The 144,179-nt window shown below is 41.9% G+C and overlaps 4 protein-coding genes and 1 long non-coding RNA gene across 8 annotated transcripts; 4 read left to right on the top strand and 1 right to left on the bottom strand.

Annotated features, from left to right (window-relative positions):
- The first annotated feature begins 25,821 nt into the window (after positions 1–25,821).
- Positions 25,822–51,936, top strand: LOC116567340 (hornerin-like). Its single transcript, XM_032302339.1, has 5 exons — positions 25,822–26,073; positions 28,201–30,868; positions 31,220–31,268; positions 31,893–32,131; positions 51,704–51,936. Exons 1-5 carry the CDS (start codon positions 25,936–25,938, stop codon positions 51,934–51,936), a joined length of 3,327 nt encoding a protein of 1,108 aa, XP_032158230.1. The 5' UTR covers positions 25,822–25,935.
- A 10,389-nt stretch (positions 51,937–62,325) lies between these two features.
- On the bottom strand, positions 62,326–81,773 carry LOC116601047. The gene is made up of 3 exons (XR_004289906.1): positions 81,621–81,773; positions 66,677–66,791; positions 62,326–62,515 (listed from the first exon to the last, which is right to left on the bottom strand). It is a non-coding gene; the product is annotated as an uncharacterized LOC116601047 (long non-coding RNA).
- RPTN (repetin) lies at positions 80,272–85,933 on the top strand. Its single transcript, XM_032361628.1, has 3 exons — positions 80,272–80,299; positions 81,524–81,681; positions 82,388–85,933. Exons 2-3 carry the CDS (start codon positions 81,544–81,546, stop codon positions 85,343–85,345), a joined length of 3,096 nt encoding a protein of 1,031 aa, XP_032217519.1. The 5' UTR covers positions 80,272–80,299; positions 81,524–81,543; the 3' UTR covers positions 85,346–85,933.
- Positions 85,934–114,361: 28,428 nt separating this feature from the next.
- Positions 114,362–123,220, top strand: TCHH (trichohyalin). 4 transcript variants are annotated; one of them, XM_032361627.1, is made up of 8 exons: positions 114,362–114,390; positions 115,936–116,104; positions 117,052–119,225; positions 119,259–120,792; positions 120,865–121,350; positions 121,420–121,479; positions 121,552–121,620; positions 121,903–123,220. In XM_032361627.1, exons 2-8 carry the CDS (start codon positions 115,967–115,969, stop codon positions 122,185–122,187), a joined length of 4,746 nt encoding a protein of 1,581 aa, XP_032217518.1. In that variant the 5' UTR covers positions 114,362–114,390; positions 115,936–115,966; the 3' UTR covers positions 122,188–123,220. The 4 variants fall into 4 exon arrangements, with proteins under 4 accessions (XP_032217518.1, XP_032217517.1, XP_032217515.1 ...); XM_032361626.1 differs by having other exon boundaries at positions 120,934–121,479; XM_032361624.1 differs by having other exon boundaries at positions 120,865–121,479.
- Positions 123,221–137,749: 14,529 nt separating this feature from the next.
- On the top strand, positions 137,750–142,513 carry TCHHL1 (trichohyalin like 1). Its single transcript, XM_032361630.1, has 3 exons — positions 137,750–137,801; positions 139,117–139,272; positions 139,764–142,513. The coding sequence occupies exons 2-3, from the start codon at positions 139,135–139,137 to the stop codon at positions 142,332–142,334; spliced, it is 2,709 nt and encodes a 902-aa protein (XP_032217521.1). The 5' UTR covers positions 137,750–137,801; positions 139,117–139,134; the 3' UTR covers positions 142,335–142,513.
- Positions 142,514–144,179: the final 1,666 nt, after the last annotated feature.

The raw sequence follows: 144,179 nt of genomic DNA, 5'->3' as shown, positions 1-144,179 counted from the left end.
AACAGACACACATACATATGTTAATCAAAACACATGTACTAGAATATACACAGGTAGTATCATTATTATTAAGAAATTGTAATATCTAACAGTAGAGAGAATATGTAATTTGAAATAAATTCATAGAACAATAAAAATGAATAACCATGGCTATGTACAAAAATAGGTCAAATTAATCCATGGTGTTAGGAGTTAGCATGATGGTTACTCTTTTGGGGAGTCAGGAGTGCCTGGAAGGAGATATAACTGGGGCCTTTTGGGGGTGCTGGTAATGCTCTACTTCTTAATCAGTGCCATTTACATGGATGGTTCACTTTGAGAAAATTCATAAATTTGTACACTTATGATTTGTGTACCTCTCTGTATAGATATATATTATGTTCAATAAAAAGCTCACAGAAGAAAATAGATTAGGATGCAGACAGCATTTCAAAAAGTAGAATCCCCTGCTCCTATTCCCCATTCTCCCTATACCACTAGCCATCCCCACAAAAGGTTAAGTTATATTCTTCCCCATGAGAACTCTTTTATAATTATTTTCTATGGTGAGTGCTGTGAAATGTGTAAGCCTGATGATTCACAGACCTGTACCCATGGGGCAAATAATGTATTACATGTTAATTTTTTTAAAAGAAGAAGAAAAAAATTATTACTTTCCAATTCTGCCTTCAATCCTACATGGCAAGATTAAACGTCAGTGCCCTAAATGCTGAGGACCTCAAGATGCCAAAAAGTTTAACACTCATGAAAGAAATTAAAGAAGACACAAAACAATGGAAGACCATTCCATGCTCTTGGGTCAGAAGAATAAACATTGTTAAGATGTCTATACTGCCTAGAGCAATCTATACTTTTAATGCCATTCCGATCAAAATTCCACTGGTATTTTTCAAAGAGCTGAAGCAAAAAATCCTAAAATTTGTATGGAATCAGAAGGGACCCCAAATCCCTAAGGAAATGTTGAAAAACAAAAATAAAACTGGGGGCATCACATTACCTGATTTCAAGCTTTACTACAAAGCTGTGATCACCAAGACAGCATGGTACTGGCATAAAAACAGACACATAGGCCAGTGTAACAGAGTAGAGAGCCCAGATGAGGACCCACAACTCTATGGTCAAATAATCTTTGACAAAGCCAGAAAAAATATACAGTGGAGAAAAGACAGTCTCTTCAATAAATGGTGCTGGGGAAACTGGACAGCTATATGTAGAAGAATGAAACTCAACCATTCTCTTACACCATACACAAAGATAAACTCAAAATGGATAAAAGACCTCAACGTTAGACAGAAATCCATCAGAATCCTAGAGGAGAACATAGGCAGTAACCTCTTCGATATCAGCCACAGCAACTTCTTTCAAGATATGTCTCCAAAGGCAAAGGAAACAAAAGCGAAAATGAACTTTTGGGACTTCATCAAAATCAAAAGCTTCTGCACAGCAAAGGAAACAGTCAAGAAAACAAAGAGGCGACCCACGGAATGGGAGAAGATATTTGCAAATGACAGTACAGACAAAAAGCTGATATCCAGGATCTATAAAGAACTTCTCAAACTCAACACACACAAAACAGATAATCATGTCAAAAAAATGGGCAAAAGACATGAACATGAACAAACATTTCTCCAGTGAAGACATACAAATGGCTAAAAGACATGTGAAAAGAGAGTTGGGGTAAATTGGAAGGGGAGACATATGAGAAGGGAGTTGGGGTAAATTGGAAGGGGAGGTGAATCATGAGAGACTAGGGACTCTGAAAAACAATCTGAGGGGTTTGAAGTGCGAGGTTGGGGTACCAGGTGGTGGGTATTATAGAGGGCACAGATTGCACGGAGCACTGGGTGTGGTGAAAAAATAATGAATACTGCTTTTCTGAAAATAAATTAATTAATTTAATTTTTTAAAAAAAAGACATGTGAAAAAATGTTCATCATCATTAGCCATCAGGGAGATTCAAATCAAAACCACATTGAGATACCACTTTACATCAGTTAGAATGGCCAAAATTAACAAGATAGGAAATAACGTGTATTGGAGAGGAGGTGGAGAAAGGGGAACTCTCTTACACTGTTGGTGGGAATGCAAGTTGGTGCAGCCACTTTGGAAAACAGTATGGAGATGCCATATGAAATTAAAAATAGGGGCACCTGGGTGGCTCAGTGGGTTAAGTCTCTGCCTTCAGCTCAGGTCATGATCTAAGGGTCATGGGATGGAGCCCCGCATCAGGCTCTCTGCTCCTCAGAGAGCCTGCTTCCCCCTCTCTCCCCCTGTCTGCATACTTGTGATCTCTCTCTGTCAAATAAATAAATAAAATCTTTGAAAAAAAAAAAAAGAAATTAAAAATAAGTGTCAGCTTCCCTGACACTGCAATTGCACTATTGGGTATTTACCCCAAAGATACAGATGTAGTGAAAAGAAGGGCCATCTGTACCCCAATGTTCATAGCAGCAATGGCCACAGTCGCCAAACTGTGGAAAGAACCAAGATGACCTTCAATGGATGAATGGATAAGGAAGATGTATACTCCATATACACTATGGAGTGTTATGCCTCCATCAGAAAGGATGAATACCCTGCTTAGTGAAATAAGTCAAGCAGAGAAAGACAACTATCATATGATCTCCCTGATATGAGGAAGTGGAGATGCAACATGGGGGCTTAAGTGGGTAGGAGAAGAATAAGTGAAACAAGATGGGATTGGGAGGGAGACAAACCATAAGTGACTCTTAATCCCACAAAACAAACTGAGGGTTGCTGGGGGGAGGGGGTTTGGGAGAAGGGGGTGGGATTATGGACATTGGGGAGGGTATGTGCTTTGGTGAGTGCTGTGAAGTGTGTAAACCTGGTGATTCACAGACCTGTACCCCTGGGGATAAAAATATATGTTTATAAAAAATAAAAAATTAATTAAAAAAAATTTTTTTGAGTCCATTAATAGAGGACTGGTTAAATAAATTACAGTACACCCACATGATGGAATACTAATCAGCATAAAGGAATGAAGACATTCTTTACATGTTAGTACAATCTCCAAAAGGTAGTATTAAGTGAGAAAAGTAAGTTCCAGAAAAGTATATATTCCATAATTTGTAGAGGGAAATTGTAAAACATTTACATGTAAATATTTGCCTGGATGTCAATAGATTACCTCTGGAAGGCTACAGATATAACAGTATCACTGATTGCCTAGGGTAAATAAAACTCAGCAATGATAGACAAGGGTAGGAGTGCAATACATCTCTGTATATCCTTTTATGTCTTTTAAATTTTGAATCATGGGAATATATTGTCTATTCAACAGACTCTGGCTTAATTTAATTTTTAAAACATTTCAAGTCCTAAGGCACCTGGGTGGCTCAGTCAGTTGAACATCTGACTCCTGGTTTCAGCTCAGGTCATGACTTCAGCATCATAAGATCAGGTCCTGCATCAGACTCCAGGCTCAGCAGGGAGTCTGCTTGGGATTCTCTCTATATATATCCCTCTTCCCCCCTCTTCCTATCTCTTCCCCCTAAAAATAAATAAATATTTACAAAACAAATAAAGATAAATAAATCTTTTTTATTGTGTTATGTTAATCCCCATAAAATACATCATTAGCTTTTGATGCAGTGTTCCAAGATTCATTGTTTATGTACAATAAATTTTTTAAAAAAAAATTTCAAGGGGCACCTGGGTGGCTCAGTCACTTAAGCATCTGTCTCTTGATTTCAACTCAGGTCATGATCTTAGGGTTGTGAATCTCTCATCAGGCTCCACGCTCAGTGCAGCCTCTCTCTCCCACTTGTCCCCTACTTGTGCTCTTGCTCTCTCTCTCTCAAATAAAAAAATAAAAGTCTTTTTTAAAAAGTTTTTCAAGCCCTTCTGTTCCTCTTGGTGAGGTGCCAGATGATCTCCAAATTCTTTAGCATGGCATTTGAGGCCTTTCTCATGTGGCCTTCCCTACACATGTTCCACATTCTTTCCCATTCCATTGGAAGTCTAGGCTACCAATAGTTACCAACACCATTAGAATCACTTCCATCCTCAGGATGTTTCCCCTGCCCTAGAATATATGATCAACAGATAATTTGTTGAATACTTCTACATGTCCAACATTGTGCAAAGCACTAAGAATACAGTGAGGAATGGAAGAATCTAGCAAACAAGGCCCTGCTTCAGCAGCATATCTTGAGAGATGGTCCATGACCTTCCTGAGAAGAATGGGTTACTCCCCCATCTGTCATTCCACAGCAATTTGGGAACACCTGGATTGGAATCATTACCTCATATTCTAGGTGGTTGTTGCATGTCTACACCCTGCATAAGATTATGAACTCCTTGAGGGCAGAGACCATGTCTTCTTCATACTTGCAACCCAATGACTAGCTTGGTGTCCTATATGAGGTAGGGTCTCAAAATATGCTTCTGAATGAACTAATGACCCTAAATACTGAGATTCTTTTCCTAGATTGAATTTCTCTCAATTACACTGAACTAAACTGATGCCTCCAGAATGTGGCTCCACCTTGGGCTTGGCAGGGAGGCAGGAGAGTCCTTCATGAGTTCCACCTTTTCTTTTTGACTCTTAACCTGAAGCAACAGTCAAAAGGAGGTATTTGATACTTAGGCATAGAGACATGCTCCCAAAGTGCTCACTTACCAGTCTTTCCAACCATTTCTGGTAAAATGTTGTCTTCCATGCCTCACGTAATACAGCAGTGAAGAAAAAGATTGAATGTGTTGAGAATTTTACCAATATGCAAACTCTCCTGTCTGTAACAGGCTCACTTTCATCTCTATAGAGCAGAGAACCACCTAGCAATCAATGCTAGAGGAAGGGCAAGAACACCAGAGACAACCTCAAAATTTGTATGGGGTCGGCCTGACCATGACTCTGCCCAGACTAAGACGCAACCTGACCTGGGTTATATTGTAAAAAACAGTGTCCCATGGATAGATATAGGAATGGGTTTATTGGCTTCAGCTGTAAAATACAGGAAAATATTCCACCTGGAATAATACCAACTTCAAAATCACTTCCCCAGGGCACCTGGGTGGCTCGGTGGGTTAAAACCTCTGCCTTCCACTCAGGTCATGATCCCAGGATCCTGGGATCGAGCCCTGCATTGGGCTCTCTGCTCAGCAGGGAACCTGCTTCCTCCTCTCTCTCTCTCTCTCTCTCTCTCTCTCTCTCTGCTTACTTGTGACCTCTGCCTGTCAAATAAATAAATAAAATCTTTTTAAAAAATCACTTTCCCTTCAGTCATAACAAATAGCTCCTTTAGGAAGCCACTCAACCAAAACTGCAACTCTTCTTCAATCCTGCAGTTATGATCACATATCTCAAAGGGCATTTCCCTGACCAACCATGACTGGTCCATGTCAGCATCACAGAGGATAGGAACATAATAGATACTGCTTTTCCAGGTCATTGAGCAGGAAGAGAACAGGATGGCTAATGGGATGGCAATCTGAAATTATATAAATTATTATATGTTGGGACATGTGGGTGGTTCAGTCAGTTAAGCATCTGCCTTTAGATCAGGTTATGATCCCAGGACCCTGGAACCAAGTCCCACATCAGGCTCCTTACTCAGCAGGAAGCCTACTTCTGCCACTTCCCCTGTTTGTGTGCTCACTCACTCTCATTCTCTCTCTCTCTCTGACAAATAAATAAATCTTTATTTAAAAAGTTATTATTTGTCAATGATCTCTGCCTTTGGAAAATTTGCTCACCTTCACACCTTACTAAATCTCAGCCTCAATGTGCAAGTTAACATGAATAAGATACACTTGTGCCACTGTCTGGTCACAGTGGGCAAAGTTTATTATTCCAAGGTTCAGTTATGTAAAGATCTATCATACTCAAAGGGTCTGTCCAACAAGAAGATTTAACAATTTTAAATATCTATGCCCCCAACGTGGGAGCAGCCAACTATATAAACCAATTAATAACAAAATCAAAGAAACACATCAACAATAATACAATAATAGTAGGGGACTTTAACACTCCCCTCACTGAAATGGACAGATCATCCAAGCAAAAGATCAGCAAGGAAATAAAGGCCTTAAACGACACACTGGACCAGATGGACATCACAGATATATTCAGAACATTTCATCCCAAAGCAACAGAATATACATTCTTCTCTAGTGCACATGGAACATTCTCCAGAATAGATCACATCCTCGGTCCTAAATCAGGACTCAACCGGTATCAAAAGATTGGGATCATTCCCTGCATATTTTCAGACCACAATGCTCTAAAGCTAGAACTCAACCACATTAGGAAGTTTGGAAAGAACCCAAATACATGGAGACTAAACAGCATCCTTCTAAAGAATGAATGAGTCAACCAGGAAATTAAAGAAGAATTGAAAAAAATCATGGAAACAAATGATAATGAAAATACAACGGTTCAAAATCTGTGGGACACAACAAAGGCAGTCCTGAGAGGAAAATATATAGCGGTACAAGCCTTTCTCAAGAAACAAGAAAGGTCTCAGGTACACAACCTAACCCTACACCTAAAGGAGCTGGAGAAAGAACAAGAAAGAAACCCTAAACCCAGCAGGAGAAGAGAAATCATAAAGATCAGAGCAGAAATCAATGAAATAGAAACCAAAAAAACAATAGAACAAATCAACGAAACTAGGAGCTGGTTCTTTGAAAGAATTAATAAAATTGATAAAACCCTGGCCCGACTTATCAAAAAGAAAAGAGAAAGGACCCAAATAAATAAAATCATGAATGAAAGAGGAGAGATCACAACTAACACCAAAGAAATACAAACTATTATAAGAACATACTATGAGCAACTCTACGCCAATAAATTTGACAATCTGGAAGAAATGGATGCATTCCTAGAAACATATAAACTACCACAACTGAACCAGGAAGAAATAGAAAGCCTGAACAGACCCATAACCAGTAAGGAGATTGAAACAGTCATTAAAAATCTCCAAACAAACAAAAGCCCAGGGCCAGACGGCTTCCCGGGGGAATTCTACCAAACATTTAAAGAAGAACTAATTCCTATTCTCCTGAAACTGTTCCAAAAAATAGAAATGGAAGGAAAACTTCCAAACTCATTTTATGAGGCCAGCATCACCTTGATCCCAAAACCAGACAAGGATCCCATCAAAAAAGAGAGCTATAGACCGATATCCTTGATGAACACAGATGCGAAAATACTCAACAAAATACTAGCCAATAGGATTCAACAGTACATTAAAAAGATTATTCACCACGACCAAGTGGGATTTATTCCAGGGCTGCAAGGTTGGTTCAACATCCGCAAATCAGTCAATGTGATACAACACATCAATAAAAGAAAGAACAAGAACCATATGATACTCTCAATAGATGCTGAATAAGCATTTGACAAAGTACAGCATCCCTTCCTGATCAAAACTCTTCAAAGTGTAGGGATAGAGGGCACATACCTCAATATCATCAAAGCCATCTATGAAAAACCCACCGCAAATATCATTCTCAATGGAGAAAAACTGAAAGCTTTTCCGCTAAGGTCAAGAACACGGCAGGGATGTCCATTATCACCACTGCTATTCAACATAGTACTAGAGGTCCTAGCCTCAGCAATCAGACAACAAAAGGAAATTAAAGGCATCCAAATCGGCAAAGAAGAAGTCAAATTATCACTCTTCGCAGATGATATGATACTCTATGTGGAAAACCCAAAAGACTCCACTCCAAAACTGCTAGAACTTATACAGGAATTCAGTAAAGTGTCAGGATATAAAATCAATGCACAGAAATCAGTTGCATTTCTCTACACCAACAGCAAGACAGAAGAATGAGAAATTAAGGAGTCAATCCCATTTACAATTGCACCCAAAACCATAAGATACCTAGGAATAAACCTAACCAAAGAGACACAGAATCTAACTCAGAAAACTATAAAGTACTCATGAAAGAATTGAGGAAGACACAAAGAAATGGAAAAATGTTCCATGCTCCTGGATTGGAAGAATAAATATTGTGAAAATGTCTATGCTACCTAAAGCAATCTACACATTTAATGCAATTCCTATCAAAGTACCATCCATCTTTTTCAAAGAAATGGAACAAATAATGCTAAAATTTGTATGGAACCAGAAAAGACCTCGAATAGCCAAAGGGATATTGAAAAAGAAAGCCAACGTTGGTGGCATCACAATTCCGGACTTCAACCTCTATTACAAAGCTGTCGTCATCAAGACAGCATGGTACTGGCACAAAAACAGACACATAGATCAATGGAACAGAATAGAGAGCCCAGAAATAGACCCTCAACTCTATGGTCAACTAATCTTCGACAAAGCAGGAAAGAATGTCCAATGGCAAAAAGACAGCCTCTTCAATAAATGGTGCTGGGAAAATTGGACAGCCACATGCAGAAAAATGAAATTGGACCATTTCCTTACACCACACACAAAAATAGACTCAAAATGGATGAAGGACCTCAATGTGCGAAAGGAATCCATCAAAATCCTTGAGGAGAACACAGGCAGCAACCTCTTCGACCTCTGCCGCAGCAACATCTTCCTAGGAACAACGCCAAAGGCAAGGGAAGCAAGGGCAAAAATGAACTATTGGGATTTCATCAAGATCAAAAGCTTTTGCACAGCAAAGGAAACAGTTAACAAAATCAAAAGACAACTGACAGAATGGGAGAAGATATTTGCAAACGACATATCAGATAAAGGACTAGTGTCCAGAATCTATAAAGAACTTAGCAAACTCAACACCCAAAGAACAAATAATCCAATCAAGAAATGGGCAGAGGACATGAACAGACATTTCTGCAAAGAAGACATCCAGATGGCCAACAGACACATGAAAAAGTGCTCCATATCGCTCGGCATCAGGGAAATACAAATCAAAACCACAATGAGATATCACCTCACACCAGTCAGAATGGCTAAAATAAAACAAGTCAGGAAATGACAGATGCTGGCGAGGATGCGGAGAAAGGGGAACCCTCCTACACTGTTGGTGGGAATGCAAGCTGGTGCAGCCACTCTGGAAAACAGCATGGAGGTTCCTCAAAATGTTGAAAATAGAACTGCCCTATGACCCAGCAATTGCACTATTGGGTATTTACCCTAAAGATACAAACGTAGTGATCCAAAGGGGCACGTGCACCCGAATGTTTATAGCAGCAATGTCCACAATAGCCAAACTATGGAAAGAACCTAGATGTCCATCAACAGATGAATGGATCAAGAAGATGTGGTATATATACACAATGGAATACTATGCAGCCATCAAAAGAAATGAAATCTTGCCATTTGCAACAACATGGATGGAACTAGAGTGTATCATGCTTAGCGAAATAAGTCAAGCAGAGAAAGACAACTATCATATGATCTCCCTGATATGAGGAAGTGGTGATGCAACATGGGGGCTTAAGTGGGTAGGAGAAGAATAAATGAAACAATATGGGATTGGGAGGGAGACAAACCATAAGTGACTCTTAATCTCACAAAACAAACTGAGGGTTGCTGGGGGGAGGGCGTTTGGGAGAAGGGGGTGGGTTTATGGACATTGGGGAGGGTATGTGCTTTGGTGAGTGCTGTGAAGTGTGTAAACCTGGTGATTCACAGACCTGTACCCCTGGGGATAAAAATATATGTTTATAAAAAATAAAAAATTTTAAAAAAAAAAAGGGAGTTAGGGGAAATTGGAAGGGGAGGTGAACCATGAGAGACTATGGACTCTGAAAAACAATCTGAGGGGTTTGAAGTGGCGGGGGGGCGGTGGAGGTTGGGGGAACCAGGTGGTGGGTATTAGAGAGGGCACAGATTGCATGGAGCACTGGGTGTGGTGCAAAAACAATGAATACTATTATGCTGAAAATAAATAAAAAATAAATTAAAAAAAAAAAAAAAAAGATCCTAGCCAACAGGATCCAACAGCGCATTCAAAAGATTATCCACCATGACCAGGTGGGATTCATCCCTGGGCTACAAGGATGATTCAACATTCGCAAATCAATCAATGTGATAGAACAAATTAATAATAGAAGAGAGAAGAATCACATGGTCCTCACAATTGATGCAGAAAAAGCATTTGAAAAAATCCAGCATCCCTTCCTGATTAAAACGCTTCAAAGTATAGGGATAGAGGGAACATTCCTGAACTTCATCAAATCTATCTATGAAAGACCCACAGCAAATATCATCCTCAATGGGAAAAAGCTTGCAGCCTTCCCATTGAGATCAGGAACACGACAACGATGCCCACTCTCACCACTCTTGTTCAACATAGTATTAGAAGTCCTAGCAACAGCAATCAGACAACAAAGGGAAATAAAAGGTATCAAAACTGGCAATGAGGAGGTCAAACTCTCTCTACTCGCAGATGACATGATTCTTTATATGGAAAACCCAAAAGACTCCACCCCCAAACTACTAGAACTCATACAGCAATTCAGCAACGTGGCAGGATACAAAGTCAATGTACAGAAATCAGTGGCTATCTTATACACTAACCATGAAAATATAGAAAGGGAAATTAGAGAATCAATTCCATTTACTATAGCACCTGGAACCATAAGATACCTGGGAATCAACCTAACCAAAGAAGTAAAGGATCTGTACTTGAGGAACTACAGAACACTCATGAAAGAAATTGAAGAAGACACAAAAAGATGAAAGACCATTCCATGCTCTTGGATCGGAAGAATAAACATTGTTAAAATGTCTATACTGCCTAGAGCAATCTATACTTTTAATGCCATTCCAATCAAAATTCCACCAGTATTCTTCAAAGAGCTGAAGCAAATAATCCTAAAATTTGTATGGAATCAGAAGAGACCCCAAATCGCTAAGGAAATGTTGAAAAACAAAATAAAATGGGGGGCATCACGTTACCTGATTTCAAGCTTTACTACAAAGCTGTGATCACCAAGACAGCATGGTACTGGCATAAAAACAGACACATAGACCAGTGGAACAGAGTAGAGAGCCCAGATATGGAGCCTCAACTCTATGGTCAAATAATCTTTGACAAAACAAGAAAAAATATACAGTGGAAAAAAGACATTCTCTTCAATAAATGGTGCTGGGAAAACTGGGCAGCTATATGTAGAAGAATGAAACTCAACCATTCTCTTACACTGTACACAAAGATAAAGTCAAAATGGATAAAAGACCTCAATGTGAGACAGGAATCCATCAGAATCCTAGAGGAGAATATAGGCAGTAATCTCTTTGATATCAGCCACAGCAACTTCTTTCAAGATATGTCTCCAAAGGCAAAGGAAACAAAAGCGAAGATGAACTTTTGGGACTTCACCAAAATCAAAAGCTTCTGCAAAGCCAAGAAAACAGTCAAAAAAAAACATAGAGGCAACCCACGGAATGGGAGAAGATATTTGCAAATGACAGTACAGATAAAAGGTTGATATCCAGGATCTATAATGAACTCCTCAAACTCAACACACACAAAACAGACAAGCATATCAAAAAATGGGCAGAAGATATGGACAGACACTTCTCCAATGAAGACATACAAATGGCTATCAGATACATGAAAAAATGTTCATCATCACTAGCCCTCAGGGAGATTCAAATTAAAACCACATTGAGATATCATCTTACACCAGTTAGAATGGCCAAAATTAGCAAGACAGGAAACAACATGTGTTGGAGGGGATGTGGAGAAAGGGGAACCCTCTTAGACTGATGGTGGGAATGCAAGTTGGTGCAGCCTCTTTGGAGAACAGTGTGGAGATTCCTCAAGAAATTAAAAATAGAACTTCCCTATGACCCTGCCATTGCACTCCTGGGTATTTACCCCAAAGATACAGATGTCGTGAGAAGAAGGGCCATCTGTACCCCAATGTTTATAGCAGCAATGGCCACGGTCGCCAAACTGTGGAAAGAACCAAGATGCCCTTCAACGGATGAATGGATAAGGAAGATGTGGTCCATATACACTATGGAGTATTATGCCTCCATCTGAAAGGACGAATACCCATGTTGTAGCAACATGGACGGGACTGGAAGAGATTATGCTGAGTGAAATAAGTCAAGCAGAGAGAGTCAGTTATCATATGGTTTCACTTATTTGTGGAGCATAACAAATAGCATGGAGGACATGGGGAGTTTGAGAGGAGAAAGGAGTTGGGGGAAATTGGAAGGGGAGGTGAACCGTGAGAGACTGTGGACTCTGAAAAACAATCTGAGAGTTTTGAAGGGGCGGGGGATGGGAGGTCGGGGTACCGGGTGGTGGGTATTATAGAGAGCACGGATTGCATGGAGCACTGGGTGTGGTTCAAAAATAATGAATACTGTTATGGTGAAAATAAAAAATAAATTTAAAAAAAATATTTTATTTGTTTATTTGTCAGAGAGAGAGAGGAGCGAGATTGAGCACAAGCAGACAGAGTGGTAAGCAGAGGCAGAGGGAGAAGCAGGCTCCCTGCCAAACAAGGATCCCAATGTGGGACTCGATCCCAGTATGCTGGGATCATAACCTGAGTCAAAGGCAGCCGCTTAACCAACTGAGCCACCCAGGTGTCCCTATAGTTACCTTCTTGACCTTCAGCATCCTGCCAGCTCCTCTGGTCCATATCCTACTTGCGTCTTTGGTAAATGAGGTAAGAGGGCACCATCCAACTATTTCTACTCAGTGTAAAACAAGTATGAATCTAGATATGTGCTCTAAGGTATAACACTACCAGATAGGTGGATAATTTTTCTTTATTTTAGATCCTCTATTATCACAAGATGCTATATAAAGAGGAAATTGGGTACAGAAATGTGCCTTTTCTGAGATTGCTTGCATTCTCTTGCATTGATGCATTGTACAGCCCTAAGACATTGTAGGCCAAAAGAGGGTCAGCATTATTGATAGTATCTACTATGTTCAGGGAGCTTTATCTAAATATCATATAGCTCTTACTATGGAACAGATGAGTCATACTGCCTCCTGCGCTGAATATAAAGATGAAGTAAATTCTTGTGTTCTCCTACTCCTTTTGGATATACGTTAATTTAACCAAGTTTTCAGGGTGATAGAAGCTGATCTAAGATGACCAATTCTATGATTCTCTATTATCTAGATTGGTGATGGCTAAATTCTAATCCAGTTGTTCATCCAATTATAATTTAATGATTCCTTTTATTCAGGTAATATTTATTGAATTCCAGCATTGAGTAAGTGCTTAGATACAAGCTAGAGATACAAAGATGAATAAGCTGTGGAGATACAGAAATTAATAAACTTCCCTCACAAAGACTATTCGTCAATGAGATAATCCCATAAATGCCAACTATAATCTAGTATATTCCAAGCTATATGTAGAACAATGAACTAAGCATGCAAAGGAAACAATGTGGAACAATGTTCCAAGGAAAAATGAGGGACACTCTACAGAGGTAAAAATATTCATTTGTTCATTGATGCAACAGATATTAAGAAGTGCCTACCTGCTATAAACTAGGCTTTGTTCTAATTTTGGAGTTTACAGTAGAGGACAAGACAGACAAAATCACTCTCTCAGAGAGCTTATACATTCTGTAGAGGGAGACAGACACTAAACAAATTTCAAATGGTAATAAATGCTATAAATAAAATAAAGGAGTCAGCATGTCTAGTTACTTGTATGAGGTACCCTTTGAGCAGAGACCAGAATTACAAACAGAAGTCAGCAGAGAAGAAAACAAAAAACCAACAAACAAGTCAAAGATCAAGGTCCTCCAGAAGGTACGGGCTGAACAAACAGGACATTCTTTTGAACTGAAAAGTCAGTGTGTCTACAGCATGATCAATAAGAGGAGTAAAGGTATAAAATAAGATCAAAGAGGTTGATGGAGGTCAAATCACAAAGAGAATAATATAGCAAGGAGTTTTTCTTCTATTCTAAGTATGATGAAAAGCTGCTGGAAAGTTTTGAGCAGCAAAGTAACACTCTTGACTTGCAGTTTAAAACTTCAGTCTGATCGCCGTGTGTACAGCAGATTGTGAAACAAAGCAAGAATAAAGAGGAGACTAATTGCAATAGTCTTGATAATTCAGGGTCTCATGAAAGTCAAGCAACTGTTTGTGAAGAATCTTATTCCTTCTGTGAAATGTGGTCCATATACACTATGGAGTATTGTGCCTCCATCAGAAAGGATGAATACCCAACTTTTGTAGCAACATGGATGGGACTGGAAGAGATTATGCTGAATGAAATAAGTCAAGCGGAGAGAGTCAATTATCATATGGTTTCACTTATTTGTGGAGCATAACAAATAGCATGGAGGACATGGGGAGTTAGGAGAAGAGAGTTGGGGGAAATTGGAAGGGGAGGTGAATCATGAGAGACTATGGACTCTGAAAAATAATCTGAAGGGTTTGAAGTGGCGGGGGTGGTGGGAGGTTGGGGTACCAGGTGCTGGGTATTATAGAGGGCATGGATTGCATGGAGCACTGGGTGTGGTGCAAAAATAATGAATACTGTTATGCTGAAAATAAATAAATTTAATTAAAAAAAAGAATCTTATTCCTTCTGTGGACCATCAAGATCAAGTATAAGAGAAAGATGAAGATCCTTCCATGAACACACAGGACACAGATCTAGAGACTCAGCCTGGACAGGGATAATGATCATCTGGGTGCAGAGCAAGCAGACATCAAAGATACAGTTTTTTTCATCCAATCAGGCCAGGGAGAGTGAAGAACAATCAGAAGATTCAGAGAGAGCATAAGCACCAACTCATGGATAGTGGAACAGAGTAGAGAGCCCAGATATGGAGCCTCAACTCTATGGTCAAATAATCTTCGACAAAACAGTAAAAAATATACAGTGGAAAAAAGACAGTCTCTTCAATAAATTGTGCTGGGAAAACTGGACAGCTATATGTAGAAGAATGGATGTAAACATGTGAAATATAGGTCTAGCACAGAGGAAGACAAGGGTCTCATGAAAGTCAAGCAGCTGTTTGTGAAGAATCTTACTCCTTCTGTGAAATGTGGTCAGAATTTCACTGGGGCCAAAAAGCCACTCGTGGACAGTCAGGATTCAACCCAATAAGCCAACAGCCTCTCAGTAGGGTCAGACAGGAAAGTACGCTAGATATTGAGGATCTCATCATGACTAGAAATCCACTAAAGGAGTTTGGATCCACCAATGAGGAATTTAGGTCTGACACAACAGGAAGATGTGTCAAGATACAAACAATCAGAAAAGAGCTCCAGATACTCAGGGTCAGCTTATAGACAAACTTTATCTACACGTTCTGACACTAGTAAAAAATAGATAGTGTGGATACAGTTATTGTCAGTTTAGAGGTAATGAAGGAGATTCAAATAGAGAGTTAACATCAACTCATGGACAGTCTGAGGAGAGCCACAGACAACTGGAACTTAGTAAGATAAGCCAAAAGTATCCATCCATGAATATCCTGAAGACAAAGAATGAAATTCAGGGTCTAGTCATAAATGGATGATGTCAACTCATGAGCAGTAGGAATCCAATACCAAGAGAATAATTTATACAGTAAATTCTCCTCAGGAACAAATTATCATAATTATAACCAGGAAGGAGATGCTACACTCAGAAGCCAGACAATTCAAACCCAAGAGGAATTTGGGCCTAATACTATCCAGATGGTAGCATAAACAAAAGCACAGATAGGGTTATAGCTACAAACACATCAATTATGAAAGTGCTATATATGACTATAGATGGCATAAAAACAATAGAAACTCAGCCTTTATTTCAGTACACTGAAATCTGGAAATAGAAGTACAAATAAGCTAGTCTTGAACAGTCAAGGTCTACCTCTGATCATTCAGGGTCTAGGGTAACTTTGGATACTCAAGGATAAGCAATAAATTTAATTTGACACTATGGTCAATCTAGATCTAACATAGGTAGAAGGCCACCAACTACTTACAGCCAGTCCCCTGAATGACAGATAATTAAAATCCTTTCATTTTTTGTCTATGTCTTCCTCTCATTATCCATCAACCATTTCAACTAGAAAACAGGCATCCAGCAATGTCCCTTCCAGTGACTCTGAAGTTCAGTCAGGATATTCAAATATAAAATACACATCTACTAGTAGACAGATGACTTCTGACCATGAAGGACCAGGATTCAACTCAATGACTTTGGAAGACAGAGATAAAGTAATATCTACTCAAGGGACATATATATGACATACACACACACACACACACACACACACACACACACATATACACACACATATGTATACATATACACACACACACACAATCAGCTCAAGTTCAGTACAAATAGGAAGATAGGATGATATGTCCAATCTCCAGGTGATCTTGGTATGAATAAAGGCAATCAAGTTCATAAAAGTGGGACGCCTAGGTGGCTCAGTCAGTTAAGTATCTGCCTTTGGCTCAGGTCATGATTGCAGAGTCCTGGTACTGAGTCCCAAATCAGGTTTCTTGCTGAGCGGGGAGCCTGCTTTTCCCTCTGCCTACCACTCTGACTACTTGTGCGCGCGCGCTCTCTCTCTCTCTCTGACAAATAAATAAATAAAATCTTTAAAAGAAATTTTTTTTCACAAAACTGGTGATCACATCTCCAGTTCCTACCAATCTGGTGAGAGCAAAGGCCCAAAAAGAATAGGAGAATACAGCATCACTAGTCACTTAGTACCAAAACCAAAGGACTCAGTGGAAGGTGTAGACAGGAATCTGGCCATAGTCAGCTGAGGGACAATGGAAGGTACAGACAGAATGAAGATATTTATCAGGATGGAAGCTCTGAGACAACAGGTAACAATGGAAGTAAGCAAAAAGCAAAATTTGACTATTTTTTGTACCAACATTCCACTCTATTAATACATCCACGAACAAAGGGATCATTATCTTAAGACACCAACAGAAGAGGAACTAAATGAAGATAAGAAGAAAAACATAAAGCACAGGAATTTATTGTAAAAACTTTTTTTTGAGGACAATTATGTCTCTTTTCTTTAAACATGTAAATCTACTTTAATCCTTCAAATTAGAGTTAATCTTATTTTAAAAGATAGTGTACATTTGTCCTCTTCAGTTAGCATATGTTAGCAGTGTAAGTTTAAATTTTAATAATATTATCTTTGTGTATGGTGTAAGAGAATGGTTGAGTTTCATTCTTCTACATATAGCTGCCCAGTTTTCCCAGCACCATTTATTGAAGAGACTGTCTTTTTTCTACTGTATATTTTTTCCTGTTTTGTCGAAGATTATTTGACCCATGGAGTTGAGGCTCCATATCTGGGCTCTCTACTCTGTTCCACTGGTCTATGTGTCTGTTTTTATGCCAGTACCATGCTGTCTTGGTGATCACAGCTTTGTAGTGATCATATCAAAGCTTGAAATCAGGCAACGTGATGCCCCCCATTTTATTTTGCTTTTCAACATTTCCTTAGCGATTCGGGGTCTCTTCTGATTCCATACAAATTTTTGGATTATTTGCTCCAGCTCTTTGAAGAATACTGGTGGAATTTTGATCGGAATGGCATTAAAAGTATAGATTGCTCTAGGCAGTATAGACATTTTAACAATGTTTATTCTTCCGATCCAAGAGCATGGAATGGCCTTCCATCTTTTTGTGTCTTCTTCAATTTCTTTCATGAGTGTTCTGTAGTTCCTCGAGTAAAGATCCTTTGCCTCTTTGGTTAGGTTTATTCCCAGGTATCTTATGGTTCTTGGTGCTATAGTAAATGGAATCGATTCTCTAATTTCCCTTTCTGTATTTTCATGGTTAGTGTATAAGAAAGCCACTGATTTCTGTACATTGACTTTGTATCCTGCCATGTTGCTGAATTGCTGTATGAGTTCTAGTAGTTTGGGGGTGGAGTCTTCTGGGTTTTCCATATAACGAATCATGTCATCTGCGAATAGAGAGAGTTTGACCTCCTCATTGCCAGTTTCGATACCTTTTATTTCCCTTTGTTGTCTGATTGCTGTTGCTAGGACTTCTAATACTATGTTGAACAAGAGTGGTGAAAGTGGGCATCCTTATCTTGTTCCTGATCTCAACGGGAAGGCTGCAAGCTTTTTCCCATTGAGGATGATATTTGCTCTGGGTCTTTCATAGATAGATTTGATAAACTCAAAATGGATAAAAGACCTCAATGTGAGACACGAATCCATCAGAATCCTAGAGGAGAACATAGATAGTAATCTCTTCGATATCAGCCACAGCAACTTCTTTTAAGATATGTCTCCAAAGGCAAAGGAAACAAAAACGAAAATAAACTTTTGGGACTTCATCAAAATCAAAAGCTTCTGCACAGCAAAGGAAACAGCCAAGAAAACAAAGAGGCGACCCACGGAATAGGAGAAGATATTTGCAAATAACAGTACAGACAAAAGGTTGATATCCAGGATCTATAATGAACTCCTCAAACTCAACACACACAAAACAGATAAGCACATCAAAAAATGGGCAGAAGATATGAACAGACACTTCTCCAATGAAGACATACAAATGGCTATCAGACACATGAAAAAATGTTCATCATCACTAGCCCTCAGGGAGATTCAAATTAAAACCACATTGAGATATCACCTTACACCAATTAGAATGGCCAAAATTAACAAGACAGGAAACAACATGTGTTGGAGGGGATGTGGAGAAAGGGGAGCCCTCTTCCACTGTTGGTGGGAATGCAAGTTGGTGCAGCCTCCTTGGAGAGCAGTGTGGAGATTCCTCAAGAAATTAAAAAAAAGAACTTCCCTATGACCCTGCCATTGCACTCCTGGGTATTTACCCCAAAGATACAGATGTTGTGAAAAGAAGGCCCATCTGTACCCCAATGTTTATAGCAGCAATGGCCACGGTCGCCAAACTATGGAAAGAACCAAGATGTCCTTCAACGGATGAATGGATAAGGAAAATGTGGTCCATATACACTATGGAGTATTATGCCTCCATCAGAAAGGATGAATACCCAACTTTTGTAGCAACATGGATGGGACTGGAAGAGATTATGCTGAGTGAAATAAGTCAAGCAGAGAGAGTCAATTATCATCTGGTTTCACTTATTTGTGGAGCATAACAAATAGCATGGAGGACATGGAGAGTTAGAGAGGAGAAGAGAGTTGGGGGAAATTGGAAGGGGAGGTGACTCATGAGAGACTATGGACTCTGAAAAACAATCTGAGGGGTTTGAAGTGGCGGGGGGGTGAGAGGTCGGGGTACCAGGTGGTGGGTATTATAGAGGGCATGGATTGCATGGAGCACTGGGTGTGGTGAAAAAATAATGAATACTGTTATGCTGAAAACAAATAAATTAATTAAAAAAATTTTAATAATATTATAAAAAAATTGTTATGTGAGTTTCATTAGAGTGTTAAAGATGAGAGTTCAAGTTCTAACATTTCTGCAAATTTTGATATTACACATGACTCTTTAAGGTGATCTATTAGGTGTTACAGCATCATCACATTACTGTGACAGCAATTCCTTTGAGTTTATAGACCAAGCATTCAAGTTTCTGGTATCAGACTACGCATAAAAATTGCCAATAAAAATTTATGAACAATATGTCTTGCCTCTTTCCTGTTCCATTATCCAACTTTATAAATGGTAACACTGGAAACTGATCCAAAAATGCAGAGAACTAATGACAGAGCTGTGGAGAACAAAAACATTTAAGTGCTGCCCTAGGAAGAGGAGCCCTCAAAAAATCCTGTAAGAGTCTGTAAAAATCAGATTGTAAAGTAATGAAAAGTAAATGGAAGGTGATAGGTGCTCAGTGTTCTTTTAAGGAGTTAGGTTATGAAGGAGTAGAAAGAGTTAGATGATGGGAATAAATTAGATGACAATTTATCATCTCTCCCCTCACCTCAATCCTTCTCTTTCTCTTTTATTGCTTTTCCTAATGTGTACACCACCATACAGTCATCCAAGCTGGAGCCTTGTTACATCCATTCCCTTGCCCCTCACCTGACTGAGCTTCCTTGTTCACCTCATCTCCTTATGGTCAAGCATTATCATAGCAGTGAGTCATATCTTGTCTCTCCTCTGTTCAAAACCCTGCTAAATAATAAGGTGACTATGCAGTGTGTTAGATATATGTGCCAAAAGGAGTGGTCAGGGTAGGCCTTATTGAGAAGGTGATACTTGACAAGAACCTAAAGGACATAAATGATAAAACCAAGTGAATATTTGGGAAGAAAGCATTCCTGAAAACAGTCCTAAGGAAAGAGTATGCCTGGAGGTTTGGGGGGATTACAAGGAAGCAGTATGGCTTCAGCACAGTCTCCTCCTATGGAAGAGAGAAAGTCAAAGAGGAAATGGGGCCTAATCAGTTTCATACTTACCACAATCACACTAAAGTATCCAACCCTCTTTGAAAGAGAGAGAGAGACACCAAGAAACAGAAAGAGGCTCTTAACTATAGAGAACACATTGGTGGTTACCAGAGGAGAGAGGGTGGGGGTTGGGTGAAATAGGTGATGGGGATTAAGGAGTGCACTTGTCATGATGAGCACTGGGTGATATATGGAAGTGTTGAATCTCCATATTGTACACCTCAAACTAATATTACACTAAATGTTAACTAACCAGAATTTATTTTATTTTTTCAGTGTTCCAAGAGTCATTCATTGTTTATTAATAAGAATTTAAATAAAAACTTTTTTAAAATATCCCTCCTTCTCTCTGCCTCTCTCTCTCTCTCTTTCTCTCTCTCTCTCTCTCTCTCTCTCACACACACACACACACACACACACACACACAGGCTCTAGACTGACCTCCAACAACCAAGAGCTCTATGTCTTAGCTCTTCCCTTCCTATACCTGAAGCTCAGCTGTCACCCTAATATCACCCATGCTAATTGGCGATAGTTGGAGGGTCCCTGAGGAGTACTTCCATCTTTCTCCTCCCACCATTTGCTATGATGGACCAGGCCTACATGCGGAAAGCCTCAGGTAGGCAGCAACAAGAGATATAGACTATGAATGGTCATCCCAGTAAGAGCATCAAAAGGCAAATTAAGAAGATGAACACACACTAGAGAACAATATTGGCAGACTAAATTAGAAGATACAAGTAATAATGAGCTCTGGGTTCCCAGCATCTGGAGCACTTTTTAGAACTTGGAGGGGCAAAGGGAAAATACTAACAGGAGAAAGAAATAGTTGTAGAGGAAGACCAATACTCTAGCAGAGTATGTTTCAGGGCCTGGGGCTGGAGCTAAAAGATACATCACCATGCCTACCCCACTCCCTAGAGAATAGATACTGAGCTATAAAATTATATCACATTTATTTTTTATTTTTTGATATAAGAGAAAAATGACCCTTGTACCTAGAAAGAAGAATATGGAGGGAAACGCCAACTGACAGGTTTTAGCTAACTTCTTTTGACTTCCCTTAACCCAAAATCATGAGCATCAACATTCTCTGTTTCTTATGTCCCTGTTTGTTTGTTTGTTTGTTTAAGATTATTTATTTATTTATTTATTTATTTATTTGACAGACAGAAATCACAAGTAGGCAGAGAGGCAGGCAGAGAGAGAGGAGGAAGCAGGCTCCCTGTTGCACAGAGAGCCCATGTGGGGCTCAATCCCAGGACCCTGGGATCATGACCTGAACTGAAGGCAGAGGCTTTAACCCACTGAGCCACCCAGGTGCCCCGTCCCTAGTTTTTATGTGGTTTCCTCATTCATAAGACTAAGCTATGAAGAATTGCCAGGAACTGCATGGGGGATATGAGGGGAGAGGAAAGAAATGGCAGGGAGGAAAACACTTTCCATAGCTTTTTCCTAAGACCCAGCAGATGGTGCTATGAGAACATTACCTTCTGGACAAGCGTGAAAATGAGTGCCCTGGGGCAGAAAGAGAACTTCACTGTTTATCTTCACCAGTTTTGTTTCTTGGTGGTGGTTGTGGTGGTTGTGGTTGTGGTTGTTGTTGTTTTGGGTCAAACACTTCATTCCTCAAGAACTCCCCTCCAAATTCTGCCTTTTCTAAGACATGAATAGTCCCATATTCCCTGGCTATTGCTAGGAAAAAGCATATTTGAGTGTGAGTCTCATCTTCTCCATTTAATAACTAAGTGACTTAAAATAAGTTACATATTTTCTCTGAGCCTCAGTTTTATCATCTGCAAAATGGAGGTAAGAATCCTACATCATATAGTTGTGAGGATTAATAAAATGATGAACATAAGTGTGCAAAGCACTATGCTTGACATAAAGAGGAACATAATTTTCTTTTTTCTGCCTAAATGTGGAGGTACTAAAAAAAAAACCTAGAATGTGACACATAGCATAAGAAATCTCTTTTCCCAAACACTGTCTTCTCCAAGGGAAAACCATGAACTGATTTATGAAGGGGGAGTCTTCATGCCCACCCTTTTACTATGGAGCACATACTCAGTTAAAATCATGATTCTCTGTTTGGGAAAGCATTTTTGTGATAATGTAGTCCAGCTCTTACATTAGTAATATTCAAAAGGGAATGAAGGAGCCAAAACACACATTGAATATGCCTCTTGTTTTCAGGACATGAACCAGGAAATAGTACTCAACAAATCTCTGGTTGCTGACATTGGAAGATATTCAGAAAATGTAGCTTTGAAAGGGTTAAAACTTTCTGTGATACATGGAAATTTTTTAATGCCCCCTACAATAAATTCAATTACTTTGCAAAGAGCTCAATGCATATTTAGTCAATTCAGAGGTTAAAACTTCTTTACATAAAGTCAAAATTTACCTCTCTTTTTCAAGTGCCCAAAGGTCCCTTGTTCTGTTCCCTTTCCCTACCACCTCATGCACACTGACACTCACAAACAGACCTGCACATTGTCTCTTCCACAGGAGTTCATGATTCTGCTGCCCCACACTTCCCAGCCCTTCTCTTCTATCTGGGACTCTCCTTTCCTGGGGAATCTTCCTGACAAGAAAGTGTAGAGGAGAGTCAGGGTTCACATCCATCCATTGTGATATGTGAAATTAAGGTATTTAAATTGTCAGTAAGTCAGCGTCAATACATAAGTTTTACTGAAACACAGGCATGCTCATTTTTTTGCACGTCATCTATGAATGCTTTCATGCTACCAGGCCACAGCTGAGTAGCTGCAAAAAAGACTGTCCCACAAAGCCTAAAATATGTACTATCTAGCCCTTTACAGAAGTTTGCCAACCCATCAATTAGGAGAACACTGGCTCCAAGAGCTTGTTTCACCTAGAATAGTCTTCACCAACAACCCTCTCTTCCCTCTGTGGCAACAACTGTCTCTGGCAGGAAATTAGTCTTCACTCATCAAACACTACCTCCCCTGCATTTCCACAGTCTCAGTCACACCTTCAAAAAGCTCCCTCCTCTGATGGAAGCATGACGATCTGGCCCAAATCAGACATCTAGAGGAAACACAGCCACAAAATGGATACTGACTCTGCAGCCCTCTGGGTAGTTCTCGGAAGAAAACAGAGAGTCATAATAGTTGAATTTGGAATCATGTAATTTATCATTTACCAATAGTTGCAACCACTCCTTCCCAAATCCTAATGACTATATTGCATAAGCTTCAAGTCTATTTGACTTCACTCAGCTTCAGTGACATTCGTGCTATACATACAATTCACAATGGATGAAATGCAGAGTAAGGTTGCAGGGATCATCAGAAAGCCACTTATTGGTTCCCAAGCTTAAGATTCAGTTTCTATTCAGGTGAAATTATGTCCTCTGTGGTGAAGATGACAGGAGAGAGGGTAGACCCCAATCTTGTGAAAAAGTAGAAGTTGGCCAATGCTGAATACTACAGACATGACCCTCACTCTTCTTTCAACTCAATATGACAAACATTTACTGGGAACTTTTATGTGCCAAGTAATGTGCTGAGTCCCCCAGTGACACAGGTAATAATGCCATTCCCTATTCTCAAGAAACTCACAGGATAGAAGTGATAAAAACACATACACAGATACATACGGTATACAGATACATGCATGTGTAAGAAAGGATATACACCAAAAAATGAACAATAGCTATTTCTGGGTAGGAAAGTTACAGGTATTTTCATTTGCTTTGCTTTGCTTATCTGTGTTTTTTTAATTTTTTATATTAAACATTAATTACATAGTAAAATAATTTTAAAACATTTTACATAGAGTATGATTGATACTATAACAAAACTATGCATAAGGTACACAGTTACTCTCCTGAGTAATTCAAGAAATACTTCTTACACGATGTCTAAAGTAGGTTTTAAAAAATGAATAGCAGTGCACTATGCATCATAGCCCAGATCATGAATAAACTTGGATACCATGCTAAAGAGCATGGATTTCTTTCTAAGGTTATATAGGGTTAAAATGAAAGCTACATTGATGAATGGCCACTAAGGTATAGTAAATAAGTTTAGGTAAAGAGACTAGAAGCCCTTTACAGTCATTATAATTCAAGAGAAATGGTAATAATACCATGGGTAATAATATCATTGATGATACTTTAGCTGGAAATCCATATAAGAAAATAAAACTTAAAATGAGAGAGTTTGACTGAATAATCCTTAAGGTTCCTTTTAAACACAAGAGTCCATGATTCTTGGACATTTGGTCCCTGATGTTCCTGCACACATTCCATTCAACTCCAATTAAAGTCCATATAATTGGTTATCAATGCATTATGATAGACACTTTGGTGAATATGCCAAGAAGTCTTTCTGCAGTGTTCAGAGACTCTGGCAGGTGGGGCTGCTAATAGCCCAGATTTGGGAACTGCTAATGCAATCTCAGGTGAACAAGTAAGGAAGACAAACACCTGGGAGGTGGAGATGGAGGTGTAGGTGGAGATGTGCTTATTCGGGAGTGAATCAGAACATCTCAAAGAGCAGCTCCTCCCTGAGATGGACCATTATTCGCTCTATAAAAAGGCCACCATCCTCAACTAGCAGCACCCTGTAAGCTACTCCAGTCTCCATCCTACTTGTTCCTCTGGTGAACTAGGTAAGTGAACAGGAGTACTTTGGGCTATAAATTACAAGAATCCAGGATGTGTTCTAAGGCAAAGAGGCACGGGATACCAGGCTTCTTTTTAATGTACTTTGGGGACTTTGATATAATTTTAACTTTATTGAGAAGGAAAATAAAGAGATGACTGGGAATGATGGTACCTTCTTTCTTCAGGGTCATTTTCTTAAAGATGATGGGCTTTTAATTGTCACTAGGCAAGTTGTCCCTGAACTTTTTTTCTCTGTTGTAAAATCAGTAAACCCTGAAACTCAGTCCCTGTTTGGATAATTAAAACAGAAGTGGGACTGACAGCAGCTTCATCCAGCTCCATATCACTTGGGCCTGTAGTTGCCCACTTTGTGTACTTTCTCTGGCCTACAAGCTTTGAGAGTCTAGCTTAGCCACTGGAGTCAGGCATACCATGTGGATGATAGACCAGTCCCTCTTCAGTGATGGTTGGCACCTAAAGAGAAATCGAGGAAGTGGATAGACTGGCACACCCAGGATTTCTCTAACTCTAGAACAATGCTCATGAAATTATCCCTCGTAAAGGTGGGGAGCTCAAAACAGAAAATCATTGTTCCTACATACATTCACGAATGAAAATAAGATATAGATTCTGTTCCTACTTTCATCACTCTCTTGCTACATGGCTTGAACAAGTCTATCAACTCTGGATTGGTTCTTGATTTCAAAAGGACTCTGAAAAACAATCTGAGGGGTTTTAAGTGGTGGGAGGGTGGGAGGTTGGGGGAACCAGGTGGTGGGTACTAGAGAGGGCATGGATTTCATGGAGTACTGGGTGTGGTACAAAAACAATGAATACTGTTATGCTGAAAATAAATAAAAAATAAATTTTTTTTAAAAAGGATGAATTTAATGATGCCCAATTAATTCTGAACAACTATTACAAATGATTGAAACAATTTATGTATATAAGCAAGAAAAAGGAATAATATAAGGTAGGTCTCTCTCCTTTCTTTCCATTAGGTTAAATTTACCAAAAAAAAAAAAAAAATGCCTGAACTCCTAAAAAGTATCGTCACTGTCATTGATCTTTTCTACCAATATGCCACCCGGGATGGGGAGTGTGACATGTTGAACAAGGCAGAACTGAAAGAACTTTTGGAAAATGAGTTTCATCAAATTCTGAAGGTAAGAACTCCAGGTCAGGACTGAAGACAGCTGCAATGCTCTTCTTCATCCCCTCCTACCTTTTTGTCACCTGTGTCAAACTCCTACAGGACTCTCTCTACTTGGTAATAGAGAACAGGGTTTGGTCAAGGCTTGAAATATGATCAAAAGTTGACCCAAGTGGTTTCTAAAACATGACCAAGGGATGTGATCCTACTGAATAGACAAAATCCATAGATTATATAATATCCCATCTGTGTGAGTAATTTTCACGGAATAAAAAAATTAAGATGGTTCTCAGAAAAAAAAAGTAGATAAAATTCATCTTCTTCCCTTTATTTGTCATTCTTCAGCCCATTCTGACCACTGCCTATTTCTGAGACTGCGACACTACAAGGCCTCTGAGTTCAGGAAGTTAGCATCTTACTCCTAAATCATGAAACTTGGTGACCACCATCTTAAAATGTCACCTCTGAAAAAACTAAACATATTTGGGAGCTTAGATCTAGCTCTTCATTATATCCAGCTGCCTACGAAATATTTCTTATTTGGATTCCTAAGGGTGTAATTCAGTGTGTCAAATATGAAACCATTTCCCTCCAAACCCTATATATAGGATATATATAGGATATAGTAAATATCCTATTTACCCAAGGCAGAAATCTGGTTCGGTTCATGGCTTCTTCTCTCAGTAAGCACCTTCATCCTCAACCTTTCATCTAATTCATCAATAGTCTCTCAAAACAGACCATTTCTCTCCATCACTATTGCTAGTCCTCTGGATCATGTCACCTTCTATTTCTAATCTTAGTCATCATAAGTGCAAATCTAATCATTTCACAGCTCAATTCAAAATCCTTCTAAAGCTGCCAGATCTTTTTGGGGGGTTTTTTGAGAAAGGAAGAGAGAGAGCACTCATTCCAGGGGTGAGGGGGGAAAAGAGGGAGGGGCTAGGCTCCATCTCACAACCTGGGATCATGACCTGAGCTGAAACCAAGAGTCAGATGCTTAACCGACTGAGCCACCCAAGTGCCCCAAAAGTTCACAGTTTCTAAAATAAGTAAAGTCCAAAGTTCCTTTACACAACTTAAAATGCATGATCTGATCCCTATGTGTTTCTCCAGCAATATCCCCTGACTATTGAGACTCAAAATTTAACAATCCTGGGACGCCTGGGTGGCTCAGTTGGTTAAGCAGCTGCCTTCGGCTCAGGTCATGATCCCAGCGTCCTGGGATCGAGTCCCACATCGGGCTCCTTGCTCAGCAGGGAGCCTGCTTCTCCCTCTGCCTCTGCCTGCCATTCTGTCTGCCTGTGCTCGCTCTCTCCCCCTCTCTCTCTCTGATAAATAAATAAAATCTTTAAAAAAAAAATTTAACAATCCTGAATATCTCTCAGTGCCTCATATGAGGCATGTATCCTCTAACCTCCAGCTTTGTTCATATTGTTCTTTCTGCCTGGAACAATCTTTTGCCCTCTCTCCCTCCTTTCCTAACCCTTCATTTGGCTAAGTCCAACCCATACTTCAAAAGACATCACTTCCTCTCATTAACCTTCCTTGAACCCCCACTGGTTCTCCTATAATCATTATCACATTATCACAATACACTGTAATTTTAAGTTTGTGTGTCTATGCATTTTGTCAGAAAACAAACTTGTTCACTTCTTTATCTTCCATTTTGTCAGAAAACAAACCTGTTCACTGCTTTATCCCTGCACTTATCCCAATGCTAAGCAAAGAGTAGGTGCACAATAAATCTTCATTAAATGAATTAATTAATGAAGTAATAGCTGCGAAAATAAAGAAAATTCATATATAATTATGCTAATCATTCATATTTGACCTATTTTTCATTTTTTTAAATTCCTATTTATAAATTAGCTAATCATATTTGACCATTTCTTACAAAATATAATTCATTCCTCTTCCCTAACATCTTCCATTTGCATCTTCTAGCAATTTCTCACTGCATTGTTCATTACCTATTTCTTTCTTTCTTTCTGCTCAGGATAGAGCAGTTCTGCCTAAAAAATTGGGTGGCTGAGCTCCACCTAAGCCAGAATATCTGGCTACAGTCTTCTTTCAAATGGTTAGCTGGATATGTAGTCCATAGTGAAATAGCTACCCCTTGTATCTTGTTCCTATACAGAATCCAGATGATCCAGACACTGTAGGTATCATCATGCAAAATCTGGATCAAGACCGTGACAAGAAAGTGGACTTTATTGAGTATCTTCTGATGATATTTAAACTGGCTCAGGCTTGTAATAAAATCATCAGTAAAGATTACTGCCAAGCTTCAGGGTCAAAGCAGAGAGACCACAATCACCAGCACCAAGAGGAAGAAAGTGAAACAAAAGAGGAGGACAAAAGGCAAGGTCATTCAAGGTCAAGTACAGGAGAGAATGATTCCAGGGGCTCCAGAAGAAGCAATAAACACAGGCCTGGGTCCAGCTCCAGAAGAATGGACCATCAAGGAGGCTTGTCAAGTTCAGAGCACAGGCAAAGCTCTGGGGAAAGAAGAAGAGAGTCAAGTTCAGGCCACTTCAAAGAGAGTAAGAAAAACAGGCATGGCTCTTATGAACAAGAGAGGTCTGAGAGTCATTCTTCTGGTCAGAGGCAACATAGAACCAATAAAGGTGGTCAATCTGGACTTAGTAGACAACGAAAACAGTCTACAAGCAATGAGGGATATGGGTCTGAATCAGGCCAGTCCATAAGCAATGGCAAAAATCAGTCAAACTCCTATGAGTCCTCTACTCAGAGAAAACATAGTAGCAGCTCTACTCATCAGTCAGGAGGTTATGGAAGACAAAATCATGGCTCTGTGTCAGGCCAGTCCTCTAATTATGGAAAATATGGACCTGGTTTTAATCAGTCTTCTAATCAGAAATACCATGAATCTAGCTCAGGATCCAGTTTAGGTGAATCATCAAGCTGTCGACAACAAGGATTTGGATCAGGTCAGTCCTCTGGCTATGAACAACATAGATCTGGCTCAGGTCAATCTTCTGGCTTTGGGCAACATGGATCTGGTTTAGGTCAATCTTCTAGTTATAGACAAAATAGTTCTACTTCAGGATGTTCATCAAGCTGTGGACACTATGGATCTGGCTCAAGTCAATCTTCTAGCCATAGCCAACACTGGTCCAGCTCAGGAGAGTCTTCTCACTATGGACGACATAGTTCTGGCTCAAGTCAATATTCTGGCCACAGCCAACATGGGTCTGGCTCAAGAGAATCTTCTAGCAATGGACAACATAGGTCTGGCTCAAGTCCATCTTTTAGCCCCAGCCGACATGGATTGGGAACAGGCCAGTCCTCTGGCTTTGGGCAACATGGGTCAGGATCAGGTCAGTCTTCTAGCCATAGCCAACACAGGTCTGAATCAGGCCAGTCTTCTGGCTATGGACGACATAGATCTGGCTTAGGTCAGTCATCTACATATGGTCATCAAGGGTCTGGATCAGGTCAGTCTTCTGGCTTTGGGCAACATGAGTCTAGCTCAGGAGAGTCTTCTGGCACTGAGCATAGATCTGGCTTAGGTCAATCATCCAGCTCTGGACAGCATAAATCTGGATATGGTCAATCATCTAGCTATGGACAACATGGTTCTACTTTGGGGCAGTCATCAAGCTGTGGTCAACATGGATCTGGATCAGGACAATCCTCTAGCTATGGCCAACATAGGTCTGGCTCAGGCCAGTCTTCTGGCTATGATCAACACAGATCTGGCTCTGGTCAGTCTTCTGAATATGGTCATCATAGATCTGGATCAAGTCAATCTTCTGGTTTTGGACAACATGGGTCTAGCTCAGGTCATTCTTATGGCTTTGGGAAACATGGGTCTAGCTCAGGTCAGTCTTATGGCTTTGGGCAACATGAGTCTAGCTCAGGAGAGTCCTCTGGCACTGAACATGGATCTAGCTTAAGTCACTCATCAAACTCTGGACAGCCTGAATCTGGATACAGTCAATCTTCTAGCTATGGACAACATGGTTCTGCTTCTGGACAACAGTCATCAAGCTGTGGTCAACATGAATCTGGATCAGGCCAGTCTTCTGGCTATGGCCAACACAGAGCTACCTCAGGTCAGTCCTCTAGATATGGTTATCATGAGTCTGGATCAGGTCAGTCTTCTGGCTTTGGCCAACATTGGTCTGGATCCAGCCATCATTCTAGCTATGGCCAGCCTGGGTCTGAATCAGGCCAGTCTTCTGGCTATGGTCAGCATGGGTCTGGCTCAGGACAGTCTTCTGGCCATGGTCAGTATGGTTCTGGCTCAGGTCAATCCTCTACCTATGGACAATATGGTTCTGCTTCAGGACAGACATCAAACTGTGATCAACATGAATCTGGATCAGGCCAGTCTTCTGGCTATGGGCAACAGAGATGGGGCTCAGGTGAGTTCTCTAGAAATGGTTATCATGAGTCTGGTTCAGGTCAGTCTGCTGGCTATGGCCAACATGGGTCTGGATCCAGTCAGTCTTCTAGTTATGCCCGACATGGGTCTGGATCAGCTCAGCCTTCTGGATTTGGGCAACATGGGTCTGGCTCAGGTCAGTCTTCTAGCTATGGTTACCATAGGTCTCAATCAGGACAGTGTTCTGGCCATGGTCAGTATGGTTCTGGCTCAAGTCAATCCTCTAGCTATGGACAATATGGTTCTGCTTCAGGACAGACATCAAGCTGTGGTCAACATGAATCTGGATCAGGCCAGTCTTCTGGATATGGACAACAGAGGTCAGGCTCTGGTCAGTCCTCTTTGTATGGTCATCATGGGTCTGGATCAGGTCAGTCTTCTGGCTTTGGGCAACATGAATCCAGTTCAGGAGAGTCCTCTGGCAATGAACAGGGATCTGGCTTAGGTCAGTCATCAAGCTCTGGACAGCACAAATCTGGATATAATCAGTCCTCTAACTATGGACAACATGGTTCTGCTTTTGGACAGTCATCAAGCAGTGGTCAACATGCATCTGGATCAGGCCAGTCTTCAGGCTTTGGCCATGGTCAGTATGGTTCTGGCTCAAGTCAATCTTCTAGCTATGGACACTGGTCTGGATCAGGTCAGTTTTCTGGCTGTGGGCAACATGGGTCTGAATCTGGTCAGTCTTCTGGCTTTGATCAGCATAGCTCTGGATCAGGCCAGTCTTCTGGCTATGGAGAACATGGGTCTGGATCCACTCAGTCTTCTAGTTATGGCCAACATGGGTCTGGGTCAGGTCAGTCTTCTGGCTTTGGGCAACATGGATCTGGCTCAGGTCAGTCTTTTAGCTATGGTCACCAAAGGTCTCAATCAGGACAGTGTTCTGGCCATGGTCAGTATGGTTCTGGCTCAAGTCAATCCTCTAGCTATGGACAATATGGTTCTGCTCCAGGACAGACATCAAGCTGTGGTCAACATGCATCTGGATCAGGCCAGTCTTCTGGCTATGGCCAACATGGGTCTGGATCAAGTCATTCTTCTAGTTATAGCCATCATGGGTCTGAATTAGGCCAGTCTCCTGGCTTTGGGCAACATGGGTCTGGATCCAGTCAGTCTTCTAGTTATGGCCAACATAGGTCTGGATCAGGCCAGTCTTCTGGCTTTGGGCAACATGGTTCTGGATCCAGCCAGTCTTCTAGTTATGGCCAAAATGGGTCTGGATCAGCTCAGTCTTCTGGTCTTGGGAAACATGGATCTGGCTCAGGTCAGTCTTCTAGCTATGGTCACCAGAGGTCTCGATCAGGACAGTCTGCTGGCCATGGTAAGTGTGGTTCTGGCTCAGGTCAATCCTCTAGCTATGGACAATCTGGTTCTGCTGCAGGACAGATATCAAGCTGTGGTCAACATGCATCTGGATCAGGCCAGTCTTCTGGCTATGGCCAACATGGGTCTGGATCAAATCAGTCTTCTAGTTATGGCCATCATGGGTCTGGATCAGCTCAGTATTCTGGTTTTGGGCAACATGGGTCTGGATCCAGCCAGTCTTCTAGTTATGGCCAACATGCATCTGGATCAGGTCAGTCTTCTGGCTTTGGACAACATGAGTCTGGATCCAGTCAGTATCCTAGCTATGGCCAGCATGGGTCTGGATCAGGTCAGTCTTCTGGCTATGGCCAGCATTGGTCTGGTTCAGGTCAGTCTTCAGGCTCTTGGCAACATGGGTCTGGATCAGGTCAGTCTTCTAGCTATGGCCGACACAGGTCTGGCTCAAGTAGATCTTCTAGTCACAGCCGACATGGGTCTGGCTCAGGTCAGTGTTCCCGTTCTGAACAATATGGGTCTGGACCATGCCATTCATCTAGCTCTGAACAGTGTGGTTCTAGATTTGGTCAGTGTTCTAGCTCTGAGCAATATGGGTATGGGTCATGTCACTCATCTACCTCTGGACAATGTGGTTCTGGATCTGGTCAGTGTTCTAGCTATGAGCAACATGAAATACAAGGGAGATGTAGATCAAGTTCAAGTGAAACTCGTAATGAATACAGTAGACCCAAAATGTGCTTGATCCTTAATCAATCAAGAAGCAATAGCCAGGAACGGTCAGAGTGTGGCCAAAAAGAAAGAGGTAGGAGTTATGGCCTATCAGACAGTGGGCCTGATGGATATGAGAGTATTCATGGACAATCAAGAACATGTAGGCAACAAAGCCAAGGATGGAGCCAAGGTCCATCTGACTATATCCATTCAAATTGTAATGAAGAACAAATAAGAAGCAGTTATAGACAAGAAGTAAGCTCATCAAGTTGTGGTTCTAGACAATTTACACCCTCCTACGGACATTCTAGATCCAACACTACCAATACACTGTTAATTTGCAAGGAGGGTAATATACAAGGTGACTATTGTTATAAGAGAGGAGGAGATAATTGTGCAGGGGGAAGTACCAGCCCAAGTTCCCAAAGTTTCCCTAGTAGCACGCCACTCTATAAATATATCCAAGAGCAGAGGTGCCAATTCTAGGGATGAATAATAAATATAAGTGAAATTAATTCAAGTAGCCATTCAAGAAATACAAAAATGTTACAGATAAGCAATTCATTATAAAACTCCTTTTAAAAGCAAGTATATCTATTTCTTCCTCTAAACATGTACTCTATTCCTTGTTATTAAGTTTTCCTCAGAAGAATGTAGGGTATGTGGGCACTTTGTTAGGAAATATTGAGTTGAACAAATTATGTGTGAGAATAAATTTAGAAGAATAATACAAAGCATATGAGAAGCATGGGGTTTAGTTGAGGTATCTTTTCGAGAGTTCATTACTAAAGCTTTCAGTGTAAGTCTAAAGATCAAAGTATTAGAAATGCATTACCAGTTCTGGGGTCAAAGCCTCTCTTATAGCAACATGGAGGGACCATAGTTGTGGTATCCCCCACATTGGATGGTGACAGAATGGAGAATATTCTAAAAGCAAAAATGTAATGTTGGTTGTTTCCTTACTTATCAAAACCACCAAGACCCTCTTCTTGGGTAAGTCTTTAATAAGTAAGTTTAACAAGTGTCATTTAAAAAATGGGACCAAGAGCTTCTCCCTTACCAGTGAGTGAGAGCATTCTTTCTTAAACAGCAGGGATGGACCCTGCTGGATAAAGGAATCCAAATGTGGATTCTAACTTGGTTTCAGCAAGAAAGTTCTTGCCCCCTACTCCTAAGAATTTGCCCCAGGTTAAAAAAGGAAGAGCAATAGCATGGTCTCCAACCTACTTTTATAGTTCATTGGTCTTTCCACATAGGAAAATACCATTTGTGCCCATATGGAAAAGAAGACTATCTGCCACTGCTTTATAGTTTTTGGCTTGACTATAAAATATTTGTTTCAAGTCTTTGGATCCAATAACTGTATTGCATAAAATTGATAATAAATAATCATGACCAAATACTGAGGTCTGTGTCATCTCTGCTTCATTTCACTTCTCATGCATAGGTGGTCAGACTAGAAACTAACTCAAAAAGTTATTTTCCTTCACAAACAACCCAGACTATATAAAGAATTTTAAACTTTAGGGATAAGACAAAAAACTCAGTTTAAGAATGAGCAAAATCTGAATGAAAAAAGATGTACAAAAGGCCAACAAGCACATGAAAAGATACATGATGTCACTAGTCATTAAGGAAATGCAAGTTAAGACATAGTAAGATACTACTACACACCATTAGAATGGCCAAAAATAAAAACACTGGCAATGCCAAGTGTGATATAACAAGTGGGAAAAAAATAATGACATAGTCACTTTGGAAAATAGTGTGGCAATTTCTTATAAGGTTACTATACCTGACTATATTACCCAGCAATTCTGCTCCTAGGTGAAATTAAACATATGTCCAGATGAAGATTTTTACATGAATGTTCATAGCTGTTTTAATAATAATAGCCTGAAACTAGAAACAACCCAAATGCAACCAATGAATAGATAAACAAATGGTCGTACAGCCATACAATGAAACACTATTTAAGAAGGAAAAAAGAGGGGTGCCTGGGTGGCTCCGTGGGTTAAAGCCTCTGCCTTCAGCTCAGGTCATGATCCCAGAGTCCTGGGATCGAGCCCCGCATCAGGCTCTCTGCTCCATGGGGAGCCTGCTTCCTTCTCTCTCTGCCAGCCTCTCTGCCTACTCGTGATCTCTCTGTCAAATAAATAAACAAAACAAAACAAAAGGAAAAAAGAATGAACTATTGATATACATGATGGATGAACTTCAATAACATTATACTGATAAAAAGAAGCCAGACACGAAAACGTACATGCAATGTGATTCCACTTACATGAAACTTACTGAAGATTAAAAAAGAAAGTAGATCGGTAGTTAACTAGGAATGGGAGTAGAACTTATGACTTATGAATCAGCTATAAATAGGAACACAAGGGAGAACAAGAGTGATGGAATTGTTCTATAAATGCACCTTATCATATGAAAGCTATATCTCAATAAAGTTGATTTTGTTTAAAGTCTTCACAAGGCTTTTTGTGAAACTTGACACACTAATTTCAAATTTTTTATATAGAAGAATGAAGAACTAAAAATGACCAGGACAGGACAACTGTGTGGTTCAGATTAAGCGTCTGCCTTCAGCTCAGGTCATGATCCCAGGAGTCCTGGGATTGGGTCCCAAATAAGGACCCTAGCTCAGCAGGGAGCCTGCTTCTCCCACTTCCTCTGTCTGCCACTCCCCCTGCTTGTGCTCTATGTCAAATAAATAAATACATAAAATCTTTTTTTTTTAATGACTAGGATAATTTTTAAATAAGGAGATGAACCATGAGAGACTGTGGACTCTGAAAAGCAATCTGGGGGTTTTGAAGGAATGGGGGGTGGGAGGTTGGGGGAGCCAGGTGGTGGGTATTATGGAGGACGCTATTGCATGGAGCACTGGGTGTGGTGCATAAACAATGAATTCTGCTATGCTGAAAAGAAATAAATTTTTTAAAAAGGAAGAGGAATGTCATTAGATATCAAAAGGTATTACAAAGTTATTTTAGGACAGTATGGAATTGTTGTAAGAACAGACACATAGAGCAATGGAATATCCAGAAACAGACCCATACACACCTGACATATAACAGTAATGACTCTGCATCTTGGTGGGGAAAGAAAACCTCTCAATAAACAGTTCCACCAAAAGGGAAAATAAACTTTTGGGACTTCATCAAAATCCAAAGCTCTGCACAGCAAAGGAAACAGTCAAGAAAACAAAGAGGCAACCCACGGAATGGGAGAAGATATTTGCAAATGACAGTACAGATAAAAGGTTGATATCCAGGATCTATAAAGAACTCCTCAAATTCAACACACACAAAACAGACAATCATATCAAAAAATGGGCAGAAGATATGAACAGACACTTCTCCAATAATGACATACAAATGGCTATCAGACACATGAAAAAATGTTTATCATCACTAGCCCTCAGGGAGATTCAAATTAAAACCACATTGAGATATCACCTTATGCCAATTAGAATGGCCAAAATTAGCAAGACAGGAAACAACATGTGTTGGAGGAGATGTGGAGAAAGGGGAGCCCTCTTCCACTGTTGGTAGGAATGCAAGTTGGTGCAGCCTCTTTGGAGAACAGTGTGGAGATTCCTCAAGAAATTAAAACTAGAGCTTCCCTATGATGCTGCAATTGCACTACTGGGTATTTACCCCAAAGATACAGATGTCGTGAAAAGAAGGGCCATCTGTACCCCAAAGTTTGTAGAAGCAATGGCCACGGTCGCCAAACTATGGAAAGAACTAAGATGACCTTCAACAGATGAATGGATAAGGAAGATGTGGTCCATATACGCTATGGAGTATTATGCCTCCATCAGAAAGGACGAATACCCAACTTTTGTAGCAACATGGGCAGGACTGGAAGAGATTATGCTGAGTGAAATAAGTCAAGCAGAGAGAGTCAATTATCATATGGTTTCACTTATTTGTGGAGCATAACAAATGGCATGGAGGACATGGGGAGTTAGGAAAAGGGAGTTGAGGGAAATTGGAAGGGGAGGTGAACCATGAGAGACTATGGACTCTGAAAAACAATCTGAGGGGTTTGAAGTGGCAGGGAAGGTGGGAGGTTGGAGGAACCAGGTGGTGGCTATTATAGAGGGCACGGATTGCATGGAGCACTGGGTGTGGTGTGAAAATAATGAATACTGTTATGCTAAAAATAAATAAAAAATAAATTTTAAAAAATAGTTCCACCATTATTGTTTTTCCATGTGAAAAAAAATTATACCTCCATTTCATATGTCATATGCAACATCAGTTCCAAGGGAATTAGAGACCTAAAGTGTGGTAAGCCAAACATTTTTAAATGTTAAAGAAAATATAGGACAATGTTTTTATGACTTCGAAGTAGATGGAAGTCTTAAAAAAGAAATATAAGAACCTCAAATAAAAAATTAATGAATCTTACTATAATCAAATTCTAAGTGTCTGTAAATCAAAAGACACTCTCAAACCACAAAAAAGAGAGGAACACAGACTAGGATAAAACTTTTTTTTTTTTTGCAATGCCTACAGATAACTGACTAATAGACAGATTGTATAAAGAACTTACAAATATCAAATTAGGAAAAAACAGCCAAACTTATAATAAGAAAATTTTCCTAAATAGAAATCTGAATGGCCAAGTGGCATTTTTAAAATGATTCTCAGGGGAACAGAAAATTAAAACACAATGAAATTTCATTTCATAACCATCAGATTAGAAAACACTAAATTCTAACCATATCCAGTGTTGGGGATGACATGGAGCAATAAGGTCTAAACTGGTAACCACTTAGGAAGCAATTTGCAAGCACACCAAAATGTCATAAACAACTTAAAAGTTCAACAGAAGAATAGAGAAATATCAGTATACTAGAATGATATACAGCAGTTAAAATTTATGGCATGTATATGGAGAGGGCAGAATATAACACCCCAAAATAGGTCACTTTGACATGTGGATGATTTTGAGCTGAGGGCCATCAAGGCCTAGCAGACTCAGGAAGCTTTTTGTCCCTCTCCCTTAACTGTCTAAAAGAATTTAGATGGGAGAGAGCTATTATCAGAGATCACTTTTTGAATCAGAAAGACTTGTCTGTGTGGCATGGAAACCATTTGCTCTTCTTGTCTCCCTGTGAATTACCTTCTTCCCCACCTGCCTCTCCTTAATTCAGGACAGTATACAAACCTGAACTGCCTACTGCTTTTGAGATTCATATTTTTACGGGGCTCCCATACATACAAAACTAAATCTTTCTCCTGTTACCCTGTCTTATGTCAATTTAATTATAAGGGCAGCCCAAGAATCTAGAAGGGATGAAGGGAAAAGTTTTCTGCTTCTACTTGATTACATATATATCCACATCAATATGAACAAGTTCCCAAAGTAGAATATTTAATGACATAGTTGTAAAACATGTATATATAGTGTGATACCATTTACTTGTCTTTACAACATACATAATAATTCCATATATTGTTTGTAGTTATTAACTACATAACTGGTAAATGATAATGTATTAACTTATTTATAATTTATAAATCCTTATTGAAATGTTAAACACCAAATTCAGGATAGTGGTTACCTCTGGAAAGAATGGTGATGGGTATTGAGGAAGGCACTTATTAAGAAGAGCACTAGGTGTTATATGAATCACTAAATTCTACTCCTAAAACTAATATTACACCATATGTAAACTAACTAGAATTCAGATAAAATTTTGAAACAAAAAAGAAAGAAAAAAAATAAAAGAAGGAAGGAAAAGAAACTTAAAAAAAAGAAAGAATAAACAAGGCCAAAAGTGTTCTTTTTCTTAAGACTTATTTATTTATTTATTCATTTATTTATTTGAGAGCGAGCATGTGCATGTGTATTAGCCAGGGTTGGGGCAGAGGCAGACAGAGAGAGAGAATCCACAAGCAGACTCCCTCCTGTAGGCAGAACCCTACATAAGGCTTGATCCCAGGACCCTGAGATCATGACCTAAGCCAAAACCAAGAGTTAGCCACTTAACTGACTAAGCCACCCAGGTGTCCCATTAAGCAAAAAGACGTTATATTATTCCCTACACTTACTAGTAAAATTCAAATTATTTCACAAGAAAAAGAAAGACACAAAGATCCATGTTAGAATCCCCCTCAAGGACTGCTCAAGGAAGAAACTACTCTGCCAAGCTAGGCCATAGTCTCTCTGGTCCAGCATGTCCCAATTGTTGAAATATATGTATCAGTACATCAGAGTCTGATGATATTCATCATCTGAATCACACAACCAACTGCCTGGATCGACTTGAAAACTCACCAGGGAGGCTTGAAATTTTTGGCTTCCTGTAATTTTCTCAAAAACAAAAGGCATTCTCTAGCCATTCATTAACATAGAAACCTAGTGTTTCTGGCAGTTCATTTCTGACTTTCTGACTCTCTCTCTTGGCATTCTGGCTTTCTTGCTTCAGTCCCTGGTGAGTTTAGTTACAAAGAAACAGCTTCCCTGAGTCTCATCAACTCTACAACAGTAGTGCATCTGATTTGAGTCTACATCTGAGTATACAAGGATGATGACCAAATTCTGACCCTTTTTCCAGGCATTGGCCCAACCTTATTCTTTGCCTCTTCCAAATGCTGAGAGTTCAGGATTTATATATATACGCACGCATATATATATATATATATATATATATATATATATATATACATACATATACATATATTTTTTTTTCATTCTAGTAAAAGAAAGCAAAGAAATTTCATATAAATGCCTAGTTGTATACCTTAGCCCATTTTTTTCATGTGTTTCTCTTCTCTTTGTTATGACTACAGAATCCAAAGGTAGGAGCAGTAAGGTCATTGTTTTAGACAGGCTCTTATAGGGTCTCAATACCTTGACCAGAATCTGAACCTCAATTCTGAAGATGAAGAAACTGACTTTTTTTTACATTCGGATATGACCAAGTTCTGAAAGAAAGATTCATAGTAAGCAAAGTCTTGAGGATCTAATTTATTAACTACAAAATATACACGCATTGGGAACAGGAACCAGTTGTCTACCATAGGGTATTCCCTGCCACTGGATAGATTCGTTTAAGAGATATCAGAGGTTGTTAAATGAACTTTAGAGCAAAAGAGTTTTATTCTCAAAATGTTGCTCTATCATGCTATGATAACCTGACAATTTTAACAATTTTTCCTAAAAGGAAAAGAGAGTATGAAATTAACATCTTTATTGAATGCCATGTGAGCAGGGAATATTAAATTATGTGTTTTATATATATTGTTTAATATATTATTCGTTGCTTAGTTTCATTCTCATAATAACCCTGTGACTACAGGTGTTTTATATTCATTTTATTGAAGAGGAAAAGAAGACTCAGAAAGGAAAAGTGACTTCCTTACATTAGTAGAACCAAGTTGATACCCAGATCTGTCTAACACTGAAACACATGCATTGCTACCAGAAAGGTCTTCCCCTCTAGTAATATTTCTCTTTAAACAACTACAGTTAACCCTTAACAAGAGGCAGGTTAGGCATGCTGACCGCTCCTCTCCGTGCACAGCTGAAAACCCACATGTAACTTCTGACTCCTCCATAAACACTGTTAGTAACAACTACTGTTGACCATAAGCCTTACCAATAACATAAACATTCAAATAACACCTACTTTGTAAGTTATATGTATAATATACCACACTCTTACAATCAAGTAAGCTAGAGATAATGTTAAGAAAATCATAAAGAAAAAAAAAAAACACATTTATAGTACTAGTACTTATCCAAAAAAAAATCCACACATAAGTGGAGCTGTGCAGTTCAAACCCATGTTGTTCAAGGGCCAACTGTACAATCAAACACATAAAACCAGAGCAGCACCCTCTTCATGGCACTGCTAGAGACACATCAACTAATATTTCTCTGACTTTCCTTTCCTGCCCTCAATGCAAGGATACTTAATGTCCTTAAGGGACGCTTGAGAAATATCCTCATTCATTAGCAACACACTTAAGAACAATTTTCAAGGGAGGATCCCTGCTGCAGAGAACTCATGTCCTCACATTTTATCTACCTCATCACATTTAATGGTTCTCATTAGCTTCAATTCCATAGGGTGGCATTTCTGACCTAGTCCTTTTTTTTTTTAAGATGGTTTTTTAAATTTTATTTTATTTTTTCAGTGTTCCAAGATTCATTGTTTATGCCCACACACAGTGCTCCATGACCTAGTCCTTCTTAGTGCATGCCTCATTTGAACTTCACTGTGGACTAATTTAAAACAACCACCTACAGTCTCGCACTCTTTAAAAGATGAAGATCCTATATCTACACCAACAGCCAGATTTCCCTGTCTCCACCCTGCCCCACTACCTCTTCCTGAGCTCTCCAATTCCCCCATCCTGTGTGCTCTACTCCATAGTTGAAAGATCCCTGAGCAACCCTCCCACCTGCTGCATGGTCTGTATCTACAAAGCCTGAGCATTCCAGGTGTTGAAGATTTTAAATCAGTAGGCACTCTGAGACACATAGCTGGGACAATCTGCTGTGCAATATTGCCAGATTTCTCAGCAAAGAAGGGGACTCCATGTGCAAAGATATGGAGGAAATAATGGCTCAGCAACCAAAGAGAAGGTGTCTCTAGCAGAAACATGGAGGACCAAGAAAAAGTATTGGAAACTGTGGCTGGAAAATCAAGTTGGAAACAATCTCTAAAGGGCTCTAAATGAAATTGACATAAGTAGAAAAGCCAGGGAAGGACATCAATAAAGACAAATTAAAGTAGGAAGACAAGCACAAAAAAGTGGTGTTCCAGAAGCCAAAATGAGGTTTCCATTACTTACATAGCGGACATGAACATAGAATGTAGTTAATAAAGTTTTAATAAACAAAACCATAGGATATCGGTAGAAGAGTACACAATGCAGATCACAAGTAGACAGATGGAAAGAAGTGGGCTTTACAAAGAAGGAAATTGAACTATATGTTGGAAACATATGAGACACTAAATTTTAAAAATTTACTAAATGAGTGAATTAATATTGATAAGCTGAAGGGAAGGAGATTGTGAGACAGTTGGTACCAGAGAAAGGGAGAGTCACTGCTAAAGACTGCTAAAGGACTGAGAAGAAATGACAAAATGCAATCAAGAGCACATAGAGAGACCTCAGCCCTGAAAAGGAATTAGTGTACCTCTCAGTCTTGAGGCAAAAAGGAGATAAAAATGGGAGAGAACAAGGGTTCCTTAGGATGAGCTGCATTAGAATCAGCTGAGGTAATTATTTAAAAAGCAAATTCATGGACTCCATCCCATACCCACTGAATCCAAACTTCTAGGAGATGGGGCCGAGCAACCTGCATTTGAATGCTCTGTGATCCAATGGCTTCCTTACAGAAGAATAGAATTTAGGAGACTTCACAACCATTGGCCCTATGGAGAAAACAAAAATGACCCCTAGCCCAGCCACAATTATAACTAAGCCCACCAGTTCCCACAGTTGGAAAGGAAAAAATCCTCTTTATGCCCAGAGAAAAGCTAAAAATAAGGAAGAAGCTTCTACCCAAAATTGGCCTCCCCAAACCAATGAAACCTTGAGCCCCTTCCTATAAATTACTGACTCCCTAACATAAAAAGTTTTCTTCCTGACATCTGCAATACTAATTTCTATAAGTAACATAATCATGTGGGGGATATGCTGTTTTACCCACATGAACACACTAATTGTAACCTTGGTAACCTTGTGGCTTTTTTCCCTTTAAACGTCTACAGTGTCATTTATTCAAGGCAACATTCTTCTTGAGACTGGGCTCTTAATGTATTTTCAATTATTCAACCACCTTAGTAAAGAAGAAGGTGAAGTGATCTCCTAAAAGGATGATGGGAAGGGAAGGGGGCTTGAAAAAAAGCAGAAAAGGTGTGATACATACTTGTTGAGCATCTGAGAAAGGGCACCAACTAGAAATTAGAATAGAGACTGCCAGGCAGTCTTCAGAACCTAGATAAAGCTGCACATCACAAATGTGCAGAGAGGAGCTAATACATATGATATTCATCAACATCCAACAGGCTGGCAGAAGCAGCAAAGAAAATGAAGTTAGGTTACCCACAGGTTTGGAATTGGCAGGGCACATACAAGGAAAAGTGAAGGGCTCAAGGACACTTAATGATCCTTACTGAGGCGTACAGGTATGAGAGGAAGGAAAAGACATGTGTAGGACTCTCTTGAGCCCAGACTGCGTGTGTGTGAAGAGAGGGATAATGTACAGGAAATTTTTCTTCTTCTTCTTACTACAGTAAGGATGGGCCTGCTAGTAGCAAGCAGCAGCTTTGGGTGTAAAGGTAAGTAACAATATGGAATATACTAGAAGCTATGTATCAATATGAGGTTACTTTTTTACCACACAAGTCTTCGGAGCAGAAGATCCTTAAACCATGGTGTGCAAGCTGAGATCTTTATAAGTTATCATGAGGTCTATCCATGATGTAGTTCAGATTCGAATTCAAGTGTGACTGACTGCAAAACTTGTTCTCAATCCATCCACTTGCCCACTGACTTCACCAGGAACAGCTAGGCTCCACTTCATAGGATAAAGGGAAAACAGATTTCTGGTAGAACAAGGGGTACAGGGAGTATTCTAAGAAAGAAGAAGGGGCACCTTGTGGCTCAGTTGTTAAACATCTGCCTTCCGCTTAGGTCATGATCCCAGGGTCCTGGAATTGAGCGCTGCCTTGGGCTCCCTGCTTGGTGGGAAACCTGCCTCTCCCTCTCCCACTCCCCCTGCTTGTGTTCCCTCTCTCACTGTCTCTCTCTCAAATAAATAAATAAAATATGTTTAAGAAAAAGAATTAAGGATATTGGGACATTTTTTGTAACAGAACTGAAGAAAATGAGAGAAGCATTATGTGGGAGAATTAATAGGGAGAGGAAAGCAAATAACAGGCAATAAGCAGCTCTTAATAATAAATGTATCAGACTGCTGACTGAAGGAGTGTGTGCATGGGGAAGTGGGGGTGGAGAGAAGGAAAAGAGGGGGAAAAATGAGCTCAGGCCACTTACCATTTTTATGTGAGACATCTCCCAAAGGAGGTGAGGCCCTAACTAGATAAGAAGAGTCCTCAGGCCTGGCAGAAGGAGGTCACTCTTACTGCACCCTTAATCCAAGCCTTTCCTTCTGCCCACTTTGGGGGAGCAGCCCGGGTGACTTGGTTTGCTCCTCTTTGTGATGCTTTCCCATTGCTCAGAATAATCCCAATGCCTGATAACATGACTGAGATTCACAGTTTCAAAAATGTGATCATGGGATCCAGTTTGGTTATGAAAGAAGCAAGAGAGAGAACGATAGACTGAAAAAATAGAGACAAGATAAAGAACAGGTTTATTTAAAAAGTGCATACCCTCCCAAACAGCAGCTATAGTCCTGCTGTTATATCATAAAGGAATTTGCATATGCAAAAAAAAGATAATAATATCTAACATTTATGTAAAACTTAATATGTGCTAAATGCTACTGTATATAACCTTGATTACTCCTACTATACAACTACAGGAGAGAAATCCATATTCCCGTTTTACTGACGAGCATAGTGAGGCACAGATTTTAAGCAGTTTGCTATGGTTACAAAAGCTAGCATTTAAACCCACACAGTGTGACTCTAAAGTTTTGTTTTATATTAACCCAAGGCACTAAAGTAGGCTGTGAGATCTGTCCCCTGTCCAGAGGTGACTACAGGGATTAAGACCAAGAAGCCCAGTCCACACCCACTTAACAATTCACGCATCCTGAGCACAAAGCGACATCCACCTGAGAATTTTCCTCTTTGCCAAGGCCCCTCCATTTGCCAAGCTATGTAGTCAGAGGACTAGGTCCATGCAAAGAGGAAGCCTTTCTAATGCACACAAAGGCACCACACAGTCTAGCTATAGTCCCACCTTACCCACAGAGCTGTACTGACTATTCTATGTGGGAAGATATTTACAAGAGTGTTTAATGCAGCACTCTTTGTAGTGATGAATTTGAAAAACAGATACAGTGCACTATATTCTTGGGCACCTGGGTGGCTCAGTGGGTTAAAGCCTCTGCCTTCAGCTCAGATCACTGTCCCGGGGTCCTGGGATTGAGGCCCACATCGGGCTCTCTGCTCAGCAGGGAGCCTGCTTCCTCCTCTCTCTCTCTCTCTCTCTCTCTCTCTGCCTGCCTCTCTGCCTACTTGAGATCTCTGTCTGTCAAATAAATAAATAAAAGATTTTAAAAGATTTTAAGATTAAAAGTGTATTAAAAAAACTGCACTGCATTCTTACATTGGATGCTATGGAGCACTTAGAAGGAGCAGACTATTTGTTATGTACTGGTAGGTTTTTTTTTTAAGGTTTTACTTATTTATTTGTCAGAGAGAGAGAAAGAACACAAGCAGCAGGAGTGGCAGGCAGAGGGAGAAGCAGGCTCCCCACTGAACAAGGAGCCTGAGTGGGATTCGGTCCCAGGATGCTGGGATCATGACCTAAGCCAAAGGCAGATGCCCAACCAACTGAACTGCCAGGCATCCCAGTACACGTAGATTTCCAAACATAACACTGAATGAAAATCAAGTTGCAAATTATGTACAGGAACAAAAAAATAATATCACTTTTTTTAAGCTATTCTTTATTTATTTAACAGAGAGACGAGTGAGCACAAGAAGGGGGAATGACAAAGGGAGAAGGAGAAGCAGGCTCCCCACTGAGCAGGGAGCCCAATGCAGGGCTAGATTCCAGGACTCTGGGATCATGACCTGAGCCAAAGGCAGATGCCCAACTGACTGACCCATCCAGGCACCCCAATATTATACTTTATATACACACACATACACATACACCAAATTCATAATGATGGTTGCTTCTGATGAGGAGGGGAGATTAGAATGTAGGGGAAGAGCACACGAGAGAGACTTAAATGTACCTTTAATGTTTTATTCACTTGAATAAGACTAAAACAAATATGACAAAATGCTTATTAGTATTAATTCTGGGAGGCAGGAATGCAATTACTCAAAATAAAAATGCAGATTATTTTTTAAGAACAGACTTACTGGGAACCTAGGAGTCACAGAGTTAGAAAGCTGTGCTGTGAAATCAAAAATTGGAATTTCATGGGGCACCTGAGTGGCTTGGTCAATCAAGCATCCAACTCTTGGTCTTAGCTCAGGTCTTGATCTCAGGGTTGTGAGTTCAAGCCCTACATTGGACTCCACACTAGGTGTATTTTTCAAAAAATAATAATTGGAATTTCAGGGTTCATGGCTTCAGAGGTGGAATGATCGTGGGTGGCAGCAAGGTCTGAGGTGAGGCCATTTGAATGGGTTGCTGACACGGAGTGCAGGTGGGAATCAATGGGGTATGAGAAATGAAGGATCCAGATATGTCATCAACATGGTTGTTGAAGTTTTCCAGAATGGTGACAAAAGCCGGGGTGGAAAGAGACAGGTGCCAAAGCTCTCATTGAATATGGTTATAGGGCAAGGAGATTACGTGATTCAAAAATGAGGATGGTAAGAGGGTGGAGCTTATGTGCATCAGTGGAGGAGTGGTTGTCAAAAGAAGACACATGGTGAATGGAGAGCATGCTTAACCCATCTCCAGGCCACATACAGTGCAGGGAGAAGGAGTGTCTTGCACAGGGAACTGCTGGAAAGCAGTGTCATTCAGGAACAGCTTGGTTTCAGTTAGGTGAAGAGATAGTTACCTTGGGTATTAAGGAGGGCATGTATTGCATGGAGCACTGGGTGTGGTGCCTAAACAATGAATTTTGGGACACTGAAAAGAAATAAAATGAAAAAATAAAATAATAATTTTTAAAAATCCCTCTGAAATTCTAATGGTATAATTCCATGATCCAAAACTATGGGTTCAATGAAAGAGCAAGGGCAGGTTTTACTGGCAAACAAATAAGCAAAGAATTGGGGATGCTGTGTATTGGAAATAAAGCCACCAAGTACACCAAGGAGGAGGGAATGCTGAAGGAAATCACGATAAAGACAAAGGCCAGACAATCAGTGAAACAGTCAGGAAATCAGGCCAGCACTGAATAAGTGAAAGGACCTGAGGGAACAAGCAGAGAGTTTCTGGAACATTGTAGGTGAAGAGGTGACTGATTCAGGAAATGACTGTGACTCTGGAAACAGCTCTGCAGATGTACTGAGGAATGAATGGAGAGATGGGCCTACCCAAGAAGAAACTAGAGGGGTACAGTCCAGAATAGACCCATATGACAGGGAAAAACCAATATATGAGAGTTAAATCCTCTTAGAGATATAATTAGAAAAGTGACTAGAGCAGAGTATTGAAGAGGAAGACAGGCAAGAGCCCAGGAAGGGGACAGGGCTCACTGGACACCCACAAATGCCCTCTCAGGCCATTTTCAGGCTAAGGCAAACTCAGAGGCTGAGTTTCTGCAACATTCATGTCAATGCCTTCTACTCCACAGTACCAGAGCACCTCTCTACAGGGCTTGCAGGCATTGTGGGGATACTAAGACAGGGAAGCACGTGTCCTCTTCATTCTGGCATGCCCACATTTACTGAGTGGACTGTTCACTGATACCAGACATATTCATTTATAGAGACTCCTTTATGCATGGGCTGTACAGAATGTGCTATAAAGACAGCTTGCCACCCTGATTAAGGTCTTATTCAGTAAATACATCAATCCCTTTCTTTTTTGTTATTATTATATTTAGTTAGCCAACATATAGTGCATCATTAGTTTTTGATGTAGTGTTCAACGACTTATTAGTTGCATGTAACACCCAGTGCTTATCACAACACATGCCCTCCATCAATACCTTTCTGAAAAAAAAAAAAAAATCACCATCCCTCACACTTAGTCTGGGGCATGCTATATCCTACTCTATTTTTTCTCCAAACTCCCCTCCATCTGTGTTCAGGCAATCTTTTTTTCTATTCTGGATGGAAGTGGAGTAGAAAAAAAACTACAGGTTCTCTCCCATAGCATCTTCTCACAAACTTTTGTGTCTCACACCTGCTAATTGCCTTTGACATTTAGAAGAGAAGAATGCTGATGTTTGCATCCTCGGTTCCCTCAGTTTGGACTGGGGGCCCCTAGAGGACACCTGTGGGGAAGCCCAGAGAGCCTGGGAGAGACCTCATCAACACTGCAGATCTGCCACAGTTGTTTCTGTAGCTTTAGAATGTTTCACCTCCAAGTATCTCAAAATTCAGCAAAAGAAAATCACTCTAAAGTGTTAATTAATGGTTATCAAATCCACCACTGCTCTCTTTGTTGTAGGAGGTGGTGAGAATATGGAGTACCTGAAATGGTGGAGCACAGGGACCCAGAAGGGAAAAGGAACTTTTTATGGGTAACCAGTTTGGTAAAATCTCCAAACCCTCCTGTTCACCACAACTCTTGGAATGAAACATCCAATTATGTTCACTGAGCAGGCAGAGAGCCATAGTGAGAAAAGAGAGGATGGGAACATAAAGGACAGCTTTGACAAGGCACCAACCACCACGATCATAATTGGCCTGGCTTCAAACACCACTGCCTACTCCTACAAAGCAAAAACAGGGTAGAAGCAGAGTTCTTTTAGATTTCTGTGCAGCCTGGCATATAGAGGGCTAAGTGGTAATATTTCCTTCATTGTGTCAGGGAATTTATGTGCACATTCTACCCAAAATAATCCCATCCAGACCTGGTACTCTCCCTGGCCACTACCTCTCCTGCAGAAACTCGGCCCAGACTCAAAAAATTCCAACCTCCCTTCACTACCACACCCTTGGTCACATCTTGTAAAAATCATTCTCTGATGAAATGTGGCTGCTTGTTTCAGATCAGCAGCTCCAAATGGCAATAGATCATTAGCTTAAATACCCAGTGAATATTAATAGCCAGCAATACCTATCCCTTGTTGAGCGTTTACTATGTGTTAGCACTGTTCTAAGAACTTAATCACAATAATTCTGTGAGATATTATTCTTACTTGTATTTTTTAGATGAGGGGAAAAAAAGCCACAAAGAGCTTAAAACAGCTTTTCCAAAGTCACACAGCAAGTAAGTGGCAGAAGCAAGATCTGAGCCCAGGCAATATAACACATGCCAATATTATTATTAAACCACTATGTAACTCTGCCCCTTGAAGAGATCAGAATAGTCAATATCATGGTTAGAAAGATGTAATATACAATTTGCCATTGGCCTTGCTTCCCAATGAATTTTAACTTCTTTTCCCTCAATGTTTGTGTTTGATACCTTCAGCCTTTGTATCTAAAATGCAACATGGTATGTTGTTACCTTGTCATAATGGAGTATAAAACAAAGTCTCAGGCAGACTACAGCCCATGTTACATTCAGGAGCAGTCAGGTTCTGTGTTCACCTCTGCAGCAAGGTCGACTCCCAGTTCCCAACTGTGCAGACCAGACAGTTGGTGTTAGCACTAAGAGACTTCAAGCATCCAGAGGGTAGAATAAGGTTTGAGAAACAGACATTTAGTCTAGAGTATTCATTCAGTCAGCAATTATTTTTAGAGCCTTTAGTAGCTGATACTGTGCTGCAACCAGATGGGAGTCCCTGCCATGGCAGCATTCATTAGAGGACACACTAGAGACAGAATAAACAAGCAAAGAATAAGAAACAGGACACCTTGACAAAATAACCAATGGGACCTCTTTTATATGGGGCATTCAGGAACATAGTAAATTTAAGATGCTCAAAGATAAGCAGGTGGATATACAGGTCCTAATGACATGTTGTCCTTAAGGCCTTTAGACCAGATTCCTGGGAACTTCCGTATTTAAGAATAGTTTATGATGCTGTAATACAAACTTCTTGACCTGGTGCTCCAAGCCCTGTTCCAGCCCCACCCTGCCTATCTACCATCTTCCCACAGCACTCCCAAACACACCCTCTCTGTTCTATTTGGGTTAATCTCTCATTGTCGCACAACACTCCAAGTTCACCCCCATCCTGTTCCCTACACGTCTTAATTCTACCCATTCTTCAACACCAGGCTTCCTCATTCTTATCCACTACAGGCTTACCAAGCTCTGTTCTCCTCCCAGCTACTAGTTCTCAATTAATTACCTAAATACAGCTTTCTGTCCTTCACTGCTGTTCACAAGCACCATGACCCAGAACTTTAACATCAGATAACACAATATCCTCCCAGCAAATGTGGGCAAGTCAGAGACCCAGCACATGTCCTGAGTTCTCAGGGCCAGAGGCTGAGAGAAGTGACTCGGGCTCAGAGAGGCAGCTCAAGGGGACCAAGCAGAATGCCCAGGGTGCACAATTTCCAAGGAGAAAGACACAGGGTCTCCAATCAAGTGGACAGATCTCAACATCTGTGAAAACAGGTGACAAAGAGTTCTAGAGGAGACCTAAGTAAAGGTTAAGGTGGGGCATCTAATCGAAGCCTAGGAGTGGAGAGCAAAGCATAAGCCTGGTCCAACAGATTGGTCCAACACAGTATAGAGGGAATGCAAAATAGTGACATAGAGATAACCAGGGAAGGGCACCATGTATCAGCTGCCAGCAAAAGGAATCAAGGGAGAATCCAGGAATGGGTGACCAATTTTGAGAACTAACTCAATTCCAAGGTGTAAGTAGAGATCATCAATGGACTTACTTGGGGGGAGGCAGGGAAAGCAGATGAAAGACAGGAAATGAAAACCAAAACTGTTTATGGATATAATATTAGTCCCTTAGGTGCAAGGGACATGACTCATTTCTAGCCTCCACAGCCCTCAAATAAATATTTACTGATTATGTAAAAAAGAAAGATCACAGGCAGTTTTGGTATTACCCAACAGGTGGAAATATGCCAAGCTGACCTGAGTCATCACTTAAGCAGGCTGTGTATTGTGCAGCTTTACAAGAAGGCGCCATCCCTTGGCAAACATGGAGTAGTAATGAGATCTGGTACATGAACACAGGGCTAGGAATGAAGCAGTCAAGCTACACCAACTTGCCAGTAACCCCCCATAAGACCTTAAACAAGTCCTCTCACTTCTCTGAGCCTCAGCTCATCTAAAACAGAAAATGTAATGTAACTGCAGCAAATTTGTCATGGTCTCTACCTTCCCCCAGATTTCTGCCTGGCTAACTTCACTTCTTTTGAATCTTTGCTCAAATTTTGCTTTCCTCATGAGGCCTATTGGTCACCCTCTTCAATACTGCAAACTGCCCATCCCAACAATCCCACCCTCACACACTCAGTTTTACACTTTTCTTTTTCATAACACTTCTAACAAACTATATAACTTTTCTACTTATTATCATCATTGCTGCCTGCTAGAATATAAGTTCCATGAGGTCAAGGATCTTTGTTCTAGTTCACTGATGTCCATCAAGTCTCTGAATAGCATCTGGAACACAGTAGGCATCCAATAAATATTTATTGAATGATTACATGAATGAATCCAATAAAGACCAAAATCTTGTGAAAGAGAAAGACCAGAATAATAAATCATTTTTATTCTCCTTGAGGCCAAGGCCTCCGGCCCACACCTTCAGGTATCCCTATACCGCACCCCATACCCTGTATGAGTGGGGTATAGAGTGTATAGAGTGTATAGAGTGGGGTATTCAATAAGCCCCTGTGAAATTTTAAGACCCAAAAGGGTAAACACATCCACGGTGCTCTGGGGCCACCTGCTGGCAATTCTATTTAGCTGCCACTTAAGCCATTAAACTGAGAGGAATTTCCAATGGAGAAAATGGAATTGCAAGGAACATATCCCTCGAGAAGTGAGGACGACCAGCCTACACGTAAAAACGGGAAGGAAGCTAGCCTGAAAATCAGAAGTTTCCAAAAGCTCCCAGAAGAGAGTGAAAACCTCCTCTGAAGGGCTACCTGTCCTGGTGTTTCCCGCAACTCCTTTCCCACTTACAGTAATAACAATACCGCATACTAAGCTGTTTTAAGCACTTCCGGTATTATTTCATTTAATCAATCCTCTGATGCTGGTACCATTGTCACCATTCTATAGATGAAGAAGATTTCCTTTAAAAATGAAGGTTTCAAAACGAAAAAAACAAATGTTTCCATTCAAGTAAAGCGGCGAAACAATTCACACTAAAACTAGTAAGAGACATCAGGAAACGGCGTGCGCACGAAACTGGGGGAGTGCTCATGCATGTGATCAGACAGGCGTGACACCGCCACGGAGGACCCACAAAACGTCAGGGTGCACAGCAACCCGATGGTGCCCCAAAGCCGGCTGGGGAACCCTCACGGTCGAGCGGGCGGAAGCCGGGACCGGACCTTCCCCGAAGCGCGAGGTGAAGGGGGTACTTCACCTCGGCCAGCGCAGGATGCGGAGCCGGCGCCCAGCCGCCCCACACGCGCCGCAGGAACGACCCGCGCGCAGCCCCGCCTTACCTCCACGGAGGGGTGAGGGGTACTCGGCTCTGCGAAACCGGAGCGCTCGGCTGCCCCCTGGCGGGTAACGCTCCGGGGTCTCCCCCGCCGCTGCGGCGCGCCTGGGCTAGGGGCCTGTAACACGAAGGACTTCCGGGATGGCGGTCGTTGGCGCCCCCTGGTGGCCGGCTGGAGCTTGGCGCCCTCCCCACATTTGGTAAAAATTTGGTAGTTTCCCAAATGGCATGTGTGAGATGGCTGTAGGTGCTACCTGCACTTTTAAAAGTGTTTGAGTTACTTATTCTTGCGAGTGTTAGAAAAAAAATTACAACTAGTGCAACAAATCCCATTGATCTCAAATAGTGTTTAAGTATAAGGGTAAGCTGTATGTGTGTGCATATATAAAACCTGGCTGTGTGTGTGTGTGTGTGTGTGTGTGTGTGTGAGAGAGTGTGTGTAAAATCTGGTTTTATTTTTATGATATTAGAGAGGAGATAATCTGGGGCTAAGCAAGTAAATGGGTACAGGCAACCTCTGGCAATTGAACAGTCCTGCTTAGTAGTGTTATTTTTTAAGTTTTTATTTTAATTCCAGTTACTTAACATAGTGTTATATTAATTTTGGGTATACAGTATAGTGATACATCACCCAGTGCTGTCATAGCAGGTGCTCTCCTGAATTCCTATCACCGGTTTAACCCATCTCCCCATCCCCTCCCCTCTGGTAGCCATCAGTTTGTTCTCTGTAGTTGAGTCTGTTTCTTGTGTTGTCTCTCCCTTTCTCTCCTATTTTTTCCCCTTTGCTTGTTTGTTTTACTTCTTAAATTCTACAAATGAGGGAAATCATATGGTATTTCTCTTTCTTTGACTGACCTATTTCACTTAGCGTTATACTCTCAAGCTCCATCCATGTTGTAAAGTGAGCAGTTAGCATTGGTTTAAAAGAAAATATTAAATAAATAATATACAGATATTACAAAAATTCATGAAAGGGATACCCAAATAACTAACATCAGGGGAAATGACCAACCCAACAAGGACAACAGAGAGAATGCATAGGTATCATGGTTAATTTATAATGATATATGATATATACAGTTAGAGATTATATATTATATATAATACGTAATATAATTATACATGTTGTATAATAAATATATGAGATATATAATATTTGATATTGTTTAACATATAATTATATGTTGTCGGGCACCCTGCTCCACAGGAAGCCTGCTTCTTCCTCTCCTACTCCCCCTGCTTGTGTTCCTTCTCTCACTGTCTCTCTTACTGGTAAATAAATAAATAAAATCTTTAAAAGAAAAAAGTTAAAAGTAGAGATGATGGACAATCTGGGTTCAAACCCCATCTCTTTCCCTGAGAAGCTCTATGACCTTGGGGAGGTTATATTACCTCTCTGCCTCGGTTTCTTCATCTATAAAATGGGGATAATAGTAGCAACCTAAAAGACACTTGGTAAGCACCATAAAACTTCAGCTACCTTCTGGATGCTCTATTAGTCCTACCTAGATCCACAAGCGTTTTACCTCTAGAATAAAATTTATGGAACTAAGAAAGGAAATTAGTTGTGTATTGTAGAAATAGCAAAAAAATAAACCAAATATGAACATTTGGTAAGTGATGAAGATAAACTTCTAGATAATCCTGACTTTGAAAACAGGCCCATCTTCCCCAGGATGAACGCCTCAGATTGACTAACTTGGCCTCCAAACCTAGGAAGTGCTTTTAGGCACCTGAACATACCTAAGCAACCCACAGTGCTTTGTTCCAATAATACTGACTTTAATTTCTCTAAACAGCCACCAGGTGTCTATATACACTCACATGTGCCATGTTTGACTCCAGGGTCAACAATTGTGGAAGTTGAGCAGAAAGGGAAGTAACTAGCCCAAGGACACAGGGTTATCAGTAGGGCACTTTGCACTAGAGCCCAGGTTTGGGTGGCTGGTTAGTGCTCAGACCCAGTTCGAACTCTTGGAGCATGAACTCCATGAGCGAGTGCTCTAGGTCTATATGTAGGAGAAACACATTTCACAGAATCATGATTCCATCAAATCACCCATCCCTCTATCTCTTCACAGAATAACACTTACATCATCCTAACCAAAGAAGAATCCTCTAGTCCACCAGAAAAGAGATTTTTAAAGGTTTTATTTATTTGAAAGAGAAAGAGAACAAGAGAGAAAGAGCATGAGTGGGGGGTGGGCAAAAGGAGAGAGAGAAGCAAAAACAGAGACTCAATTCCAGGACCCTGCAATCATGACCTGAGCTAGAGGCAGACACTTAACTGATTGAACCACCAGGTGACCCCAGAAAACAGATTTAAATCACCCCCTCTGTTTCCCTGAGCCTCCACCCCAGGTTCTGACACTTTACACAGCTGGGAAGTTCTTGGCTGTGCCTTCAGATGCCCTCATTCAGCACCAAAATGTCCAGTTTGCTCCAGCAGGCCCAAGTATGTTTTCCTCTTTATGCCTTTAATGTCTGTCTCCCGTGAGCACAGGAGCACATTAGCATTGTTCAGGGCACAGCAGGGGTCCCCACCTGCAAACTTCTACTGCTCTTTCCCTTGTCCTAAGTTCTAGCTGTTGACAAACCTGAGGTAGATACTTACTTCTTTGTTCTCCACACATACTTGGTACCTGCAGCTCAGGGGCCAGCGGTATCATTCAGCATATTCAGGCTCACATTGCCTCTATTTATGTGTCTGTCCTGTTTGCACAAGTGCACACTACCATGGTGGGATTGTAAGTTCCTTGACTTTCTATTATTCCCAGCACCACACAAAGAAACTTACATGTAGTGATGCTCAGTGAATGCTTGTTCAATTAGTTCCAAGGTGACGAACTTGAGAGATCTGTGTGAATTCTAGATATGAGATTTTTATGTCCATGTGGGATGGTTGCCCCTCTACCCTAAAGAATGGCTCCCCTGGAAAATGGCAGACATCTCTTCAGTGGCAACACTGGCTCTGTTTGAAGACCCATATGGGTGATATGATGCATAACACGGGTGAGGCTTAGCTGAGCCAGTTTGAGGAAGCCAAGGATCACAAGCACACAGACTTCCATGGCCTGGGCACCTCTGATGTCTATAGCTACCCTTGGGGATCACTAGCTGCCTTTCCCACCTCTTCTCTCCCCCTCCTTCCATAGTCTCCTTCCTCCATTCTTCCCTCTTTTGCCCCTTATACACCCTCCTCTTACATTCCCTGTCCATCTTCTCACCATCTTTTCCCCTGCCCCCTCTTCTTTTCCATCTCCCTGCATTGCATAAACACCAGAACTCCATTCCTAAGACTCAGGGCCATGACTAGAGGAGCTCCAAAGACCAGCTCAACAGCAGCTCAAACACAGTGGCATTTGGAGTCTCCTGTCCTAAAGGACTCTGCACCAGGGAAGGCTCCAGTGGGAAACCCTTTACTAGCTCTTGCACCCCCTTCTGGCATTAACCTGTATATGTTGTTCGGTCAGTCACTTGCCCCCCGCTCCCCGTGTTTGCTTCCACTGTCCTCTTACCAAGCCCTCTTACCACCCTGTCTGTGGGACCCCACCTTGCCATATGTGGGCCAGTCCAGTTGCTGGGGTCCCCCAGCTCCCATAGGGGGCACTCAGAGCACCATCAGACCCACTGTAGGAGCCAGCCAGTATGTGCCTATTGCATACCCAGAGATTGGTGGGCAGCTTTAGCACCAGGCAGAGAGAAGCAAGCATCTGGGCCAGAGGCCAGCTCGTGCCCAGGAGTACACAGTCTTGCAGTTCGGCTGCCCTGATCCCAACTAAGCATGTTTCCACTAAGCCCTGAGCAAAGCGCTGAACAACACTCTATACTAGAGCAGAACTGACACATATCCTGTCCAGATGCAGTTGACCTGGTGCCAACAGTAACAGCTGTAGTGCCGCCCCACCACTACCTTGGGGCTCTTCCCCTCCACCTTCTCAGGCCTAGATCTGAGAACTGCTCTCATCCCATGCACCCTTGCTAAGGATCTCTTCAGAACCTGGTAAGCAACTGTGTGTGGCCACTGATTTCATTTTATTCCTGGCCATAATTGTAAGAGATGAAAATTGGCAGGAAAGGAAGACCACCGGGGAGAGGTCCAGAGGGAGACACGTTGGAAATGCCAGATTCCAGAGCAAGTCCATGAGCTTGTGCTGCTGAGTAATGTGGAAGAATGGGTGCCTCTCCCAGACATTTTAGACCCAGCACTGACAAAGTTAAACAGGACCAACGCTCTCCTTATACCTTCCCACTCTCAGCTGTTGTGCACATGAGAAAACTAAGAAACACCCCATGGCTGATCAATGTAAGAACCTGAAAGTGAGCCGGGTTGTTCTGACTCTTATTAGAAAGTCTATTTCCATAACAAGAAACTACAAGTGCCAGATATAAGGGCGAACTTGTGGCAGCTTTCAGCTGAGGTCAGGTCAAACAGAAAGCTGAAAAGCCAACATGCAATTTAGCAGCCACCCCTGGGGGATAATCTGAAAAGTGTATTCCAGCGGGAGGCTGATGGCTAAGGAGCCAGCCCATGGGTTCCCCCTGGGGTCTTGAGGTACCAGGAGTCTGATTCACAGGAACCACACTCAGATTTCCTGACTGATGAGCTGAACACCAATATTCATGTATAAGAGACACCAGTCATCCTCAGGCCAGACGCTAGGATGTGTCTCTCACATGTACAAGACCACTAAGGAGTCTGCTACCACATATCACAAGTTTATAGGAGACACAGAGTTAGGACAGAAAATATTTCACCTTGAGAGAGATTTTAAATTAAAAACAAGAATGCTCTTTCCCAGAATATAGCTAGTGGAAATCTAATAATTTGAACTTCTTCCACTCTGTTTTTTTTTTTAAACATCATAGTAACCTCTTTGTTTTCCTTTGTTACTCCAACACCCCTCCACACCATGTTAATAACTTCTTATAAAACAATTTCCAAGCCCATGGAATAGTTTTCCTTGATTTCCCTTCAGAATGGTTTTTTCCAGGTGCTTCCTTATGAAGGCACTGTAAACTCACCCTACTGTCCCCAACTATAGCTGGATAAATTACTTCCCAGAAGGCTTTCAGTGGAGTAAGCAGCCCACCTCCCCCATTACACCTGACTTCAGGTTAGCCTCAAAGAGGACTGAGATGGACTTCATGTTCTCTTCCAGATTTTTTACCTCTATTTTGTCTTTAGTTCTTTGCACCTTCTATCCCTCTTTCCTTCTGCATTAAAAAAAAAAAACAAACAAACAAACAAAAAACTAAATCCAGGTCTTCAGTGCCTAGGGCAAGACAGAACATTGAGAGTGGCCCCTCAACCCCTGGCCCACCTCATGGGCTGAGATTAAACCCTTTCAAGTCTATGCATTCAACTATTCAACCTTCTCTTCCTCACCTCTGCACAGTCAGAACCTTGCCACCTGTGCCAGTTCCCATGCTGTCATTTGAGGGAAGGCTTACTCTTCATGGCAGGCCCTTTCAGTAATGCCTTCTGTCTATTTCTAACCAGAATGCCTGGGTGAGATGAAACTCTTCTTTAGATTTCACTGTGGTCAGTGCAATACATAATAATAGCAACTATGGTAACATGGAAAATAGGGTGACAATAATAGTAGTTATTGGATGGTCTCTTATCATTTGTGGGCCAAGGGAAGGAGACCCGGTTTCTGCAGAGCAGAACCTCTCTTCACTACTGTGTACTGTGGTAGGAGGAGCCATGCTGACCTCAGCCTCTCTTCCAGCCACAGTGCACAGAGACTCAGCCAGTGGGCCAGTCTGGGACAACTGAGCCAACACTGGCCCAAACTGGTGTTCTGAGGCCAGGAAAGACAAGAGAGGAAACCATAGCTCTGCCTCTTCTTGATGAGGAGAGCCAAGTCAAAAGAAGTGTAGATAAAATTAAATTTCCTTACAACCTGCAGCCCATGGATACATACCTGAGACAGGCAGAGCAGGACCATTCATTCCTCCAGGAACTCACAACTGCCTTAATGGTAATGTTTTGCTAGAGGGAAAAAGTTACCTCAGCTGGACAATAGCCAGACCTCCAGGATCCTGGAAGTCTCCTTTAACACCTAAAAATCCCAGTGGAAACTTCCTTTATCTCTGCCCTCGTTCCCCAACGTAAAGTATATAATCAGTTATCCTCACAATTCCAATTCCAATGGTGCTCTTCCTGCACACAGGTCCTCTCCCAGTGCTTTAATAAAACACATTTTGGTACCAAAAAAAAAAAAAAAAGTCTCAGTAATTCTTTCTCTTTTTTCCAAGATTTTATTTATTTATTTGAGAGAGAGACAGAGCCAGCAAGGGGGTGGGGGAAGAGCAGAGAGAGAAGGAGAAACAGGATCCCCACTCTGAGCTTAAGGACCTGAGCCAAAGGTAGATGCCTAACAGACTGAGCCACCCAAGTGTCCCTCAAGAATTCTTTCTTGACCAAATGTCACATCATGCTGAAGGGAAACCCCTGGAGTTTATTAAAAAATGAAAGTCATCCAAACAAAACATTTCCCAGAACTGGCTATGCCCTGAGAACCATGTCCCAAAACTCCACCAGAGCCTTTCCCAAGACTTTTTATGCAACTTTAGTGCATCTCTGCCTGTGTCTTCCCCAAAAGAGAAGAAAAAGTGGTGAGGCAGAGAGACTGGAGGTGAGAGAATGAGCCTGGTTACTAAGTATCAGATCAGAAGGGACCTAAATGGCTCCTCCCTCTGTGGAAGCAGGTAGTCAAAGTGTGTCTCACATCCTCTGTGAAAGCCCAGGACTTGCCGTCAAGCCAGAGGCACCAGGATCATCTTAAATGCTGATTTCAGCAGCCAGGAATCTTCCCAGATATGCTTCACAGCATGTATTGCTGCTTGTTGTTGTTTTTGGACTTGGTTATTTGAGTATTAATCAAGTACCACAAAGTCAGGAACCCTCAGACACTTGCCCAGGGTTTGGCATAGAACAAGCTCACATAAATATTTGTTAAATAAACAGACAGGAATGAATAGGCACCAGTCAGTTCTGGGTGTCATGTTTTATGAGAGCAGCTGACAAACAATAGCACATCTGGAGGTGGTGGCCAGGATTGGGAATGTTCTGGAGACCTCATCACATGAGAAAAGATTTTAAGAAGAGAAGCTAAAGAGATAGAGAAGAGGTATAGGAGGAAGCCTAGCCAAATGTCTTGTGGATGTCATATGGAAGAAGGATGCAATAAGCCTTGAATTACATTGTTCCAGAAGGGAGAATGGGAGCCAAGGAGTAGAGGTCCCAGGTAGATTGCATGTCCCAGTGATGGACATCCCCAAGGCTAGAGCTACCTTGAGAAAGGAAGAGACAGACTGATGGGAGGAAGGCCTCCTCCATCAGAGGGCATGGCCGGGCATAGGCTGGTCACTGCCCTGGCGAACGGCACAGGGATGAGTACACATGTTTTGAAAGATTACCTGGAAGATTTCAAACTCATGTCTCTCATGCCCCAGAACAGAAGGGCAAGTACCTATGTGATGAGTCCTGAGGGGCCCTGAGCAGTGATGAGAAAGAAAAAAATCTGACTTCAACATCCCTCACTCAAATTTTTACCTTTACTGACTCTACTCACCAAACTCCTAACACTAACTCTCCTGGCTTGGGTGTGAGTAACTGAAGAAAAGAAAGAAAGAGAGGATGGAAGGAAGGAAGGAAGGAAGGAAAGGAGGATTGGAGGGGGGAGGGAGGGAAAGAGAGAGAGGAAGAAAGAGAAAGAAAGAAAGAAAGAAGGAAGACAGGAAGGAAGGATGGATGGATAAAGGAACTCACTTAAGAGTGTTAATGCCTTACCACATTGATCCACATTTTGAAAGAGGGTGCCTAGCCTTGCCATAATGAGCACTGGGTGTTGTATGGAAGTGCTATATTGTATTCCTAAAACTAATATCACTGTATGTTCACCAACTGGAATTTAAATTTTAAAAAAATAAAGAGTACCTCGAGAAGACATGAGCAAGTCTAATGTTGGGTTGGCAGCACAGTAACGTTTGAATAGGAGAGTCTTCTTGGATGCCCTCCAGTTAGTCAAACAACAAGGGCTCAGAACCCACCCTACAGCCACCACAGTGCTACACAGTGGGATGGACACAGGATTGAAAGGTAGAAATCCAGTGTTTAAACCCCAACTCCACCTTACACTGACTATGTTGTCTTGGTCAATTACTTAGCTTCCTTGGGTTTCAATTTCCTCATCTGTAAAATGGGTTTAGTACCCCCAATTCTTTTTTTTACAGTTTTCTTTATTTGAGAGAGAGCATTGTGGGGTGGGGAGGAGGGTCAGAGGGGGAGAGAAAGGAGGGGGGAAAGAATCTTAAGCAGACTTGGGGCTGAGCGCAGAGCTCTACTTGGGGCTCAATCTCACCACCCTGAGATCATGACCTGAGCTGAAACCAAGAGTCGGAAGCCCAACTGACTGAGCCCCCCAGGTGCTCCTGCCCCACTTCTTGAGTAGAAACACACAAAAGGATGGAGAAAGGAAATGGAAACAAGACACAGAAGAAACAGGCAGCTCTGGCCCAGGGAGAGGACTGAGTAGACCTCTAGCCACACCTCATCTCTACCGAGAGCCCTGTCTTCCCTACTGTTACAGGAGGCTCCTCTGTCCTCTCTCCAGCAGGCCCAGCATGCCCAAAGGCCCTTATTCTTGTTCCCCTCCAGAACCACTTCAGGATCTCCAGGGGATGTCCTCAACCTTGCCCTTCCCGTTCCAATAAGCATTTACCAGCTTCAGAGGGAGAGACAGTTCCCGTAAATTAAAACCAGTTTAGCAAATGCAGGCGAATAAACCCTCAAGTTTCTTTATTGCAAGTAAAGGGCTTCTTTATTCTGTTGCATAGAACTGACTCAGAGCAAATTAAAACTGATTTCACAATGACCTGCTGACCTTGCTCTTCACTGATGGTATGGCAGATACCAAAATAAATCACCTAAACTGCAGGGCTGGGCTGAGAATGAGATTTGAGAATATATTTTCTGACAAGAAACAAACCATAAAGGAAATGGGATCCTCTGGTGACTACCTATAGGTCTGCTTATTTGAGTTATCCCTTGGACATTTCTAGCATATATTAAATCAGGGGTAGGCAAACTTTCTCTCTAAAGGGCCAGATAATAAATATTTTAGGCATTTGTATCCTAAGGATATTACATTGGTACTTATATGTAACAAAAGAGAAAACAAATTTCCATGATTTTCATTGACCAAATTTAAAATATGATCATAATTGAATATATTTTTTTATAATACAGGTCTACAATGAGAAAAAATATAATTCTCTTCTTAAGGAGTAACAGTTCATCTAAGGTTCAAAGTTGTTCCCAGTCATCAAAATCAACTGCAAATGTTCCTCTGTTAATGCTGATGTATAAAGAGATCTTACATATTCCATATTTTAAAATGTCTTTTAGATATAGATATAGATATTACCAATGTCAATCCACAGACGAGATTCTAATTCAGCATATTCGTCACTTGGAAGGTATCCATAGAATTCTACTAGCTTCCTCTTTTGATATTTGCCTTATAACATGGCATTACATTAAAGAGTAACTCCTTCCAACTGAAGGTTAAGGGTGAAAATCTTCTGTTGCATAATTAAATTTGTTTTGAAAAATAGAAATGTCCTTTGTACTTACCTTGAGGTCAAAAAAAACTGTTGCCAGTACAATAGATTGAGTTCCAAAAGTATATCTGTTACAAATTTGCATAGTAGTAAGACTCCACTTTTTATTTTAACTTTTGACACATAGGAAGTCTATAAAACACTTTGACACTATTGTGATTCACACAGTGTTAGTTGTCTCTGAAAAAACGTCAGCACAGTGTAAGTTCCAATTTGAGAGCTGCTTTGCCTTGTAGATTTAGATTAAATTCATTAAGAAACATTATCAAGTCTGCCACAAAAGCTAACTACCAAAATTATCTGTGTTCAAAAATAGTGGATGAAGATTATTCTTCTCATTCAATAAAAATTTCAAGTTCAGCCTTGAACTCAAAACATCACAGTAAAATCTGGCCACTGCTAAGCCATCAAACTATTGTGCAATAAAGCAAGTGAGACTCCTCAGCCTCTGTTTCTGACTCAAAAAAAAATCACAGAACTGAGCATGATTAAATGTGCAAGAGGAGGTGAAGTTCACCATTGACACTGCTGTTTCAATAACATGAAAGACTCAAACATTTTGTCCAAAGTATCTGCTGATGAATAACACAATGATTAATCATAAGCTTTAATCACTTCACTTTCACAAGCTTTGAAAATTTTCGAACTAAGTTCTTTTCTGTTCCAATTGTATTTCTACCATCAATTGTACATATGGTAGCAGATTCCCCTTCAGGGAATTAGTATCCACCACTTTGAACACATCCTTGCAGGCAGTTGTTCCACAGAGTATTCCCAGAGGCTAACTCATGAGTCACTTCAAACTCAGCATTAACTACCCAAATAAATAACGGAGCGGTATCAGAAACATCTGTCAATTCACTGGAAGAAAGAAAGAAAGAAAGAAAGAAAGGGAAAGAAAACCACTCAAAGCCATTTATTTGCCTTGTTTTTAACTGATGGTTGATGTCCTCATTCTTTGCCCAAAGGCTAATAGTCTTAACTGAGGCTCTTTTCTCTGGCCACATTCCTTCAGCTGCTGGAACCAAATATGATTTAATTAACTCACCAACGGTACAAGCTTTCCTTGCCTCACTAACAAAAAAGCTTACATTTTTGTGACTTACTTTATTGTGATTTGGTTTATATTTTTTTGAAAAGAAATTCTGTGGTGATAAAAATTTCAGTTTCCTAATATTTCTGACCATTGCTTCCTGTGAGTTAGAAACCTTGTGATGAGTGCTTAGTCTGATGACATCAACACACATTCAGACTGTATTAATTGAGCACAGTGGCAGCATCACTGTGTAATAAACGTAATACTTTACCTTTTAATTCCATGATGAGAAAGAGAGCAAACTATGCTCCTTTGTGCCTTAAAAGTAGGACATTTGAAGTTTACCTTTATCTTCTCTCTCTCTCTCTCTCTCTCTATTTTTTTTTTCGACGTGATGGGTGTGCACTGGTGTTAGAAAATGAAATGTTTCAGAACAACATACTTGACCCTTAAAATGTGGTCCATATACACTATGGAATATTATGCCTCCATCAAAAAGGATGAATACCCAACTTTTGTAGCAACATGGACCGAACTGGAAGAGATTATGCTGAGTGAAATAAGTCAAGCAGAGAGAGTCAACTATCATATGGTTTCACTTATCTGTGGAGCATAACAAATATCATGGAGGACAAAGGGTGTTAGAGAGGAGAAGGGAGTTGGGGTAAATTGGAAGGGGAGGTGAATCATGAGAGACTATGGACTCTGAAAAACAATCTGAGGGTTTGAAGTGGCGGGGGGTGGGAGGTTGGGGTACCAGGTGGTGGGTATTATAGAGGGCATGGATTGCATGGAGCACTGGGTGTGGTGAAAAAATAATGAATACTGTTTTTCTGAAAATAAATATATTAATTTAATTAAAAAACATGCTGTCAAGTTACAACTGCACCTGCATACTCAGTAGCCTGTGGGAAGCTGCCAGAGACACTATGTAACAAATGAGCATCAAATGAGCATCGTTATGTTCCAATAAAACCATTTGTGACCACTAAAATTTGAATTTCATATGATTTTTATACATCACAAAATAGTGTTCTTCTTTCCATTTTTTTTTTCATTCAGTTAAAAATATAAAAAACATCCTTGGCTTGTCAGCAGTCAGGAGGCATGATTTGGCCCACAGCCATAGTTCGCCAACCCCTAAATTAGATGGTCATATTTCCTTGAATAGTATAGTTGTAGTTAGGGCTACTGGAAGTCAGGGAGATGGACCAGATCACTTCTAACCTCCCCACCAATTTGGGAATCTGTGGCATGTGTCACAGGCTACAGATGCTATCATGCAATCAAGTTAACCAGTTGAGTGAGCATTGTAATAGCCATTTGAGTGGGTGAGCAAGAAAGAAAGGCAGGGGGGAAAAAGAGAGGTAGCAAATAAGAAGCTGCTCTCGAGGGGCACCTGCAGTCCAGGTGGGAAAACTAGCCTGACTCATATGGACACCAAGGGGATGAGGCAGTTTTAACACATACTTCTAATAGTGTTAAGGTCTCTAGAATATAGTTGGTGCCTAATAACTATTTGGTGAAGGAGTCAGTGAGTAAATGATACATAATATAATTGTCTCTAAACCTTATAGGAGCCCAACATGGTTGCAACGTTAAGCCTGTAGGTTCTGGTGTCTGACTGTCTGGGTTCAGATCTTGCCACTGCCATTTACTACTTCCAGGACCTCAGACAAATTATTTGACATCTTTAAGCCCTACTTTCCTATTTATAAACTGAGAGTAATAATATTATCTGTCTCACAAGTTTGTTATGAGCACCAAATGAGGTAATGGATGTAAAGCACTTGACACAGAGCCCAGAGAGCTCAATAAATGAGTACTATATATATATATATATATATATATATATATATATATATATATATATATATATATACACACGCACACATATATGGATTATGTATTGGGCCTAAAAAAAGGATAAGTTCTTGCCATTTGCAACCAAACGGATAGAGCTAGAGAATATTATGCTAAGTGAACAAGTCAGAGAAAGACAAATACCACATAATCTCACTCATATGTATAATTTAAGAAATAAAATAAATGAGCAAAGGGGGAAAAAAGAAAGAAAGACAAACCAAAAAACAAACTCTTAACTATAGAGAACAAACATGGTTATCAGAGGGAAGGTTGGTGGAGGAGGGATAAAAGAGGTGATAGGGATGCAGGAGGGCAACTTGTTGTGATGAACCCTGGGAGATGTATGGAAGTGTTGGATCACTATATTGTATTCCTGAAACTAAATTACACTCTATTAACTAACTGAAATTAAAATAAAAACTTTAAAATATATATTATATATGTGTTTATATACACACAAAGAAAAAATTTTAAGTCGATCCCCCAAAACAATAAAATTTTCTTTAGAAAAAAAAAGGTAACTATACGAGGGGATGGACATCCTTTTTTTTTTTTTTAATTTTTTATTTTTTCAGTGTAACAGTATTCACTATTTTTGCACCACACCCAGTGCTCCATGCAATCTGTGCCCTCTCTAATACCCACCACCTGGATCCCCCAACCTCCCACCTCCCCCCACCCTTCAAAACCCTCAGATTGTTTTTCAGAGTCCATAGTCTCTTACGGTTCACCTTCCCCTTCCAGTTTTCCCCAACTCCCTTCTCCTCTCCATCGGGGATGGACATCTTAATGAATTAGATGGGAGGAATCCTCTCACAATGTACATGTATATCAAATCTTCACAATGTACACCATACACTAGAATTTTATTTGTGAATTATACTTGAACAAAACTGAGAAAACAAAATAATAAAGGTAAAAGCACTGTTATCAGAGAAAGGAAGATTGATGGGAGCCTTGGAACCAAAGCAGTCTCCATGGAGAAGGGGATCTTAAAGACCACGTGCAGAGCAGAGGAGGAAGGTTGAGTGTGGGCAGGAGAGCAAGGACTCAGCCTGGAAGCTGGATTTGCCTAGGGGGGTTGGGAACCTTCATATTTCTTGGTGGCACAGGCAAGACAGATTTAAGGCCAATGCTGAATGATGAGGAAGAAGGTGGAGTTGGTTCATGTTAACCTTATTGACAACCAAAAGCACAGTCCAGGGAGCAACTGAGATCCCCCTGAGATGCCTTGCCAGCATTTACGGCTTAACCGCTGCCACAGGAACAGCACCTGAGGGGCAGAGCCCGGGAAGCTAGCCCAGCTCCCCTCGGGAGCTCGCTGGGTGTGTCCTCTATGTACTGTTATCACCACCACTGGAGGGGAGGGATGTGACAGTGTTCGTCGAACATCTATGAGCAGGGCGTTGTGCAGTGAACAAGGAGGTATAAGACATTTTATGATTGTAAAAAGATTATAATTCACTTTAGATGGTACAACGGGGCAGGTCACGACTCCAGTAATATCTTCTGGTAAAAAGGGCCTGACATTCGAATCCAGCACTGCCTCAGTATGTGTCATTGGATATTATATGTCCACATTATAAACAAATCAAATCTGCTGCTATAGTTTTCAAACTGTTTGACTACAGAACCCCTTCCTCAAGCAAAGCTTAGGATGTTTGAAAACTAAAAGCAATTAGGTGAATGAGGGTAAGCAGCAGAGTCCTTCCCACCAGGCGCCTCACCTCAGCCCCTGACAGGTTCCAAGGAACACAGTTTGGAAACCACTGGGCTAGAGTCATAGAGTGTTGGCCAGTTCTATCTAGCTTGAGGATCTTCTATAGTAGTAGATATTGTTGAACCAAAGTGCTAGATAAGGTGTGCTGGGAAGCTCAGCTCAAGGAGACATCAAAGAAGGGCTCAAGGGGTGTTTCATGGTGGAGCAGGGGAGGCAGATCTACAGAAAGTGAGAGGTAAAAGAAACATTTCACAGAGGACTCACTGCCTGAGTGAAGTTGTGGACGTGGGCCAGGGCCTCAGCAAAGACACCATGTCAACTAGAGCAGGGGGATTCTCGAGGGGGGATGGAGTTGGAAACGGGAGTCAGGTCAGATTGTGGAGACCCTAACACAGAAAGGGGGCCCCCATCCTGGTCCCCAGTCTGTGATGTCTGCATTGCAGAGGACAAGAACCACAGGAGTATCTATACCGTGTCCCACTGTGGCTGTGGGTGACCTTCAGCAAACCTCCCTGACACCAGCCACATCCCTTGCAAGTTCATCAAGTGTCACATACCTGAGCTCTATGGTCACAAGGCCCTAAAAGGGAGCAGGGGTGAGGTCCAAGAGACTTGTGCTTGACACCCAAAGCAGTCGTGCCCAGACTCTCCAAACAGTAGCCAGTGTGGGACCTAGAGAGAAACAGAAGTATTGCCACAGGGAAATATTGTGAGGCTTAACAATGCATTGTGTCTGGCAGCTCCCCTAATTTAGGGGGAGCTAAAAACTTTTAAACTACCATCCTGTCCTTAATCCTAAAATGCCACACTAATCCCCTGTTACACTCCTGCATTCTTATGAGCATATGGGTGGCAACAGCTATTATGTTCACTTAACCGGGAAGTAAAGGCCAGGGGAGAATCAGTCATGATGCCTAAGACAACAAGAAATGGGAGTATGGGAAAGAACTCAAAATTCAGGAGACATTCGAGACAGGAAAGTATGGAAGGAGGCAGGGAGAAAGGGTAGGAAATGAAGAAGAGACCGTCTTGGGTTCAGGCTCAATCTTGGCTGGGAGGCCTAGGATGGCACTCTGCTCTGCACTGCCCCACACCCTGAAAATGTCCAAAGCAGCACCCCTTCCACTGTTGGGTAACTACTTACTTGTTTCCTTTTTCAGCCTGAAAGGTCCACAGAGGCTTGGATCCTGTCTATCTTGTTTGTAGTGTCCTCATGTCCACTGTTTACTGAGTAAACTAAATGGCCAGGCCAGAGAGGAAACATGGTAGAAGGCACAGAGGGACCAAACGAGACTCCAAAGCATGCAGTCCAATGTAAATAGGCCACTGAGAACTGTCTGGGCCTCTGGCTGGGACCAGACAGAAAACTTCACCTCCTTCAGGCCATTATCAAATATCGCCTTCTCAGAGCAGCCTACCGCAGCTAGCCAATTACAATCCCACCCTGTCCCTGCCTTGTTCCACTGTCCCAACACAACCAGTCCCCAGCCCTGCCTCTTTTTCTCCTGAGTGCTTGGCACCGACTGACCCCTTACCAATGTTACTCACGTTATTATGAGTCTCCCCATCTTAGAACATGAAGCTGCATGAGGCCAGGGTTTTGCTGCTGGGACCCCTATGTCTAGAGCAGTGCCTGATGTGTAACAAGGTTATCAATAAACACCTGTTCAATAAACAAACCATGGAGAGAATGAGCCCAAGGTTTAGGGTAGTCTCCCAAATTTTCAAATCTGAACCCTTCAGAGTTCTTTCCCTGTGTCTCCCACTTATGAGGATGCACTGGAAATTCGATCTCTTGTTCTGCACTGTCCCCTCACTTATCCCTTGCCCTGTCACTTCTCTCTCTTGTCACCCTTGTACACAGCATCAACTGAATGGCAGTTAGGAAGCAGCCCAGTGTGTATTCGTTCAAAAGCCTCCCCCTAACAAAGGCACCAGAGTCTTAGGCATGAAAGCTGTGGAAACCCCAGTGCCAGACAGCTAGAAATAGTACCCAGATCTGCTGGAAATCTGTGACTGGATTCATATTTTTTAGTTAGTCTCATTTCTTGAAGCAAGGATTTCCTCCCCACAGTGGCCTGTTGTATGAAATAGGAAGTCCTTCTCTTTGTCTTAAACTGATCTTTTGCAAGCCTTAAAGGGAGTGGGACTCCCTTACTCTACATTAGGTGTTAGTGGACACAGCTATATTCGTATAATATATGCCCTTCTTGAGCTTACAATCTTCCATTTAATGCCCTCCCTGCTGTCATCCTCTGTAAAGGAAGAAACTTAATTTTGCCATTTAAACACATTAAGGGGCATGTGTTGTGTGCCTGGCACTGTTGTGGGCACTGGGGCTATAAAGTGCTCACTTTCTAGGGGAGGAGAGGGAGAATAAATGAGCCAATGTGCACCAAACCAGCTGGCAACAATAACTGCTAAGAAGAAAATTAAAGCAGAGTAAGGAAATAGGAAGCTCAGTGACGACTTATTATTTTCTACAGGGTGGCTAGGAAGCCTTCTCTGATAAGTTGACATTCAAGCAAAGTCCTAAATAAAATGAGGACTTAAACCACATGGCTCTCTGAGGGAAGAGCATTCCAGGCAGTGTGAAGAGCAAAGACAGAGGCCTTCAGATAGGAGGTTCTTTATCATCATTTCCTAGTTACCTCTGAAATTTTTATTGTTTGTTACTTTAAGTGTGGAGACCAAAATTGCATTGACTATTCCAGGGACTGGCCCACTAAAGACTCCTACTAATAATGATGATAAAAATAATCACAGCTTACATTTACTGAGTACCCACCATGTGCCCCTCACTGCCAGGTTCCCCCAGCTCGTTAACACCAGAGCCGGCACATAAACCTGGGCCATCTGGCTCCGGAGCCAGGGAGGCTGAGAGCTAGTGTTCCTGGTTCCTTTGTAGTACACACTGCAAGGGTGTCCATCCTTTGGGTCTCCTCTTAGGTTTATTCACCCCGGGGAAAGTGTCCTGTGCTAGACACTGTGCCACAAGTAAGGGACACAGAGACCCAGAAGACATAGGCAGAACCTGCAGGGAGCCTGCCATTTGGCAAGGCTCTAAGCCTTGCCACAAGAGTGCAGCACAGAGGTCTGCTTGGCAGAGGAGGTGGGACAAACTGCAGGAGGCCGGGGCTGCCCAGCACACACACACAGGTATATTCGCAAGAAACAGGGCCATAACCCTGGGACCCCCTTCCTGCACCATGTGGTCAGTGTGGAGCCCATTGCTCCCCATGGATAATTTAGGTTAAGTTTACATCGATCATGTGCCAAATGTCTTGCCTAGCTTTTTACAGATGAAAAAATCATATTGAAAGCAGCTAACATTTCCCATGGGCCCACTGTGTGCCGGCAGAGTTCTGAGCACTTTGTCTTCACTACAATTCCATGCTGCGACAGAAACCAGTGACTCTCCAGAGCCTAGCATCTGTATATTCACAATCTAAAGGGAGACATCCACTAAGTGATAGGAAAAGAAAAGGTGGTTACTGGGTCCCTGGAGATAAGCTTCAAACAAAAATCTTGGATACTATTATGGATAAGCCTCCATGCATTCCAGGAAGACTGAGGGGGAGGAACATTGACATGGGTCAGGACTTGATAACAAAATCAAACAAAAGCTCGCTTTCCAAGGAAGAGCCTCCCCAGGATACAGAGGCTGCCAATGGCACAGAGCTCCCTTTAGCGAGTCTGGATCTGGACTTCAGGACATGGGACAGCATAGGAGGGTAACAAGTGCATGGCAGGGTTGCATCTGAGCCAGTACACACAGCCCACATCATCACAGCACACCCACTCAGTGCCCAGTGGCTGCAGCACATGCACCAGTCCCTCCTCAGGAGGGATCCTTGCAGGTTACTGGTGCCAAACAGCCAGGAGCTTACAGTCCCAGCAACAAAAGCCAGTTCCTGATGCCAGATGCACCTTCCTCCCCTACAGTGCAATTCATGCACTTCACACTCTAAGTATTTTTCACTAAATGTGTTTGCCAGCAAGGGAAATCCATGTCCCTTTTCTACCTGCCTTCTAGACTAAAGAGATGGTCCTCTCAAAATCTTAATAGTCAGTGAGCAAAGCTAGAAATCATCTGCCCTTGCTTTCCTCTGTCCTCCCCATCCAACGTTCATGATGATTCAGTGTAAAAACCACCCATCTCCTCTTCTGCGAGATGTGTGGCTCTCTAGGACCCAGCTGATGAGAGCCTGGAAGGGACGCTAGGAAGGTACTACAAAGGACTGGGTCATGGGGAAAAGGCAGCAAAGAGGGCAGCACAGCATGAAGCAGATTATCTGAAATGGTCTACCTTCCATAACCCACATCCTCAGTACTCAAATTAATGGCACAGATCAAATTAGTCTCAGAAAGTTCCTCCACTGTTTCTCAAATCAGGTGGCTAGTAGGATAAATCATGACAGTAATTAATCTCTACCCATAAAGTACTTGAGCTCCTGAAACATTCTATAAATGGAGGCCTAAATATCATCAACACTGTGCCCAACCAAGGAGGTCAGGACCTCTGCAGCCCAGTGAGTTTCCAGAAAGGAGAAGATGGGCAGGCCCCTAGGAAGGGGAACAGAACGTGCACTTGACCACATCCTCTCTGTGCTAGGTTCGGGGTCAGAGAACAAGTCTGAGCAAACCTAGGATGCCCACGCAGATCTGCATGACCGTCAGACCCTGCTTTTCTCTGCCTCATGTCGGGTTAGTAAACAGGACCAGAGAGAAGAGTGGAACACAGTCTCAGGACAAGAAAGATCCTGTGGTTATACCCTTGTGCTAGACCATTTGGGTTCTAACTAGCTTTATGATTAACTTCTTGTGTGATGCTGTGTGACCTTGTAAAATTCACAACCTCTCTCCAGGAACCTTAATTTTTCCCTTTTCAAAGGCAGGAAGGCCCTGGATACTTGATACTCCCTGTTCTATGGAACCTGAGAGGTTCCCAGTACCGGGGCTTTGGTCCTTCCAGATGACCAGGAATGTCCTGCATCCAACTTCACCAGCCCACCTCTACATGGCAGAGTCCGAGTCCAGGAAATACTGCGGAGGGGACTCCCAGCCTCTTCTCTTGCATACCAGCAGGAGCAGGCTGGCATTCTGCATAGATGAATGGAGGCGAGATACTCAGATCAGCAGCCAGACTCCTCCCGACTCTGATCAGCCTAGGCAATGTGTCGGGACAAAATCCCACCTGGGCCTCTCCCTCTGCTGCCACTTTTCCTCCCCTAATCCTTCTCTTCTACTCCTTTTGACAAATAGTAAGGCGTGCTCCTTCTGAATGCCACAAGAAACTAATGATTTCTTCCCTGCAGGGTGCTGGGGCCATGTGGAGCATCTGTGACCACAATAAAGAGGTTAGGGATTAAAGAGGATGAGTAGGCAGAACACCCATGGCAAAGGGATGTGGTAATGTCACTGAGTCTGGCTGAGGCCCACAAAGGGTGTGAGGCACTGTGGGTGGGAGCAGAGGGACAAGGAGTGCTGTCTGGGCTGGTCCCACTGTGCGGAGAGAACAAATGACGGTAAAATTTTGCTTTTCCCCAATCCTGGCCCCCAGCTCTTCTGTAACCTCTCCCAGAATCCTTTGCATTGTTACTGATTCTGTCTTCATCACTTCACATTTTGTCAAGAAGATAAATAAATAAATGAAGGAATGAGCCAATCAAGGAAGAAAACTCTGGCTTGGCCTTCAGTCTTTCTTGTTTCCTGACTATGCCAAGAATTTGCTATGCTAGGTGGACGTGACAAGTAGGTGTTACCATTCAGGCACCAACTGCCCTCATTTGGGGAGCCAGACAACAAATCACAGAGGATTGGGGACAGTACCGCTTCCCACTCCCAGATAATCTCCACCAGAGCCCCTAGGCCATGAGCTAGTGACATCTAATACTCCTTCTATGCTCTGCTGGCAAAGGTCCCTGAAGGATTATTCCCCTTACTGAAGCCTTTGCAGCAAATCCCCATGATTACCTGCTTTTCTCTCCCTGCTCTCTCAGGACCCTGGATCCAGTATCCTACTGCACCTGACAGCTAAGGGAATGAAAAACAGGCATGAGCTTCTCGGGAACAGTGGGTAGTCTGTTCCTCTAGGGGAGCCTCAGGTTGGACACTTGCTGAGGATGGCCTGGGCACTGACCATCTGGGGCCAGGCAGGGCAAGATGACCTCCAGAGGCCCAATGAGTCCAAGGCTCACTCAACACTGCTCTCAGTGTGCCCACTCCAGAACTCGATGTGCGCAAGCTGACCAGTGTTACAGATACACTCAGCTACTGGCAAGAGCTGCAGCTCCCAGGCTATGCCCAGATCCCACCCTATCAGCTGGGCCTGGAGTCCGCAGCGCCCAGCTAATTCTGGGGAAACTAAAACTGTTTCTCCATTCTTTATCCATGCAAATCCTTCAAGATACTAGCAGCCATTCCCCAGGCCTCCTGAAATCATCATAGCCCACCACCGGTCCAGCTTATAAACCCATCTTCCTGCCTCACACCCTGTATGGAGCTATCATTTTGATAGAGTATTCTTTTTATTCCCAAGAGTCAAACCACAAACGAGCCCTAAATCCCACACAGAACTCCCCATGGAGCACAGACTTGCAGAGGTGGGCAGTTGTCTGGTTCAGCCACCCACTGGGGCCCTAGCACTGTGGCAGGGGACATGCGGGGAGCAAAACAAGTCTAGACACCTGCCCACAGGGAACTCATCATCTCATTCAGATATAAGAAGTACACATAGAACTACAGCACACAACAAAGAGTCCACATGAAATGAGGGCTTAGCTGTGTATTTCTAACTCCCACTCTACATGGGACACAGGAGCAAAAGAAAGCCACTCAGTGTCAATTTTTAAAAAACTGGGTTCTCGGGGCACCTAGGTGGCTCAGTGGGTTAAAGCCTCTGCCTTCGGCTCTTGTCATGATCTCGGGGTCCTGGGATTGAGCCCCGCGTCGGGCTCTCTGCTCAGCAGGGAGCCTGCTTCCCTGCTCGCGCTCTCTCTCTGCCTGCCTCTCTGCCTACTTGTGATCTCTGTCAAATAAATAAACAAAATCTTTAAAAAAAAAAAAAAAGTTCTATGAGAGCTTAAAAAAAACTGGGTTCTCCCTCTCCTTCTGCCTCTCTCTCTCTTTCTCTCTTCCCCCACTCTCTCTCTCTCTCTCTCTCTGTCTCTCATGAATAAATAAAATCTTAAAAAATACATTATTTTGAAAAAAAAGCAGAAGCCTTAAAAAAAAACTGGGAATGGCAAAGCAGAGCTGGTAGGAGACAGGCGGATGAATTAAGAGACTGTCTTTTCCCTTACACAGCTCAAAGTCTCATGAGCTAGGCAAACACAGACACAGCCATCTACAGAACACAGAAGAGAGCATCGCAAACACTGAGAGTAAGGGCTACAGAGTATGGGGCAGAGCAGAGAGGAGATAGTTCTGGTGAAGAAGAGTTGGAGATGCTGTTATAGAAAAGGTAACTATTTAAATGTGTTTAAAATGGGAAGAATTTGGGGGCATCTGGCTGGTTCAGTCAGTAGAGTATACAACTCATAAATTCAAGCCCTACATTTGGCATAGAGCTTTAAAATTAAAAAAAAATTTAGGTGCATTTGGGTGGTTCAGTGAGTTGAGCCTCTGCCTTCGGCTCAGGTCATGATCTCAGGGTCCTGGGATCGAGCCCTGCATCAGGCTCTCTGCTTCTCAGGGAGCCTGCTTCCTCCTCTCTCTGCCTGCCTCTCTGCCTGCTTGTGGTCTCTGTTTGTCAAATAAATAAATAAAATCTTTAAAAAAAAATTTTTAATAAAAAATTTTAAAATAATAAAATGGGTAGAATTTTTTTAGAAATGGAGAGGAGTGGGTCCAGGGGGTCTTCCTGCTCAGCAAGGAGTCTGGTTCTCCCCCCTCGTTCTGCTCCTTTCCCCCTCTCTCTCACCCTCTCTCTCTCTCTCTCTCAAATGAATAAATAAATAATCTTTTAAAAAAGAATTTTGAACTCGATTCTTATGGAAAAGTGAAAACCCTTTATTCTTATAGGAAACTATAACCCTCCTTGAGGAAAGACAATTACTCTCGGGATAGTGTGAAGAATAAACTAGAAAGGAAGACTGGAGGCTAAGAGTTATGTTGCTAGCTGCATAACAGTCATGGCAAACAGAAACAAATCCCTCCCTGAGCCGTAGCTGGAGCAAAGGCGAGCGACAAGAAATGAGTTAGGACAGAATCTCAAGAGCCAGGAGACCTCAGGGAGCACAGACAGGCAGAAGTAGGAAGGTACCCGGCTCAACCAGTCATGTCTTCAAAGCCATCCCTCATTTAAAGATAGTCACAAAGTAGCAATATCCTTTCCAAGCTCACAGTGAAAGCTGGGACCTAATGAGAAGCCAAGGCCTCCAGTTCTCACCCTGAGGGCTCTTTGGGGCACCAAGGTGAGGGGCCAGGAGAAGCTGCAGGGAAAGGCAGGAGGAGATCCAACCATTTGTACAAGGGAACAGGCAGATGCCTGAGCACTGATTTCCACATACCCAGACTCCCCAAATTCACCTCTTCCCATCCTGAAGGAGCTGACATGGGGGGTAGAAGGGTGGAGGCCAGAGAATGGAAAACACTGATGGAACCCCAAGTGATTTGCTAATAATACCCAAAATACAATGGAAACTTCACAGATTACAAAGTATATTTATCTGTCTCCCTTGCCCCATTTCCTCCACTCCCACTTTACCTCAGGACTTATTCATTCTTTTGGTCAACAAACCTTTATTAGGTGCCTACTATTGTGGGTTCTTTTGTTGCTACTGGGTTGCAAGTGTTGTACAAGCCCTCCCCCCACCCTGGGGAGGGTGGAAATATTATGCCAGGTGCACAAAGCCAGTCCAAAAAGCCACATATTATATGATTCCATTTACAAGAAATTTCCAGAATAAGCAAGTCTAAAGAGACAAAGCTGATCAGCAGTTGCCATGGGATGGGAGAGGGCAAAATAAGAAATGACTGTGAATGGGCGTAAGGTTTCTTGGGGGTGGGGAGGGAGGGAAGAAAATGTTCTAAAAATGAGATTTTAATGATGATTGCACAATACTAAAAAACACTGAATGGTACAATTTAAATGGGTGTGTTGTATGGCATATGAATTATATCACTTATAAAATCTTTTATAAAGATGCTCTTTAATAAAAAGTAGGAAAAAACTCAGAAGCCTAAGTTGAATGATCCAATTTCAGTCACACGTGGCAGACTTTGAGGACATATGTTTCGGTCTGTAGCATTATTAACTATATTCTGGGGAATTATCTAAAACCCCATGGACTGTGCTCAGCAATAACTTCTGAAGCTTTCTTGCTTGTGTCATGGGGAGGTAGGGGGAACATGGTCTGAAACACTGGGGAGGTGGGGGATGATGCAATCTTTTATCCAAAAACAAAAGCTATGATAGAAGAAAAAACTGGACTACACACTGGCTGTAGGAAGCCCAGCTCCAGATGCAAACCTGTGCACCAGACTCTCAAGAACCCAACATCCCTTTCCTTTGGCTCAAAACACATTTTCCAACAAAGTTAAAATAGCGCTGAGGCCAGTGTTACCTTCAAAAACCACTGACTCTCACAGATGTCATTAATAGGGAGATGGCCTATAATTAACAGGAGGGTAATTCATCTGCAAGGAAAGATTTTTAAAATGAGAACTTATTTGTGCAGATGATAATAAATGACCCTTCAATATCAAGAAATCTCAAAGACTTTTATGCCTATTAATTAGTCCTACTCCTCTCCAGGAGAAGGTGATCATTTTCCCCCCCCATCTCCAGTTTATCTACGTGCTTAATTCCAAAAGCTAAGCAGGAATGGAGAGCCTGCCTCAGGATTACACAAGGGCCTCCCTTTGTCATACAAATAGCCATGCTCTGGGTTGTGAGGATTTCATCTCTAAATAGGCACCCAACTTCTCAACAGAAGGAAAAAGGAAGTCTAAGAGTTCCGTGATAATTATCCTAATGATTTAGTCAAAATATGCAAGGAGACTTCCTGAAAATTCTATTAGCTCAAAATAGTACCTGTCACACCCACCAGGCCCATCTGTATCTCATGGGAAATGAACAGTAAGGGGTTTAATAGGGTCAAGACCTGAAAGGAATGGGCAATACATGGAACTTCTTCCATCTCATTCTGTCAACTGTAAAAAGAGGCTACTTTTTGTATGCATGTTTAAAAAAATTTTAAGAATAAGCTTCTGTTAATCTCTCCAAATAGATTACAAGCTCCTTCAGTGTTGGAACCTTTAGGTACGCAAGAAGCACTAGAAAATAATAAATATTTGACTGGCTAAGCATCAGAATGTTCTCAGTTCAAAGTTGGATTCCATTAAAGTAGGTTGTTAGGAAGTTTGGTTCTTTTACTTTAGCTTTTGCAGAAAACTATTTCTCTCATTGTGGAGCAGGCTATCACCAGTCCTGTTACAAAAGGTGATATAAACATAGGGGTTGTGAACAAGGGCTTTGGAGCCAGGAAGTTGTGGAATCAATGAGCCAGTTATTCATCTTTCTTTGACCCTCAGGTTCTCTGTTTGAAAACTCATGATAATATTCCCTGCCTCACAGAGTTGTAGAAATTAAGCAAGATAACACATATAAAATCTTAACATAGAGCCTAGCATACAATAAGACCTCAATAAATTGTAGCTTAAAAAATCTTGCCTTTGAAAACACAAGGCCACATTCCAACATGAATGCAAAAACACACTGAAAAACAATGAACAAAAACAGTGGAAATCCTCATGCAAATTACAAATGTTAACTAAGTGACCAAACATTCACAATTTCCCTCCACATTTTCCATGGAGGAAGACTATGAAGCACAAGGCTCTGAGGACTTTAACACATTCATGAATAGAGCAAAGTTAAAACATAATCTCTAAAGCTAACCCTTAGATCAGAGTCACAGAATCTTAAAAATGTTAACGCCAGGGCGGGGGAAAAAACACTTGGAGATCAGTCCAAATCTTTCCTTTTACAGATGAAGAAATGTAAGACCAAGAGGTTAAGTGATTTGCCCAAAATTGCCCAGTATGTTCCATGATTTCTTCAAATATGTGTATTTCTAACCTCTCTATCCTCCCCTTTTTTCCTCTAACCAAAGTCTCCAATGCCTTGTCAATGACAGTCACAATTTCAACTGCAGAGAAAGAGCCTGTGTACCCCATGCTCCAGTAAGACTGAAAGTTCCTTGAAAACAAAGGCTGTGCTTGTGTCTCAGTGCCTACAAAAGAGCCTTCCATGTGCTCACACATCCCCACTGATGGACTGACTGGGTGGCACAGAGTTCTCTCTCCTTCCTGTAGGAACTTACTAAGCATTGAATGTATGCATACATAGCAGACCCTACTGTGGAGAGTATCATCTTTCTCTCCACTGCAAAGAACTGCCCATCTAAACAAAAGAAAGAATTTCTAGGGAGCCCTGGAAGATGCCAACATCTTGGGGGCCACAGCTTTGCCACTCTATGGCAATGGCTGTTGTCTTTACCCTCTACCCTTCTGACTGCCATTCTCTTTATTTGGGTCACCAAACCTTCTCTTGGTTTTTGCTTTTAATGGGTAAGAAGAGTCATAACTGAACAGCACTCACAAGTCAAGATTCAAAAGCAGAAAGAGATTTCAGGATTTACAAGCAGACTGAAGCAAGTCCTGACAGTGCCAGAAGACCCCGAAGAGCAGAGGATGCAAGCAGGAGGAAAGATGGCAGGATCCCAGAGGCAGAAAGCCTGCGGGATGCTGGAAGGAGTGCCAAATCTGAAACCCCTTAGGGGCTCCTTCAGCACACCACAGTTCTCTGAGCTATCCAGGCCTAAAGTCTTGAGTCTCCCTTGACTTCTCCATCTTCCCTGCCTTTCATCTAATCTAGCCCCAAGTCAAAGCTCTCACCATTTCTCATGTGTGCCATGAGACCCAAATGGTCTCCCTACTCAGACATTCCTCTTTCCAATTCGAATAGAAAGCCTGAACAGACCCATAACCAGTAAGGAGATTGAAACAGTCATTAAAAATCTCCAAACAAACAAAAGCCCAGGGCCAGATGTCCAATTCATCCTGTGTACTGCAGTCTCTGGTGACTGACTCGTCCCAGGCTAGCCAGAACTCTCCCCATTTTAGCACTGAAAGTCTTGTGTCCTGGGAAACCCACTGGTCCCAGACAAATGGAGACAGCTGGCCACCTTACTGCGGCCAGATTAAAATCTTCCCCCAGACAACGCTTTGATCATGTCATTTTCCTGACCAAAATGTACCCTGTTCCCCATTTCTCTTTAAACTAACCTTAAAGGGATGCCTGGGTGGCTCTGCTGTTTGAATGTCTGCCTTGAACTCGGGTCATGATCCCAGGGCCCTGGGATTGAGCCTCATATCAGCAGGGTCCCTGCTCAGCAAGGCATCTGCTTCTCCTTCTCCCTCCACCCTCCCCACTGCTCATTCTCTTTCTCTCTCAAATAAATAAATAAAATCTTAAAACAAAAAAAAAAAACTAGCTCAAAGCAGTCTCCAAATCTGTCTCAGAGAATGCATAGAAACACTTTGGGGGATGCCTGGGTGGCTCAGTGGGTTAAGTCTCTGCCTTAGGCTTAGGTCATGATCTCAAGGTCCTGGGATCAAGCCCCGCATTGGGCTCTCTGCTCAGCAGGGAGCCTGCTTCCCCCTCTCTCTGCCTGTCTCTCTGCCTACTTGTGATCTCTCTCTCTCTCTCTCTCTCACTCTCTGTCAAGTAAAAAAAAAAAAAAAAAAAGAACACGTTGGGTTGAGGTAAGAAAACAAAGATTCTGAGCCTGGCTTTTGTCATAATAGTATGAGACCCTTGGCAAGTCACTCCATTTATCTGGACCTCAGTTTCCTCATCTGTAAAATTAAGAGGCTAAAACTAGATTTCCTTTGCAGCTCTAAAATTCTCTTAATTCAATTCTTCTACATACCCTCCATTCCAACCAGACTCACCAGCTTTGGTCTTTCCCTTCTCTCCACCAGGATTTCTTTCCTTACTTTTCTGCCGACCTGAATTCCATGAGGAAGGACACAAATCCTTCCTGTTGAGGGGAGCCTGGACCTACCCCACAAAGACTCCACATGTACCGAGGTTTTCTGACTCCCAGCATTTCTCATGTCCTGCTCTTTCTGTTCAAAATCTTTTTCTACATGAAGCTTCTTTATTCCAACTGAACTAAAATCTCTGTACTTCTGTGATTGCCTTCAGAATGCTGAACACATAGTCAATAATAGCAAGCATCATCACCAACTCACATCTAAGTGTGAGGCAAAAGTAGAAAGTAGAGGTAAATCTAGAATTTTTTGCACTTTACACAAGATTCCAAAATGCTTCCAAAAATCAGTAATTGACTTACTCCACAAAAAGTTACTGAGATTGTTTAAGAGATTGCTGACCTGTCACAGGTGCAGAGGTGAGGAATAAGCAGTGACTCCAACAGCAGCTCTACTCACAGATGTCATAGCATCCACACTGTCCATCAACTTGTAACATTTTTAGGAAGACCTTAAAAGGTGGCAGCTCCACCATCATCAAGCCCTTCCTCCCCAAATTGGTCATGTATCTAATTCTCCCTCTAGTAGGTAGAACTGTTAAATGAAAAAAAAAAAAAAGTTAAAATTAAAACAGGTCAATAGATTAAAATATACATATCTACCTACATAAGCAAGATAGCCTAAAATAAATCTCTTCCAGGAACTATATCCTGGCTATTTACCTAGAATCACTAGTCCCTACTCTGACAGGTATTTATAAAGTGAGCATATCAATATCCTTCTTTGGTATGATTTAACAGTTGTCCTCCATTAGTCTTGGTAAGTAGCACATATTAAGGATGAATGAAACCTACACCTGTCTTTTGGGACCCCCGCAGCATGCACAGATACACACACACTCCCCTAATTAAATGGGGCTGGGACTTGAGCATCTATCTAATGACAAACAGGTTCATGAGTAAGTGGGGGAAATAAATAAACCAAACGGTCTGCAGAGGGAGAGGTCAAGCTGGGCTGAGCTGGGCTGGGCCCAGAGTGATTCAGACTCCACCACAGAATGGGTGTCTCCTGGGATGGCCTAGCAGGACAATTAAAACCCCTATAAATAGGATGGGTTTTCAAGTCTCCAGTATCCTCTCTGGCTTCTGAATCTTCTACCCTTCCTCCCTAAGCAGGTAAGGCATGCATGGGAAGGGGGAGTGGAGAGGGAGGTGGGTTATGGCAGTATATACAAGGCTCTTGGTATCAGCTATAATGTGCTGGGCTGGGGAGGTCTGAGACTGCTCCCTGTGCATGACATGCCTCGGTAGAATCCTGCTTTCTTTTTGGCTCTATCTGAGAATATGATGATAGCTGGGGTGGCCCACTTCCAAGACTTTAAAATATACATGCCTTTGTTTCAGGATGTCCTGGAAATCCCAAAACTGAGGGCTAGGACTGTTGGTAAATAGCTTAGTCTCCCATAGTGTAGTATTGACCTTTCATGCAAGTAAGGCAAGACCGAAAAGTTTAAAGCTCATTGGGACCCAGGCCCTAAACCACAGGGCCACAGTAACACTAATGTCTCATTATAGTGAAATGCCCTAAGGAACTTATCATGTCCCATACAATTCATTGTGCCGTGCATCCTTATAGGCATCACTGTATGCTTTTGGAAGTCCAGTGTGTTTTGCAGTTAGGGTTTCTTGGAGGCTTATAAACCCAGTAATCAGAATTTTTACAGCACAGGAAGAAAAATCGTTAAGATCCAGATCCCAAAAGACCTTAGTTTTCCAACATGGCCAGTGTGAATCTAGCTGATTATATACACTTCCTCTCATCTGTGCAGTTAATTTGGCTTGCTGTTTTTATCAGTAATAGTTTTTATATTAATTGGTTCTACTTTATAAGCATGCCCCAAATGACCATCCATGCCAGAAGTACATGCTGGAATTTGACATCCCAGAAAGTTTGCTTGGCCCATGGCAAGCCTCTAGCCTTCTTCCCCACTTGAGCAAGGGCTGTTTGAGGACTAAGACCTATTCAGTTGGTGAAAACTATACTGACTTCTGTGGGCCTCCTGACCTTCCTTCCTTTTTGTTCTAATAAAAGAGTTTCAATTAAGCAAGTTCCACCTGGAGTAGGGGATGGGGCATGTAAACCACCTGCCATATGTTCTTTGTTTCTTAGGAAGTTGTCACTTTTCCAGTCAGAGACACATAGTTTGTGTCCATCTCCCACTGTAGTAAATATTTGGAGCCTGAATGTGGGTCAAAGGGAGTGAGGGGTATGGCTAAGAAGGGGCTCTATCATTTCTTAAACTTCTTTCCCTGACCAAAGGCTAGTGACCAAAATGCTATCTGGAAATGCTATCTCCTGGTCTTCATCCTAAGCACAGGAAAAATCTTCTCTTCTTTTAGGTTTATCAATTTTTGTTAAAATGGCTCAGCTCCTGAACAGCATACTCACTGTGATCAAGGTGTTCCAGAAATATGCCAAAGAGAGTGGGAAATGTACCTTGCTTTGCAAGAAAGAGTTGAAGCAGCTGCTCTTGGCTGAGTTTGGAGATATCCTCCAGGTAAGATGCATAGACTTTGGCCCCATGAAGTCAAGTGTGAATGACTCTGACACCTGCATCCAGGGCTTGATGTTTTTCATTTGATCTGGTCATGCTCCATCCACCCTATAGGTAAAGATTTTCAGGAAGCTCCTCAGTATTTCTCTCCCAGCAGACACACATACTCACAGACATGCACACACACACACACACACACACAAACACACACACACACCCCTTCTTACAGCTGGGCATGACATAAGGGAGCACAACTTCAAACCAGAAATAATTTCTCAGAAGAAATTCTAGATTTGTATCTTGATTTCTGTCCACACATTTTCTCATTCACTCATTCATTCATTCAGTAAAGAGTGATTGAACACCTGTTCCATTCCAGCACCATCCCAGCACTGGGAATGCAAACATGAATAAAACCAGCTTCTCCTTCCTCTAGGATCTCACAGTGTAGTTGGAAAGTAGGTTAAAAAAATAATTACAATATAACATGTGATGGGATGGAATAATCATGCCCACACTGGTCCAGCAAGAGATGCAGTTCTGAGGACAATCTGATCAAAGACTAGAACCAAGCCCAAGCCATTTCAGATTAATGGTTTCCAACCAAGGAAGGCTCATACAAGAGTGAAGAGGCTGGGGCATAGACACTGGCACACACTGTATCCACAGGAGAACAGCTGATTTTGCTCTTTGTTTTATCTTCTCACAGAGACCAAATGACCCAGACACAGTGGAAACCATCCTGAGCCTCTTGGATAAAGACAGAAATGGACATGTTGATTTTCATGAATATCTCTTGTTGGTGTTCCAATTGGCTCAAGCTTGCTATCATAAACTGGATAGTAAGTCATGTGGAGATAGAATCTCCCAGCAAGAAGTGGAGCAGGAGAGAACACAAGACCATAGGTTTCCAGAAAATACAGGCAGGCAACACAGGCAGAGGCATGATGGAGAAAAGCAGGTCTCCCACTGCCCTCAGTCTGAGAGACAAAACCAGGATGCCCACCAGGATCAGTCAGAGAGACAGGATAGGGATTCCCATTATGGTCAGTCTGAGAGACAGGATAGGGACTCCCACTGTGGTCAGTCTGAGAGACAGGACAGGAACTCCCACTATGGTCAGTCTGAGAGACAGGATAGGGACTCCCACTGTGGTCAGTCTGAGAGACAGGACAGGAACTCCCACTATGGTCAGTCTGAGAGACAGGATAGGGACTCCCACTATGGTCAGACTGAGAGACAGGATAGGGACTCCCACTATGGTCAGACTGAGAGACAGGATAGGGACTCCCACTATGATCAGTCAGAGAGACAGGATAGGGACTCCCACTATGGTCAGACTGAGAGACAGGATAGGGGCTCCCGCTATGATCAGTCAGAGAGACAGGATAGGGACTCCTGCTATGCTCAGTCAGAGAGACAGGATAGGGACTCCTGCAATAGTCAGTCTGAGAGACAGGATAGGGACTCCCACTATGGTCAAAGATGGAGACATAAATCTAGCAGTAGCCAGCCTAAAAGACAAGGATATATTTTTGCCTTAAGTCAGTATGACAAACAAGTTCATAATTCTCGTTATGGCCAGAAAAACCAACAGCAATCAGGCTCTTATCATGGACAGTCTCAGAGGCTGGATCAGGAATCAGGCTATGGTCAGAGAGATAGACAAGAATTGTACTTTCAATATGGCCAGACAGACAGACAAGACCAGCATTCTCACTATGGCCAGAGAGACAGACAAGGCCAGAGTTCCCACTATGGTCAGTCAGAGAGACAAGGCCAGAGTTCTCACTATGGTCAGACAGACAGACAAGGCCAGGGTTCTCACTATGGCCAGGAAGACAGACAAGGCCAGAGTTCTCACTATTGCCAGAGAGACAGACAAGGCCAGAGTTCCCACTATGGTCAGTCAGACAGACAAGGCCAGAGTTCTCACTATGGCCAGATAGACAGACAAGGCCAGAGTTCTCACTATGGCCAGGAAGACAGACAAGGCCAGAGTTCCCACAATGGTCAGTCAAACAGACAAGGCCAGAGTTCTCACTATGGCCAGGTAGACAGACAAGGCCAGAGTTTTCAGTGTAGCCAGACAGACAGACAAGGCCAGATTTTCCAGTATGGCCAGAGGGACAGACAAGGCCAGAGTTCTCACTATGGCCAGACAGACCGACAAGGCCAGAGTTCTCAGTGTAGTCAGACAGACAGACAAGGCCAGAGTTTCCAGTATGGCCAGAGAGACAGATATGCCCTAGGTTCTCAGTGTAGCCAGAGAGACAGACCAGGCCAGAGTTCTCACTATGACCAGACAGATGGACAAGGCCAGAGTTCTCACTATGGCCAGACAGACAGACAAGACCAGAGTTCCCACTATGGTCAGACAGACAGACAAGGCCAGAATTCTCCCTATGGTCAGACAGAGAGACAAGGCCTAGGTTCTCAATGCAGTCAGATAGATAGACAAGGTCAGAGTTCCCACTATGGTCAGACAGACAGACAAGGCCAGAGTTGCCGTTATGGCCAGACAGAGAGACAAGACCTCAGCTCTCACTATGGTCAGATGGACAGACAAGACCAAGGTTATCGTTATAACCAGTCAGATAGACAAGGCCTGAGCTCTTGTTATGGCTGGACAGACAGACAAGGCCAGGGTTATCATTATGGTCAGACAGACAGACAAAGCCTGAGCTCTCACTATGGTCAGTCAGCAATTGGGGTAACAGGGCAAAATAGTTACCTCCAAGGCAGTGAGGGAACAACCAGAGACTCTTATGTTGAGCAATCAGGAAGGTCAGGGAGACTAAGTCAAAAGACTCAAGGACAGGAAGTAATTCAAAATCAAGGGCAGAGATTCCAGTCTAGGGAAGGCCAACAGAACAGCCATCGGGCATGGGAGCCTGAGGAGGATAGCCAACATGACCAACACAAACTCATAGCAGAAATCCAGCAAGAAAAATCACACAATTACAAAGGAGGTGACTGGCAGTCAATTAGTGGCGAGCAGGACCACAGACAGTCCCAGGCCAGGCAAAGTCATGGAGAGGGGCAGAGCCAGCAGGCAGAGGAAGAGCAGGGCCAACAAACCTGGGGCAGACATGGTTGTGAGAGTCAAGAAACTCCATGGGAGATGCAGGGCAGGCAAACCCATGAAGAAAAACAAAACCATCAGAGACAGGACAGGCAAACCCTTCATGATGAGCAGAACCATAAGAGATGGGACAGGCAGACCCATGAAGATGAGCAGACCCATCAGCGACAAGACAGGCAAACCTATGAAGATGAGCAGACCTGCCAGCGACAAAAGAGGCAAACCCATGAAGATGAACAGACCCGTCAGCGACGAGACAGGCAAACCCATGAAGAGAGTCAAAACTGTCAACAACAATGGGATAGGCAAACCCTTGAGGAGGAAGAAAGATATCAAGGATCCCAGGATCAACAATCTTATGAGAACCAGCAAAGATGTGCTAATAGAGAAAAATTCCACATGAATGAAAATAGCCAGAAGCAAGGTTCCCAGGGAAGACACAGTAACCTGACCTTCCATCCCACCCAGACTGGTGGGAGGCCCCCAAGGAGAGAACAAGGTAGAAGTCACTCTACCAAAGCAGCTCCTACTCCCAATCCCCTCTATGACTATGTACAAGAGCAGAAAAGGAATCAGCACTAGGCTGTGCACACACCAGAGCTAAAGCAACTTGAAACCAAGGAAGAAATCCAAGTTTATCCTTACTTCTGTTTAAGAGATTGAAAATGTTTGTCTTCCTTCCCTCTTCTATCTACTTGAAAGGATGCTTTTGAGAACTAGTATTCACTTTTAGGGCATTTCTATTCTAGGTTGTTCTAGTTGGGTTAAATCTGAGTGGTAAGTTGGGTGATACAATCAGATCCCAATTTTTAATACTTTGGGTATTTAAATCATTTCCTGGCTTTCTATCTGTGTAGGTGGGACATGGTTGGATCACTGAAACGTAGAAACTTCTCCCAATAATTCAGAAACAGGAAAAGTATTCTGAAGATGCATATTACAGCCTGAGGACAGGACAGGTAGCCTTGGGCTCCTATGGACAAAATACCAGGAATTGCAAACCTCATAGCCTACACTAAAATGAAACAGGATGAGAGGCTTCTAGGAAAGTCCTCCCTGAAGTTCACAATACCTTCCATGCCCAGGCTCCTACCCTTCACCAGAGGCACTATCCCCTGAGCTGCTATCACTACAGCTGACTGGACAGGTTCCAGCTTCATATGTATCCAGTTTCTGCCTGCAGATTCCAACAAGCCAAAACTGTCCATCCATAGCTCCTGAAAACCCCTCAAAGAAAATCTATGGAATTGTATTAAAATACCCAATAAATGATTGGTGAGCAATGATCTCAGTGACTCTTTTCCTTTTTCATGGTAGGGACATGCTATCCTATCTTCACCTGGGTGAAGTTTTCCAAAAAATAAGGCCTCATTTCTTGACTTCTAAGTTGCTTCTGTTCTTTGAGTTCCTGAGCACTGAAGAAGGAAAAGAAGGAGAAGAAGAAAGAGGAGAAGAAGGAGAAGAATGGAAGAGAAAGGAGAAGGGAGAGGAAGAAGAGGAATTAATATGAAACAAATAACAGAAGGTCAAAAGGAATTTATCTAAATATTTTCAGCTCCTTCCACCACAGAGGAGTCAACATTGACCTTTGCCCTCATTCACCTCCACGTTCCATGGTCATTAAGCCTTGCCAACTTTACATCCTTCAAACCTCTTGGATCTCTTCCCACTTCTCCATTTCTACTGCCTTGAATTTCCCTCCTCTTCAGTGGCTACCAGTGACTTTAAGATGAAGTTCACACTCCTTAGCATGACACCTAGGCCCTTCACCATCTGACCCAGATGACCCACCCAGCTTAGTCCCATGAAAGATCCCTCCCAGGAGCACCAAATGCTCCAGCCATACCAAGGGCTTAGCCTTTTTTAAGTTTATCATGGTCTTTCATTAACTCATATCTTTGAATATACCATTCCATAGTCTAGAGTACTTCCCCTTGCTTCTGCCAGGTAAAAAACCTGGGCATCCTCTGTGTCTGTGTCCCAACTAAAACATCACATCTTCTGGGCAGCCTTCCTGGACACTCCAAGCACTCCTTCCTTTATATTCCCACTCATTTCTCTTATAACATTTGTCACACACTACTGTGATTATCACCCTTACCAAGCTGGGAATAAGACTGTATCTTACTCAACTATGTACTCCTCAGCATTTAGTGCAGCCCCCAGTGCCCAGGGGCACTCATGATTATTTGCTGAATAAGTGGGCAGATGGAGAAAATTAGTCTGGCTTCAGGAAAAATTCAGCTAAACAAATACATAGTAATATTTACATAATAACAGACAAAAGAGGCTAAACTTGACCCTTATTCAGTCAAGGATGAAGTTGAATGAAACAATAATCTTTTTTGATATTTTAAGCAATAGAACATTTAATGCCTAGAATTATAAGAGTTGAATTATTAGAAATCAGGAAGTGAAGCCTGAACTATTGAGGTCAAGACATCTATAGAACTGTAACCCAGCAATCAGAAAGCTGGAATCCAGAAGCTGCTGGCATTGTTCCCAAATCTGCCTGTCAAAAACCATATTCCACAACCCTGTTTACCAAAAGAAATAGCAAGAATCACAGTATCTTCCAAATATTATGTAAACACATCTAATTGGAAAAACATAATTCATATCCAGAACCCTAGCTACAAAAGAGTCTAAGAAATATAGAAAGAGATAAGAATGGGTGTTAAGGGCCATTGGATTCACCATAGGAAGGATATATAGACTCATAACAGCCCCTCCTTTCCTCAAGATTACAATCTAGTAAGAAATATGTATACAGCACATAACCATTAAATAAAGCAAGATGTCATAACTATAAGAAAATTGCTGTCATTATAGCAATAGCCACAGTAGCCAAACTATAGAAAGAGCTAAGTTGACAACTGATGGATGAATAGATAAAGAAGATGCAGTATACACGTACAATGGAATACTATTCAGTCACCAAAAAAATTAAATCTTGCCATTTGCAACGATATGGATAGAACTAGAGGGTATTTCGCTAAGTGAAATAAGTCAATCAAAGAAAGACAATTATCCTATGATTTCACTCATATGTAGAATTTAAGAAACAAATCAGAGGAGCATAGGGGAAGGGAGAAAAAAATAAAGCAAGATGAAATCAGAGAGGGAAATAAACCATAAGAGATTCTTAATCATAGTAAACAAATAGGGTTGCTGGAAGGGAGGGGAGTTGAGGGATGGGGTAACTGGGTGATGGACATTAAGGAGGGCATGGAACGTAAGAAGCATTGGGTGTTACATAAGACTGATGAATCACTGCACTCTATCTCTGAAACTAATAATATGCTATAAATTAACTAAATGAGCTTAAGTTTTTTTAAAAAAAGAGGGAAAAAAGAAAATTAAAAAAAAAAAAAAGAAAGAAAATCACTGTCGTAACACCAAGAAGGGAGTAAGTAACTGTGTGGAAGGACTGAGATAAGCTTACACAGAGGAAAGCATCAAAGCTAGGGTCATGATCCTGGCTGGGGGAGGGGCATGAGAAGGGTCATGGCTTGTCCTGGGCCTTAAGCTCGATGGGGATGTCCCATATGTTCGCTGCTGTTTAAATGGCATGATTGTTCAGGAGTAAGGTGGGTCTTCTTCACAAATATTCTCTGTAATTTAGACACTCCCCAGAGAGCTAAACTAGACGGTGGAAAATAAACCCAAAGCTGAGACATCTCAAAATCTATAAGCTGCTAAGAGTTCTTGGGGGCTTTCAGTGGGTCAGCTGAGCATGGGAAGCATGGGAGGAATTTAGGCATTCTCGGCAGGGGGACAGCATGAGTGCTGCATGGTAAAGGAAGTTCCAAGGGAATACTAAAGAAAGCTGGAAGGACAAATAAAGTCAGATCACGGAGGACTTCAAAACCCACCATGAAGAGTTTGGAATATTTTCTGTTAATAGTAGGATCCACAAAAGTTTTCTGAGCAGAAAATGAGAGGAGCAGAAGAGATGTTTGGGATAAAGAGAAAGGCTACTGTAAGGGTAACTCCCCATCACAGGTACAACATAAGCACAGACTGAGGGGCTATCCAGGCTCTAAGGCCAAAAGACCAGAAAGGGGTCTACCCTAAAAGGGTGTGAAAGCATGGAGAAAAGATGTCCTACTGCACTGCACTGCTCTTCAGGGGGCAAAAAAGCAGCTCTCTGTATCTAAACCAGAGATCAACCAACCAAATGCCCTCAACTGGAATAACCAAACAGCAGATCACCCCTTTAAGCACTGTCTCTACTCTCAAACTCTAAGACAATCATACACACCATGAATTTAATTCACAATAGGTCATCCAAATCGACCCACACCAGAAAGATACCATTCCCTTTATAGAAGACATCTTTCCCCATGGGACTAACTCCTTAGCCACCTTCTCTTTTGATAAGGTTATCTTGTCCAGTCCTATAGCTCCAAATATCACAACTATTTCTAAGACTCTCAAGTCTTCATCTCCAGCCCTACCTCTTTCCTAAATCCCAGACTCCTATATTCAATCATCTCCTGGTGCTTCCACTGGGACATCAAATAGCATCTCTTTAGCATTCCCAAACAGGAGTCTTAACTTAACTTGTTTCTCCCTCAATTTTCCCCAGTTCAGTAAGTTGGTAGGACCTTCCACATTTCTCAAGGGAAAGGACAGGAGAGACATTTTTTATTGTAATCATTCTCTCCCCCAAATCAAATTCATCAGCATTCCCTTTATTTTTACCTCAAAATACAATGTAGCCCTGATCCCACCATTCTTGTCATCTCCCATTTCATCAACCCTCTCTCCACTGTCTTTCTCCTAGAACCCAGCAACAGTTTCCTGACGGAACTCCTTAACCCTCTGTGAAATGGAAGCTGCATCAGATCACTCCCCGGGGTAAAAGGCTCAGTGGTTTCTCACCACGCAAAATAAAATCCAGCATTCTCCCAGAACCTTCCTAGTATGGGGCCCTGGCACACGCCCTCATACACCACTCCACTCTGCACTCACTGTTTTCCAACCATGCTGGCCTTCCTCTGGTGATTCCAGCAGGACAAGCTGGTTCCTACCTCAAAGCCTCTGAACCAGCTATTGCTTTGGCTTGGAAGAGTCCTCTCCCCAGCTTTGTGTGACTGGCTCCTTATTTCATTCAAGTCTCAGCTAAAGAGTAACCTCCCAGGAGAAGCTTTCTTGACATTTAGTCTACAGAAGTAGTCCCAGTCACTCCCAATCACATCCCTTTCTTTCTCTTGTTGTTCCCAACATTTTTCACATCGGTTGTGTTGGTTTTATGCTACCTGTTTTTGTCTTTTTCTCCCTACTGGAACTTGATACCCATAAGGACACAGATTTTGTTTGTCTTGTTTGCTACTGTACCCTCTGCATCAAAAAGAGTATGCATTCAAGGTGCAAGCCCAATGACTGTGTCCACTGAACACTCCAAAAGGGCTTTGGTATCGGGTTTCAGTCTACATTTCCAGCTTGGTTTCCCACTATACCCCCACATGCCACCTAGATTCCAGCCTAACTGGACAACTGTCCAACCTCCACACCTCTGCTTTTACCATTTCCTCCACTGGAGCCCTCTCCTAAACTTCACCTGGCAAAATCCTATCTATTCTATTAATTAGCAGCATCTCTCAAACCTGTACCAGTACAGAATTTATCATACTGCACTGAAATGATTCCACATCCATCTGTTTCCTACACCAAGCTGCAAGATCCTAGCAAGCAGATCCTGCATCTTATTCAGTTGTATCTTTGCCACCAAACATAGGGACTGACCAATTGTATGTAAAGGAACTGAGATTTAGGGGCAACCAAGTGGTGCAGTCAGTTAAGTGTCTGACTCTTAATTTCAGCTCAGATCCTGATCTCAGAGTCATGAGACCAAGCCCTGCAGATCAGGCTCCATGCTCAGCGCAAAGTCTGCTTAAGACTTTCTTTCCCTCTCCCTCTGCCTTCCCCATCACCGCCACCCTCTCTCTCTTTCTAAAATTAATAAATAAATCTTTAAAAAAGAGACACTGAGATTTAGAATAAAAGGACCTGTATTTAAGACCTAGCTCTACCACTTACTGTTTTACAATTTTAGAAAACTTAGAAAAACTTCTTTATCTCTTTAATCTCAGTTCTCTCATCTATAAAATAGGATTAAAAATTCCAATCAGGGGTGCCTGGGTGGCTCAGTGGGTTAAGCCGCTGCCTTTGGCTCAGGTCATGATCTCAGGGTCCTGGGATCGAGTCCCACATTGGGCTCTCTGCTCGGCAGGGAGCCTGCTTCCCTCTCTCTCTCTCTCTGGCTGCCTCTCCATCTACTTGTGATTTCTCTCTGTCAAATAAATAAATAAAATCTTTAAAAAAAAAAATTCCAATCATTGGTTAAAAATAAATTGAGATGACATACATAAAGTAGTTAATAATCTGATATCTTCTTACTTATTTAGTTAGTGTTTCTCATCTTCTCCCCTTTGGCATTATTTTTAATAGAAGCTCAACAAATGTTTGCCATATTATTGAAAAGCCCAGCTTATGTTCCAGCTCCTCCAAGAAGCCTTCCTTGATCCCCCTTCTTCTAAACAATAGTAACCACCTCTTTGTCTTCAAGCAGCATCTTTGGAAAGCTTCTGTGATCATCATCACCCTCTACATTATTGTAGGTATTGGTGAACATTCTCGTTCCCTGACTATATTAGAAATTCCTTCAGAAAAAGGTCCGCTCATTATTCTTTACATCATTGTTAGCACCCAGAACATTCAGAATAAGTATTTGGTGGGTGCTCGTTGAATCAAATTCAACTGAATAGACTCTCCATTACATCAGGCTCTTTCCGTCCATGCCTGGCACCACCACTCTGTCCCCTTTGTTCTATTCTACCATTAGTGTGCTTTCATCCCTCCCACTTTCCCTCACAACCCAGGACCAGCATTTCTCTCTCTCAGACTTTCTGTGCCTCCCTGCTCAAGCCCCATTTATTATTTTCTAATTTTTTTTATTGAAATATAGTTGAAATACAGTTGTTATATTAGTTTCAGGTATACAACATAGTGATTTGACAATTTTATCCCTTACACAATGCTTACCACATCTGTCATCATCTGTCACTATACATTATTACAATAGTACTGACAATATTCCCTAGGCTAAACTTTTTATTTCTGTGACTTATTTATTGTATAACTGGAAGCTTCTACTTCTTCACCCCCTTCAGCCATTTTGCCAACCCACACCCACCTCCCCCGCACAGCCCCATTGAAACAAAACTCCTGAGGGGTGTGTAATCTCCCTTCAACACCAACACTTTCCATGACTTGCAGGATCCCAGACCGTGGCCATTCTATTTTCTTACTCTTCACTCTATTACCCCCCTTCTTTTCCGTTGCAATCCAAACACAACAATTCCTATCCCCCAGCTCCTCAAAAGGCCAGTTCCAAACTCACCTTCTGTAATCCTCCCTCCCTCTGTGCTCTGTTGACTTGTATATACTCAGGCTCCCTTGTGTGCACCCTGCTTTCTGACGGAAGCATACACAAATGCTCTTCTGTTGCTTCAGTTATGTCATTTGTCCTTTCCACAGAAGCTATGAGGCCATTAAGAAGCTGATGAGTCTCCTGCTCCTTTGAAAACCCAGCACAATAGATTTGCAGCCACTGGTGTCGGTTAACTTACTGGGAGACCTACTCAAGCAGCTGGAGCCTAATTAGAATTGAACATTTATTGAGTACCCACTGTCAAAATACATTTTGCATACAAGCAATTTGCATTCTTGAGAGCAAAAGACACTAGGACCAACTATTAAATAGATAGCAACAGTCTAAGAAAGAGAGCACGTTGAACTGGGAGAAAGAAAATTTGAATTCTAGTCCTCGTACTGCCGCTAATGCCACATATGACTGGTGCTTTTTGTCCCCATACTGTACGCCAGTGTTCTCCGCCTTAAAATGAGGACTTGGCACAATACCATTTACAATGTAGATTTCCTTAAAGTTGTACTGCTCTGATTTTATAGCTAAATGTCTAGGTGAATGAACCTGGCTGATTAAGGACAGTAAATATTCCAGAGGCTAAAAAACACCTTGACACCAAACTGGAAAAAATAACACATGGGGTTCTAGCGCCACCTACTGATCACTGGATTCCCCGTGTCTTGAGATGTCTAGAAAAAAATACGACTGTTGAGAAGGGAACAAGTCATAGTATGGCGCTGTCTACCCAGTAAACTAGTAAGACTTTTGTCAAATGAACTCATCAGTTTCTACTACAGCAGCAACTGTCCCTAACTATGCAGAGTATACACATTGTGTAATATGCAATGGAGTGAAGAACAGCAGTTTGGGAGTCCAAAAGAAGTGAATTCCCATCTTGCCCCAACCACTTGAGTTCCTGTGTGACTTGAGCCTCAGTTTCTTCATTTTAAAATTCCGATAATAGGATCTTCTTCATAGGGTGACTAAAAGGACCTGTGGAGTGCCTGGCATAGTGCCTGGCATGTTCTAGGCACTAGAGAACTGTGGAAACACAACCATGCTCTAAAAGAGCTTGCAATCAGTCAGAAGCAGAGGCAGGTGCTAAGCTAAGCATATGAATAATAATGATTCTAGGTACATTTCTGATCACCTCATACACACCAAGAGCTATAACAGAATGTGGTATGTAATAAGAAAGAAAGCACCATGGAGATGCAAAGGAGTGGATCACATGTGGGTGGGGCATGATAAATGTCTTCAAGGTAGAGGTAACCTCTGCCCTGGACTTTAGTGAATGGTTAGGATTGAAACAGGGAGATGGATTTATTCAATCAATATTGTATTCCTGTTTAAAATCTCACTTCAAATTTCATCTCCATAAAGCCACCCCTTACACTTACTTTAGTCATATGCCTTCCATATCACCTGTATGCACCTACTCTTCTCATTACACTATTGTGGCATTCTAATTTACTCTGCTTAATTTAAAGTTCATAATCTGCAAGCCTGGTTTTCACGCTGTCTTCCACACACTTCCCTAAAGTCAAGGAAATCATTGCTAGTATTCATTTCTAAGACCTCACAGTTCAATGCCTACAGCATTTACATGTGGAACAACAGCATTTACACACTCAACACTGGGGCTGCTGTTCAGAAGTCTCAGATTCATTCATTCATTCATCCAACAAATACTAATGACTATAATTTGTTAGACACTGTGTAGGCACTGAAGGGTTACAGAGATAGGGTGTTCACTATGAAGAATTCACAATCTATGGTGCAGGAAGATAATCACAATTCCATGTGATGGGTCCAAAAGAACAAAGTATTTGCAAAGACAGGTGAAAAATAGCCACTAACTTTCACAGAGAACTTAGTGTACACTGTATACAATGTTGAGAGGCTCACATGCCTACTCCATGCAATCCTCTTATGAGCCCTCATAAGTTAGGTGCTTTTTATCATCCCCATTTTACAGAAGAGAAAGCCAAGGCCTAAAGAGATTAAATGACTTCCCCAAAGTGGCAAAAATAGAATTCAAATCCAGGCCTGACTTCCAGGGTCCATGTTTTTTAATTATTCTATAATGTCCCAAGCCAGTGAAAAGAGCCTATCTAATGATTCTTCATGGAGAAGAATCCGGCATATAACTGCCAAGACTACTGGTCTTTGCTAAAACAGCCACACACAACACATGATGCTAGGATGGTGGGGGACACAACCATAAACCAAACTGTTCCTGCCCTCAGGGAGCTCACAGTCTACTGAGGGATGTAATACATATAAACCAATAATTTAATCCAAAGAATATTATGACAGGCTTATAATCAAGCACAAGTTCCAAAGGAAGAAAAAATTACATCTGAATGGGGAATACAAGTGGGATTCTTGCTGAAAAAATCATTTGGCATGGGTCCTTAGGGATGAGTAGGCTTTAGAGAAATGGAGGTGAGGAGGTGGAATGAAGGTCACCAGGTTTAACAGCATTACACATGACAGATCTGACTAGGGCTTTTAATTGATAGGCATCATAACAGGAAAGTATGAACTATGATTGCTTTAAGAAAAAACTTAAATAGTTTAAACCATCACACCAAAAGTAAAAGCCTCTGCCTTTTACTTAACCATCACACACAAAAGTAAAAATTGATAAATTGGACTACATCAGAATTAAAAACTTCTGTTCATCAAAGGACACAATCAATAGAATCAATAAATTTGCAAAATGTATACCTAACAAGAGGTCAAAATCCAAAATGTACCAAAAAACTCCAAAAACTCAACAGCAAAAAAAGCCCCAAACAATCCAATTAAAAAGTCTGTAAAAGATTTGAAAAGACATTTCTCCAAAGACGGTACATGACCAGCTAACAAGATACATAAATAGATGCTTAATATCACTTATAATTAGGGAAATGCAAATCAAAAGCACAATGAGATAACACCTCACTCCCAGTAGGATGGCTACTATTTAAAAATTTTTTTTGAAATTTTAAAAACAGAAAATAACAAGTTTTGGTAAGGATGTGGAAAAACTGGAACCCTGTGTACTGCTAGTATGTTTGTAAAACTGTGAAGCCATTATGGAAAACAGTATGACGATTCCTCAAAAAATTAAAAATAGAATAATCATATGATCCAGCAAGTACACTTCGGGTTTATATCCAGAAGAACTGAAAAAAGGATCGTGAAGAGATAGTTGCACACTCCTGATATAGCAACACTATTCACAATAGCCAAAAGATAAGAATAACCTAAGTGTCCACTGATGGATGAATGCATATAGAAAATGTGATATACACACAATAGAATATTATCCAGGAAAATTTCCAGGAAGGAAATTCTAATGTATACAACATGGCTGAACTTTAAGGACATTAAGCTAAATGAAATATTACATGATTGGGTTCATATAAGGAATCCAGAATAGTCAAATTCATAGATACACAAAGCAGAATTGTGATTTCCAGGGGTTAGGGATAAAGGGTACTAGGGGAATTAGTTTTAAGAGGACAGAATTTCTTTTTTTTTTTTTTTAAGATGAAAAGTGTACTGGAGATTGGTTGCATCACAATGTGAATGTACCTAACTACATACAACTAAAAATGATTAAGATGGTAATTTTAATGTTGTACATGTTTTATCATAAATAAATTTTTTAAATTTTTAATTAAAAAAGGTAAAGCAATCTTACTTTAAATTAACAGAAGTAGTGTCCAGATAGGAAGGAATAGAACTCTCTGCCCTGCACTGCTCTGTCCAGACATCACAAGAGGCAAAGCAACACGGACTTCTTCTGGAAGAGTATGATGAGGATTTCTCTCCTTGAAAGACTTAAAGGATGTTAAGAATTTGCAAGTATCTGAAGATGGTCCCATAGAATAAAAAGTGATTCTACATTGCTTGAGAGTAGAACTAGAATCAATAAGTACAATTCAAAAGGAAGGCAATGTTACCCAATTTAAAGAGAAATATCCTTACATTTATAACAGAGTCCACTGTTTTAGGAGGTAGTGATCATCTCATCACCAGCCCTGTCTAAGAGTTTATGTGACCATCAGTCAGGGTCACTGCAGAAGCACTTCTGCAATAGAGGGATCTTGAGTTGGATGATTTCTAAGTTGAACTAGATGATCCAATTCTAAGCTTCTTTGTTCTTTTTTTTTTTTTTTAAAGATTTTATTTATTTTATTTGACAGATAGAGATCACAAGTAGGCAGAGAGGCAGGCAGAGAGAGAGGGAGGAGGAAGCAGGCTCCCTGCTGAGCAGAGAGCCCGATGCGGGGCTCGATCCCAGGATCCTGGGATCATGACCTGAGCCGAAGGCAGAGGCTTTAACCCACTGAGCCACCCAGGAGCCCCTAAGCTTCTTTGTTCTAAGGTTGTCACCTTATATACCCACATAAGCCAGAAATCTCTGCCTTGACATCCTTGCCAAATTGTTTCCCACACTCTGTCACAACCTGGTTTAAAAAAAACAGTAAAGCTCTGAGATATTTTCACTCATGTGTCTTACTCCCACCTATGATGTAGCCGGATGAGGTAGAGGTGAGTCAGATGAGAGATGAAAGAAGCCACACCTCACATTTAGTCTTTCCATGCTTCTGAGCAGAGCATCTGGGGGTTTTGAACCACACCACAGTGGCTCTCTTGAGCATGACCAGTGGTCCATGCAGTCACTGCCTATACACTCCCTATGGAAGAGGTGGAGCGAGAGAACAGTATCCACACACATTAGGATGACAGTTCCCAAGCAGCTCATTGTGCTTTCACTTCTGCAAATTTGTCCAGGCTCTTCTGGGGAAAAAAAAAAAAAAAAAAAAAAAAAGTGCACTCCCAACCCTATCGACCTCTTGAGAGAATTAATCCCACATATTTATAAACCACAATGTCCTAATTCTCTCTTCATTTGACTTCGAAGTTCAAAGAAGTGATCCACTGTTTTTTTAGAAAATTCCTTCCAAAGAAAGGTAGGACTTTCCAGATGACTAGGATCCACATTCAGGAAATATAAGAGCAAAGAGCTTGAAGTAAGATTCAATAAACTACCAAAGCCCTCTCATCCTTAGAATTTATTCCCTTTGAGAGAAAACAAAACAAACAAACAAAAAAAAAAAAAAAAAAAAAAAGCCAGGAAGCTGAAGAGCCATTTCCCCACAGGAATTAATAAGAGTTTTCACCACAAATCTCTGCCCAAGAAACAAACAGGAAATCAGAGTAAGGAGAAGAGTCAGGCTCTCCACCAGTTCAAAATATCTTGCCCATTGATAAGCAAATTTTTTTATTCATTTGTTTATTCATTTATTCATTCATCAACAATAGTGAGTGCCTACTATGTTCAAGAATCACCTAGGTACCAGGAATACAGCAGTTTTGAAAATCAGACAGAAAAAAATAGACCAAAAAAAATGGTCCTCATTGAATTGGAAATAAATAAAATATATATTACATCAGATAATGACAAATGCTATAGGGAAAAAGCAGTGGAGGAAGATAAGGAACGTTGAGGGTCATGATTTTAAACAAAATGGTCAGGAAGGGTCTCCTGAGAAAGTAACATCAGAGCAAAGACTAAAGAAGTGAACAAAGTAAATGAACTCCTGGAGAAGAGCAGTCCAAGCCTAAGGAAGAGCAGCTATAAAAGCTCTAAGACAGCAGCATGCCAGGTGAGTTTAGGAACAGCAAAGAGACAAGTGGATACAAAACAAGTAAGGGATGAGTCCCAGGAAATGAGATCTGAGAAGTCGCTCTGCATACCCACTAATCATGCAAGGTCTAGTAGGCTTAAGGATTTTAGATTTTCGTCAGAGCAAGTTGGTAAGCCATCAGACGGTATTGGGCTCAATCCTTTCTCACTTCCTGCACACACCTAGGATTTGTCCCTTATATGTTTGGAGCCCACAGATCTGAACTGGATGATACTGACCCAAATAGCATCCTATGCCTATGCAGGCTGTCATCTGACTCTTGGTCCCTGCACAGAAGTCCTGTCACCTGGGAGCAACATCCTCAGGGATGCTGAGGCTAACCAGCATGATCCCACAAAAGATATTGGCTGCTAATCACAATAGCCCGATAAACCCCCTTCCAGGGAGGCAGAAAAGAAACAAAACAGTTTCTGTCTCTAAGGAGTTTATAATCCAGTTAGAAAATCAAATGAATGCATGTGCGCGTGCGCGTGCGCGTGCGCGCGCACACACACACACACACACACAGGCTTTGCTTGTAGAGCAACTTATTCACAAAGGTAAAATTTTATACCACATGTATAGTTTTCTTATAATCTCACACACAAATCTTACATGAACCTTTCAAAGTAGTTATAGCTATGAATACCTTACAGATAAAGAAACTGGTGAGCTCTAATGACTTCTCCCAAAAGATTCAGCTAATTAACTTGTAGCAGAGCCAGGATTTGAACCTAAATCTTCAGAGTCCAAGTCCGGGGCTCCAGGCATTGCCCCAGAGCTGGGCCATCTCTGATGAACCGCTATTTAGTGTGAGGGACTACCTAAAGAGGAGTCCTCAGAATCTGGCAAAATTAATCAGCTCTTTGGAGGAGGAGCTTTAAGCCAAGTCTTATACATGGAAGGGAAGTGGACCGGTATCCTGGCAAAAGGCAAGAATCTGGCTATCTAGAGTAGTTTGAGCAGAGATACAGAGGACCATCTCCCAAGTTAATGCAAGAAATAGCCAACAGCTTGGGTGCTTGTGGGAAAGGGTCATTTCAGGAAGTGACTAAAGACTGTAAAAGATGTTCACTCCTTTCTTCCCAGAATTTTTAATGTTACTGTGATGTGACCCAAGCTATCTTGATTGTTAGAGTCCCCCCACCCCTGCCGTGGTTCTAATGCACAGCCCAGGTGAGAACCACTGTACCCCACACACACCCACACATACAGCCCACTCAATCTCATCTCTTCTTGAGGCTACAACCATCTCATTCCTGCTGATGGTTGCCAAATCCCTGTCTCCAGCCTAGACTTCACTCCTGGCTTGCAGACCTAGGTGTCCTATTGTCTCTTGGGCCTCCTTAATCTGGTGTCTCACAGGCACTCAACATACTCAAAAAGGATCACTTCTTCTCACGTCCCTCTCCCAGCTATCTATCTGTCCAGGGGCTCCAGAAGAACCCAGACTTCCTCCTGATTCCTTCCTCTTCCTTGTCTTCCATATCTAATATGTCAGCAGGCTTTATGGGTTTCTAGTTCTTAAAACCTGATTCAAATTATTTTCTCCAGCCCAACTGTAAATATCTTAGGTTTTTTTTTTAATTTATTTATTTGACAGACAGATCACAAGTGGGCAGAGAAGCAGGCTGAGACAGAGAGAGGGGGAAGCAGGCTTCCCGCTGAACAGAGAGCCCGATGCAGGGCTCTATCCCAGAACCCGGGGATCATGACCTGAGCTGAAGGCAGAGGCTTTAACCCACTGAGCCACCCAGGCGCCCTGTAAATATCTTAGTTTAAGCCTCCATTTCTTAACTATTTCATTACAACGGATACCTAAGTGACTTCTGTCTCCTATCCAGCCTTCCCTTAATCCATTCTCAGTGTTTCTGCCAGAGTGACCACTTCAAAATGCAAATCTGAGTATGTCATCAAGTCTTCTCCTGACTTAAATCCTATAATGGTTCTCCACAGTCTGTAGGATAAAGTCTAAATTCTTTACCTTTGCCCACAAAATCCTTCATGGTCTTTCCTGCTTAGCTTTCCTATTCTCACCCCTTATCCCTCCCTATCTCACACCCTACCCTCAACTTGTCCCACAGGATTCCGTACAAGCCCAACCTTCCCTAAGCTGCCCTCCTCGAGCCCACTCTCTGGGTGATGTGCCCCTTCCATGTACTCCCACAACACCCTCTACCATAGCTTTTATTATCCTGGATTAAAATAATGGGTTGACCTGCATGACTCCCTGACCACACTGTAATCTCCTCAAGGGTTGGGACTAGGTATTATTCCTCTTTGTATCCCCAGTTCTTCACACATCACAAGTGTTTAATTAAGGTTTGTTGAATAATGAATGAATGAATGATGGATGAGGAAGGCCTACTGGCAAAGAGAGTTGAACAACTGACTGTTAATGGTATATTTAGCAATAGCTAGTCACTGTAAGATTCTTAATCAGAAAAGTAGTGTAATAAAAATAGTACTTGAGAAAGAATATTTTGATAATAGATTATATGGTATGGACTGGACACCAGATAGTGGGATGTTAGGCAAATCACTAAGCTCTATGAACAGCAGCTTCTTCATCTAAAAAAAAACTGGAGTATTATTACCTGTGGTACCTGTTTCACAAGGCTGTTGCAAGAATTAAATAAAATAAAATTTGTAATAACATTCTGAAACCATAAATCACTGTACGAATGTAAGAAATTAAGATTATGTGAGTAACAAGAAATGTAGCCATCAAAGAACTTTTAGTAAAATATAAAGCAGCAGGACATAGAGGCAAAGACAATGGGCTGAATGGGACAACATCAGCCTAAAAAGCTTCTGCATAGTGAATGAAAAAGTCAACAAAAGCAACCTACTGGATGAGAAAAGATATTTGCCCATTATACATCCAATAAAGGGTTAATATCCAAGATACATAAAGTACATACAACTCAATAACGGATAAAATCTGATTTATAAATGGACAAAGAAATTGACTTTTTTTTTTTCCAAAAAAGTCAAGAAATAAGTGTTGTCTGTTGGCCAAATGAAAAAATGTTCAATATCACCCACGACTGGGGAAATGCAAATCAAAACCACAATGAGATATCACCTTACACATATTGGAATGGCTAGTATCAGAAAGACAAGAAATAAGTGTTGATAAGGATGTAAAGAAAAGGGAGCCTTCATGAATTATTAGTGGGAATGTAAATTGGTACAGCCACCATAGAAAAGAGTATAGAGGTTTTTCAAAAACTTAAAAGTAGAGTTGCCATATGACCTAGCAATCCCACTACTGGGTATCTATCCAAAGAAAACAAAAACATTAATTTGAAAAAGATATCTACACCCCTATATTTGCTGCAGCATTACTTACAATAACCAAGACATGGAAATAACCTGGTATCCATCAGTGGATGAATGAATAAAGAGAATATGGTTTATATGCATATATGTGTGCATGTGTATGTTCACTTTATTTATATACATTTGTTTATTTTTTTAGACACACACATACAACAGAATACTACTCAGCCATAAAAAAGAATGAGATCTTGCCATTGAAGACAACATGGATGGACCTATAGGGTATTATTCTAAGTGAAATAAGTCAGACAAAGACAAATACTTCATGATTTCACTTATACATGGAATCTAAAAGATAAAACCCAGCTTCACAGATACAGGGAACAAATTAGTGGCTGTCAATGTGACAAGGGATGGGGACAGGGGCAGAATGGGTAAAAAGTATCAAGAAGTACAAACTTCCAGTTGTAAAATAAGTAAGTCATGGGGATGTAATGTTTAGCATGGGAAATACACTCAATAATGTTCTGTTAACTCTGTAAGGTGACAGTAACTATACTTACTGTGATGATCATTTTACAATGAATACAAATGTCAAATTACTATGTTGTACACCTGAAACTAATATAACTTTGTTTGTCAATTACCCCTCAATTAAAATGTTAAAAAAGAATGTGGGCTGAATGTCATGTGACCTTGGGCAGGTCACTTGGTCTCTCTATGCCTCATTTTCCTCATCTGCCAAATATGAATACCATACTCATTGGTTTATTATGTTATTTTTGTATCTAATATAGACCATAACAAATGGAAAGCATTCAATAAATTATAGTTTCTCTTCCCTCCTGAGCAACTACTCTGCACTTATCACTGTGAGATATGATCCCAAACCTCTGACACAGAGACCAGAGCCAAGAGAGAAGGAGGATAGGTGGAGAGCTACACTTACTGAGACTTGTACTATTATTTAAGTAGAATAAGAGATGGGGAACTCTTTGCAATCAAGCAAGAACCATAAGAAAATAATGAGCTAAATGATGTCTTAGATAAATGAATTACATCAAAGATAAATAATGGATGGGAGGAGGCAACAAAATAACTCTGGAACTGGGTTTCCAAGCAAGCAAGTTCATGGGAGGGAATGGGCTAGACAGCGTGGGGTCTGGAAGTGAAGTCAGGAAAGAAGAATCCCTCCCTCACATCCTTCTTCTCCCTTATGTTCATGAGTCACCCTGCAGCCTTAGGCAAGTCCATCCCACCTCTGCCTCCATCTCATCCTCAGGAAAATGGGCATCATAACAATATACATATAGCAGAACACTGAAAGAATTCAGGTTCCTGAGAGCAAAAAGCTTCTGAGATGCCATATCCTGATGATAAGAGATAAAGAATAGTCTAAGACATCAATCCTAGATGTCCTGGGCACATGATAAGAAAAGGCCAATGGCAGGACAAATGTCCAGCAAACACGTCTCAATTTCAGCAAGTGGGTTTTTTTGGGCAATTTTCATAAAGAAACTTTGCCAGAATCCTGATACATATTAGGAAAAATATTTAACACAGAAACAGAAAATAATCAGACTGAGCACCCCACAATTGCAGAAGATGACTATCAACTGATAGATAAAGGACAAAGATAAAGGACAGAGAGGAAGATAGATAAAGAACAAAGAGGCAAATCTCCCAAGTCACCGTGATTTAAAGAGGGTGACACTTAGTGAAAGAGTCTGCAAAGGCCCATAAGCAGTTCCCAGGTGCAGGCATCTCTTTCTGACCTCATTTCTCTCTCCTGGGATCTGATCTCCGGGGATCTATTCCCAGGATTCTACATTTAGACATCAAGGGAAGGGAAAAGTTGAAATCCTTAAAAAAATTCTCTTCTTGCTTTTTTCCTCTAGGCTCAAAGCTCATATGATCTCATTTCTCCTAGCACCCCTACGCCCAAGAGGGAGGAAGGAAGCAGGAGTCATTATCTTAATTTCATACATAGACACTCGGGACCAGGTGAGTTTAAGTGACTCACCTAAGGTCATAGAGAATACCAATGTCTAAGCTGGATCCACAGCAGGAACCCTGTCCCCCACCAGCTCCCAACCTACCACATGGCAAGTCAGAAGCCATTTAAAAATTAACTGTTCCTTAAAAAGATACATTCTTATCCCCTGACACTACCATGTACCAAAAGTATCTAAATACACAGTTCTGGAAAGAAATTTGGTGGGGACAACACAAGGCCATTCTTATTATGTTGAAAAATTATTGGTACAAATGATTTCAAAATGCCGCTCATCATATAGTACAACCTGCATGATTCTATAAGTTATGTCCTAAGACCTATATAAGTTATGTCCAAACACATGCCCCATAATCAATACTCATTTAATGAGCCAGGGAAAAAATGAAAAGTTCAGCTCAGGAGATGTGTGGTTCATCTCCTGGCCTTGGGTACAAACGCATGCCTAGATCTTTCACCTATGCTTCCCATGAGTATTTTCTCCCCTCCCATGACTCCACAGAGCACAATGAAGTCTCATAAAGAGCCACAGAAAGAAGTGACTATGTACCACCCGTCTGAGTGAAATAGGCTTGAGATTCTCAGCAGGGGTATTCCATGGAAAATCACTGTTAGAAGACAGAGCTAAGAAAGAAATAGAACTGGTGGTCTTTGAGTTTCAGGTATAGTTTACACTAGAGTTCCCCCTTTGGAAACTTGCAACACAGAGAGACTTTGAAAAGTCCTTCTGGAGGAGGATAATAAATAATGTGTTTCAATTTGCTTAACCCTGAGTTTTCAATTAATGTTAATGTTAGAGCCTGAAATACCTGGTTCCCTAGGAAGATCCTATGAAACCAATGCTTTAACTAGACACCCTCTATGGAGAATGAGGGGATATCATAATGCTATCTCCAAACAAAAGAGAGCTATCTCATGATTCTCATGTGACCAGCATGATCATAACCACCCACTACCTGGGCCCCTCTCAAAATGCCAGGAACTTAAAATCACTCACTCAAGACCAACCCCTTCCTTTGGAATGTAAAGGAAAACTTAGTACATAAAAAAGGGAGAACCACAGAAAGGGAATAGGAATTACTGAGCTCTTCTATTTTTTGAGTTATCAATTCTGGATACCAAAACCAAAATTCATACTGGAAGACAAATTTCAAACAATGCATCCTACTACCTCCCAGACCCCCAAGGTATTATTTCATTAGCTCTAAATTTCCCAGATTCCCACATCAACAGAGTGGCCCAAAGGAGAAGCCCACATCTGGCCAAGCCAACAAGTCAGAACACCAGCTCAGCCGCTGGGTGACCTCTGGCAAAAACTTTAACCTCACCGTGGCCCTGTTTCCACATCAGGAAAGCAGAGGCGGCAGCCCTTCTGTCAGACTAGGCTGGATGGGGAACAACTAATAAAAAGAAGGTCATAAAACACTTGGCAATACATTCAGTGTCCTGTAAAATCTTAATGATTATAATCAAGCTGTGGCTAGAAGTCTGCAAGGTCCGCACATGACATTCAGCAGTTACTGTGCTGGTATCTGATAACAGGACACTCTGAGCCCCAGTGCATCAGCTGCACAAACTGGTCTAGGCTGACACTGGTTTCTTCACACAAAATTGTCAGGGGAAAAACATCACAGAGGTCAAGTTGTCTTGGTCTAATCACCACATCTCATGGGAGACAAGATCCTCACAGCCTCCCCAAAAAAACCATGAATTTCTGTGTACTTGTGGCAGAGGGAACAGCCTTCATGAAACTGATTCCTGCTACAGAGGGCTGCCCCACTACACAGTATGTGTTTGTTCTAAGCACATGGTGAAGAGGGGGCGGGGGACAAGAGCATCAGCTGACCATGATGGGGAATTGTAAAGGGAAGATCTGGTACTTTACATATCAAAGTGTTGTCACCTCCACATAGGCAGCAAAAAATTAAATGAGTGAGTAGTATTGAAGATGGTAAAGAACACAGGTTTTAGATTCAGATAGATCTGGATTCAAATCCAACCTCACCACTTGCCAGCTCTTCAACCCTAGAGAAGTCACTTCACATCTCCAACTCTTGGTCTCTCCACCTACTAAATGAGTCTAAGCATGCTCACCACACAAGACCAGCTAAGAATGAGAGACAACAGCTACTGTCATGTCTGGTTCACAGTGATGATGATGATGGTGGTGATGGTGGTGGTGATGGTCACAGAAACAAAAAAAAACACTTCACTCCCATGCCACATAGGCCAAACTCCCTCCACCAAATTGGAGATGTAGGAAAGAGGTATCTCTCATCCATCTTTTCATTCTCAGTACCTTGCCCAGTGCGCAGTAAATTTGGTTAGACTTAACTGATCATATGATGCTGAGTACAGAGGAACAAGCTGAAATACAGCAGATGCTTGGATTAGAAAGATGACACCTCCTCCAGGAGCCATTGTCTAAATATGGGCAAAGCCAGTCCACGTGGCCATGCCTAAGCTGGAGCCCCAGGCAATTTCCTCACTGCGGCAAATTCTGTTTAGTCAAGTTTTCATCTGAATAATAATAGCAGAGGAAACTCAGACTGGCTCAGGTGATACTCCTGGAACTGCTTTTAAATTACAGATCCGAAATTAGCCCCTTGGTGAATATAATTTCTTTCTCCCAACCTTTGTTTCAACTCTCCAAAAGAAACCACTGACTAGGCCAGTGTAGAAAGAATTAGGATATCAGTTTTATTGTCACTACTCTTACGCTCCCCATCCTCACTCTTTCATGTACTGGACAATCCAGCCACCCCATTTCACACTCCCAGCAAGACTTAAAAAATAAAATTATGCCCTCCTTCCTATCTCATGGTTCATCTTAATTTCTTTCACGTGCTCTTTTTCCTCCTAATCTCCTAAAGTCCTAAAAAGTGACTTCTAAATAGTCAAACCATAAGAAATTCTTAACTATAGGAAACAAGCTGAGAGTTGCTGAAGGGGAGGTGGGTAGGGGGATGGGATTATTAGGTGATGGGTATTAAAGAGGGCATGTGATGTGATAAGCACTGGGTGTTATATGCAATTGATGAATCAGTAAATTCTAACTCTGAAACCAATACACTATATATTAATTAAATTTAATTTAAATAAAAATACATAATTTTTAAAAAGTGACTTCTTCTAAACTCTTATAGGTCTATTTTCTGATCATGGCACTTGTACATGGTCTTGTATATGACACATAAATGCAATTCATTCATTCTTTCAATCAACAAATATTTCCTGAGTGCCTGCTCTGTAACAGGTATTGGGAATACAACAGCAAACAAAACAGATATGGGACCTGTTTTCATGGAACCTATATCATACTGTATTTAATTCCTTCCTAAATGAATGGATGGATGGTTGAAACCAGTATATCTTCTGTAAGGCCAGACCATGATAGCACCACAAAGATACAGCCTTTTTTTTTTTTTTTTTTGAGATGATTAGAATTTTTATTATCAGCTTATTTACTTAATATAAAATATTTTATAGTTCAGTTCACATTTTTTTCATTTCTTTTCAACTTAATAGTATTCATCGTTTTTGCACCACACCCAGTGCTCCATGCAATACGTGCCCTCCTTAATACCCACCACCTTGTTCCCCCAACCTCCCACCCCCAGCCCCGTCAAGATCCTCAGGCTGTGTTTCAGAGTCCATAGTCTCTCATGGTTCACCTCCCCTTCCAATTTCCCTCAACTCCCTTCTCCTCTCCATCTCCCCACGTCCTCCATGTTACTTGTTATGCTCCACAAATAAGTGAAACCATATGATAATTGTCTCTCTTGGCTTGACTTATTTCACTCAGCATAATCTCTTCCAGTCCCGTCCATGTTGCTACAAAAGTTGGGTATTCATCCTTTCTGATGGAGGCATAATACTCCATAGTGTATATGGACCACATCTTCCTTATCCATTCGTCCGTTGAAGGGCATCTTGGTTCTTTCCACAGCAATGGCCATTGCTGCTATAAACATTGCGGTACAGATGGCCCTTCTTTTCCCTACATCTGTATCTTTGGGGTAAATACCCAGTAGTGCAATGGCAGGGTCATAGGGAAGCTCTAGTTTTAATTTCTTAAGGAATCTCCACACTGTTCTCCAAAGTGGCTCCACCAATCTGCACTCCCACCAACAGTGCAAGAGGGTTCCCCTTTCTCCACATCCTCTCCAACACATGTTGTTTCCTGTCTTGCTAATTTTGGCCATTCTAACTGGTGTAAGGTGGTATCTCAATGTGGTTTTAATAGACACAGCCCTTTATCAAAGAGTGATAAACTCTCCATTATAGTCTGACTGGTCAGCTTTATTTCTCACAATAGACTGCCCATTCCTATTCCCTAGCTTCCCACACACTGCCTAGAATACTTCCCATTCCATTTGGCCTACCTGAAATCCACTCATCTTTTGTTTTTTTATTCATTTTATTTATTTTGGAGAAAGAGAGAGAGAGCAGGGGTAAGTGCAGAGAGGAAGGAGTCCCAGGCAGACTCCACACAGAGCACAGAGGCAGAGACAGGGCTCACTCCCAACACCCTGAGATCATGACCTGAGATGAAACCAAGAGTCAGCTGCTTAACCAACCGAGCCACCCAGGAGTCCCTGAAATCCACTCATCTCATCCAGAACAAGCACCATTTCCTCTCAGAAGGCCTCCCAAACTTCTTTAACCAGTAGTGGTGCCTTCCTTCTGTAACCCAAAGAGCATGTTTGGATTATAACCAGACTTCACAATTATATCACAGGGACTCTGAATGCCCAAAATGTCTTCTTTTCACCTAGTGCAGTGCCTTCCATTTAAGAGGTTTTTAGTGAAAGCTTCTGATTAGCTGAGGAGCAAGGTGCTATGGACATTCATGGGACAGGTAAGGTTATACAAGCACTATTTTAGAGCTTGCATTCAGAAAATTTCAAAGAGTTTTGCACCTTGAAAAGCATGACAAAAGGACGTCCTAATCTGGTTTTGAAATATATTGGCCCTGAAAGGAGGGATTACATTAATGTCAGAAAAACTGACTTTGCTCTGTAAGAAGTTGCAATCATTCCCCATTTGAAACATCCATACAGGATATGGTTTACTTCAAAGACTCAACTTTTGCTGAAGAAAGCCCTTTTTCTTGTAATTTGGGAAATTCTTTCAAACGGTGCAGTTATAGATGAGCCATTAAGGACACTCTGACCAGAGCTGAGAGCAAGCCAACTGAGAGCCCAGAGCCAGGTGGAGTTGGTTAGACACCTAGAGAAGCAATATCCACAGCACTCTTCATCTGCAGATAAGGAAAAACTTCAAAGAACTTTCTGAAAAGTTCCAAATACACATCTGACAGAATTGCTAAAAGGCTAAAATGAATGCTTAGTGTGCAACAACTTTAGTGAGTTTTTAAGGTTCAAATATTTTAAGGTCTATTTCATTTCATTTCACTTAAATATATATATCCCCCCAAGTACCCTGCCAGGTGCAATACCAAGTGAGTATATAAGATACATTCTTACTTCTAGAAGCACTGACTTCTAGAAACTCTTCTGTTCTGCTCTAAGACGCAAGTCTTAGAATAAAATGTTGATTTTCCCCATCTCATTTTCTGCTAGCTACCTTATCTTTCTTTCATCTCTTTCCTCTTGGAATCAAATCGCTTGAAAACTTTTGTTTTTAGCATTTAATGTATTTAATTCTTAAAAAGATAACAGATTCACATTGTTCAAATATCAAAAAGTACAAGAAAGTAGACAATAAAAAAGACACTTTCCCATCTCTCTCCCTACAGGTAACGACTGTTACTAGTTTGTGTGTGTGTGTGTGTTCTTAGAAAAACCATCCTTGTGTATACAAGCAAATACTAACACATAGCCTTATTTTTGGAATTAACATGTCTCGTTCCAAAAGGGAGCAGGGTGGATGGAGCCCCTGGTAGTAAGAGTTGTTGTGGTGTCTGGCACCATGCTCAGCACAGAACAAGAACTTAATGCTTGTGGGCCAGAGAGACATCTACAGGAAGGAAGAATAGAGAAATACACAGACCATCTTCTGCATCTCCAAAAATGCCAGGAGCTCACTCAGATCCTCATTTGAGCCAAAGGGACAAGAACCTTGGCCAGTAAGAAGAGAAATAAGCAAAGGAAGGCAACTGAAAAAAAGTTGTTGGAGAGGGGCAGAGGATGACCTCTGCAGAGGAAGGGTCAGAATGAAAACTATGAAAAATTCTGGACGTTGGCCTCCTCCTTGTCCCACTTCCATCCTTACTACAGGGATGGGGTAGGATTCAATGTGCTGAAACACCTAAGAGCAGGGCTTAATAGCTGTGTCATGACACAGGTGACTATTGAACTCCTAGGCTTAGAGAAAGCATTCCAAAGCAGACTGGAGCATGCCTGTCTGTGCTGGCAGTACTCTTCTCCACCTTTGGGAGGCTGTAACTTTTATCCAACAACACAAACTTCTACTAAGTGTAAAGTCATAGCTCTCAATTTCCTTTGTTATGCCTTACTATCAGAAGTAAAACCTCTTTAAAAAAAATTTTTTTTTAGTTCTTTAGATACACAACCTCATAGCTCATCCCAAAGAGTGACTTACCATTGTACTAGGAGCACATCTAAGTCTAATAGAGAATGTCACACAGCACCTTGTTTCCTGAGGACCCGTGACCCTTCTTTCATATGGTAGGGTGAGCCTTTCTGTAATAGACATCATAAAGTCTCCACCACCCAACCAAAGAATGCCTGCTTCCTTCATTCAGAGTATTTATCAAATTATGAAAATTAAATTCATTCTTCCCATTCAATGTGTCTTTTGATAAATCCCAACAGTCTGTGAAATTGAGGAGCTACTGGTTAGGATATACAGTTAAAGAACAGAGAAATCAAATCACTTGAAATCTATGACCAGTTTAATAACAAAGAAAGCCAGGGGCCCTCTTAGAGTGGGAGTGAGCAGAAGTGCTCTCCCTGGGCACCCATGCCCCATCACCCTGCATGGCATGATGTAAGATGAAAGCATCTGCTGACTCTCAGAGGTATAATTACCACCAGGGTGGGGATATAATTAAAGTAAGAATAATTTACCTTAAAGAAGATAAAAATTAAGAATTATTAATGATCATAATAATTAGTCCTCTTATATCTAAGAATCACAAATGCTTTACAAGCTGTAATTATTACAGCTCCCTCTGAGGAAGGGATTCATATCTTACAACTCCTAACTTAACAGAGGGGTGAAGTGATGGGCATGCGGGAAGGCAGAGAGGGATAGAGTAATGTTTCTTCCAGCACCTGTCCCACACATGACGAAACTAAAAAGAGGCCCCAGAAGGGCTCACTCCCATTATAGTGTGTGCCCTCCTCCCCAAACCCACAGAAATCCATCCCAGATCAAGCAACTCATCTCATTCTAACCTGCTGGCCAATTAAACTGCTGCAATGCAATAAAATCATATCATATCAGCAAGGATTTTACTAAATACCTAGTCAAAGTAAAAGATACAACATTGCCTTCAAGGAACTTAAAACCCAACTGAGAAGACAGAACAAGCTCTCATTAAATTAGAGGGAAAATGTGGAAAATACACATTAACTAGTGCTAGGTTGTGTGATGCTGACTATGCATGCTGTGTAATTTTTTTTTTAATTGCGAGATCATTATATGCAAAGGTCAAGGAAGGTTTTGGGAAGAGATGGAATTTGTACATGGCCTCAGAGAAAATATATTAGGTCTTAGACTGTCAGAGGTGGGGTCCCACTGGTAGATCAGTGAATAAAAAGAAACAATAGGTAAACTTGAAAGGTTTAACACATAATTTTAAGAATAAAGTAGTCATTGGAGAGATGTTCAGAGAACTTACCGAACTTATTTTTTAAGCCATTTCAAATCACCCTCTTTGGGGGCGCCTGGGTTGCTCAGTCAGTTAAGCAATAGACTCTTGGTTTTGGATCAAGTCATAACCTCATGGGTCATGGAATGGAGCCCCACATGGGGCTCAGTGGGGAGTCTGCTTGAGGATTCTCTCCCTCTGCCCCTCCCCCCACAGGCACTATTTCTCATGTGCCCACTCTCTCTCTAAAATAAATAAATGAATCTTTAAAAAACTAAAAAATAAATTAATTAAATAAAATCACCCTACTTGGACATCTTCCCAGAGTTCTGCATCATGGCTCATATTGTGTTCTGGATAAGACCACTGGGCTTCCAATCACACAGCTACCTTCTCTGCTTCACCTAAATTTTCAATTTGGTGGTTTTCCAGTAAAGCCAAGACAGGGCTGGTCCTGGTAGAATGCCACAGAATGTCAAATCTATTATTTACTTCTTCTGGGTTTTGACAACAGAAAATGGAACATGAGCCTTTGACTAGGATATAGACAAAAAATACCTAATACTTCCTTAGTTCTGTTAATCCAGCAGAACTCTAGCCTGAGAGATTTCAGCATGAACAAGTCTTCATGATTGACATAATATCAAAGTAGCTGAGTGATACAAATTATATTTTTTCTTTTCAATGCTTCTGTAATGAAGAGTCCAAGCCTCAAAGCCAAGTAACAATATAATCCTGTGCTCTGGACCCAGCAGCATTCATCCTTAATAAAGGAGGATGATTCTTACAGAATGGAGCAGGAGCACTTGGGTCCTTCCTGGGTCAGTCAGTATACTTAGTATTCTCTGACCTCTCAGTGCCTCAGTCTCCCGTCTTATAAAAGAAAAATAATGAGATATTCTGTCTATATAAAAAGAATGGGGATCCTCAGATTATTGGGTTTTTTGTTTGGTTTGGTTTTGGTTTTGGTTTTGGTTTTTGGTTTTTGGTTTTTGGTTGTTGTTGTTTTTTTGATGAACCATGAAGAGTGAACACTGCTCCATTTTAAGGATTCCATATTGGTCTTAAAAAAAATAGACTGACCAATATGTTAGGACTCAATAATTTTCTACATTCTTTGGCATTTACCAACATTTTAAGGAGATAAAAAACAATAAAAATTCTTTCCCTGTCCAAATATTATGTCAGAAGCTTCTTTTTAAACAGGATTTTAAAATAATGATACCGTTTTAAATAAAAGAACATTATATAATGATGAGGGTCACTTCATTAGGATAATATCAAACCTGATTTTAGAATTTAGCATTTGAATCTGCTTATAATCTTTCTGACTGTAGACAAAGTGCAGCAAGAAAAATAGGCTAATTCTCTTAGGTTTCTATATATTCTGCCTTATGTTGTGTTGACTTTAAACAAGAGTAAGCAAAAGAGCCATCACTGGATTAAAGATCAAGCTTCATTCATAATGGGGGAGGAGTTCTTCTGTTACTATGAAAGCAATTTCAGCCATTTTCTCAAGGCTATTCAGAAGCACTTTGGGGGGAATTTTCCTTCTGTATAATTTTGCTTGCTCAACCATGATTTTAGAATAATTAATATTTTCCCTTTATTCTCACAGAAACTAATTAGTCTCTCTTTGAGTGTATTAACTACAGGAAGATAATAGAATCAGACAAATGCATCCTACCACCTGGGCTGAGGTTCCCAACAGATCACACACTGGAGGATGACAACAAAATCAGACACAAAGCAGGTTTTGTCCAGGGAACTCCTTGAAGGACAACCACTAAAAAAGCTATCCCTCTGTGAGAAATAGAGGTTCTGAGATTATCTGTGGTTACATTGTACACAGTGCTCATGAAGGTTCTATCATGATGGTTCTATCCTAGAATTCAAAGATTAAAGAACTATATAAATCCCTAAATAGAAAGGAAAGAAGAAAAATGTTCACTTTTCATTAAGTAGCTACTACATTAAGTTTACTACCAGATCCCAAGAAATAATGGCAGTTCTAGGAAAATTCCTAGATCATAGTCTTCAGTGTTAAAGTCCTTAAGGATACAGAATTGAGCCAGGCTTACAATTGTCTTCTCGCCATTTATCACTTCCACTTTCCTCTCCACCCAACTCTGGGATAGCAGCAGCAAGTGAGGAGAGAAACAGAAGTCAACTCCATTATCATTTGGACCAATCTGCACACAATGTACTAGCCATCAAGATTTAGGTTCTAAATCTTCACATTCTATTAAAGGGCCCTACAGTGTCTCCTCAAAATTCAGAAAACCAATAGCTGGATGTGTTGGACAAAGGAGAAGATAAAAATGCTGAAAGCCATTGAATCTTTAATAGTCTCCATAAATCTATTGTGAACCAAAGTTTCATATATTCCGAAATGTAAGGGTAGAAGTCACTGACACCAAGGATAAAATCCAGTTCCTTACAATAAAACAGCACTGAGATTTGCAAATGATCACCAGGGTTGAGAAAGCCCTGACAGATATAATGGGCTAGAATGACCTATTACCTTAATGTGCTTCCAGGAGAAGCAGACTCAAGTGCTTAGGTGTCATAATCATTAGTAACTTAGGCTGAGTAGGATGATTATATCTACAATAATGCATTACACCAGCTCTTTTTCTCCAGGGGCATTGATATGTTAATGAGAAAAGAAATCAACAAACTTCATTTAGATGTAATATCCTAAGAATGAAATTTTATAGATTTCATGTTCTCTTATGAACAATTAATGAAAACATATTTTAAGGTGAAAAAATTGCTTCCCATGGAAGCAATCCCAAATCTGCAGGAAAATCATCATTAGACCCAAAAAATATAAATGCAAACTTTTTCCCTTTTTTAGAGAAAAAACTGAAAACAATTCCTTACACTCTCTCATCACCCTAAGAATTGCTATATTAATTTGTTCTCATCAGTTTATGCTAAAGTTTCTCTTTAACCCCACTCTAGAATTTATATATTTTATAAAGTAAATGGCTTAGAAGTTACTACTTTTTTTATGAAGTCATAATTAAGATTCTGAACATTAATTTTTTTATCTCACTGTTTTATTTAATTTTAGCACTTTAAGAAAATTATAGATTCTGTCAAATAACCTATCCATTCCTGTTAGGTAAGACTAGTACCTTAACTGTCAGAAAGTAAGGTCTGTGAACCTCGTGCCAAATACCTACGTGAGCAAATAGTGAGATAAACAAGTCCTTCGTGGAGACCGAGGTGGAGCTGGGCTTGGTTAGGAATGAATCAGGCCATCCCACAGAGTGGGTGTCTCCTTCCCAAGTTGCTCTTCAGGGCACAATTAAATCCCCTATAAAAGGCCCAGCTCCCAACTGTCCAGTACACTTGCCAGCAGTGTCAGCGAGGGCTCAACTTCCTTTGGTGAAGTGGGTAAGTCCCAGTCAATTGGGATCATGTTCTTCTGTACGATTCACTTTACAGCTGTAGTAGATATTCAGTGGGGGAGAGGAGGGTCTATAGACCAGAAAGGATCAGTATCTTACAGTGATATCAAACTTCCACTAACTCCATGCCATCTTATAACTGAAGCTATCACTCAAATGGAAACATAGCTCTTCTTCCAAGTTTCTGAATTCTATAAGTTTGTTTGCACATCAGGTGTTGGAGGATGTCATGTGTGATTCGGGGTTCTTCTTCCTAAAAACTGCCATCTCAAAAGATTGTCAACCCTCAGTACTCTTTCTGTATTTGTTCTATTCAATATGGGCCATCTTCATATAGTTATGACATCTGAGGTATTGGAGTTGAGAAGTAATTAAAGAAACCAGCCAAAAACTGTGTATTTGCAATGCTGACATGCTGACAACATGTACTCCATTTTCTGCATAGTTATTTCTGAATATTATAATGCCATATTTGACAGGAAGAAGTGGTGTTTAATCTTAGAACTTGTGACTTATAAATTATTCTCCTAGATGTGATGTATGAACTATAAGGTTGGAAAATAATCAACATTCCATTTTTATTTTTCTGGTTACCACCAAATGTTTTACTGCCACAATTAGATTTGCATGGCTTCTATCCACTTCTTTTTTTTTTTTTAAGAGAGAATCTTTTTTTTTTTTTTAAGATTTTATTTATTTATTTATTTGATAGACAGAGATCACAAGTAGGCAGAGAGGCAAGCAGAGAGAGAGAGAGGAGGAAGCAGGCTCCCTGCGGAGTGGAGAGCCAGATGCAGGACTCCATCCCAGGACCCTGAGGTCATGACCTGAGCCGAAGGCAGAGGCTTAACCCACTGAGCCACCCAGGCACCTGGCTTCTATCCACTTTAAGATTACTTTCAAATCTTCCTTTACCCTTTGGCTTTCCCCTATTCTCTGTTTGTTTGTGGTTTTTTTTTTTTTAAGATTTTATGTATTTATTTGCCAGAGAGAGAGAGCACAAGCAGGGGATGCAGCACGCAGAGGGAGAAGCAGGCTCCCCGCTGAGCAAGCAGCCCAATGCTGTACTCCATCCCAGGACCCTGGGATCATGACCTTAGTGAAAGGCAGATGCTAAACCAACTGAGCCACCCAGGTGTCCCTCGCCTATTCTCTTTATTCAGCTATAAAGTAAGAACCTTATGAGTAACAACATATCAAATTTAAATTTCTACACCCTTCTCTTGACTATCTGATCCAACATATGCTAGGGAGCAAGAAGAAAGAGAAGGAAAGGATATGGATAATCTAGATTGAGTGGACAATCAAAAGCTGACTACAAGATAGTCTGAGGATTATTCCCTGCCTTGAAATTTCTCAGAATCTGTCTTCCCCTTTCTAAGTACAATATTTAAAGATAAAAAACTTTGAAATCCCAGACTGAAAATAGCTACTGGTTGTAAATTTAGAGATCTGACTGAACGAGTATGGATGAGGCCTCCCCAAGATCAGAAACAGAGTTCTGATTCTGAATCCTCTTTCATTCTTCTAGATTTACTTGAACTTGAAGGAAAGAAAAAAAAATGTCTCCACTTCTGAGAAGCATCTTCAATATCACTGAAATGTTCAATCAATATGCCTCACATGATTGTGATGGGGCAGCACTAAGCAAAAAAGACCTGAAGAACCTCCTTGAAAGGGAATTTGGAGATGTCCTTCGGGTAAGAAATGTATATACAAAGAGAAAATCTACTGATTTAGGGTTATAAAATTTCTTCTCAGGAGAGATCATAGCAAAGAATGGCAACATATCCATTTTGTACCATCACAGCTCTACACTACATTCCCTATTCACTTATCTTTTTTTAAGATTTTATTTATTTATGAGAGAGAAAGATCATATGTACTCAAGTGCAGGGGCGCGGGGGGGGGGGGGGTGTTAGAGGAAGAGAGACAAGTAGACTTATGCTGAGTGCAAAGTCCATTGCCAGCTCAAAACCACAACCCTGAGATCATGACCAGAGCAGAAACCAAGTGTCCAGTCTGGTGCTTAACTGAGCAGCTTAGGTGCCTCCACCCCCATTCATTTCTGAGTATTCAGCTGGCATTATAGTCTGAGAACTAAGGAAGTTGTTAGCAACTATTTCATGTACTTGATGGCAATGAATGAACTGTGCATGGGAAGTAACCACCAAAGATGTCAGATCAAACTAAACTTGGAAGGAACTTACATTTATTCCCAAATTTAAATAATTAAAATCAGCCTATTCCCTAGTAAAATGGTGTTAACATGCATGCCTTGTTCTGTTTGCAAACATGGGATAAAAATCGATCAGGAATACTGGCTATTTCAGACAGAAATGGCTGCTGTAAAACTTCATAAATTTCCATTGCATTTCTCTTGAGAATTAGTTCATTCTTAACCAGCTCAAAAGAAGATGGATTCTTTTGACCAGCATTAAATTCCAAGTTACAAAAATTTTCAACAGATGTTTTAAAATGAAGTGTTCACATTTTACACAGGTACAAGACTTAATACATATTGGATGTTTTTCTAATTGCTCTTAATGTCTTTTGAGCGTCAGCATATCACAAAAAATTCATCGTGGGGAAAGTTTACTACTTGTAAATAGCACATTGTACGATTTTTGTTTTCATTTTTTAATAGAGACCACATGACCCTGAGACAGTAGATCTGATCCTGGAACTTCTAGATCGAGACTGTAACGGGCTCATCGATTTCAATGAATTCCTCCTGTTCGTTTTCAAGGTAGCTCAAGCTTGTTATTATGCTCTCAGCCAGGCCTCCGGGCTGGATGAGAAGAGGGCCAAGTGTGAGGGAAGGGAGAACCCATTACAAGAACCCAGGCAAGAGGACCAAAGGAGATTCGAGCCCCAGGACAGACAATTAGAAGAACGCAGGCAGAAAAGGCAAGAACTGGAGAGGGAACTCGCTGAGGAAGAGAAGCAGCGGCTGCAGAGGCGAGAACCGGAAGAGCGCCTTGAGGAGGAAGAGCATCTGCAGGGGCGCAAGGGTCGGGAGCTAGAGAAATTTACTAACCAAGAGCAAAGCCAAGAGAGGCGGGAGCAGCGAGAACTCCAGAAGGAAGAGCAGCTGCAAAGGCTAGAGCGCCAAGAGCAACAGGAGCGGGCGCTCCAGGAAGAGGAGCAGTTGGAACCGCAGAGACTCAAGGAGCCGCGCTTGCCGCAGGAGCTGAGGCGCGTGCAAGAGAGACGCGAGCAAGAACTGAGGCGCGAGGAGCAGCGCTTGGAGCAGGAACTGCGGCTCGAGCAAGAGGAAAGACGTGAGCAAGAACTGAGGCGCGAGGAGCCCCGCTTGGAGCAGGAGCTGAGGCGCCAGCAGGAAGAAAGGCGCAAACAGGAGCAGAGGCGGGAGCAGGAGGAGAGACGCCAGCAGCTGAGGCGCGAGCAGGAGAGACGCGCGCAAGAACTGAGGCGCGAGGAGCAGCGCTTGGAGCAGGAACCGCGACTTGAGCAGGAAGAAAGACGTGAACAAGAACTGAGGCGCCTGCAGGAGGAAAGGCGCAAACAGGAGCTGAGGCGGGAGCAGGAGGAGAGATGTCAGCAGCTGAGGCGCGAGGAGCAGCGCTTGGAGCAGGAGCTGAGGCGCCAGCAGGAGAGACGCGAGCAAGAACTGAGGAGCGAGGAGCCCCGCTTGGAACAGGAGCTGAAGCGTGAGCAGCAGCTGAGGTGTGAGCAGCAGGAAAGACGCGAGCAGGAGCTGAGGCGCGAGGAACAGCGCTTGGAGCAGGAGCTGAGGCGCGAGCAGCAGCTAAGTCGTGAGCAGGAGGAAAGACTCGAGCAGGAGCTGAGGCAGGAGCAGGAGGAGAGACGCCAGCAACTGAGGCGAGAGGAGCAGCGCTTGGAGCAAGAGCTGAGGCGCGAGCAGCAGATAAGGCAGGAGCAGGAGGAGAGACGCGAACAGCTGAGGCGCGAGGAGCCGCGCTTGGAGCAGGAGGAGAGACTCGAGCAGCAGCTGAGACGCGAGCAGGAGGAGAGACGCGAGCAGCGGAGGCGCGAGGAGCCGCGCTTGGAGCAGGAGGAGAGACTCGAGCAGCAGCTGAGACGCGAGCAGGAGGAGAGACGCGAGCAGCTGAGGCGCGAGGAGCAGCGCTTGGAGCAGCAGCTCAGGCGCGAGCAGGAGCTGAGGCGCGAGGAGCCGCGCTTGGAGCAGGAGGAGAGACTCGAGCAGCAGCTGAGGCGCGAGCAGGAGGAGAGACGCGAGCAGCGGAGGCGCGAGGAGCAGCGCTTGGAGCAGCAGCTCAGGCGCGAGCAGGAGCTGAGGCGCGAGGAACCGCGCTTGGAGCAGGAGGAGAGACTCGAGCAGCAGCTGAGACGCGAGCAGGAGGAGAGACGCGAGCAGCGGAGGCGCGAGGAGCAGCGCTTGGAGCAGCAGCTCAGGCGCGAGCAGGAGCTGAGGCGCGAGGAACCGCGCTTGGAGCAGGAGGAGAGACTCGAGCAGCAGCTGAGACGCGAGCAGGAGGAGAGACGCGAGCAGCGGAGGCGCGAGGAGCAGCGCTTGGAGCAGCAGCTCAGGCGCGAGCAGGAGCTGAGGCGCGAGGAACCGCGCTTGGAGCAGGAGGAGAGACTCGAGCAGCAGCTGAGGCGCGAGCAGGAGGAGAGACGCGAGCAGCTGAGGCGCGAGGAGCAGCGCTTGGAGCAGCAGCTCAGGCGCGAGCAGGAGCTGAGGCGCGAGGAACCGCGCTTGGAGCAGGAGGAGAGACTCGAGCAGCAGCTGAGGCGCGAGCAGGAGGAGAGACGCGAGCAGCTGAGACGCGAGGAGCCCCGCTTGGAACAGGAGAGGCTGAAAGAGCAGCTCAGGCGCGAGGAGCAGCGCTTGGAGCAGCAGCTCAGGCGCGAGCAGCAGCTGAGACGCGAAGAGCCGCGCCTGGAGCAGGAACTGAGACGCGAACAGGAAGAGAGACTCGAGCAAAAGCTGAGGCGCGAGCAAGAGGAAAGACGTGAACAGCTGAGACGCGAGGATCCCCGCTTGGAACAGGAGAGGCGGCAAGAGCAGCTGAGGCGCAAGCAGCAGCTGGCTGAGGAGGCGGTGGAACAGGAAGAGGCCCAAGAGCGGGGCAAGAGCCGCACCCCAAGGTGGCAGTGGCAGCTCGAAAGTGAGGCAGAAGCTCGTCAAAGCAAAGTCTACTCCAGGCCCTGCTGGCAGGAGCAGAAGCACTACCCGGAGCGGGAGGAGAAGAGGCGGCGCCAGGAGCGCGAGCGGCAACTCCGGGAGCAGGAGGAGAACCGCCAGTGGCAGCGCGGGTTCCGGCCCCTCCGGGAGGAGCGCGAACTGCGGCTGCAGCGGGAGGAGCAGGCACGCCTGCAGAGAGAGGAGGAAGAGCCGCGCCCCGACTTCAGATGGCAGTGGCAAGCTGAGAAAGAAAGCGAGAGGCGCCGCCAGAGGCTGTCGGCCAGGCCCGCGTCGCAAGAGCTGCGGGAGAAGCAGTTAAGAGCGGAGGAGCGGCAGGCGCGGGAGCTGTTCTGTGAAGAGGAGGAGCAGCGCCCCCAGCGACTCGAGAGGGAGCTGGAGCAGCAGGTCCGTAAGGAGAAGCAGCTCCAGTTGGAGGAAAGCTTCCAAGAGGACCGGGAGAGGAAGCTACACCAGGAAAAGCAGCGCCACGACCAAAAATGGAGGTGGCAAGCAGATGAGGAAAGCCAGAGACGCCGCCACACAGTGTACGCCAAGCCAGCTGAAAGAGAGCAGCTGAGGGAAGAAGAGCAGCTGCAGAGGGAGGAACGCGAAAAGAGGCGCCGCCAGGAGCAGGAGAGACAATATCGGGAGGAAGAGCAGCTGCAGAGGGAGGAACGCGAAAAGAGGCGCCGCCAGGAGCGGGAGAGACAATATCGGGAGGAAGAGCAGCTGCAGCAGGAGGAAGAGCAGCTGCAGAGGGAGAGGAGGCGCGAACAGCGCGACAGGCAATATCTGGAGGATGAAGAGCTGCAGCGCCTAGACGGGAAGCGGCAATTCCAGGATGACGATCAGCGCGGTGATCTGAAATGGCAGTGGCAACCAGAAAAGGAAAATGAAGTTCGTAATCATAGGGTTTACTCCAAACGCAGAGAGAACGAAGAAAAGATTCAGGAGGACGACAAGAAGTTCCGCCAGGAGGAGCAGCTCCTGCAAGAAAGGGAAGAACAGCTGCGCCGCCAGGAGCGCGACAGAAAGTTCCGCGAGGAAGAACATCAGCTGTGCCGCAGGGAACGTGAGCAACAGCTTCGCCAGGAGCGAGACAGAAAGTTCCGCGAGGAGGAGCAGCTCCTGCAGGAAAGGGAAGAACAGCTGCGCCGCCAGGAACGCGACAGAAAGTTCCGTGAGGAGGAGCAGCTCCTGCAGGAAAGGGAGGAACAGCTGCGCCGCCAGGAACGCGACAGAAAGTTCCGCGAGGAAGAACAGCAGCTGCGCCGCAAGGAACGTGAGCAACAGCTTCGCCAGGAGCGCGACAGAAAGTTCGGCGAGGAGGACCAGCTCCTGCAGGAAAGGGAGGAACAGCTGCGCCGCCAGGAACGCGACAGAAAGTTCCGTGAGGAGGAGCAGCTCCTGCAGGAAAGGGAGGAACAGCTGCGCCGCCAGGAACGCGACAGAAAGTTCCGTGAGGAGGAGCAGCTCCTGCAGGAAAGGGAGGAACAGCTGCGCCGCCAGGAACGCGACAGAAAGTTCCGTGAGGAGGAGCAGCTCCTGCAGGAAAGGGAGGAACAGCTGCGCCGCCAGGAACGCGACAGAAAGTTCCGTGAGGAGGAGCAGCTCCTGCAGGAAAGGGAAGAACAGCTGCGCCGCCAGGAACGCGACAGAAAGTTCCGTGAGGAGGAGCAGCTCCTGCAGGAAAGGGAGGAACAGCTGCGCCGCCAGGAACGCGACAGAAAGTTCCGCGAGGAAGAACAGCAGCTGCGCCGCAGGGAACGTGAGCAACAGCTTCGCCAGGAGCGCGACAGAAAGTTCGGCGAGGAGGACCAGCTCCTGCAGGAAAGGGAGGAACAGCTGCGCCGCCAGGAACGCGACAGAAAGTTCCGTGAGGAGGAGCAGCTCCTGCAGGAAAGGGAGGAACAGCTGCGCCGCCAGGAACGCGACAGAAAGTTCCGTGAGGAAGAACAGGAGCTGCGTCGCAGGGAACGTGAGCAACAGCTTCGCCAGGAGCGCGACAGAAAGTTCCGCGAGGAGGACCAGCTCCTGCAGGAAAGGGAGGAACAGCTGCGCCGCCAGGAACGCGACAGAAAGTTCCGTGAGGAAGAACAGGAGCTGCGTCGCAGGGAACGTGAGCAACAGCTTCGCCAGGAGCGCGACAGAAAGTTCCGCGAGGAGGACCAGCTCCTGCAGGAAAGGGAGGAACAGCTGCGCCGCCAGGAACGCGACAGAAAGTTCCGTGAGGAGGAGCAGCTCCTGCAGGAAAGGGAGGAACAGCTGCGCCGCCAAGAGCGCGACAGAAAGTTCCGTGAGGAAGAACAGGAGCTGCGTCGCAGGGAACGTGAGCAACAGCTTCGCCAGGAGCGAGACAGAAAGTTCCGCGAGGAGGAGCAGCTCCTGCAGGAAAGGGAAGAACAGCTGCGCCGCCAGAAGCGCGATAGAAAGTTCCGCGAGGAAGAGCAGCTCCTGCAGGAAAGGGAAGAACAGCTGCGCCGCCAGCAGGAGGAGCAGCAGAGGCGCCGTGGCCAAGTCTGGGAAAAAGGAGACTTGGGCAGTCAGCAGTCTCTGGAGCCTGGCAAGCGTCAGTTTGCCAGTGTCCCGGTGCGCTCCAGCCCTCTCTATGAGTACATCCAAGAGCAGAGATCTCAGTACCGCCCATAGGAGATGCTGCCAATATCCGGACACCTACCAAAGCTTCCAGCAAAAGAAAATGAGGAACACTGGATACCAAATGACTCAAATGTTTCTGGTTGTGGGAGAACTCTCTGATGTTCCAAAATCTTTTTTTCCAAAACCTTAAACTACACTTATTTCATGAACCTTTTACTCTTGCCTTTTATTCTTCCTGAAATAATTCTTTACTGCAGGGTGTCTTTGCTCTTTGGTGCAGATATGGTGTGCATTTTTTTAAAACATAAATAATTTGTTTAAGGAGTTCTGTTTGGTGAACGTTAATCTGTTGCTTTCCAAAGTTGCAAGAATATAATTTAAGATTCAAAAATAACTGGGTCTTTTTTTTTTTAATAGTTGATCCATCGTTTGGAGAGTTTCAATATTTTTAATGTTCAGTTGGTATTTCTTCTTGAGCCTAAACGACATTAACATTTACCTCCAAATAGACTGGCTTTTGTGACATAATTAGCACAGATTCTGCAAGGGGACTGAATTTTTACAACCTTGAAAAGCACAGGGGGAGTGACTTCTACAGAAAAACTCCCTCTGAAATCAACCCCTAACTGGAAGAAATATCTGTTATGAAGAAGGTTTAGCTTCAAGACTTAGAATTTGAATTAGATTTTTTTTCACACTTCATAAACACTTAAAATATCATGGAGCAAAAGCAAGCTGTTTTTCAAACAACTCCACAGTTCAAATTTTAAAACTCTCTACTGTAGTCTGTAGTGCTCAGTTTCTTTTCCCCCAGTCTTTGATGAGTTTGAGAATTTTACTATCTTTGTTCATTTTAACTGAGAAGGAAACTGCTCAGGATCCTGTAAGCATCTATTTAGCTCTAGAGCCAATAAGCAATCACAGCATTTGGGGGGAGAGAAAGGGAAATTTTGTGAAAAGAAGGGCAAGTTCCTAGAGGCCCTTAGATAAGACCCATCATCCCACAATCCTTTGAGGTCTATTGATACTACCTTGGAGATGTTCTTATTGAAATGATTGGACTATGTAAAAAATAATAAATGTTTGGCAAATAATTATTTTTGTCTGTTTTGATTATGCATCAAATCATAGTTCAAGATCTAATGGTCTTAACTGATGTAATATTCCACATAAGGGTATTTGGCTACTATTGTCTATGTCTAAATATGAAAAAGGAAAAAAAAAAAACTATTTTCCCCAACCATTTTTCCCTGTAAGGTTGAACCCTGTATTATTTGCATCTCCAACCTGCAATTCTCTTTCCAAATGTTTTTATTCTTGACCCCACAACTTTCTATTCTAGCAGTGACTCACTAGTTAGGACATTATACAACGTTATTTGAATAATGTGTTTATACAAATTATTTGTATAATGTGTTTGTTAATTCTTCCTTTTGATAATACAGCAGTTTTCTTGCTCTCTGGTGTCTGATAAGCCAAAGTAAAAAATTGCTAAAAGTTCAGCTCAATATTATAGAAATTATAGATTATCTATTGACTTAAGCAACATAATCCATGAGGTGACACAGTCAGAAGATGCTTAATACTAATCAGGCCAAAGTTTAAAATTGTTATCTAATAATCCAAACCCAACTGTGCCACCTGCTGAACTCTACATTCAGTACCTTAGTACCTAGGAATAAGTCCAGGAAGGCCCTGATCGAGGAAAGGATCATTTCTAATTGTGAGGGTCATGGGTGAGAAGTTCTAAGTTATAGACACTTAACATTTTGATCAATGGTAGAGACAATAAAGCAAAGCTTATAGCTCCAGAGAATCATTCTGATAGAGTAAGGTGACATTTTCTGCAAGGAGCACTGGGCTCTTGCTTACTTTAATGCAAATAGCAGGTACCCACAAAAGACAGAATCTGGGAATCCCCTGATATTACCTTGGAACTTCATCTCTTTCAAATTATTTCTAACTGGAAAAACTCTTTTTCTCTTAAGGCAAGTGTAAACTTTTCCTTACTTAGGAATCTTCACAGAAACCCCAGAAGAGCCTGATTGGCTTTCTCCCAAGATCCTCTCAGTGGCACCATTTCAGAGCCTCCTTATAAATATCAGCCCCAGGATACTCCTGAAATTTACACTCATCATCTAAGCTACAGTTCAACTATAATAAAAACAATCAAAGCCCTTCAGACTTCTTACACACTTTACAAGATGAGAAAAGAGCCAATTTCCAAAGAAGAAAGTATTGTTTCATCACAGTTATAATAACATGTAGTTAGAAAAAAAAAAAAAATGCCAGCCAGTCCATGCCCTATGGCTCTTCTTTTAGTTGCTGGCAAAAGAACATGCTGGCAATCCAACCTTCCTGCTGCACCTGTTAATGTACATGCATGGGCAGAAACTTGAAGCTGTTGGGCAACTGGCTGCTTACCTATAAACTGGGAGCTCTAGTAACATAAACTGGCTCCTCCTGGGGAATGGGGTTTAATACATATAATCTGTGATGGAAAAGCTGGTCTCCATCTTATGGGCTGAATTATGTTCCCCATAGAGGTTCATATGTTGAAGTCCTAACCCTCAGCATATTAAAATGTAGTCATATTTGGAGATGTAGTATTTAAATAGGTAATTAAATTAAAATGAGGTTATTAGGTGGTCCCTAATGCCATACAAATGGTGTCCTTATAAGAAGAGGAAATTTGGACACAGACATGGAGGGAGGGAAGATGATATAAAGACACAGGAAGAAAATGGCCATCTACAAGGCAAAGATAGAGATCCCTGGACAGATCCTTCTCTCATGGCCCTCAGAAGAAACCAACCCTTCCAACATCTTGATCTCACACTTCTAACATCCAGAACTATAAGAAAATTAATTTATGTTGGTTGAAACACCCAGTCCATAACACTTTATACGATAGCTCTGGAAAACTAATACACCATGTAAGGTGAGGTTATGCTGGGAAATATCTGTATTATCATCTGATGATCTTATTTATCCTTTGACATTTTACAAGCAGATCCTGGTTACTCAAAGACACTTTACTAAATCTGCCATAGTTTCTATGGTGCAGTGGAAAGACTGCTACAAGGAATCAGAAATCTGGGATTCATTCATTCATTCATTCAGCAAATATTTATTGAGTCCTTGCTATGTGCAAGGCATTCTAAGGCACTATGCATACAGTAATGAAATAGCCCTTCTCACCCATACCATCATTCACTATCTGTGTATCCTTGTGAAAGTCACAAGCCTTCTGGGCCTCATTTCGTATTATGAACTATGAGGCTGAAATAGCTATCACCAAGGTTATTCCTAGGACTCAAAGAAAAATTAATTCTAACATTCAGTTTGTTCAACTGAAACTCTAAAAGCAACACAAATAATGCCTCACCCCAGCTTCTACCCTGAACTAAGAGGAATCAGGAAAAAGAATTAACTGATGGTAATTATCAGAGCCTACTTCTAACTTCAAAGATCCTACCTTTCTAGCCAATCAGATCTGAAGTTCCTTCCATTTATCTCCCAAATTCTTCTCCAGAGTGGTTTCCTATTATCCCAAGTTTATTCATTAAGGTAGAAGACGCTAAACCTACCTTATTTTATTTTATTTTACTTTTTCAGTGTTCCAAGATTCATTGTTTATGCACCACACCCAGTGCTCCATGCAATACGTGCCCTCCTTAATACCCACCACCAGGATCACCCAACCTCCCACCACCCTCTCTTCCAAAACCCTCAGTGTGTTTCTCGGATTCCACAGTTTCATGGTTCTTCTCCCCTCCAATTTTCCCCAATTCACTTTTCCTTTCCTTCTCCTAATATCCTCCATGTTATTTCTCATGCTCCACAAACAAGCAAAACCCATGATAATTGACTCTCTCTGCTTGACTTATTTCACTCAGCATAATCTATTCAAGTCCCATCCATGTTGATACAAAAGTTGGGTATTCATCCATTCTGAGGGAGGCATAAAACTCCATAGTATATATGGACCACATCTTCCTTATCCATTCGTCCGTTGAAGGGCATCTTGGTTCTTTCCACAGTTTGAGGACTGTGACCATTGCTGCTATGAACACTGGCCTTCTTTTCACTACATCTGTATCTTTGGGGTAAATACTCAGTAGTGTATTTTCAGGGTCATAGGGAAGCTCTATTTTTAATTTCTTAAGGAATCTCCACACTATTTTCCGAAGTGGCTGCACCAACTTGCATTTCCACCAACAGTATAAGAGAGTTCCCCTTTCTCCACATCCTCTCCAACACATGATGTTTACTGTCTTGTTAATTTTGGCCATTCTCACTGGTGTACGATGGTATGTCAAGGTGGTGTTGATTTGAATCTCCATGATGGCTAGTGATGATGAATATTTTTTCACGTGTCTGTTAGCCATTTCTGTCTTCTTTGGAGAACTGTCTGTTCATGTCTTCTGCCCATTTTTTGACATGATTATCTGTTTTTTGAGTGTTGAGTTTAAGGAGTTCTTTATAGATCTTGGATATCAGCCCTTTGTCTGTAGTGCCATCCATGGGTTGCCTCTTTGTTTTGTTGATTGTTTCCTTTGCTATGCAAAAGCTTTTGATCTTGATGAAGTCCCAAAAGTTCATTTTTGCTTTTGTTTCCTTTGCCTTTGGAGACGTGTCTTGAGAGATGTTGCTGTGGCTGATGTCGAAGGGGTTACGGCCTGTGTTCTCCTCTAGGATTTTGAAGGATTCCTGCCTCATAGTGAGGTCTTATATCTATTTTGAGTTATCTTTCTGTATGGTATAAGAGAATGGTTGAGTTTAATTCTTCTACACATAGCTGTCCAACTTCCCCAGCACCGTTGATTGAAGAGACTTTCTTTTTTCCACTGGATATTTTTCCTACTTTGTCAAAGATTAGTTGACCAGAGTTTCAGGTCCATATCTGGGCTCTCTACTCTGTTGACTGGTCTATGTGTCTGTTTTTTTGCCAGTACCACGCTGTCTTGGTGATCACAGCTTTGTACTAAAGCTTGAAATCAGGCAACGTGATGCCCCCAGGTTTGTTTTTCTTTCTTAATATTTCCTTAGCAATTCGGGGTCTTTTCTGGTTCCATACAAATTTTAGGGTTATTTGTTCTGGCATTTTGAAAAATGCCAGTGGAATTCTGATCAGGATGGCATTGAAAGTATAGATTTCTCTGGGCAGTATAGGCATTTTAACAATGTTGATTCTTCTGATCCGTGAGCATGGAAAGCTGTTCCATCTTTTTGTGTCTTCTTCAATTTCTTTCATGAGTGTTCTGTAGTTCCTCAAGTATAGATCCCTTACCTCTTTGGTTAGGTTTATTCCCAAGTATCTTATGGTTCTTGGTGCTATAGTTAAGTGGAATCGATTCTCTAATTTTCCTTTCTGTATTTTCATTGTTCGTGTATAAGAAAGCCACTGATTTCTGTACATTGATTTTGTATCCTGCCACATTACTGAATTGCTGTATGAGTTCTAGTAGTTTGGGGGTAGAGTCTTTTGGGTTCTCCATACAACGTATTATGTCATCTGCGAAGAGAGAGTTTGACTTCTTCATTGCCAATTTGAATAACTTTATTTCTCTTTGTTGTCTGATTGCTGTTGCTAGGACTTCTATTACTATGTTGAACAACAGTGGTGAGAGCTGGCATCCTTGTCGTGTTCCTGATCTCAAGGCAAAGGCTGTCAGCTTTTCCCCATTGAGGATGATATTCCCTGTGGGTTTTTCATAGATAGATTTTATGAGGTTGAGGAATGTTCCCTCTATCCCTACACTTTGAATCGTTTTAATCAGGAACAGATGCTGTATCGTGTCAAATGATTTTTCTGTATCAATTGAGAGGACCATGTGGTTCTTCTCTCTTCTCTTATTGATTTGTTCTATCACATTGATTGATTTGCAAATGTTGAACCATACTTGCAACCCAGGGATAAATCCCACCTGGTCTTGGCAGATAAATCTTTTTAGTGTACTGTTGGACCCTATTAGCTAGGATTTTGTTGAGAATCTTGGCATCCATATTCATCAGGGATATTAGTCTGAAATTCTACTTTTTTGTGGGGTCTTTGCCTGGTTTGGGGATCAGGGTAATGCTGCCTTCATAAAGAGTCTGGAAGCTTTCCTTCTGCTTCAGTTTTTTGAAACAGCTTCAGAAGAATGGGTATTATTTTTTCTTTGAAAGTTTGGTAGAATTCCTCAGGGAATCTGGCAGGTCCTAAGCTCTTGTTTTTTAGGCGGCTTTTGATCACTGCTTCAATCTCATTACTAGGTATCAGTCTATTCAGGTTGTCAATTTCTTCCTGATTCAGTTTTGGAAGTTTATAGTTTTCCAGGAATGCATCCATTTCATCTAGGTTGCTTAACTTATTAGCATGATAATAATTTCTGATGATTATTTCTATTTCCTTGGTGTTAGTTGTGATCTCTCCCTTTTCATTCATAAGTTTATTAATTTGGGCCTACTGTCTTTTCTTTTGGATTAGTTTGCCAATGGTTTATTGATCTTACTGATTCTTTCAAAGAACCAGCTTCTAGTTTCGTTGATGCATTCTACTGTATATCTAGTTTCTATCTCATTGATCTCTGCTCTCATCTTGATTATTTCCCTTCTTGTGTGTGCGATTGACTTAATTTGTTGGTGATTCTCCAGTTCTTTAAGGTGTAAAGACATCTGGTGTATTTTGGATTTTTCAGTGTTTTTGAGGGAGGCTTGGATGGCTATGTATTTCCCCCTTAGAACCACCTTTGCTGTATCCCACAGGTTTGGGACCTAAGTGTCTTCATTCTCATTGGTTTCCATGAATTGTTTAAGTTCTTCTTTGACTTCCTGGTTGATCCAAGCATTCTTTATTTTTTTTTTATTTTATTGGTGAGAGAGTTTCTTTTTTTTTTAAATTAATTTATTTATTTTCAGAAGAACAGTATTCATTATTTTTTCACCACACCCAGTGCTCCATGCAATCCATGCCCTCTATAATACCCACCACCTGGTACCCCAACCTCCCACCCCACCGCCATTTCAAACACCTCAGATTGTTTTTCAGAGTCCATAGTCTCTCATGATTCACCTCCCCTTCTAATTTACCCCAACTCCCTTCTCCTCTCTAACACCCCTTGTCCTCCATGATATTTGTTATGTTCCACAAATAAGTGAAACCATATGATAATTGACTGTCTCTGCTTGACAAGCATTCTTAAACAAGGTAGTCTTTAGCTTCCAGGCGTTTGAATTCCTTCTGAACTTTTTCTTGTGGTTGAGCTCCAGTTTCAAAGCACTGTGATCTGAGAATATGCAGTGAATAATCTCAATATTTTGGTATCAGTTGAGTCCTGATTTGTGACCCAGTATGTGGTCTATTCTGGAGAAAGTTCCATGTGCACATGAGAAGAATGAGTATTCTGTTGTTTTAGGTGGAATGTTCTGTATATATCTATGAGGTCTATCTGGTCCAATGTGTCATTCAATGTTTTTGTTTCTTTATTGATTTTCTGCTTGGATGATCTGTCTATTACTGAAAGTGGCGTGTTAAGATCCCCTACTATTAATGTATTCATATCAATATGACTCTTTATTTTGATTAACAGTTGTCTTATGTAGTTGGCTGCTCCCATATTGGAGGCATAAATATTTACAAGTGTTAGATCTTCTTGGTGGATAGTCCCTTTAAGAATGATGTAGTGTCCTTCTGTATCTCTGACTACAGTTTTTAGTTTAAAATCTAATTTATCTGATAAGAAAATCACTACCCAGCCTTCTTTTGAGGCCCATTGGCATGAAAGATGCTTCTCCATCCCTTCACTTTCAGTCTGGATATACCCTTAGGTTCAAAATGGGTCTCTTGTAGACAACATATGGATGGGTCCTGTCGTTTTATCCAATCTGCAACCCTGTGCCGTTTTATGGGTGCATTTAGGCCATTCACGTTGAGAATCATTTTTGAGAGATATATTTTTATTGACATCATGTTACCTGTGAAGTCCTTGTTTCTATAGATTGTCTCTGTAAATTTCTGTTCAATGATATTCTTGGGTTTTTTCCTCTTTCATAGAGCCCCCCCTTAATATTTCTTATAGTGCTGTCTTGGTGGTCACATACTCTTTTAAACCTTGCTGATCCTGGAAAGTCTTTATCTCTCCATCCATTTTGAATATCAGTCTTGCTGGATTAAGTATTCTTGGCTGCATGTTCTTTTCATTTAGTGCCCTGAATACACCTTGCCAGCCCTTTCTGGCTTGCCAGGTTTCTGTGGACAGGTCTGATGTTATTCTGATGTTATTCCTCTGTACATAAAGAATCTCTTCCCCCTAGCTGCTTTCAAAAGCTCCTGTCCAAAATTATGATTCATCATTTTCACAATCAGGTGTCTCGAGGTCTTTCTAGATTTGTGATCTTGGGGGGAGACCTTTCTGCCTCTAGGTCACAAATGCTGGTTCCATTCCCATTTCCCAAAATTTTCATGGCGAATTTGTTCAACTATTTCCTCTAGTCTTCTTCTTTCTCCGCCCACTCTGTGATTCCAATAATTCAGACGTTGGAATGTTTCATGGCATCATTTATTTCCCTAATTCTGTTTTCATGGCCTCTAAGCTATTTGTTTCAGGCCTCCTCCTGATCCTTTTTCTCTATCAGTTTGTCCTCTAGATCACTAATTCTATCTTCTGCCTCATTTACCCTAGCAGTTAGAGAATTTAGATTAGATTGGAACTCATTGATAGCATTGTTAACATCTTCCCTGGTGGTTTTCACCTCTGCCCTAATCAATTCGATTTTGTCATTAATGGCTTTCTCCATCCTAGCCATTGCCTGGATAATTGTTAGCCTGAATTCCCTTTCGGACCTACTGTTTATGTCCACATCCAATAGCTCTGATGGAGAGGGCACAGTCTCTGAATTTTTCCTCTGATGGGCATTCTTGCTCCTAGTCATTTTGGTGAGAGATGGCTGAGGGGATGTGTAGCTGAATATATCAACCATGGTCCAGGCAAGGTGCACCCAGGAACACTTCTGAGCAATTGGGAGTCCCCATCAAAAAGAAAGAAAAAAGAAAAAAAGAGAGAAAGGGAGAGACAGGAAAAAACAAAAGAGAAGACCCAGCCTGAATGGGCCCCAAAGGTAAGACTTATAAAGTATACAAACAAAAACAGACAAACAAAAAGACCGACAAAAGTAAATGACAAGAAAAAAAAAAAAAAAGAAGAAGATGAATCCAGCCCAAATGAACCATAAGCATAAGATTTATATACGATCAGAATAAAAACAAATACACAGAAACACTGACAGAAGAAGAAGATGGAAGGGTGGTTGTAAATTCTCAGTGTGGGCGAGGTAGGTTATTTTTATTCTTCCTGGGTTTACCTTGATACCTTTGTTAAAGGACTCAACTTTCCTGATATAAAGGGGGATTAAAACTGGTTTATATATAGGTTTAGAAATGACAGGGAAAAGAGGATTGATTACCTTGAAGTTTATCTCCATATGAATATTTAAAAAAAGAGAAAAGCAAATGAAAAACACAGATATATGTATCAAAAAAGTTCGAGTTAAAAGGTTATTATGGAATTTGTTGTACTGAACCTCTCATTATGATGGTAAATAGGTTAAAAACATATAAAAAATCAAAAAGAACAAGAATAGTGGGAACAAGTTAAAAATAAAAGTTGTATCTATGAAGTATACAGGATTTAGGGCAATACCGGGAGCTTAATATCTTCTTTTTCTCTGATATTGTGCTTTTACAGTTTTATGTGGACCCTGTGGTGACTGTCCTCTTGTTTTGTTTTGTTTTACTTTGTTTTGGCTGGCTTTCTGGAGGAGGGGCCTGCCCTGTGGATTTTCAGGCAGTCTTGCCCTCCTCAAAGGTCTGGGCTCTGAGGAAATGGGCTTTTCAGGCTTTTGTTCTCTGGAGGCTTTTTTGTTTGTTTCTTTCTTTTCTTTTTTGTTCTCTAGAGGATTTTTTTTTTTCCTTTTCTTTTCTTTTTCCTCCCCTTGGCAGCTTTTGGAGGTTCTTCGGTTCTTCAGAGGTTTAGAGGAAAGCAAACTGCACCCAGACCTTTGTCTCAGAGAGAAGCCTCAGTCTGTTCCCTTCTGGGTGCTCCAGAGCACATAAACTCCCCCTCTGTCACCTCCCAGAGCATGACCCCCGCCACAGTCTCAGGGGTAGCAGGAGCTCCTGCTTGTGCCCTGCTGCTACCAAAACCACGAGAGGTACTAGTTCAGAGAGTTGGCTTCCTTGGCTGCCTCTGCCACAGCTGTCTGGGCAGGTCTAGACCCCTGGAGAGGTCCCAACTGGAGATAGCACGCTGATATTTTCACACTGGCTGGCAAGGGTTGGGAGTGTTCAGACTCTCGCTGGTCCTAGAGAGCACCAGCTCTCACCCTCACAGACCTCTCTCAGGGGAGAGCATGGAGGGCGACTCAGACCCTGGTCACAGGGCACAAGTGCAGAGTGCAACAGGCTGTGATTCTAGAGAGTGCCAGCTGGCATCCACACCAGACTCTCTCACATACCACCACCTCTCATGGGTGCCCCAGCGGCTCAAGGACCAAGACCCAACTTCTTCACTGCACTCTCTCTGGCACAGTGCCTGTTGTGGCTGTCCTGGGTCTGTGGGCTTAAGCCCGCGTCCCTAACCGCCCAATTCCACCAACTTCCCCTTAAGATCTTTTGCTCTTTTTGAGTGCATTTAACCAGACTCCAAGTTAATGCTGGTCCCCAAACACAGGGCACTCTCATATTGGGGCATTACTTTCCAATCACTCTCTTCTGGTGGCTCCCTCCCCCTTTTGTTTATCTTCCAATATCAGTCCGATGTTCCCACTCCGCTTTACCTGTCCACTGGAGTCTTTTGCCCCAGTAGAGATCCAGAAGTGTATAATTCTAATCTCAGGCTGATTTCATGAATGATCAGAGTGCTTTGGTAGATAATCAGCTCACTTTAGGGGACCGGTTAAAACAACACCTCGTACTTCTCCACCATCCTGCCCCCCCAAACCCAAGTTTTCTTTTGTAATTCTATTGTTCTTTTTTTATTTCATTTATTTATTTCACTTCATTTTTTTATTTAATTTAATCTAAAAATACTATTTTATTCTCTGATTTTTGTTCTCTGGTCTTGCCTCAATTAATCTCTTTGGAGTATATTTGAGGGTTGTTTTTGTTTTTGGGTTTTTTTCATTTCTCTTCTGCTTCCTGAACTATATCTATTTCCTCTGGGTTCAGTTTGTCTGTTTATCTTGTGGGTTTTGGTGTTGTTTTTTTTTTTTTTCATGCTGCTGATTTACTGATATGCCTAAATATTCTAGGTTGCCCCTTTATACCAATTTAAAGATCTGAGTTTCTTCTGATTTGAATAAATAGGTCTGTTTTCACACCAATTCTCTTACCTAGACGGGAACTTGCAGCAGGCTGGATGAGAAACCTGTCAATTTGCAGAGAAATGGCTGTCAGGATGCAGACCTGCCCTTTCCCCATGCCCCACTAATTTCATATGGAGAGGGTTTTCCTAGAGTATTAATATCTATACTAAATGCCTTAGCTTTCAGTCCATCTATTGGTCAGCAAATATGACAGAGCACCTACTGTAGTCCAGATACACATACAGCTTCTGAGGATAATATGGAAAATAAGATACAGAGTCCTGCCCTCAAGAAGTTTACACTTAACCATTTCTAGGACTTTTGTTCAATCTCTTTAGGGAAGAGCCATTTGGGGATTTACTAAGAAGGTTAGGCAGTATATGCTCAGATGTCTATGTTCCATGCTCTAAAGTGGAGGAGGGATATGGGTATGGCCACTGAGACAGAAGTTCCTCACATAAACTCTCAATTACTTTCCCTGTTTAAAGCCTCACTTCCTACTCCCACCTCCATTGTACCTGCTAATTCTGAGTCCAGAGCTTCTCCAGGTTTTGATGGCTGGACCCGCCCTCACCTTTGCCCCTCCTTCATAACATATTCAGCACTGTGCCTTTCTCCACCTGTTTTAATTGAAATGTTCTATGAACATTCAATCCTCCACTTTTCAACTTCCATAAATTTCCTAAATCTAAGCTATAATCTCCAGTTCTGCTTATAATTTTTATTTATTTTTTTCTTCCTGTATATTTTTATTTTAGAAGATTCCCGGAGAGACATAAGGATATACATTTTCTCAGTCTACCATCATCCTGAACACTTTTACAATAAGAAAAAAAGATAATGAAATTATAAATATAAACTAAAGTCTTCTTTTTTGCTTGCCACATATTCCAGTATTACAGAGTTTCATTAAAAATTGCTTTATTGGGCGTCTGGGTGGCTCATTCACTAAGCATCTGCCTTGGCTCAGGTCATGATCCCAGGGTCCTGGGACTGAGACCCACATCAGGCTCCCTGCTCAGCGGGAAGCCTGCTTCTCCCTCTCCCATTCCCCCTGTTTGTGTTCCCTCTCTCTGTGTGTCTCTCTCTGTCAATTAAATAAAATCTTTAAATAATAATAATAATGATAAATTGCTTTAATAGCAGAGCGCCCGTGTGGCTCCCTCAGTTAAGCGTAGGATTTAATTTCAGCTCAGATCGTGATCTCTGGTCATGAGAGCTAGCTCCATATCTGGGCTCCACACTCAGTGCAGAGTTGGCTTCTCTCTCTCACTCCTTCTCTGCCCCTGCCCCACTCACACATAGCTCTCTCTCTCATAAATACATAAATATTTTTAAAAGTTGCTTTATTAACCATCTCTTCCAAAGTAGCCATCATATCGGTTTTATTTGAAGCTTCATGGAAGACTTCAGTTGTGACCTTTGAAAGTAAGAGGCTCTTAAACATAGTTTTATGTTTAAATATGTTTCTATTTATTTGTGTATATAGGTATGTATTCATTCGTTTATTTAAGAGAGACAGAGAGATAGCATGCATGTGAGGGGGGAGGGGCAGAGAGAGACTCTCAAGCAGACTCCCGCTAAGCTGAGACTGCATTCCAGGGCCCTGAGATCATTACCAGCCTAAAATTAAGAGTTCAGCACTATTGCTCCTCAGCCTTTTTGGCTAAGATCAAGTGAAGAGTCCAGGGCTTAACAGAATGAGCCACCCAGGCACCCCAGACATAGTTCTTTATTAATCAATTTCTTTTGACTCTGTCTCTCTCCCTTTCTTCATTATCCCTATGCAAAATTAGAAGGGACAGGGCATGTTGAAAGGACTATTGGAGATAATCTTTTTTTCTAAGATTTTTTATGTATTTATTTGACAGACAGAGATCACAAGTAGGCAGAGAGGCAGGGAGAAAGAGAGGAAGGAAAGCAGGCTCCCTGCTAAGCAGAGAGCCCAACTCGGGACTCAATCCCAGGACCCCAGGATCATGACCTGAGCCGAAGACAGAGGCTTTAACCCATTGAGCCACCCAGGCTCCCTAGAGATATCTTTTTAAAAGAAGAAAGGGCAGCCCAGGTCTTTTCCTTGGTAATAGAATTGTTTGTAGTTTATTGCATAGTAGTCTAAAGAATTTTTTTAAACAAAAAATCATTCTTATCCTCTTCCCATTTCTCTCCTGCTTCTGGCATCCCTTAAGTCACCACCCACCCAGAAGCATGGGTATTAATAAATGGTCTTAAGTAAGCGCTGAAAAAATAAGAATGCCTGTAAAAGAGCTTTAATTGTTCAAGATACAACCCTGACCTTCTAAATAGAAAATATAAGCTAAAAACATAGACATTTAGGATTGAAAGAGTTCAATGTTCTTCCCTGTAAGCCGCTCCGGCCTTGCCACATGCTGTGGCAGTACTCCCCCATTACCTAGCCAATGGATTGTGATTCAGCCTCTATTTGACAGTTCCAGGAACAGGGATCTGGTTACCTTAAGAACAGTCTACATCATTGACAGACAACACTGTTCCTTAAAGAGTTCTTAATAAAAACTAAAGACTTCTTTTTAGAAATTGTCAATCACTGATTCTAGCTCTATTCTCTGGCATTACACAGAATAAGGAATTCAACCTAATAGAGATACCATGAGCTCAGAGATATTCTTGAGGCATTTCAATTCTAAATCCAGGCTTTCTGTTTACTAGGCACATGGCCACAGTGCCCAGTAAGAGCCTTAACTTCTTTATTTATTAAGAGAGGATAATAACTACCTAAAAGGTCTATGAGGATTAAGTTAAGAACGCCCATGTGAAGTACCTGACCTGTCTTAAGTGTTCAATGAATATAAGCTCCTTTCTCTTCCGATCCCATTCCTTATCCCCATGAAAACCCTTCAAACATTTCAAAACAGCTGTTATGTTTCCCCTACGTCTTTCTTTCCACTCCAACCTTGAAAATACTGTTTACTTCAGCCATTTCTCATGAAACTGTCCTGTAACCTCCAAAACAGGGAGACAGAATTTGCTCAACTTTAAACACCCCAGTGCCTGGCATAGTGCCTGGAAAATAGTAGGTACTCAGGAGATTTTGACTGATCAGAATTAAGATGACCTTCACATGCCAATCCCAATTCTCAGGAAGAGGCTTCTGCATTTTAGGACAGTACTGAGAAAATTTTTTACAGGTGGGAACTATCAACATAGATTCCCCACCCCCACCCCAACACTCAGTTCCACTGTACTTGTACTTGCTTTGGTTATCAGGAGGAACAAAGCAAGGTTTTGCTCGATATCAATGCTGCCCTTAGCCTCAGTCTTCTTGTAAAATTACCCCCCTCTGCATCCCTCCATGCTATTGGTCTTGGCCTTTAATAGTTGTTTTCATGGGTCTGTTTCTTACATGCTTTTATAAGCAGGCAAGAATGTTTTAAAACTTACCCTGTTCTCTTTTTAAATATCTAATAAAACAACTAATCTAATTCTCTGATTAATTAAATATTATCTGCAAAAAAGGACAGGGATCTATATGGCAATAAAAACATTTACCAGTTCAGCATCTCAGACTCTCTCCTACCTGTCCTCAGATTGGTAATTTCTAGGTCTCCCTCTCCCCTTTACATAAAGAACACCGGGATATGGCTGCCCATTTCTAAGCTCCTTGGATTACAAAAGTACCTTTAAAGAGCAGATATCAATCACTTTAAAAAAAAAAAAAATAGCACATTCTAGGTAAGCAAAGTTCATACCCAGCAAGAATTTTTTTTTTCTAACTCTGCCTCAGGGCAAGGAGAGCAGAGCATTGAAACACCTGAATCAACTGGTATCTCCACTCTTGTCACATGGCTCAATGGTGCCTCTATTTTTAAACACATGATTGACACCCATCTGTCCAGCTGGGTCAAATACAGTCCATCCTGTGGGCAGAGGAAGGAATCAGATGACTTCTGAGGTCTCTGCCAGCCCTATGATTTGTCAAACAGAAATGTAGTTGTGTCCTTAGGTTGAAAAAAAAAAAAAAGCCAACACCACCCCAAAGATCATTCAAAACTATAACCTGCAAGTCAGCAAATGAAAAAAAATATCCCCTCTCCTTCCTTTGGATGAGTCTGAAACCAAGACTTAACTGAAGCTGCCTAAAAAAGGAAACAAAAATAAGAGAAGCTGAGAGTAGACAAAGAGAGGAGACAGGGTTTGCTTGTGATGAATCAGGGCATTAGACCTGGAGGGTGTCTCCTTCCTAACTGTGCAATTAGGGACTCAATAAAAGGTTTCAGTACCTGCTGTCAGCTCACAGCCTGCTGCCCATTTTATTCTCCTTGCTCTCATTTGTGAACAAGGTAAGTCTCATAGGCCATATGCTTGAACATACTTGGGATCTTGGTTGCTGCTCTGCTTATATGTGAGATTGTGTAAGGATTCCAGAGGGGACATACCCCAAGTCTAATTTGACCACTATTAATCCCGCTAAACTGAGAGCTCCGGCCCCCCAGATACATTCTTTGCTTTGGAACTTCTTTAATCATTGTCTTTTTTTCAAAATATAAACTGGAACACCTGGGTGGCTCAGTTGGTTAAGCAACTGCCTTCAGCTCAGGTCATGATCCCAAGGTCCTGGGATCGAGTCCCGCATCAGGCTCCCTGCTCAGTGGGGAGCCTGCTTCTCCCTCTCCCTCTGATGTTCTGCCTGCTTGTGCTCTCTTGCTCTCTCTGTCAAATAAATAAATAAAATCTTTAAAAAAATAATAATAAACTATATGACATAGGCATGAATACTATTTAACAAGACATGGGACTCAGAGCTATTCTAAAATGAAAATACAGAGTCATTTAAATGATGGGTAATGACTGAGGGGTCGAGATTCTATTTGTTTTACCAGTGGGTTCACTGAGCCATGTCTTTTTGGTAAAAACATGTTGCTTCAGGGGTACCTGGGTGGCTCAGTGGATTAAGCCTCTGCCTTTGGCTCAGGTCATGATCTCAGGGTCCTGGAATTGAGCCCCACATCAGGCTCTCTGCTCAACAGGGAGCCTGTTTCCCCCTCTCTCTCTGCCTGCCTCTCTTCCTACTTGTGATCTCTTTCTCTGTCAAATATGTAAATAAAATCTTTAAAAGTAAATAAATAATAAAAACATGTTGATTCAGCCTGCATATATAGGGATTGATTTTCTTGGCATTACTTCTCTTTTCTCCAGAAGCTTTACTAACTGTAAAAATTATACTTTCTTAAGAAGAGGAGTTAGACTGACCCAAGGTAGGAGAAAATGGGTAGACACTCTCAGTTAAGGCTGGAAGGATTGGTCCCATTCTGTTGACATCATTCGTGCATTTTAGTACTTATATTTGTGCTCTTTTTCCAATTCTTTTTGCAATAAAGCTTTCTCTGAAGACACGAGTGTCACTGTTTTCCACAGGATGGGATGAAGTGTCCCTTCTATACCCACCTGTGCCAGATCTGATCTCACCGACATTATCTGGTACAAAACTAAATCACTGTAATGCAGATACAATATCTTAACAGAGATAGATAGATAGACAGAACAGAACAGATGATGGCAGTGGAACTGTGGGAGAGACAGAAAAAGGATGACCTAGGTATCTCCTTCCTGAAGGTGTTTTCCTAGGAAATAAGATTTGTTTATTCTTTCTCACAGTCTACTGAGTTGGGAAAGATGGCTCGGCTCCTAAAAGATGTCCTCTGTGTAATCAAGACATTCCACAAGTATGCCCAGGAGGATGGTGACAAGGCAACATTGACCTGCACAGAGTTGAAACTGCTCATCCAGGGCGAGTTTGGGGACATTCTTCAGGTAAGGTATTCAGAGAGTTGTGGAAATTCTCCCCCACTTACCCTTTCTCCATAATCTATGCAAGATGGGCATAGGTGATCCCTGCCTATTTTACATTTGGCTATCAACTCTTGGCACTCACTGGTTTTGAACAACTTTTTTCAGTCTCAGCTCCTTACTCTGTGCAATTGCTTAATGAGTCTTACAAAGGAAAATAAGGTTTTCCTCACTGGGGCTATGCTTCAGCAAAGTAGGTTCTGAGAGGAGTCATGAGCCAGTATATATGGAAATACAACTCACAGTGATGTAAAAACTCCTTCTTAGCATAGCTTTCTGATGAAAAATGGCATCCAGAATCAACAATTTCTTCCTATTTGGGAAATTTCACTAGTTCCTGAGGAATAAGATTAAAAAAAAAAAAAAAAAAAAAGAGGATTCTTTGGATATATGCAGCCACTCAGGGTGCTTAACCACATATAAATAGCCTGATTTCTCACTGTGTTTTCATGCAGCCACGTGTCATTCATGCTGTGGAGAGAAACTTGAACCTTCTGGATACTGACAGCAGTGGCACCATCAGTTTTGATGAATTTGTTCTTGCAATCTTCAACTTGTTGAACCTCTCCTATCTTGATATACAATCATTACTAAAATCAGAACCAAGACAAGTGTCTAATCTAGAGGAGAAACCTGATGATATGGATCTTCAGGTGACCAGTGGCACTGGCCAGTGGACAGAGCAAATGCCACCAACTCAAGACAGAGCTGTACCTCCTTCAGGAATGACATCATCAGCTCAGTTCAACCCTACAGAAAGGGGAGCAGTTGGACACAATGGGGTTGAAAACACCAAGACTTGCAAACTGCCAGTGGAAGAACCTGGGCACAATGACCCTAAGAACCAACACCTGGAAGGAGATCAACAGAGCCAGGAGGTGGCCCAAGATGTGTCAGCAACAGGAGACAATGGGGCTCAACTTGAGACAAATAAGACAACAGCAGAATCAGAACAGACTGACAGTCCCACAAAGCAGGAGGAACAGGATAAGGAGAGTCCCATGGAGGGAGATAAACCAGTCAGGAAGCAAAGTATCACTAAGACAAGGGATCAATGTGGAGAACAGAAAGGGAACCTAAGAACACAAAGTTCTCCACCAGAAAAAACAACACAGAGGCCTTCCAAAGATCAGGAAGTTACAACAGAAAAGGGTGTTAAGGAACATTCTAAAACACAAGAACTATCACTTCCAGGAAATTATGAGCCCAATTCAGAACCTGCTGACCTGCCAAAACAAGCTGCTGCCCAGAAACCATTGCAGACAGAGAAACTAACTGATCCTGAGGATGATGATAGAACATCCGTGACCCAAGGACAAGGAGAGGATGCCGACAGGACACCACCTGAGACAAAGAATCCAGCTGAACCTGGGGGTGATGGCAGAGCATCTGAGACCCAAGAACCAACAGCACAAGAAAAAGAACAAGAAACAAAGGACCTGCCTGTCCAAGGTAATAACAGAAATGTTTCAGAAACACCTGATGTTAGGGCTATAAGGAAAGAGAGGAGAGGCCCTGAGGTCCATGGAACAGCAGAACAGGAAGAAAATGAGATAGAAATTCAGCTACTAACCCTGGAAGACCAACGACAGGATGGAAAGTATCAGGAACTCCAAAAGTCATCAAAAAAAAGGGATGCTAAAGCAGGTTCTAAAACACAAGAGTCGAGCTCAGAAGGAGGAGATCAGAACCATCCGGAAATTGAAAGAATAGTCACCCCAGAAGAAGAGGCAAGACATGCTGAGGAAGGCACAGCAAAAGCACTTATGAGTAGCAAAAATGTCCCTGCAGCAGAAGGGACATCAGGAGCAAGAGAAAGAACACAGGAATTAGCACCACTCAAGAACCAGTCTGGAGACGAAAATAAGAGGGTCACCAAGACTCATGACAAGCCAGTCACGGATGATGATGGTTACCAGGAAGAGGATCCCGAGCCCACAGTCACACAGAATAATGAGGGTTCTTCTGAAATTCCCAACAGCCTGACTCCAGAGGATGGTGATAACAGCTCAGAGACAAATGACCTCCCTGTGCAAGGGGATTCCCAGAATCAAGGAGACCCTCTCAGAGAGTCTGTGGAAAGAAGTCACAATGGTAACCCAGACACTGAGAAACAGGTAGCACTGGGTGAGGAAAGCAGAACTGTGGAGGATGTGGTGCTAGCAGTCAGAGTTGAAGAACAGGATAAGCAGCTCACTGAGGAACCAGAATGGGCTACCAGAGAAGAGCACAGAAGTCTGGGCTCAGGGACAAAAGGCCCAGGTCCAGCTATGTACCCCAATGGACATCCAGAGGCACAGGAATCCACAACAAGAGGTAAAGACAGAAAGTCCCTGGAGGCAGACTTCACTGACCAGTTTTCCATAAAGCAGCTTCCAGCAAAGGAAGACAGCAGAAGAAAGCTAAAGGTCCAAGGCCCAAGTACCAAAGGAGAAGAAGGTAGGACACCAGAGACCCAGGACGCTCCAGTAAAAAATCTAGATGAGGACAATTCAGCATCCCCCAAAACACACCTTGAAAGAGAGGAACCTGCAATATTGGAAGAGGATGAAACCCCCCAAGAGTTGGCAGAAGCCAATGACCAACAAAATCCAGCCACGAAAAGATATGATGTTTCAGTCCCCCAGACCAGACTTGAAGAGACGATGCATAAGAACCAAGAACCTGGTTTTGTAGAGAGAGGTACTGTCTATTCCAGTCCTCTGTACCAGTACCTGAAAGAGAAGATGCTGCAACAGAAGGAAATGACCCAAATGGAGCAGCAAAATCAAGCTCAGACAGCTAGGTCATCAAGCCCAGAGCTCCTCAACAACCAGTCAAGTGCACCCCTCACCAATGAGATCTCAGATTGTCCTATCATCTTCAGTGACAGCCAAGCATTACATTACACCAAGGAATGTCTCCCTGATGCAGATCCTGCTGATGCACAGCAAACATCAGCTTCCCTAGCCTCAGAAGATAAGCAAAGCTACCCTCAGGAAAAGAAACCAGTACTACAAAAGGAAGCAAGCACCAAAGAACAATGAATCATTATGATCCCAGGAGAAGTTCCTAGGAACTTCTTAACATCTCAACGTCCCAGACTTCTTCCCTCCCTGTCACCCTCAACACTCACAAGCACACATTCAGATGCAAATTGATAATCCTTTAAATTCCAGATCTAGGGACCTGTGGGTGGCTCAGTCTGTTAAGCATCTGCCTTCCACTCAGGTCAGGACCCCAGGGTCCTGGGACAGAGCCCAGGACTCCCTGCTCAGCCCTGACCCCTCCCTCTCCCTCTGCCCTTACCCCTCCCCCTGTTCCTGCTTGTGTGCTTTCTCCCCTCTTTCTGAAATAAAATCTTTTAAAAAATTTAAATTCCCGGGATGCCTGGGTGGCTCAGTTGGTTGGACGACTGCCTTCGGCTCAGGTCATGATCCCGGAGTCCCAGGATTGAATCCCACATCAGGCTCCCAGCTCCATGGGGAGTCTGCTTCTCCCTCTGACCTCCTCGCTCATGCTCTCTCTCACTGTCTCTCTCTCTCAAATAAATAAATAAAATCTTTAAAAAAAAAATTTAAATTCCCTTCCTAGATTTCTACAAAAGCAAATAAGAAAGTATTAATGGATCTTCTCATGAGACAGTTTTTCACAATTTACCTGTTACTAAAAATAGAAAATTTCCTTTCATATCTTTAACAGATGCCAATTTCTTTAATTGATTTGTTGGCTTCTTATAAGATGGCAATAGTGAGTATGAGACTCTGCAATACCACCTTATAATCATAAAATGTAATTAATTCATAGATGCAGATTATTCTGCTTCATGACATACCCTAACAGAGTTCAAGTTTATCCTAAAATTTATCCTTCAAGATAATCTCCGATATCACCATAATTCAAAATAATTATGACTTTCTAGCCCCCAATCTGAATAGATTCATGACTTTTTCTTAATGTCCAGGCGCAACTTAATCTATGCCATAGATTCGTTCATTTGTTCGTTTATTCATTCAGCAAAATTCTATTAAATCTCACTCCTTACACAGTGTTTTCAGAGTTTCTGGCTCAATTAAGCAATCAGAATATAAATCTAATGTATGCTTGATTCCATCAGAAGATCTTACGATCTACTAAGTCTACGAAATGTTTACTAATATGGTTTGCTGACAGCATTGTATCAAAAGTAGGAAATAAAAAACTTCATGATTAATATCTTTTATTAGTTCTTTTTGTTCCCTTTTATTCTCTACCTAGCCTTGGAAACACTGATCAGAAACAAAAACAATCTTAGATGATTTGTGGTTATTTTTAAAGACTGTAATTAGGGGCGCCTACGTGGCACAGTCCATTAAGCAGTGCACTTTTGGTTTTGGCTCAGGTCCTGATCTCAGGGTTGTACGAGCAAGCCCCACATGGGGATCTGTGCTGAGTGTGAAGTCTGCCTAAAGTTTCTCCCTCCCTTTCCCTCCAGCCCTCCCCCTGCACGCTCTCTGAAATAAATAAATAAATCTTTAAGTAAATAAATAAATAAACAAAGGATGATTCCTCAGAGCTAATAATATCCCAGAAAAGGAATAAAATAGATATCATAAAAATGTTTCCTGAAATCAAAATGCCCCATCTCCCATTGCATCCTGCCTTTGAGATTCAATATTCTTCCACTTCATCTCATACTTCTTCTAGAATCTAAAATTCCCCTTCATATCCTCCCCCTCCAACATTTTCAGCTCTTTTTATTCTACTTTTTTCATTTTTTTTCTTTTTTATTCATTCTACTTTCAAACATGAATGAATATCCTTATTTAAATATATATGTGTATATCTATACATAGATATGTATAGATATACATATATATGTATATATGTATATATATGTATATATGTATGTA

Source organism: Mustela erminea, chromosome 10 (assembly GCF_009829155.1).
Source record: "Mustela erminea isolate mMusErm1 chromosome 10, mMusErm1.Pri, whole genome shotgun sequence".
In the NCBI taxonomy this organism is placed as follows: Eukaryota; Metazoa; Chordata; class Mammalia; order Carnivora; family Mustelidae; genus Mustela; species Mustela erminea.
The sequence above is the reverse complement of the archived record's forward strand: the minus strand, read 5'-3'. Positions and strand labels throughout refer to the sequence as shown.

Bases quoted from the DNA above. Each gene is read 5' to 3' on its own strand.
- TCHHL1 (XM_032361630.1), top strand. From the start codon at position 139,135: ATGGCTCGGCTCCTAAAAGATGTCCTCTGTGTAATCAAGACATTCCAC. The intron at 139,273-139,763 runs GTAAGGTATTCA...GTTTTCATGCAG, and splicing joins AGTTTGGGGACATTCTTCAG to CCACGTGTCATTCATGCTGT.
- TCHH (XM_032361624.1), top strand. From the start codon at position 115,967: ATGTCTCCACTTCTGAGAAGCATCTTCAATATCACTGAAATGTTCAAT. The intron at 116,105-117,051 runs GTAAGAAATGTA...ATTTTTTAATAG, and splicing joins AATTTGGAGATGTCCTTCGG to AGACCACATGACCCTGAGAC. The intron at 120,793-120,864 runs GAAGAACAGCAG...AAGTTCGGCGAG, and splicing joins GCGACAGAAAGTTCCGCGAG to GAGGACCAGCTCCTGCAGGA.
- RPTN (XM_032361628.1), top strand. From the start codon at position 81,544: ATGGCTCAGCTCCTGAACAGCATACTCACTGTGATCAAGGTGTTCCAG. The intron at 81,682-82,387 runs GTAAGATGCATA...ATCTTCTCACAG, and splicing joins AGTTTGGAGATATCCTCCAG to AGACCAAATGACCCAGACAC.
- LOC116567340 (XM_032302339.1), top strand. From the start codon at position 25,936: ATGCCTGAACTCCTAAAAAGTATCGTCACTGTCATTGATCTTTTCTAC. The intron at 26,074-28,200 runs GTAAGAACTCCA...GTTCCTATACAG, and splicing joins AGTTTCATCAAATTCTGAAG to AATCCAGATGATCCAGACAC. The intron at 31,269-31,892 runs GTCAGGTCAGTC...ACATGCATCTGG, and splicing joins TATGGCCAACATGGGTCTGG to ATCAGGCCAGTCTTCTGGCT.